Genomic DNA, 133,074 nt, shown 5'->3' with positions numbered 1-133,074 from the left:
GCTCGAGCATCTTCTCGAGTAGTGGAGGCACGAAGGCCAAAACCCCGCCCCAATAGAGGAGGGGCCAGAAAGAGGCTAAGGGGGACGAGATGGCGACTGGATGTATGTAGCGCGCGGCTATACAAGCAAGGACGCTGGGACCCTGCGATTTGCTGAGCCTTGCAAAGAGATGTCTGTTCCACCTAACTATGCGGAGGCTACTGAGCCGGTGCCCGGGAAAGCAGCATGGCTGAGGGCCCGAACGGCAGGGATCTGCCGACACTACCGGAGCCAGATCTGCAGGCTGATGGAACAGTGGACCGCAGTGGTGGAGGATGCAGCTGCAGTTGCACGAGTGTATGGAATGGAGGCCATGATGGAGGAGCTGGTGAGTAACCCACGCCCCTGTGTCCCCGAGGGACCGGCCGCTGCGGCTGAGGGACCCGGTCTACCCCAGGCCCCCATGCCACCTCCGTCCTCCTTGCTCGTGCACCGCACTGCGCCTGGCCCATCGGGCGTATACCCCTCCGTGACAGTGGCGGAGAGAGTGGCAAGCCTGGCAGCTGGCGGCAACCCGCCTGACGCACGGACGGATGATAGTGATTCCGGGCCTGATACCGAGCCCGTTTCGGAAGAGGATGAAGGAGTCGTCGCCCTGCATGGCAAGGAGGCCACGTATATTCCCCGAAGTGGAAATAACGGGTATCGGGCGGCCCTTCCTCGCCGTGCTTGCTATGCACTGGAGGGACTGGTGCCCGTGTTCTTCCACCCAGAGCCGGGTGTGGAGGACGAAAGTGCACAGTAAAGGCAGCGGAGCACCGTTGCACCGTCCCCGTTGGGACCACCACTGTGTGTATTTTGAAAGTTTAAAAGTTTGAAAAAGTTTGCAAATGAAAGTGATCAACTGATGGAGTAACCTGATTGTCAGGACCGTGATTTGCAACCGGCCGTTGCCGGCACCGTTGTCCCCGTGGGGACCGATTGAAGTTGTTTGCATAGGGAACTCTCTATGGACAAGCCCGTGAACTTGCAGGGCAACCACAGACGTTAAGTGGCTTGTAAATAAAAATGTTTCCGTTGCAGCACCGTTACCGCCTACGGAGAGGCAGGTTGGAGGGAAGGCCCGCAGTAGAGCAGGCTGGGGCCCAGCCACCACAGGAACCGGTGGCTACCCTCTGGAGGAGAAGGACAGATCCCGCTCGGGTAACTGGTTCAGGACTGGGGTCAAGGGGTGCTGCCTCTTTCTTAGAGGCAGCATCAGGGCCAGGTTACTTGGGTGGGAGAGAGCGGCAGCAGCAACCGTTTTAATGTTACGTAACGTTTAAGAAAAAGTGCCTCCCGCTGTGGGATGATGTTAATCTATTTGTATATGTTACCGTTTTTTATCTTTTACAGAAAAAATAAAACCGGTGGTGGACGGGCAGCCCGTGGACGGTCTGCATTTTGCTAAGGGGGAATGTGACGCCCTGGGCAAGCCAGGGGTCACAGGTCATGACACCACCACACCCTACACCCCGGATAGGTAAACCAAATCTACACAAAAATCCTTGTTGCCTTCCTCCAGGGGCTGATGTCCACACCAGGGGGTGGGCCAGGCGGTTGGCTCCGCCCACCGAGGAGTTCACAGCCCTGGAGGCGAGAAAACCAGGCAGATCAGTTAGGGAAGTGAAGGAGTAAACAGTGAAGTGGTAGAGGAGCAAGAAAGGAAGGAGAAGGAGGACAGTGAGAGTAGTGACAGAGAAAGTGACAGTTGAGAAAGCCTGAAGTTGGTCCAGGTGTGTGCCCCGGACTGAGAACAGCAAGGTCAGCAGACGGCGGTGACTGTCTGCAGAAGAGGCTACTTGGAGGTTGCCGAAAGGACCGTGGACGGGTGGTGGCCCGGCGGTACCGGAGCGGTATACGAAGAAAAGGCAGCACCATTGGCAGGGGCCTTTCGGATCCCGGCAAGGCTAGGAGTCGCCGTGAATTTGCCAAATCCGTCAGTGAAGGGGACCTCTGGGTCTCCCAACAACCAAGTCCCGATTGACGGCAACAGTCCAACCGTTACAGAGAGACACCGCCACCGCCAAGGCACCAGTTTCTCAGGGCCAGCGCCTGCGAGCAAAGAGGGGCTCCTCCGGCACATATCCAAGCCGGGGAGCGGGTTACCGGTGGGAACCCATCGCTACCAACATAGACTTAGGTGCAGGAAAAGGGACCGTCACCGTCAACTTCCGGGGAAAAGCAACAGCAGCCGTCCGTGGGAACCGTCTTTCCAGACGTGTGTTTTACCGAGAACTGTGTCACCGTCTCAGGCTGAGTGAGTACCGCAGTGCCGTGAGGCACAGCGCTGCCCCCGCGTCCCTGCACTGGCCCCGCCATCCCTCATCCTCCAACTCATCACTGGGCCTCGGGACAACCACCCCCTACCCACGGAGGGGAGAACTAACAACTTTGCTGCTCCCTGTCACCGCTCCCGGGATTCCCATACAGAGCAGCGGTGGTGTTCCTACAATCACCACAACCGTGGGTGGCGTCACGGACAATAAACTATCCCCAAAACCCAAACCCCTTTCACTCACGGGCGAGGAGCGCCGCTCGAGCCCCCGGGATCCGGCCCATCGCTCGAGCCACCGAGCAGCAGCAGGCCGCAGCAGCAGCGGCAGCCGGACCAGAGCAGTGGGAGAGCGCAGCGTCCCCTCCTCCGCCCGCGACAACTTGGCGTCACAAACAGGATCTTACCACTCTGCCGTCTGGTAGAGGTGCGCCTTGTTACCGCCGGAGGTGTCCGGCCAGAAAATTTCAGAAGCCGCCATCTTTGGCGCGAAAAGTTCCCGCTCGAGCATCTTCTCGAGTAGTGGAGGCACGAAGGCCAAAACCCCGCCCCAATAGAGGAGGGGCCGGAAAGAGGCTAAGGGGGACGAGATGGCGACTGGATGTATGTAGCGCGCGGCTATACAAGCAAGGACGCTGGGACCCTGCGATTTGCTGAGCCTTGCAAAGAGATGTCTGTTCCACCTAACTATGCGGAGGCTACTGAGCCGGTGCCCGGGACAGCAGCATGGCTGAGGGCCCGAACGGCAGGGATCTGCCGACACTACCGGAGCCAGATCTGCAGGCTGATGGAACAGTGGACCGCAGTGGTGGAGGATGCAGCTGCAGTTGCACGAGTGTATGGAATGGAGGCCATGATGGAGGAGCTGGTGAGTAACCCACGCCCCTGTGTCCCCGAGGGACCGGCCGCTGCGGCTGAGGGACCCGGTCTACCCCAGGCCCCCATGCCACCTCCGTCCTCCTTGCTCGTGCACCGCACTGCGCCTGGCCCGTCGGGCGTATACCCCTACATGACAGTGGCGGAGAGAGTGGCAAGCCTGGCAGCTGGCGGCAACCCGCCTGACGCACGGATGGATGATAGTGATTCCGGGCCTGATACCGAGCCAGTTTCGGAAGAGGATGAAGGAGTCGTCGCCCTGCATGGCATGGAGGCCACGTATATTCCCCGAAGTGGAAATAACGGGTATCGGGCGGCCCTTCCTCGCCGTGCTTGCTATGCACTGGAGGGGCTGGTGCCCGTGTTCTTCCACCCAGAGCCGGGTGACGAGGATGAAAGTGCACAGTAAAGGCAGCGGAGCACCGTTGCACCGTCCCCGTTGGGACCACCACTGTGTGTATTTTGAAAGTTTAAAAGTTTGAAAAAGTTTGCAAATGAAAGTGATCAACTGATGGAGTAACCTGATTGTCAGCACCGTGATTTGCAACCGGCCGTTGCCGTCACCGTTGTCCCCGTGGGGACCGATTGAAGTTGTTTGCATAGGGAACTCTCTATGGACAAGCCCGTGAACTTGCAGGGCAACCACAGACGTTAAGTGGCTTGTAAATAAAAATGTTTCCGTTGCAGCACCGTTACCGCCTCCGGAGAAGCAGGTTGGAGGGAGGGCCCGCAGTAGAGCAGGCTGGGGCCCAGCCACCACAGGAACCGGTGGCTACCCTCTGGAGGAGAAGGACAGATCCCGCTCGGGTAACTGGTTCAGGACTGGGGTCAAGGGCTGCTGCATGTTTCTTAGAGGCAGCATCAGGGCCAGGTTACTTGGGTGGGAGAGAGCGGCAGCAGCAACCGTTTTAATGTTACGTAACGTTTAAGAAAAAGTGCCTCCCGCTGTGGGATCAGGTTATTCTATTTGTATATGTTACCGTTTTTTATCTTTTACAGAAAAAATAAAACCGGTGTTGGACGGGCAGCCCGCGGACGGTCTGCATTTTGCTAAGGGGGAATGTGACTCCCTGGGCAAGCCAGGGGTCACAGGTCATGACACCACCACACCCTACACCCCGGATAGGTACACCAAAGCTACACAAAAATCCTTGTTGCCTTCCTCCAGGGGCTGATGTCCACACCAGGGGGTGGGCCAGGCGGTTGGCTCCGCCCACCGAGGAGTTCACAGCCCTAGAGGCGGGAAAACCAGGCAGATCAGTTAGGGAAGTGAAGGAGTAAACAGTGAAGTGGTAGAGGAGCAAGAAAGGAAGGAGAAGGAGGACAGTGAGAGTAGTGACAGAGAAAGTGACAGTTGAGAAAGCCTGAAGTTGGTCCGGGTGTGTGCCCCGGACTGAGAACAGCAAGGTCAGCAGACGGCGGTGACTGTCTGCAGGAGAGGCTACTTGGAGGTTGCCGAAAGAACCGTGGACGGGTGGTGGCCCGGCGGTACCGGAGCGGTATACGAAGAGAAGCCAGCAACATTGGCAGGGGCCTTTCGGATCCCGGCAAGGCTAGGAGTCGCCGTGAATTTGCCAAATCCGTCAGTGAAGGGGACCTCTGGGTCTCCCAACAACCAAGTCCCGATTGAAGGCAACAGTCCAACCGTTACAGAGAGACACCGCCACCGCCAAGGCACCAGTTTCTCAGGGCCAGTGCCTGCGGGCAAAGAGGGGCTCCTCCGGCACATATCCAAGCCGGGGAGCGGGTTACCGGTGGGAACCCATCGCTACCAACATAGACTTAGGTGCAGGAAAAGGGACCGTCACCGTCAACTACAGGGGAAAAGCAACAGCAGCCGTCCGTGGGAACCGTCTTTCCAGCCGTGTGTTTTACCGAGAACTGTGTCACCGTCTCAGGCTGAGTGAGTACCACAGTGCCGTGAGGCACAGCGCTGCCCCCGCGTCCCTGCACCCCACCAAGCCCTGCACCGGCCCCGCCATCCCTCATCCTCCAACTCATCACTGGGCCCCAGGACAACCACCCCCTACCCACGGAGGGGAGAACTAACAACTTTGCTGCTCCCTGTCACCGCTCCCGGTATTCCCATACAGGGCAGCGGTGGTGTTCCTACAATCACCACAACCGTGGGTGGCGTCACGGACAATAAACTATCCCCAAAACCCAAACCCCTTTCACTCACAGGCGAGGAGCGCCGCTCGAGTCCCCGGGATCCGGCCCATCGCTCGAGCCACCGAGCAGCAGCAGGCTGCAGCAGCAGTGGCAGCCGGACCCGAGCAGTGGGAGAGCGCAGCGTCCCCTCCTCCGCCCGCGACAGAGGGATAGAGGGATAGATGGATAGAGGGATATATACAGTGCCTACAAGTAGTATTCAACCCCCTGCAGATTTAGCAGGTTTACACATTCGGAATTAACTTCGCATTGTGACATTTGGACTGTAGATCAGCCTGGAAGTGTGAAATGCAGCAAAAAAGAATGTTATTTCTTTTTTTATTTTTTTTTTAAATTGTGAAAAGTTTATTCAAAGGGTCATTTATTATTCAACCCCTCAATCCACCAGAATTCTGTTTGGTTCCCCTAAAGTATTAAAAAGTATTTCAGGCACAAAGAACAATGAGCTTCACATGTTTGGATTAATTATCTCTTTTTCCAGCCTTTTCTGACTAATTAAGACCCTCCCCAAACTTGTGAACAGCACTCATACTTGGTCAACATGGGAAAGACAAAGGAGCATTCCAAGGCCATCAGAGACAAGATCGTGGAGGGTCACAAGGCTGGCAAGGGCTACAAAACCCTTTCCAAGGAGTTGGGCCTACCTGTCTCCACTGTTGGGAGCATCATCCGGAAGTAGAAGGCTTATGGAACTACTGTTAGCCTTCCACGGCCTGGACAGCCTTTGAAAGTTTCCACCCGTGCCGAGGCCAGGCTTGTCCGAAGAGTCAAGGCTAACCCAAGGACAACAAGGAAGGAGCTCCCCGAAGATCTCATGGCAGTGGGGACATTGGTTTCAGTCAATACCATAAGTAACGTACTCCACCGCAATGGTCTCCGTTCCAGACGAGCCCGTAAGGTACCTTTACTTTCAAAGCGTCATGTCAAGGCTCGTCTACAGTTTGCTCATGATCACTTGGAGGACTCTGAGACAGACTGGTTCAAGGTTCTCTGGTCTGATGAGACCAAGATCGAGATCTTTGGTGCCAGCCACACACGTGACGTTTGGAGACTGGATGGCACTGCATACGACCCCAAGAATACCATCCCTACAGTCAAGCATGGTGGTGGCAGCATCATGCTGTGGGGCTGTTTCTCAGCCAAGGGGCCTGGCCATCTGGTCCGCATCCATGGGAAGATGGATAGCATGGCCTACCTGGAGATTTTGGCCAAGAACCTCCGCTCTTCCATCAAGGATCTTAAGATGGGTCGTCATTTCATCTTCCAACAAGACAACGACCCAAAGCACACAGCCAAGAAAACCAAGGCCTGGTTCAAGAGGGAAAAAATCAAGGTGTTGCAGTGGCCTAGTCAGTCTCCTGACCTTAACCCAATTGAAAACTTGTGGAAGAAGCTCAAGATTAAAGTCCACATGAGACACCCAAAGAACCTAGATAACTTGGAGAAGATCTGCATGGAGGAGTGGGCCAAGATAACTCCAGAGACCTGTGCCGGCCTGATCAGGTCTTATAAAAGACGATTATTAGCTGTAATTGCAAACAAGGGCTATTCCACAAAATATTAAACCTAGGGGTTGAATAATAATTGACCCACACTTTTATGTTGAAAATTTATTAAAAATTAACTGAGCAACATAACTTGTTGGTTTGTAAGATTTATGCATCTGTTAATAAATCCTGCTCTTGTTTGAAGTTTGCAGGCTCTAACTTATCTGCATCTTATCAAACCTGCTAAATCTGCAGGGGGTTGAATACTACTTGTAGGCACTGTAGATAGATAGAGGGATAGATAGATAGTCCCTGTGAGCACACTCTGCATTTCTCACGGTCGGTAGTGAGTTCACATTACCGGCCGTGGGAAATGCCCTGTGGTTACCTCTGCTGTCTCGCTGCGAGGCTGCATTCAGCAGTGTCTGTGTCAGTCGCGGCTGGATGTAAGCATCGCAGGACGCCGGAGCTGTGGATTACGCCGGAGCTTTGTTTCGGGAGGGGTTAATAAAAGGGTGAACGAGGCTTGTTTGTCTTTTATTTAAAATAAAGGATTTTTCTGTGTGTTTATTCACTTTACTTACAGGTTGATCATGTCAGCTGTCACATAGACGCTGCCATGATCAAGCCTGGAGTTAATGGCGGTGATCCGCCACCATTAACTCCTTGTATTACCCTGACTGCCACTACTACACGGCTGCAGGAAGAGCCGAGGACACCCCGGTACTGTCGCATAATGCATGCGACAGTGCCGGGGCAGCTGCGGCTGATATTCTCGGCTGCGGGAGGGGGAGTGAGGCGGGGGACATTAACCCTGCCCCTCTCCCTCCCCAGCCTGAGAATACTGGGCCGCCGCTGTGTGCTTACCTCAGCTGGACGGTAAATATACAGTGGAGCCCACGTGTTTTGTTTTCTATATTTCCGTTTTCTTTCTATGTGTGTTCTATGTGTCTGTGTCTATGTGTTCTATGTCTGTGATGTGTGTGTGTGTGATCTGTGTGTTTACTCTGCACGGCTTCCTCTTCCTGTAATGACATCACTTCCCTGCAAAACCGCAAGCAAGTGATGCACATTACCGGAGGTAAACCGCAAAATACCGCAGGGAATAACGCAGGAAAACGCAGTGAACCGCACAGAATTTGCTGCCTGCGTTATTCCCTGCGGGATTTCACGATTACATTGGAGTCAATGGAGTGAAATCCCGCAGCGACGTGCGGAAAAGAATTGACATCCAATTATTTTTGCTGCGGGATTCCCGCAGCAAAACATGCAGCTGTCAAATTTCGCCCAGTGCGCACAGGATTTTTTTTCCCATAGGTTTTGCTGGTGATTCACTGCAGAGATGTTATGAACATTTTCTGCAGCGAAACATGCAGCAAATCCGCAGAAAATCCGCGGCAAAATCCGGTAAGTGCGCACAGGGCCTTAATCGATGGCTGGACCATATATGACAAGCTTTTCTCCCCCCCATTCACCTTCTGTACCTCCCCTATTTCCTCATAGACTGTAGCTTACGTGCAGGGCCCTCACTCCTCCTGGTATCTTAATTTTGTTCTTCCGTATTGTCTCATATTGTCTGTACATGTCCCCTCTGAATTGTAAAGCGCTGCGGAATATGTTGGCGCTATAGAAATAAAACTTATTATTATTATTATTATAGACCCCCCAGACCAGCCTCTCTGAACTAATACAGACCCCCCCAGACCAGCCTCCCTGAACTAATACAGACCCCCCCAGACCAGCCTCCCTGAACTAATACAGACCCCCCAGACCAGCCTCCCTGAACTAATACAGACCCCCCAGACCAGCCTCTCTGAACTAATACAGACCCCCCCAGACCAGCCTCCCTGAACTAATACAGACCCCCCAGACCAGCCTCTCTGAACTAACACAAACCCCCCAGACCAGCCTTCATGAACTAATACAGACCCCCCCAGACCAGCCTCTCTGAACTAATACAGACCCCCCCAGACTAGCCTCCCTGAACTAATAATACAGCCCCAGACCAGCCTCCCTGAACTAATACAGACCCCCCAGACCAGCCTCCCTGAACTAATACAGACCCCCCAGACCAGCCTTCCTGAACTAATACAGACCCCCCAGACCAGCCTTCCTGAACTAATACAGACCCCCCCCCCCCCTAGACCAGCCTCCCTGAACTAATACAGACCCCCCAGACCAGCCTTCCTGAACTAATACAGACCCCCCCAGACCAGCCTCCCTGAACTAATAAAGACCCTAGACCAGCCTCCCTGAACTAATACAGAACCCCAGACCAGCCTCCCTGAGCTACTAAAGACCCTAGACCAGCCTCCCTGAACTAATACAGACCCCAGACCAGCCTCCCTGAACTAATACAGACCCCAGACCAGCCTCCCTGAACTAATACAAACCCTAGACCAGCCTCCGTGAACTAATACAAACCCTAGACCAGCCTCCGTGAACTAGTGAAGACCCCAAACCAGCCTCCGTGAACTAATAGACCCCAGAATAAAACACACAGATCCCAGAACAAAACCCCTAAATATAATCAAAGCAGAGAACCAACAAAAATACGAGGTTCTTAAACTAAAATAGATTTCACATAAATCAGACCCCAAACTGATATAGATCCCTTAAACTAACACAAACTCCATAAAAAATACTGCCCCAGATGAAATCTGACACAAACTGGAACCAAAGACTCCTAAATGAGGTGAAACACAGTTTAAGTAAGAGACCTAAAACATAACTTTTATTTAACGTGCTGATAAAAAGTGAACCTAGGCTCACTAAGGGTGAGTAAAATCAAACCACGATAGTGATTAAAATCCTGTTGAACGCAGGGACATGCAAAACAAACCAAGTAGTCTTGGCCCTTGTGGTAGGATACGGCAAAAACTGGCCTCAAAACTAAGTTGAGGATGCCACCAATAACTACCTACCACGATATATCCTAACTAAGGACTGGCACACAACCTTAATTCATTCATGAAGCTGGATATGTTACCAGCCTAAGGAAACGGTGTATATAGTGTATACAGGTGGACCAATGGGTATCATATATAAATCCCCTAAGGGAACGATCTTACCCGGTCCAGCAGATATCTAGGAGGGGCGACACATGGAAGGACCACCAAAGCAACGGCTTTTTCAAGGGGAGCTGTCCACCAGCTCTTCAAATCCCACAGTAATAATGCCGGAGGGTCAATTCCATGTACTAGGGCAAACACTCACTCCCAACGCGTTTCATGGAAGGCAGTCATCAGGGGAGTGTGGTGAGGAATATCGAGTACGGCCCATGCCATCTTATGTGGCCATCTTATGTGCCCAAAGAGATTCTATATCAAAGCAAAAAGTTCATATTAAGCCCACATACACATAAATAGAGGCCTGTTCTTTCTGCCCCATAGTTCATATACTCACCGCACATATGCGTGTGTCAGACATATATTCTGTCAAAGGTGCCGCGCTCCGCTTCCGGAAACAAGCTCCTTTTTATAAAGCGGCGCATGCGCAGAAGCACCATCCTGGCCGATGACGCGCGTTCCCAGAAAGCACTGGGACCGGAAACACGCGCCATCGGCTGCCGCGTCGCAACAGAGCGGGCGCGGCCTCTCCAGGTAACGTCATATCCTGGAGAGTGACGCTTGCTGGTATAGACAAACCAGAGCACGGAGCGCGTTACCATAGCAGCATAAACAAGCTCCGGTTCTGCCTGCAGAGCATCATTACATTGAGAATCCATGTTGGTAATCAGCACCAAAACATGGTGGGTAAAGGTAGCTATGACGGCAGCATTTGTGTCATAGTAATAGTCAGATATAGACCCGTCCACTGGGACCTGATGATATTTATATAGAAAGAATGACCATCTATGGGGAAAGAGCAATGCTCTACAAAGCAGATAGTGATGATCAGAGAGAAGAAAACACTGTTGATTCCAAAATATCAGAGCAAATATAGGATGCACTAAATAGCAAGGCTCGGGACCAGGGATATATATTAGGACTAGCTAGAAATCTGACCAAGCATAAAGCCTATATATCCCTGTCCCAGAGTTACAGAGCCAGCCATAAGAGTATCACAGTAGTGTGGGTATAGATGAGGTATATTTGAATGAGGATAGGCCAGTGGGAACAGCGCAAGGCGTATCAAGCCAAAGGAAAAAACCCTATACGCGCAAAATACAGGGGGTTTCAAACACTAAAGTGCACACTAAGATGTTACCCTACAAGACAATCTGATCCTACCTACCATGTGGGGGTCGGCACCCTAGTGTACCCCACGCCCATTGGTGCCCCCACTCAGCCGTCGTCTTTCCCTCCTACAATTACCCTATTCACTATAGTGCTCCTAAGGAAGGGCGTGAAGGATAGGGACTCATTCAGACCTAGCGGTGTCATAGTGTTGAGGCTATAGATCCAGTAACATTCTTTCTGGAGTATTATTTTATCCCAATTCCCCCCCCCTGGCCGGGGGGCGAATGAGGTCAATCCCCATAATCCTGAAGCTTTCCAGATCACCCTTGTGAAAATTATTGACATGTCTAGCAACCGGCGTGTCGTTCTTCTTGAGGATATCATTTTTATGTTCGCCCACACGTCTTCGTAGCTCTCTAATAGTTTTTACCAATATAGAGTTTTCCACATATGCACTTAACCCTATATATAACTCCCCTTGATTTGCAGGTGATCAGGGATCTTATGGAAAAACTCTTTTTGTTATTGTAATTTGTGAACTCCTTTCCTTCCTCAATGTATTTGCAGTTGACACAGTCATGACATTTGAAACAGCCATTGATCGCATTCACTGTTCTCCCTGGCCCATCCTCATTGAAGTGGCTATGGACAAGCCTGTCCCCCAAGGACTTGGCCTTTCTATAGGTGATAGATGGATAAGTCAGAAGATGTTTATCAATTAGAGGATCCATCTGTAGGACGTGCCAGTATTTCGAGAGGATTCCCCTGAAGGCTTCTGCCCCATTATTGTAAGTTGTAATGAAACTAAGGATATCAGCAGATTCCTCCTTCTTTTGATTGGGGTTCAGAAGCGTGGTACGGTCCACATTGCGTACATCATTGTAGGCCTTGTGGATGATCCCTTCGGGGTAGCCTCTTTCTTTCAGGCGTCCCATCAAATCAACGGCCTGTTTATTAAAGCCCACTTCCTCCAAGCAATTACGCCGCATCCTTATGAATTGCCCCTTTGGAATTCCTCTTTTTAGGGGGCCAGGGTGAGCACTCTCCCACTTGAGCAGAGAATTCGAAGATGTAGCTTTTCTGAAGGTGGTGGTAGTCAGACGACCGTCCGGCCCTCTCTCCACCATCACATCAAGGAAAGACAGTCTTTCCCCGCCAATTTCACTGGTGAATCTCAAACCAATCCCATTATCATTTAATTTAGCCATGAATTGGTGGAAATTACGTACCTGACCCTTCCAGACAACGAAGACGTCGTCGATGTACCTAAGCCATAGGACGACGTCCTCGGTGTCCAGAAGGCCGCCAAACACCACAGTCTCCTCCCACCAGCCCAGGAGGAGGTTTGCGTACGATGGGGCACAGCAACTCCCCATCGCAGTCCCCCTGAGCTGGTGGTAGAATCTCCCTCCAAACGTGAAGACATTTTTGTCAGGCAAAATTCAAGTGCTTTTATGACAAAGTCATTATGTTGGCGGAATTGGCTTCCTCTCGAATCCAGGTAGTATTTAACAGCTCCCACCCCTGCTGAATGTGGGATAGAGGAGTACAACGCCTCTACATCGATGCTGCATAAGAGCATGCCATCCTCCAGGAAGATATCCTCTATTCGACGCAAGAAGTCTGTCGTGTCTCTGAGGTAGGAATTGAGGGACAGCACGAAGGGTCGCAGGATTTTGTCAACTTATATGCTCAGTCTCTCCGTTATACCACCTATGCCTGAAACAATGGGGCGACCTTTTAACGGATTCAAACCCTTATGCACTTTAGGTAAAGTATAGAAGGTCGCCACCACTGGAAAAGTGGGTAAGAGAAATTCAAATTCATTCTTATCAATAATATTAGACTCCAAAGCCTCCCCCAGTAGGGTTTTTAGTTCTTCTTTATGCCCCGGAAGCGGATTGGAGTCCAACTTGGCGTAACATGATTTATCATTAAGGATCTTTAAACAAATCTCTTTGTATGCACTAGAGTCCAGTATCACCACATTCCCCCCTTTGTCCGAGGGCTTTATGGTGATACTGGAGTCTCTCTCTAGATTTTTGAGACTGAGCATCTCTGTTTTGGTCAAATTGTATTGACTTCCGCGTGTCCCCCTGCTGTTCCTCACATCCTCCGTCACCAAATTAACAAAAATGTCGACAGCATCTATCTCCGTCATGACTGGAGGCATCCTAGTACTCTTATTCTTTAAATTGGTGAAAGGGCCTTCACCAAAATCATTAGGGTTCATGTCTCCAAGGTGGAAAAGTAATTTGACATCCTCTAGGAGTTCCCCTGGGATTCCCAGCTCAGCCAAGTTTTTTTCCGTTTGTTTACCAAATAATTTTTTCCATTTGAGGCGTCTGGCAAAAAGATGCAGATCCTTAATAGCCTCAAACTCATTAAAGTCCGTAGTCGGAACAAAAGACAATCCCTTATTTAGAATGGATAAATCCATCTCAGAGAGGGATCTAGAAGACAAGTTTATCACCTGAGGAGCCCCGCTGGTGACTACGGGTTGAGTTGTCCTTTGCTCCTCAAGTGATATTGGTTGTCTAAACCCCCCCCCCTGTTGCCAAAATTCTGTGAGGCTCCCCTGTAGTGGGATCTTCCCCTACCTCTCTGCTTTTTATATTGTTGTGGGGGTCTAAAAGGATTGTTTCTGGTCTCTGAGTCCGTAAGCTCAGCGTCCGTTGAGGAAATATCAGTCTCACTATGCCTGATGTTACGGTTATTCAAAGGAAAATATACTCTATTCTCCTTGAAGTCTTGCAGGTCCCTTATATAAAATTTATGTTTTCTTTCTTTTAATTTATATTGAAATTTCTCTATAACACCTTGCAAAACCAATTCCTTATTGGCAAAGTCACCTTCGCTATTAAATTTGCGAGTAATATCTATGTGTTCCTTAAGGGAGTCCTCCAGGCTAGTGAGATTCTTTTTTTCCTCCTCCAATAATAACCTCATAAACCTGAGGGAGCTTTCAGTTGCCTCTTTTTCCCAGAGGGTCATAAAATCATTATTTTTGTGGCGGAAACCAGGTTGTAGTGTAATCCTTAAATGTCGTGGGACGATCCTTTCTTTAAGATAGCTTTCCAGTGACTGGACCTCCCACCAGGATGTTATACGATCCTTATAGACCTTTGTAAGATCTTTAAATGCCCCACTAAGGGTAGGTGGGTATTTTTTCAATACTAGATTCTTCTCTGAGAATACATCCTTGGCCTCAGTGGCCCATTGTCTGGTGTCTATATCTGATGAAAGGAAGCCTGCCATCAAGCAAATATTAAATCGAGTCAAACAATAGCAAAAATACCCAGAGGATCCACAGTATCAACCTTAGTAAATAGCTGAATCCAGGCAAAATAGGTGCTGAAATATGAGACCTAAAACATAACTTTTATTTAACGTGCTGATAAAAAGTGAACCTAGGCTCACTAAGGGTGAGTAAAATCAAACCACGATAGTGATTAAAATCCTGTTGAACGCAGGGACACGCAAAACAAACCAAGTAGTCTTGGCCCTTGTGGTAGGATACGGCAAAAACTGGCCTCAAAACTAAGTTGAGGATGCCACCAATAACTACCTACCACGATATATCCTAACTAAGGACTGGCACACAACCTTAATTCATTCATGAAGCTGGATATGTTACCAGCCTAAGGAAATGTGTATATAGTGTATACAGGTGGACCAATGGGTGTGGGATAGAGGAGTACAACGCCTCTACATCGATGCTGCATAAGAGCATGCCATCCTCCAGGAAGATATCCTCTATTCGACGCAAGAAGTCTGTCGTGTCTCTGAGGTAGGAATTGAGGGACAGCACGAAGGGTCGCAGGATTTTGTCAACGTATATGCTCAGTCTCTCCGTTATACCACCTATGCCTGAAACAATGGGGCGACCTTTTAAGGGATTCAAACCCTTATGCACTTTAGGTAAAGTATAGAAGGTCGCCACCACTGGAAAAGTGGGTAAGAGAAATTCAAATTCATTCTTATCAATAATATTAGACTCCAAAGCCTCCCCCAGTAGGGTTTTTAGTTCTTCTTTATGCCCCGGAAGCGGATTGGAGTCCAACTTGGCGTAACATGATTTATCATTAAAGATCTTTAAACAAATCTCTTTGTATGTGGGTAAAGGTAGCTATGACGGCAGCATTTGTGTCATAGTAATAGTCAGATATAGACCCGTCCACTGGGACCTGATGATATTTATATAGAAAGAATGACCATCTATGGGGAAAGAGCATCAGGTCCCAGTGGACAGGTCTATATCTGACTATTACTATGACACAAATGCTGCCGTCATAGCTACCTTTACCCACCATGTTTTGGTGCTGATTACCAACATGGATTCTCAATGTAATGATGCTCTGCAGGCAGAACCGGAGCTTGTTTACGCTGCTATGGTAACGCGCTCCGTGCTCTGGTTTGTCTATACCAGCAAGCGTCACTCTCCAGGATATGACGTTACCTGGAGAGGCCGCGCCCGCCCTGTTGCGACGCGGCAGCCGATGGCACGTGTTTCCGGTCCCAGTGCTTTCTGGGAACGCGCGTCATCGGCCGGGATGGTGCTTCTGCGCATGCGCCGCTTTATAAAAAGGAGCTTGTTTCCGGAAGCGGAGCGCGGCACCTTTGAAAGAATATATGTCTGACGCACGCATATGTGCGGTGAGTATATGAACTATGGGGCAGAAAGAACAGGCCTCTATTTATGTGTATGTGGGCTTAATATGAACTTTTTGCTTTGATATAGAATCTCTTTGGGCACAACAATATGGCCACATAAGATGGCATGGGCCGTACTCGATATTCCTCACCAGACTCCCCTGATGATTGACTTCCATGAAACGCGTTGGGAGTGAGTGTTTGCCCTAGTACATGGAATTGACCCTCCGGCATTATTACTGTGGGATTTGAAGAGCTGGTGGACAGCTCCCCTTGAAAAAGCCGTTGCTTTGGTGGTCCTTCCATGTGTCGCCCCTCCTAGATATCTGCTGGACCGGGTAAGATCGTTCCCTTAGGGGATTTATATATGATACCCATTGGTCCACCTGTATACACTATATACACATTTCCTTAGGCTGGTAACATATCCAGCTTCATGAATGAATTAAGGTTGTGTGCCAGTCCTTAGTTAGGATATATCGTGGTAGGTAGTTATTGGTGGCATCCTCAACTTAGTTTTGAGGCCAGTTTTTGCCGTATCCTACCACAAGGGCCAAGACTACTTGGTTTGTTTTGCGTGTCCCTGCGTTCAACAGGATTTTAATCACTATCGTGGTTTGATTTTACTCACCCTTAGTGAGCCTAGGTTCACTTTTTATCAGCACGTTAAATAAAAGTTATGTTTTAGGTCTCATATTTCAGCACCTATTTTGCCTGGATTCAGCTATTTACTAAGGTTGATACTGTGGATCCTCTGGGTATTTTTGCTATTGTTTGAAACACAGTTTAAAAATCACAGACCCCAAACAAGACCCTTTAAATAAATACAAACAGACCAGACCCCCATAATATATGGACCCCTATGTATACAGACCCCAGACCAGACCCATTATAGTGTAAACCTTAGGCACCCACAATGCTCGCCCCATCCCCACGTGCTGCCGCTCACTCGTCTTTTCCCGCTCTCTTCCTCACTCGTGGCCTCAGGAGATTTGTCTGCAGGGGTGATAACTATAATAGGTGCAGGGGCTGCAATCGCACCCTAGTCCTGGAGCCTAGAGGACCCAAAAAGTCTCTGAGGCCTTTAAGAAAAGACAAATGCTATTGAAGTGTTGCAATAACTGGGGCTCTGTTGGTGCTCTGGTGTTGGGGCTCATGAGCTTCATGTTTCGCCACAGTTTGGCTGCTCCTTCAGGAGTCTCCCTTTTTCCCTTTTTGGGGGAGAGTTAAAGATTATGTGAATATGTTACTTTTCCAAGGCTTGAAGATATACTAAAACATGTGTGGGAAAAAAAAGCTTAAAAAATATGCAAAGCATACAAAAAACTGCATAAAATCTATACGAAAACAAAACCTAAAAAACTATATAAACTGTACCTAAAAATCTATATAAGAGGTATACAAGTATTCCTCATCTCTGCTGGGTTTTCTAGACACCGACTGACAGAATAATCAATTGTAGGGTTCTTCGTCCTCCTCTGGGGTAAAGAAATCATCGGATTTTGTTGTTTTTTATATATTTTATATATTGGTAAAAAAAAAAACGTTCAATAAAGTTGAATACAAATACTGGTGTGTGACGTGCGGCTCTTCTTCAGAAGCGGCTTGTGTCCCGTTAAGAGTCGTCTGCACAGTGTGAGGTCGGTTCTAATTTATCTGACGTTCACGTTATACACAGTAGGTGACGGGCACTACAATGTATTACAGCATACAAGAGATCACACGATCACAGGATCGAGTCCCCTAATGGGATTTAAAAAAATACCATAAAAACAGTTTTTACTTTTTTTTTTTTAAATAAAAATAAACATAATAGCACCACATACAGAAAGGTATTTGTTTTTGGCAGCTTATCGCCCACCAAAAAGAGAGGATAAAAATAAAGTAATAAGGTGCTTGTGGTGTATGGTGCAGCCATTATAATATATAGGGACACTCATATAACGCTGTGTGATCCGGTCACCAGTCGGGATCTGCGTATGGCCAGAGACACGCTGCTACTGATCACATGCAGGGTGCGGGAGCCGTGATACCAAGGACCAGATGTGGAAAGACAATGTAAGAAGGGAGAAGAGGGAACCGTTACATTAGGAAGGTGACAGAGGTAAGGAGGAGATGTATGGTGAGCTAGAACTGTGCAGAGAATGGGTAGGAAAGCAGACCGAGATCAAGGAAGACATGAAGGACAGTGCAGAAGTGTGTAAAGGACAGGGAGGGTGGTAGACAGAGATGAGGAGATGTAGGGCAGTGCAGAACTGTGGAGAGGACAGGGAGGGTGGTAGACAGAGATGAGGAGATGTAGGGCAGTGCAGAACTGTGGAGAGGACAGGGAGGGTGGTAGATAGAGATGAGATGTAGAGTGGTGCAGAACTGTGGAGAAGACAGGGAGGGTGGTAGATAGAGATGAGGAGATGTAGGGTGGTGCAGAACTGTGGAGAGGACAGGGAGGGTGGTAGACAGAGATGAGGAGATGTAGGGCGGTGCAGAACTGTGGAAAGGACAGGTAGGGTGGTAGTTAGAGATGAGGAGATGTAGGGCGGTGCAGAACTGTGGAGAGGACAGGGAGGGTGGTAGATAGAGATGAGGAGATGTAGAGTGGTGCAGAACTGTGGAGAGGACAGGGAGGGTGGTAGAGATGAGGAGATGTAGGGCGGTGCAGAACTGTGGAGAGGACAGGCAGGGTGGTAGACAGATGAGGAGATGTAGGGCGGTGCAGAACTGTGGAGAGCACAGGGAGGGTGGTAGACAGAGATGAGGAGATGTAGAGTGGTGCAGAACTGTGGAGAGGACAGGTAGGGTGGTAGACAGAGATGAGGAGATGTAGGGCGGTGCAGAACTGTGGAGAGGACAGGGAGGGTGGTAGACAGAGATGAGGAGATGTAGGGCGGTGCAGAACTGTGGAAAGGATGGGTAGAAATGGAGAATGATTAGGGAGGAACTAAGGAGCACCACAGCACTGAGCACAGGGCGGGCAGGGTGTTAGAGATAAGGAGGAGATGTAGGGTAATTCAGCACTGTGGAGAGAATGGCTAGGGTGATTGATAGAGATGAGAAGGTGTAGGGTGGTGCAGCACAGTGGAGAGAAAGGCTAGGGTGATGGATAGAGATGAAGAGAAGGTGTAGGGTGGTGCAGCACAGTGGAGAGAAAGGCTAGGGTGATGGATAGAGATGAAGAGAAGGTGTAGGGTGGTGCAGCACAGTGGAGAGAAAGGCTAGGGTGATTGATAGAGATGAGAAGGTGTAAGGCGGTGCAGCACTGTGGAGAAGGCTAGGGTGATTGATAGAGATGAGGAGAAGGTGTAGGGCAGTGCAGCACTGTGGCGAGAAAGGCTAGGGTGATTGATAGAGATGAGAAGGTGTAGGGCGGTGCAGCACTGTGGAGAAGAAGGCTAGGGTGATTGATAGAGATGAGGAGAAGGTGTAGGGCAGTGTAGCACTGTGGCGAGAAAAACTAGGGTGATTGATAGAGGTGAGAAGAAAGTGTAGGGCGGTGCAGCACTGTGGAGAGGCAAGGTAGAGTATTAAACAGGGTGGGAAAAAATGTGTGAAACACTGTGGTGAGAACAGCTATACTAAAAAGGGTAGTAGACAGAGATGAGGGGAAAAATAAATCCCAACCGGATTTGGGTCTACGCACTGAAGTCTCAAGTATCTGTTGAATGTCCCTCACAGCCACCGCCCCTCTGACATCTCCTAATGCCAGAGAAGAAATAAATGATAGATAGGTATGGCTTGGGGTGTGGTTAAAAAAAATGCCACATAGTCTGATCCTCTTTCCTATCTGTAAATATTGGGAGGTATGTATGTGTAAAGAGTGGTGATGAGCGAGCGTGCTCACCAGTGCTCGATACTCGATCAAGCATCGGAATGCTTGGGCATGATTGTAACTGAGCAGAGTATCATGGGTGCTCAACACCATGCTCGACTCCCTGCCCACATGTTTTGCGGCTGTTAGACAGCCAATCAGCATACAGGAATTGCCTGCCATACACGGTAATGATGAAGCCATGTTGGTTACTGGCATTACTGTAATTGGCTGGCTGCATCGCTTTATCGGGTCTTACATTAGACCCGGAGGCACGGTCCTCAGCACAATATTCACTGGAAGCAGTTCAGGGAGAGTTGATGTAGCTTAGAGCAAGGTTTATACACTTGCACCGTTTAGTGCCTATCATGTGGCACTAAAGGCTGTTTTTAGCCATATTTAACCTAATAAATAAATAATGTAAAAAACAATGATGTGGGGTAAACCCATTTTTGATAACCAGTCAAGGTAAAGCAGACAATTGGGGGCTGGTATTATAAGGGTGGGAAGGTCCATGGTTATTTGTCCCTTCCCAGCCTAAAAATCACAGCCCGTAACCGCCAAATTTAGTTACTTGTCATGACTCTTCCCGATTGACCTGGTGCGTCGGCAGTTGGAGTAATATTTTTGGGGGTTGATGTCAGTTGTGTAATGTCATCTGGCATCAAGCCCTGGTGTTAGTAATGGCGAGGAGTCTATCAGACACCCCCATTACTAACCCAGTAAGTATAAAGATAATAATACACACCACCCCAAAAAAAAAACAAAACATTTCCTGATTCTTGCCCTTGTTCACCAATTTATTAAGAAAAAAATCAGTTCAGAAGAAGTCCACTGAACCCGATGTAGTCCACAAATGGAAACCTGAGAGACATAAAAAGAGAGCGGTAAAGAAATAACAATTTTTCACCAATTTTTTATAAAAAAAAAACAAAACTCAGCAACTTGGACATTGGCCATAACATTCCCACGACGTCCACTGAATCTGTAACGAGCAGTGATGACGGCAGTAACGTTACCGCTCTCGCCGGGGCACAAAGAGGGCAGCACGAGACCTGGAATGTCTGACGATCAACGACGTCCCTGAGTTACTGGAACAGAGAAACAAAAGGATCCGCAAACCTTTTGTATTGGACTAATGTACAATATGTGGCCACTGTACCCACATATACAGTCATGGCCTAAAGTGTTGGCATCCTTGAAATTCTTCTGGAAAATTAAGTATTTCTCCCTGGAATTTTATTGCAATTAGGCTCTGTGCGCACTAGAAAAGTGATTTTTCTCAAGAAAATTTCTTGAGAAACTTCTGGGAGTTGAAGATTTCCGCTGCCACCCTTTAGTGACTTTCATGTAGCACTAAAGGGTGCTTAGCCTTGTATTTAGCCATAAAATAAATAAATAAATAATTTTAAAAAAAAACCGACGTGAGGTCCCCCCATCTTTTGTAGCCAGCTAGGATAAAGCAGACGGCTGCAGCCTGCAAACCACAGCTGGCAGCTTCACCTTGGCTGGTAATCCAAAACAGAGGGCACCCCACGCTGTTATTTTATATTAAATAAATAATTTAAAACAAGAAACGTGGGGTCCCCCCCAAATTGCATCACCAGCCGAGGTAAAGCGGACAGCTGTGGTCTGGTATTCTCAGACTAGGGAGGTCCACTGTTATTGGACACTCCCCAGCCTAAAAATAGCAGGCCGCAGCCGCCCCAGAAGTGGCGCATCCATTAGACGTGCCAATCCTGGCGCTTCGCACCAACTCATCCCGTTGCCCTGGTGCGTTGGCAAACGAGGTAATATATGGGGTTGATGCCAGATGTGTAATGTCACCTGGCATCAAGCCCTGGGGTTGGTGAGGTCAGGCGTCTATCAGATACCCGACATCCCCAACCCAGTCAGTAAGAAATAAAAAATAGACAACAAAAAAAGTTTTATTTGAAAAAACACTCCCCAAAACATTCCCTCTCTCACCAATTTATTGAAAAGAACACGTCCGGCGTAATCCAATAATGGTGGGGGGGGGGTCCCACGGCGATCCATACCATAGTCGCTGTCCCAGTCAATGAAGAACAGAATGTTCCCCATTGGCTGGGAGAGCAATAGTATCATAGTATCATAGTTTTTAAGGTTGAAGGGAGACTCTAAGTCCATCTAGTTCAACCTGTAGCCTAACATGTTGATCCAGAGGAAGGCAAAAAAACCCCAATGTGGCAAACAAGTTCCAATGGGGAAAAAATTTCCTTCCTGACTCCACATCCGGCAATCAGACTAGTTCCCTGGATCAATACCCTGTCATAAAATCTAATATACATAACTGGTAATATTACATTTTTCAAGAAAGGCGTCCAGGCTCTGCTTAAATGTTAGTAGTGAATCACTCATTACAACATCATGTGGCAGAGAGTTCCATAGTCTCACTGCTCGTACAGTAAAGAATCCTCGTCTGTGATTATGATTAAACCTTCTTTCCTCAAGACGTAGTGGATGCCCCCGTGTTCCAGTCGCAGGCCTTGGTGTAAAAAGATCTTTGGAAAGGTCTCTGTACTGTCCCCTCATATATTTATACATTGTGATTAGATCCCCCCTAAGCCTTCGTTTTTCCAAACTAAATAACCCCAAGTTTAATAACCTGTCTTGGTATTGCAGCCCACCCATTCCTCTAATAATCTTGGTGGCTCTTCTCTGCACCCTCTCTAGTTCAGCTATGTCCTTCTTATATATCGGTGACCAGAATTGTACACAGTATTCTAAGTGTGGTCGCACTAGTGACTTGTACAGAGGTAGAACTATATTTTTTTCATGAACACTTATACCTCTTTTAATACATCCCATTATTTTATTAGCCCTGGCAGCAGCTGCCTGACACTGTCCACTAAAGTGAAGTTTACCATCCACCAATACACCCAAGTCTTTTTCTGTGTCTGTTTTACCCAGTGTTCTACGATTAAGTACATAATCATAAATGTTATTTCCTCTACCCAAGTGCATGACCTTACATTTATCTACATTAAACTTCAATTGCCACTTCTCAGCCCAATCCTCCAATTTACATAAATCTCCCTGTAATATAAAATTATCCTCCTCTGTATTGATTACCCTGCAGAGTTTAGTATCATCTGCAAATATTGAAATTCTACTCCGCATGCCCCCAACAAGGTCATTTATAAATATGTTGAAAAGAAGTGGGCCCAATACTGACCCCTGTGGTACCCCACTATGAACTGAGACCCAGTCCGAGTACGTACCATTAATAACCACCCTTTGTTTCCTATCACTTAGCCAGTTTTTAACCCAGTTACACATATTTTCCCCTATCCCCATTATTCTCATTTTATGTACCAACCTTTTGTGTGGCACCGTATCAAAAGCTTTTGAAAAGTCCATATACACAACATCCACTGCATTTCCCTGGTCCAGACTTGAACTTACCTCTTCATAGAAGCTGATCAAATTAGTTTGACAGGATCGATCCCTCATAAACCCATGTTGATACTCTGTCATAAGGTTATTTTTCTTGAGATACTCCAATATAGCATCTCTCAAGAAACCCTCAAGGATTTTACCAACCGTAGAGGTTAAACTTACCGGCCTATAATTTCCCGGCTCAGTTTTTGTCCCCTTTTTGAATATTGGCACCACATTTGCTATGCGCCAGTCCTGCGGTACCGACCCTGTTATTAAGGAATCTGAGAAGATTAAAAATAATGGTCTATCTATCACAGAACTCAATTCCTGTAGTACTCTGGGGTGTATGCCATCCGGGCCCGGAGATTTGTCAACCTTAGTGATTTCGAGGCGGCGGCGTACTTCCTGCTGGGTTAAGCAGGTAATATTCAAGTGTGAATTTATGGTATCACTGGTCATGTCATCTGCCATGGCATTTTCTTGTATAAAAACCGTAGAAAAAAAGTCATTCAGCAGGTTGGCTTTACCCTCATCCCCTTCCACCATTTCACCAAGACTATTTTTAAGGGGGCCAACACTATCGCTTTTCAGTTTTTTACTGTTTATGTAGTTAAAGAATATTTTAGGATTATTTTTACTTTCTCTCGCAATGAGTCTCTCTGTCTCAAACTTAGCTAACTTAATTTGCTTTTTACATATTTTATTTAATTTTCTATAATTATATAATGCCTCATCACTACCTACCCTCTTTAATTCTTTTAAGGCTTTCTGTTTTTCTTTTATTGCTTCCCTTACAGCTCTATTTAGCCATAGGGGTTTCCTCCTATTTCTAGCATGTTTGTTCCCATAGGGTATATTTTCTGCACAAGCCCTATTCAGGATGCTCATAAAAGTCTCCCATTTGCTTTGTGTACTTTTATTACTTAGTACATCATCCCAGTTTATTGCACTAAGATCATCTCTCAACCGTTTAAAATTTGCTTTCCTGAAGTTTAGTGTCCTTGTAGCACCTCTACTAGACATCTTACTAAAGAATACATGAAAACTTATTATTTTGTGATCACTATTCCCCAAGTAACCCCCAACTTGTATATTTGATATGCGGTCTGGCCTATTGGTTAGTACAAGGTCTAGTAGTGCTCCCCCTCTTGTGGGGTCCTGTACCATTTGTGAAAGGTAATTATCTTTCATTGTTATCAAAAATCTATTTCCTTTGCTGGAACTGCAAGTTTCTGTTCCCCAATTTATATCAGGATAGTTAAAGTCCCCCACTTGATGAGCTAACATCAATAGCCCAGGTCACTGCATGGGATGCCGAGCGCTGCCATCAGGAGCATAGATGAAATCATTACCTGCTGTGATCATCTCCTGTACTGCTGACGTCAGCGCTGTCACTGACTTCTATGCCCGCCGCGTTGTCAGAAGTATCGCGAGAGCCCGTGACGTCACCGCTAGTGACAGTCTCGGGCCGCTCGCGAGACGGGCATAGACAGCAGTGACCGTGGTGACGTCAGGAGGCAGGAGATCGTCACAGCAGGTAATGATCTCACCTCCTGACAGTAGTGCTCGGCATCCCCTCGGCTGCCAGCACTGCAGGGTGTCAGTGTTTGCCTGTGCTGCCGTGTGACAAGCTGCTGACACTGCGGGCAGACACTGACACACTGCAGTGCAGGCAGCCGCGAGGCCGGAGCGGGGCACACACTGCACGGGCACCTGGAGGTCGCACGGAAGTGCTCCTGTGCGGCGTCCAGGGAGTGTGACGTGTGTGTTTACTCTGCTCCGCTTCCTCTTCCTGGCATAATGACATCACTTCCTGCAAAACCACAGGCAGCGATGAGCATTACCGCAGGGAAATCGCGGCTATACCGGGGGTATACCGCACATTATTTGCTAGCTGCAGTATACCCCCGGTATTTCACGATTACATTACAGTGAATGGAGTGAAATTCCGGGGGTATACCGCAGCTACCTGCGGAAAATAATGGACATGCACATTTTCTCAAGAAATGTTCTCAAGAAATTCTTCTCAAGAAAATTTCTTGAGAAAAATCCGCAGTGTGCGCACAGCTATTTTTTTTTCACATAGGATTTGCTGGGAAATGCCTGCACAAAGATTGCAGACATTTCTCAAGAAATTTCCGCGGCAAATCCGCGGATAAATCCGCGGGTAAAACGCACTAGTGCGCACAGGGCCTTACACACGTTTTGTTATACACGTATGCATTGGACCAACACAAAGAAAAATGAGGAAAAAAGGCAAATTGGGCATAATTCACATAAAACTCCAAAAACTGCTCCAAGCCTTATATTTCAAAACGGCTTCTCCGAACAGAAATTTCCACAGGAGTCAAAGGGATTTATATCTAGACTCATCGCTTTCTCTTCAGGACTCTCCAGCGCTTTGTTTCCTCCATTTCTGGGGCTTCTTGGAGTGTTTGGGGTCATTGTCCTGCTGGAAGACCCCTGACCTAGGACTATACCCGGCTTTCTGACATTGGCTCAACATTGCCACCCAGAATTCTTTAGTATCTTCAGATTTCATGATGTCTTGTACATAGCCAAGATCCCCAGTGCTAGAGGCAGCAAAACAACCCCAAACATCTGACCTCCACCATGTGTGACTGTAGGTGCTGTGATCTTTACTTTGTAGCCTCATTCAGTTGTCGGTAAACAGTAAAATGATGCACTTTACCAAAAAGCTGTATCTTATCTCATCTGTCCACTAGACACTTTCCCAGAAGGATTTTGGTCATTCACGAACATTTTGGCTTTTTTCTGTCTCTGTCAGCAGTGGGGTCTTAAGGTGTCTCCTCCATAGTGTTCTTCTGTCTCTGTCAGCAGTGGGGTCCTCCGGGGTCTCCTCCATAGTGTTTTTCTGTCTTCGTATCAGCAGTGAGGTCCTCCTGGGTCTCCTCCATAGTGTTTCGTGTCATTCAGATGTGGATGGCTAGTTTGCGCTGACACTGATGCCCCTGAGCTGCAGGACAGCTTGAAATTCTTCGGACCTTGATTGGGGCTTATCCACCATACAGACTATCCTGCATTACAAGCTTTCAGCAATTTTACTATCCACATCCAGGGAGATTAACTGCAATGCCATGAGTTGTAAACATCTTGTTTATGTTATGCATCATGGAAAAAAGAACATCAAGATCTCTGGAGATGGATTCGTAAAATTGCAATTATTGATATTTTTCACATACGCAGGGACTGTTGTTGGGTGGGGGAAGCAGTCCATATTCATGAGGCGCTGGAAGTACTGTTACTGCCGCATGGGAAACTGGTAAGTATAATGTCCCTGCTCTAGTCCCCCGATCCCTTCTACCACCATTTTAAAACGCCTGATTTGGGTCCCCATAGACTTATATGGGGATCAGTGTCTGGCCAGATATCCGGAATGAATTCTGGGCTGGAACCGTTTGTGTTTTTGTTAAATCTGGCTGGTCCCGCTGATTCCGGATATACTGTATGAGGGTCCGCCCATCACTAGTCCTGACAATACACATTTTTAGCCATTTCAGATGTGAAGTGTGACGTACATATCTTAAGGGATGATTCAACTATGGATTTAGTTCTACAAAACAATATAAGGATTGTTTCCCGTAAAGCACCCACTTATAGGCGTGCGTTGTCTCCCAGTCTTTATAAAGCAAAACCATATATAAATCGTCCACATGGCTGGCGATAAAAGGTTTCCACAAATGTAGACATTCACCTGGAAAAACATGGAATTTTTCCCAAAAAATCTAGAATTTTCAGTAATGATAAGAGGAACAAAATCCGATAAAAACGTTTAATACTGTAACTCAGATCACGTTATTTACATTATTCAGTGCAAAAACCGGGAAAGAAAAGAGAACGACTCAAAACATCCAGTACCTAGAAAGTCATATTTATTACATAGGTAATCAGGAGAGGGGAGGAGACCCACATACAGTCGTAACTATTCATTTCTCTTCGCTCTCTATACAGACACATCTGCAGGTTTTTCCCCTTCGCTCTCTATACAGACACATCTGCAGGTTTTTCCCTCCGCTCTCTATACAGACACATCTGCAGGTTTTTCCTCCACTCTCTATACAGACACATCTGCAGGTTTTTCCCTCCTCTCTCTATACAGACACATCTGCAGGTGTTTCCCTCCTCTCTCTATACAGACACATCTGCAGGATTTTCCCTCCGCTCTCTATACAGACACATCTGCAGGTTTTTCCCTCTGCTCTCTATACAGACATATCTGCAGGTTTTTCCCTCCGCTCTCTATACAGACACATCTGCAGGTTTTTCCCTCCGCTCTCTATACAGACACATCTGCAGGTTTTTCCTCCATTCTCTATATAGACACATCTGCAGGATTTTCCCTCCGCTCTCTATACAGACACATCTGCAGGTTTTTCCCTCCACTCTCTATACAGACACATCTGCGTGTTTTTCTATCTGACATAGTTACATAGGTTGAAAAAAGCCCCCGGTCCATTCTACATGTTGTCCTTAAGTCACTTACAACCGACAATGTTTTGTGCACTGAGAAAATCATCCAGCCCTGATATAAAGCTGTTATAGTGTCGGCCATTACTACCTCTTGTGGTCGGCATTCCACAGTCTGACTGCTCTAACTGTAAAGAACCCTTTCCTATTTAGCTGCCGGAATCGCTTTTCTTCCACTCGCAGTGAGTGCCCCCTGGTCCTTAGTATTGTCTTTGGAAGAAGTCATGTGCCATCCTTTATATGGACCGCACATGTATTTATACATATAAAGGAGATCTCCTCTGAGACGTCTTTTTTCTAAGCTAAACATATCTAACTTTTTTTTACCTCTCATCATACGGGCGGCCTCCATTACTCATCATACAGGCGGCCTCCATTACTCATCATACAGGCGGCCTCCATCACTCATCATACGGGCGGCCTCCATTACGATTTTGTGTTCAGTAAATACCAGATTTAAGGCTATGATGCTGACTGTGCCATCTGAACCTATTTAGGCTGCAGTAGCTCCTCCAGCAGTTCTAGCTTCTGGATCCAGTCCTCGTTTATCTGCTCCATCATGGTTTGACAGTGACCCCAAGCAATGCCGAGGGTTCATTAACCAGTGCATGCTGTATTCAAATACTGTCTACTGTCTCACCAGTTCAACTCAGATCGAGCTAAGGTGGCTTTTCTGATGTCTCATCTAGGAGAGGTTCTTGCATGGATTAATCCTCTATGGGAGAGAAGCGATCCTCTTAACTCTGACGTGCAGCCCTTCCTAGGGGTGACCCGTAAAGTCTTCGACAAGCTTGGCTGAGTCACCTGCATCTTGTCAGACTGTGCCAGCGAGATTTTACAGCAGGCAAGGATGCCATCCATTTCTGCACCCTTTTCAGAAACACTCCACACTGGTGATTTGTAAGAGGACGTCAATGTTCCTTGCTCTGACCTTCTAGAGACCGATTGCTCCACAGTCCAACTTTCACAGCTCCTCTGGAACCTATACAAGTTGACCAAGTGAAGCTGGCAAAACATAACCAGGAGGTCGGTCACAGGGTAATGCTTCTACTGTTGTGTTAGGGTGAACTCTTAACAAGAGATCACTAGTTGCCTACTGCCTGGTCTAATTGGTGTGGATCAAGTGCATGCGTAAAGAATGCACACCAGACACAGTCGGATGTGAAATCTCTGCTTGATCACAGGTTTAAAGATGGCACCGAAAAGAGCGAGTACAGAGCATGCGTCCTCTTGATATAGGCTAGGGGCGTACAAAAGTTCAGATATGCCCATTTAGTGGGACAGTTCATGGGCTAGCCAAGGGGGAGATCTGTGTTGCTGTTGCTGGGCGGGTCTGACTTCAGTGGATGAAGCCATGGTGATGGTGATGGGAGGGACGTCATCTGGTGGATCCATGGTGATAGTAGGGTCTGTGATGTCATCGGGGGCCATCTTGGGTTCCTCTGAAGACTGACTGGCTTATGTATAGAGAATTAATTTCATTGAACACACTTCTCACAGTGCGCTATGTCCAGAGGTTAATTAAGTATTTCATCTTATGGCTCTCCTCAACAGTCCCCCCTAAATATTTTATTAACCTTCTGACCCTACCGTGGTCCTCTAGCACATCAGCTCTGATGCTTTAACTGCATCTTTTATTTTTGTTTTTTTTGCTATCCGCTATACAAGCAATGCTAAGCCTTTGCCCCCACTGATACAGACTGTTGATCAGAGTTGATCACATCCCGTACACAGTTCACAAAGGCATAGATAATGTCCCAGTCCTTAGAACAGACTATTTAATGCTGAAGAGCTCACCTAGATTTTGATATTAATCGATTAGAAAGAGTAAGGGAATTGTAAGAATAAGCTTCTTACCGTTATGCTGCAGCTTTTAGCATTACTGTTTCTGAAAGACTGATTCTCAGTCAACATCTGAGTGCTGTCCGCATCTTCCAGACTTTTCTATCTGAATACACCTGATTGTGTCACAACTGTAACTGATCTCTTCTTGGCTCGGGTCCATAATCTACCACCAGGAGGCCTTCAACAAGATTTCCCTTACACATGGATCCGATTACCTTCAGTAACACAGAGTAGCACTTTTACGGCTTCAAATACGAGACAATACCAGTTACTTACAAGTGTATGTTATCCTTGAAAAGTCACTTAAATCCTTAAAATAATTGGTTGGTTCAGGTCAGATAATGTTTTTCCCACCATGAGCCCTTCTTTGTGCAATGTTCCTGTACCCATTGTTCCCTTATTTTGGTTATTTCCCATGTATCATCCCCAATCTAGAAATTCTTCATAAGGTTCTATGTGAGATAATCCAGCACTATGTGTGTTGTGACCCTCATTCTGCTGGTACGATGGACTCTTTATAGCGGCTGCTGTCTCCAGATGGGTTTTCCCTCAAGCTTCATGGAAGTTGCTGTGGTTGGGAAAACCTGGATCGGTCCATCTGATTCTGACTCAGGGCTCATTCTGACTTGTCTTTTTAGGATCACCCAGTCTCCTGGCTGGAGACCACGTGCGCCTGACACTGATTTAGGATCTGGAATTGGAGGATACACATGTTTAACACACTATAAGTTATATAAGGCTCGTACATCACTGGTCAGGATATCACACTGTATCTGAAGTATCTGTGAGGAATATAATCACATTCCAGGTACTAAACCAAAAATATCTTATATAAAGATCTAATTATTAAGGAAAACGAACATTTGTTACATGATTTGCAGCGTTCACCATTATCTTGTGGATCGTTACATGTTTATGTTATAATCATTAAAATTCCAAACATACATCCATGTGACTATAGACACAATTAAATATTCCAATAAAGGAGGGGGCAGGGATTGGGGCAATAGCCCTAAACTCTCCCTACCTCGCAGCGGAGGTCGGCACCCTATAAGGCGAATTGGTGCCCCCGCTCACCGACGGCTCCCCCTCCCTATCCCTGCACTGCTAAGCTAATACGTGCTGCTAATGTCAGTGAGGGAATATAGAAACCGTGAGATACTGGGGATAAAGAGGCGTCAGTATGCAATTATATATATCCAATTCATTCCCAAAGATTACATATTCACACTCTGTATTTTACATAGCTGTTCGGTAGCTTAAGTCAATATGATACAGCAAATTCAAGGACCAAACCCTAAAAGAAATTAAATATCTCACATGTATAACATGTACCCACTGTATAAATATAATAATAATAAGGCCAGGTAAAGTCATGAGGAGATCTCGTCCAATCACAGACCCTCCACTGTACAATTCACACTCAGGCTAATAAAACAAACGCATATTTGTCAAACACTTAGCATGAAAGAAGCCCAACGCGTTTCTCCCCTCTTCACAATGGCAGACGGGTTCATCAGGGGCATCCCCAGGTGAGGACCGTTAGTGTAGCCAGTTTCCTGCCTGTCCAAAATAGCTGCTAATGCCCAGATACTATAAGATCTCTATAATGATCTCTGCTATAGAAATTGCACTTTTACCACTTTTTGGAACTCCTTTTTTACATACCACCAGCACCATGAGTTTTTCAGCAGTAATGTTTTCCACACTGGATATGTTTCAGAGCAGACCTGAAAAGAAATTCACATAACACGCACAAAACTCATATAAACCTACTCATGGTAGATGTATATGACTAATTTGCAATCACTGGAGCAGTACACCGGATGAGGGGGGTGTTTCTACGAGGTCTTTACAATTTTTTCTACCTTAATAGGCACACATCTTACAAGACTGGTTGTGCCTGGCCACCTGGGTACTGAAGCAGTGGTGCTGCCCATATCTTGTCCACCACCACACTCTGTCATGTGTTCATTGGTTACCTGGGCCATTATTGAGTAGAGCGCTCATGGCAGAGAAAGCTTACCGCCCTTTATCCACAGACATTCCTCAGTCAGCTGGCTCCCTGCGTCTCACACTTGTTCCTTGCTGAATAGCTTGTTCCTGTAAGGATTTAAGAACACAAGGAGAGACAGATGTCACAGACGACGTGACAGGTGCCACCAAGGTATGGTACTGGTCTGCATTGGTAAAGGACTCTCAACTCTAGGCCCGTTCACTGCTTCTTTGTTGTCTGCACCTGTGCGAGCATCTCATCTGGCGCCATCAGTCACCGGTCCCTTTGATAACAGGAGAGCCTCCACCTGGGCTCACACCCACTCTACGGTCTTTATAGGTTTATCACGTCACACTAGAAAAGATCTGCTGCCTATATCCACATTTGACTATCTTACTCCCTTCCACTCTATGAACCACAGTGATCGCAAATCTTCATCTTGTTCTCCTAGTCCGATGGGAGAGGAGCGAGTGGTTCGATTTTTTTATTACCTCATGTTGCATAACCTCAGCATATCCAGTGTAGAATCAACCAGCAACATGGTATCTGGATCCATCTACAGAAAAACTCAAAATCTGCATTAGCAATGGGCTCATCTCAGGCATGTTCAAAACCTGACAATTCTTGTTACATCAGAGCAATCATGAGATATATCTCTGTCTGCTGTATCCTCTTAACAGATAAAAATATAAAGAAAACTTAATAGAAAAACTCAATTGATGAACAAATTAAAAACTTAAAAATAGGTGTGACTTTCCACATCATCTTTCCCCCCCTTTTTGAATCTATTATCCAAAACATAATTAAATTAAAAAAAAGTGTGTGGCCCCGGGTCTCTACATTTAGGCATAAAAGTCACATTGTGTAGATTGTACATAACCAGGAGCACCATAAATATTGTTTTTATCTGTAACTTAATTATTATTAGGATTAGTATTATTATTATGATTATTAATAACAATAATAATAACGTAACACAACCTCTGGATATAGTGGCGTTCATATTTGCAAAATTGAGGACATTATCAGCACATTTTCAGCATCTGTGTGATACTGTCCTATAAATTGAAGGGATAAAAGAATCTAGAACAAATAAACTGGCCATGTGGGAACAGATATGAAATGAAAATTAACTTTCCAAACAAAATAACCATAATATGCTGATTTGCAATAGAAAATGCTTCAGTATCTACCAATAAATCTAAACATGTCCACAATTTAATTTATTCATTTGGGATTAAATTAGTAAAATAAACTATTTGCAATTACTTTTTCCACTATAATTTACAATGAATTAAATGTGGAAAAAACCCATGTTTGGCCTGCTTTTTCACAGCTGACTCACAATAGATCCCACTGCAAGGTGAGATAAAAATCCTGCTCCACAGGTTGGTTTTTTTTTTCTTTTTTCCTAAAGGTTGCTCCTCCCTTCAAAACCAGAAGCAAACTGCTCATTTTCGCTGGACACAAGTCAAATCTCCCTTCTTCTGTTGGATTTTTCATCTTCTTTTCTAAAACATGCAACTCTCAGTCCAATTATGAATGTGGCGCATAAATCCTAAGTATTATTTATCATGACATCGGCCGCAAAGGTACGTTATTTAAATTTTTTCATCTTAATTCTTTCTTAATCTATCATTTTCAATATTGTAATGGACTTTAACATATTGATCCCTAAGTCTCGCAAAGCAAATATTCATTTTATCTCATTCCTTACTAATTTGATATTCTTTTTATGACTGTCCCGACTCCCAAATATTACTTTATCAATATGTGCATTTACCCTTACTAACACTTCATGTTATTCAGTGGCCGCAGTTTTGTCAGCTTCACTGAGGCCTATAGAAAATTGCCTGACAGCACGTGATTTCCTTCTCTTTGTTGGGATTGTAGCATCATGTGGGGGGTGAGGGGAAGGTAAACTGATTTTTTTTTTTCTTTTGCTCAATTATTTCCCCCCTATATTCTATAGTCTGTGTTTTACACATACACACACACAGTCATATGAAAAAGTTTGGGCACCCCTATTAATGTTACCCTTTTTTCTTTATAACAATTTGGGTTCTTGCTATTTCAGTTTCATATATCTAATAACTGATGGACTGAGTAATACTTCTGGATTGAAATGAGGTTTATTGTACTAACAGAAAATGTGCAATCCGCATTTAAACAAAATTTGACCGGTGCAAAAGTATGGGCACCCTTATCAATTTCTCGATTTGAACACTCCTAACTACTTTTTACTGAGCTACTAAAGCACTAAATTGGTTTTGTAACCTCACTGAGCTTTGAACTTCATAGGCAGGTGTATCCAATCATGAGAAAAGGTATTTAAGGTGGCCACTTGCAAGTTGTTCTCCTATTTGAATCTCCTATGAAGAGTGGCATCATGGGCTCCTCAAAACAACTCTCAAATGATCTGAAAACAAAGATTATTCAACATAGTTATTCAGGGGAAGGATACAAAAAGTTGTCTCAGAGATTTAAACTGTCAGTTTCCACTGTGAGGAACATAGTAAGGTAATGGAAGAACACAGGTACAGTTCTTGTTAAGCCCAGAAGTGGCAGGCCAAGAAAAATATCAGAAAGGCAGAGAAGAATGGTGAGAACAGTCAAGGACAATCCACAGACCACCTCCAAAGACCTGCAGCATCATCTTGCTGCAGATGGTGTCAATGTGCATCGGTCAACAATACAGCGCACTTTGCACAAGGAGAAGCTGTATGGGAGAGTTATGCAAAAGAAGCAGTTTCTGCAAGCACGCCACAAACAGAGTCGCCTGAGGTATGCAAAAGCACATTTGGACAAGCCAGTTACATTTTGGAAGAAGGTCCTGTGGACTGATGAAACAAAGATTGAGTTGTTTGGTCATACAAAAAGGCGTTATGCATGGAGGCAAAAATACACGGCATTTCAAGAAAAGCACTTGCTACCCACAGTAAAATTTGGTGGAGGTTCCATCATGCTTGGGGCTGTGTGGCCAATGCCGGCACCGGGAATCTTGTTAAGGTTGAGGGTCGCATGGATTCAACTCAGTATCAGCAGATTCTTGACAATAATGTGCAAGAATCAGTGACGAAGTTGAAGTCACGCAGGGGATGGATATTTCGGCAAGACAATGATCCAAAACACTGCTCCAAATCTACTCAGGCATTCATGCAGAGGAACAATTACAATGTTCTGGAATGGCCATCCCAGTCCCCAGACCTGAATATCATTGAACATCTGTGGGATGATTTGAAGCATGCTGTCCATGCTCGGCGACCATCAAACTTAACTGAACTGGAATTGTTTTGTAATCAGGAATGGTCAACTATACCTTCATCCAGGATCCAGGAACTCATTAAAAGCTACAGGAAGCGACTAGAGGCTGTTATTTTTGCAAAAGGAGGATCTACAAAATATTAATGTCACTTTTATGTTGAGGTGCCCATACTTTTGCACCGGTCAAATTTTGTTTAAATGCGGATTGCAAATTTTCTGTTAGTACAATAAACCTCATTTCAATCCAGGAAATATTACTGAGTCCATCAGTTATTAGATATATGAAACTGAAATAGCTGTTGCAAAAATCCAAATTGTTATACAGAAAAAACGTTAACATTAATAGGGGTGCCCAAACTTTTTCATATGACTGTACATTCATATATATATTATTGTAACAGTGTGTCCCTCCCTCGGCTTTGCTCATGGTGTAATAGTCTGTCTCTCCTTGACTGTCCTGTATATACTACTGGTGGGGGAATTGTTCGTTCTTCTCAGCATGGGACTTCTCCAATCCACAACTTGGTAAACAAGAAAGAGCCAGGACTTCTAAAGTCCATTTATGTATCAAGTGTCCAGGCAGAGTTGGGTCCTTCTGCCCACCTAAGGGGCTGATCCCAGGAGAGAAGAACAATGAGACCCATGTTAGTTCAGTTAGTTGGATCTCGGCTGGAGAAGGACTAGGATCTATTGCTGAGGCTGGATCCTAGAGCCTGTGTATGGACTGTCACAGATTGGAGATCAGTGGCCATGTGGGATTGCGTTGTTCACCCTGTTGGACTCAAGGAACTCATAAGGACCATTGCCATATTTTCCCTGGCGTTGGAATACCGGGATATTTTGTTTTGTTGTGGACTCCTTGCAGACTTTAAGGATTTATATTTGTTTGGTGCTTTATCTTTGTGGTTCCAATAAAGCCCTTTGGATTGTTCCTTGGCCTGGCGTCCCTTACTGCTCTGCCGCATACCCCGTCATAAACTGGTTGGTAGCGACGGGATCAGAGCAGAAAGAATGGAGGACAATGGCCCATTAACATCTGGAATCAGAACCTCAGAGTACAAGAACTGGACTGTGGTGAGCCTACAAACAATTGCCCGTGAATTAGGAGTCGGCTACAAAGGACTTTCTAAGGAGCAACCAATTGAGGCATTGGAAAACGCTTGCCTGCAAGATGGCACCAAGGAAGGATTTCCACAGCAAGAGGAGGAAAGACGGGAGCTGGAGGTAAATACCCAAAAAAGTCAATGGGTTGTGTGGTATGAGTTGGAGATAGCACTGCTTGGATATGAGGCCACCATAGAAGATAAGAGGGAGGCCATTCGCAGAGCTCAAGAGAGGGCAGCATTGTTGGAGAGGAGGCTTGCTGTGGAAGCAGCTAGAGGCTCCAGCCAAACTGTAACCACAGCACCCACTATGAGGGAATTCTCCAGAGTGTCCCGCAAGGACTTTAAGCCATTAAATGAAGCTGCAGGTGACATTGAGGGCTTCTTCCAGGACTTTGAGCATTAGTGCCGATTAATGGAAGTCCCAGAAAGAGAGCGAGTCAGACACCTGGTGGTCCTCTTGGAGGGTGGAGCTGCCGACGCCTATAGAGCTATGGACCCTCAGTGCAATTGTGAGTATGGGGAGATAAATCAGACCATTCTAGAACATTATGCCGTGACCCCAGATACTTAAAAGGACTCAGTTCCGTTCGTTAGCCTGTGATGGGAAAGTGTCTTTCAAGATGTATGCCCACAGACTGAAACAAGTATGCCATCGCTGGCTGGAGGGAGAGGGGGCCTTAACTTGGGAGACCTTCCTCCAGGTCATCCTGAAAGAGCAGTTCTATGCCAGGTGCCCTGCTGAAATCAGGGAATGGGTGCGCGAGAGGAGACCAGACACAGTGGAACAAGCTGCTGCTCTAGCTGATGAGCTTCTCACCATCAAGCCTCAATGGATAAGGCTACTAGTTAGTGAGAAAAAAAACTACCAGCTCCCGAACACCAGTGGTCCCTTGTCCTTTGGCCTCCAATGTTCACCGTCCCATTAGACAACCAACACATTGTGGACCCCGTGTGAATGTGCCTCCTACTACTCCTGCCCTCTTTGGGAGTACGACGTGGAGAAAGACTCGTAGAACGTAGATGTTATGGATGTGGGCAGCTGGGTCATCTGCAAGCTCACTGTCCAGGTGTTCGGAGGCAAAACAGTTACAGACCCCCTTTGCCTGTCCATTAGCTACAGACAACCTCAACAGGAGAAGAGCTGGATTCACTCCCTGATGATTTGATAAAAGACTCTGATATGTTGACTTCCCTATCAGGAGTCTATGGGGTGTGAGCCACAGCCACCCGTTCTTCTGATCTTCAGCATAAACATCTACAGGAGGTCGTGCTAGATGGCCAAAAAGTTGTTGGCTTTCGTGACACTGGGGCTTTTCTCACTGTCACGAACCACCGGGGGGGTCACTCAGAAATCCCACCGCTGCCACCAATATGTCACGAACCACCGGGGGGGGTCACTCAGAAATTCCCCGCGCTGGCTACCAGTACGTCACGATCGGGGGGTAACAAGTGGGGGTCACCCCTCCTTTATACCTCCCGACCGACAGACAGAGCACGTGACGCGCTCTCTAGCGCCCCTCTTATAGTCAGGCCAATTATGGAATTGCCCGACAATAAGCAAGGAGGCCGCTATACTACTTATGCCGATTATTGAAGGGTCCCCGGTGAGAGTAGGGTATATATTCCCCCGACCTCCGCGGGCGGAATATATAAAATCTCCCCGAATCTCACTGGCCTCCCCACAATAATCCTTGGCACAACTCGCTGCCACCAACCGCTTCACGGTAACTATTAGCCGAACACACGGACGTGGGATTCAAGATCGAGATAACAGAACAGCCCAAGATTAATTATATAATTTAATCAGCCTAAAGCACACTAGAAACTACAATATATACAATAGGGAATCTACAGAATATACATAGGTCAGAGTACAGTTACAATCAAAGCATGGTTTACAAACAGGCATACACAGTTCGAGCAGTTACCTTGTGCGTCTGGCCACAGGGGGCGCCGTGGACCAGGTTTCCAGGATCTCCCTCACAGGTCTTCCCTGACCAGACCCCCGAGCAAAAGAACACTGGAAAATGGTCGAATTGGGGTTATCAACCTGGGCAAATCCAGGTCCCCTCCTACCTTAGTGACCTCAGAGGGAGCACTGCTCCATCCCTGGCTGGAGTTATGGACAATATCCACAACAGGGAATATGGGCCATAACTTTGCCTGGGAGCGTCGTAGGCGGACGCCAACGCTCTCATTGTGACAGTTATGAATAAAGCTACAGAACGAGAGGACTCATGACTTGTCTACTAGTTCCCCATTGGCTGATATCACGCCTGGGGTACTTCCCAAGCTCCCACTCCCATAAAAAGGTGTGCCAGCATCATCCGCATGCGGAGACACCATTTTTATGGTTGCCATTTTTATCGGAAATATGGCTTGCGAGATATGAACCATATTTTACTGGAGTCGTTCTGTCTGGATACTTCCATAGCCTTATAATGAGATACAAACTCTTGTTACAGGGCGACGGCAGGGAGGCATCCTGTCTCCACTGTTCCCAGGTCATCTAATCTCCATATCACAGGAGATGGCCATGGGATGTGTTGCTAGGATGTGACACCTTCCCAGATGTTGGACATTGAGAACAAGAAGGGAGGGGGCACTGCCATGGAGTGATGAGAGCGATTATGACTGGAAATCATAATTCCTCTTCATATCCCAGGATTTTCCTCACACTCACCATCGCAGATCTCCATGTAATTCAACCAGAAGCAATGCAAAAGGGACCAGGAATTGCCATTGGATTGGCTGGAGTTACTCAAAGATACATTCCAAGAGCGAGTGTGACTCTGGATTATGGTTTTTGGGCAAAACATTGCATGATTGGTGTATTGAGCGGCCTTCCTGCAGACATTCTTCTAGGGAATGATGTGGGGAATCTTCAATGCCACTTTGTCGGTGCGATAACCAGAAGTCAAGCCAAGAGAGCAGCAGATGTGGACGTGTTCAACCCATCAATGGAAATGAGGCCACCCGAACTGCCATCACAGCCGCTCTGTGGCCAAGCCCCTAACAGACCTCACGAAGAAAACGATGCCCCGGCTGGTGATCTGGACTCCAGCCTGTGATGAGGTTTTTAACCGGCTGAAGGACGCCTTGGTCTGCGACCCTGTTCTGGCTGCTCCAGACTATAAGAGGAGATTCATTGTGCAGACGGATGCCTCTTCTTATGGATTGGGAGCTGTACTCAGCCAGGTGAATGCAGCCTGGGAGGAGCACCCCATTGCCTACCTCAGCAGGAAACTGCTGGACCGAGAAGTGGTCTATGCAACTGTTGAGAAGGAATGTCTGGCTGTAGTATGGGCCCTTAGGAAACTAAGGCCGTATCTGTATGGACGAGAATTCACTGTGGTTACTGATCACAATCCCCTCACCTGGCTGAACAGAGTCTCTGGGGACAATGGACGCTTACTACGATGGAGCCTGGCTCTTCAACCCTATACATTTACAATACAATATAGAAGGGGCAGCCAACACCAAAATGCAGACGGATTGTACAGGCAAGAGGAGCCTTGAGTCAGGGTCGGCATGTTTACGTGTACTTGACAAGCGACCTGTTGAGGTCACTAGTCCTTACACAAATTGAGGGGGGAAGGGGTTGTAACAGTGTGTCCCTCCCCCGCCTTTGCTCATGGTGTAATAGTCTGTCGCTCCTTGACTGTCCTGCATGTACTACTAGTGGGGGATTGTTTGTTCTTCTCAGCATGGGACTTCTCCAATCCACAACTTGGTAAACAAGAAAGAGCCAGGACTTCTAAAGTCCATTCATGTATCAAGTGTCCAGGCGGAGTTGGGTTCTTCTGCCCACCTAAGGGGCTGATCCCAGGAGAGAAGAACAATGAGACCCATGTTAGTTCAGTTAGTTGGATCTCGGCTGGAGAAGGACTAGGATCTATTGCTGAGGCTGGATCCTAGAGCCTGTGTATGGACTGTCACAGATTGAAGATCAGTGGCCACGTGGGATTGCGTTTTGTTGTTCACCCTGTTGGACTCAAGGAACTCATATAAGGACCATTGCCATATTTTCCCTGGCGTTGGAATACCGGGAGGCGCCCCTGGATCTTTTGTTTTGTTGTGGACTCCTTGCAGACTTTAAGGATTTATATTTGTTTGGTGCTTTATCTTTGTGGTTCCAATAAAGCCCTTTGGATTGTTCCTTGATAAAAACAACAGACAAACAAAAAGACGGGGGGAGATGACTCACAACAAACACTAAAGAAAACGTCTAGTTTGCAGCACACACTTCCAAATCGTGTGTGATTTCTGCATTCCGTAATTTACAAAAACACCTCCAGAGATACCCCTGGCTTCTAATTGCCTCAATCTAGCCCCGTACCCGGCCTCTATGTAGCCCTGTACCCAGCTTCTATGTAGCCCTGTACCCGGCCTCTATAACACCCAGGCTCCTGTAATAAACCCCATTTTGATGTCTTCTACCCAGCCTTTTTAACCCAGGCTCCTGTTAACAAGCCTCTCTTGGAGGACTTGTAACTAGCCTCTCTAACCAGCTTTGAGAGCCCATGGAAAACACGTGCCTTACCTGACCAATTAAATCCTGCGCTTTATCAATTTGAGAGCCCGTGGAAAACATGTGCCTAACCTGACCAATTAAAACCGCGATATATCTTGTGTCATTACATACCAGCCTCTTAACTAGGCCTTGTACAAAACCATATCAACAAATTTGAGAGCCCGTGAAAAACACGTGCCTAACCTGACCAATTAAAACCTGCGCTTTATCAATTTGAGAGCCCGTGAAAAACACGTGCCTAACCTGACCAATTAAAACCTGCGCTTTATCAATTTGAGAGCCAGTGGAAAACACGTGCCTAACCTGACCAATTAAAACCTGCGCTTTATCAATTTGAGAGCCCGTGAAAAACACGTGCCTAACCTGACCAATTAAAACCTGCGCTTTATCAATTTGAGAGCCAGTGGAAAACACGTGCCTAACCTGACCAATTAAAACTGCGCTATATCTCTAGGTCTCTTGCCGAGTCATTCACTCTAGGCCTGAAGCCAAAACTCTATTTACTACACATCGAGCCGAGTCATTCACTGTAAGCCTCGAGCGCCAAACTCAATTTACTAGGCTCCGTGTAGAGTCATTCACTCTAAACCACGTGCCAACAACTTAATGTACTAGGCCGAGTCACTCACTCTAGGACTTGTACCAAACCTTATTAACCACTTAAGCCTCCACTAGAACCACAAACCGTATCACAGACAACAACAACCACATATCATACCACATGGCACGTCCTCCACATTTCCAAACACCGCTCAAAAACCCACTTGCTATCCTAACTGCCAGTTAATCTCCCCTCAAGACAAACAAACAACAGACAGCAGGCAACTGAATATGTGACGGTTCTTCCGAGATTAATATGGCCAGCGGCGGAGAAACTCTTCTGCCATCACAGATATCACAAAAACCGGACACGGTCAGGCTATCAGTGCCACACATCATGAGACACACAAGTACGACTTCAGATTAAAAAAAAAAAATCAGCAGACTTACCGTGTTCTCGTATAAAGAGTTGATCAGACTCTTGGCTCAGGGTATTTAGCACGTCCTGCCATTCCAATCGCCGGTCATCAAGATTGTAGAGTTTCTCCTATGCTGGCCCCATGTTGGGCGCCATTAATGTTAGAGTGAACTCTTAATCAGAGATCACTAGTTGCTTACTGCCTGGTCTAATTGGTGTGGATCAAGTGCATGCGTAAAGAATTCACAGCAGACACAGTCGGATGTGAAATCTCTTCTTGATCACAGTAAAGATGGCACCGAAAAGAGAGTACAGCGCATGCGTCCTCTTGATAAAGGCTAGGGGCGTACACAAGTTCAGATATGCCCATTTAGTGGGACAGTTCATGGGCTAGCCAATGGGGAGATCTGTGTTGCTGTTGATGGGCGAGTCTGACTTCAGTAGATGAATCCATGGTGATGGTTATGGGAGGGACGTCATCTGGTGGATCCATGCTGATGGTAGGGTCTGTGCGGTCATTGGGGGCCATCTTGGGTTCCTCTGAAGAGTGACTGGCTTATGTATAGAGAATTGATTTAATTGAACACACTTCTCACAGTGCTCTATGTCCAGAGGTTAATTAAGTATTTCATCTTATGGCTCTCCTCAACAGTTGTAGTCCAGAACATTTTAATTTGTTCCTGTCCTAGAAGCCGAGAAACTACCATGCCTAGGGTATGTTGGAGAGGCTACCCTGGGGGAGATCAAGTCCTCTCTGCATCCGACTCTGTCGGTATCTGTATCTAGCGGCAACACCCAGTTTGTTGAGTTGGCCTATCTGGACTTCAGTTCAGCAGGGAACTTCATTCAACAGGCCTTGCTAGCTCATTGCTACACAACACTTTCCAAGTCCTTTGGTGGTGTCATCTGTTGATGGGAGAGCCCTGTCCGAGGCTATCCATTTCGTTACAGAGCAAGTGGAGTTTCAAGTAGGAATGCTTTAAGAGGATCGTCTTCTATGTTCTACTGGGCTTGTCCCATTCCTTGCTCCTAGGACGGACTGCTGTGGCTATGACTGCATGAGACTATCTGGGACTGGAGATAGAGTGAGGTGCTTCAATGTGGTCAGTTCTCTCCATTCTGCCCTATCGCCGGCGACTCGTTCAAATCTTATAGATCTGCCCTCCGCCTATTGGTTCTGTGCGAACGTCTTTGATAAGGACTAGGAGACGATACTACTACATAGGCCGTATGACTGTACTATTGACCTACTTCCAGGTTCCCCACCTCTTCGAGGCCGAATCCACCCTCTGTCCCAAGCAGAGACCCAAGCCATGTCCAAATATATCAAGGCGTATTTGGCAAGGGGATTTATCCAGAAGTCCTCTTCTCCGGCTGGTTCGGGACTCTTCTTTGTGAAAAAGAAAGATGTCTCTCTTTAGCCTTGTACAAACTATAGGAGCCTCAATCAGATTATGGTCAAGAATAAGTACTGTATCAGCTGCCACTCATATCAGAATTGTCCAACCTTCTCCGAGGCTCCACAGTTTTCTTGAAACTTGACCTCCGTGGAAAATATACACTGATGAGCAAAAGGGTAATAATGTTTTGAATTTTTGACTTACAGCTTTGTACATGAAACTACTATCATTTTATAGACAATCATTTTGGCTTCTCATACATAAATGTGACTTGCAGCTAGTTAGCATCTCATTAGATATGCATATTCTTCTCATGTCATTGCATTGTTACTGTTTTGCTCCTAGAGGTGCGAAAATCTTTTTTTTCTTGTATACTACAAATTACAACCTGTTCTCACATTCCCTAACAGCTCAGTTTGACATTAGCTTGATTTGCAGGTGAAAAATCACTGGTTCTAATCGAGGAGCCGCCGTTAAGAAGATTTCCCAAGAAAACAAAAACAGCATCAAGGTCATCTATAGTGGTCTCTCTGCCACAAAAATTGCCAAAATGTATGTGAGGCCATGACAGTTGGAATAACAGGAATTGAAGTCTGTCATTCAAAAATCAAGAGTTGGTTGTCCAGGCAAAATATCGGAGTCAATAACTTCACTAATCAAAGGTCTGTCGGTTGTGGCGTGAAAAACACGGCAGTGGAGGTGGCTCGTCTGCTTCTTAACAGTGAGATCACAGACGTCCATGCAAGCACCGAGCGACACACATTAAAGTCTGGAATGGTGGCCCGAAAAAAGGTGAATGAGCCTCAACCTCAACATCGTGAAAAGAAAAGTTGGCTCAAGTTTTCAAAAAAGTATGAAAAGTGGAGAGTAAAAGATTGGAAAACGATGATTTGGAGCGATGAGACAAAAGTCAATAAACGGCTCTGATGGGGGAAATGGGTCTGGAAGAAACAAGGGAAAAAGGCGAATGGATCGAGAAATTGAAGAAACTGTCAAGTTCAGTGGAGAAAGCTTGATGCTATGGGGGTGTTTACAGCCAAAAGTGTTGGATACTTGACCAGGATGGATGGTGGTCTCAACGCTGAGCTCTATGTGAGGATCCTACAAGACTAGTTACTTCATACACTCGAGTACTATGGGTATGAAAAGGACGACATAGTGTTCAAGCAGGAGAATGACCCGAAGCATACGGCGAGATTGGAGAAGAAATGGTTCAGTGACAATGAAGTAGAGGAGCTGGATTCTCCCTACAATCCCCAGACTTCAACCCAATCCAACACTTGGGGGTGAAGAAAAAGCTGTATGCATCCTAAAGTGAGCCGACCAGTATACACCAACACTGGGAACCTGTAGAAGAGACCTGACCAGTATACACCAACACTGGGAACATGGATAAGAGACCAGACCAGTATACACCAACACTGAGAATGTAGAGAAGAAACCTGACCAGTATATACCAACACTGAGAATGTAGAGAAGAAACCTGACCAGTATACACCAACACTGAGAATGTAGAGAAGAAACCTGACCAGTATACACCAACACTGGGAACGTGGAGAAGAGACCTGACCAGTATACACCAACACTGGGAACATATAGAAGAAACCTGACCAGTATACACCAACACTGGGAACGTGGAGAAGAGACCTGACCAGTATACACCAACACTGGGAACATGGAGAAGAGACCTGACCAGTATACACAAACACTGGGAACATAGAGAAGAGACCTGACCAGCATATACCAACACTGGGAACGTGGAGAAGAGACCTGACCAGTATACACCAACACTGGGAACATAGAGAAGAGACCTGACCAGCATACACCAACACTGGGAACATGGAGAAGAGACCTAACCAGTATACACCAACACTGGGAACGTGGAGAAGAGACCTGACCAGTATACACCAACACTGGGAACGTGGAGAAGAGATCTGACCAGTATACACCAACACTGGGAACATATAGAAGAAACCTGACCAGTATACACCAACACTGGGAACGTGGAGAAGAGACCTAACCAGTATACACCAACACTGGGAACATGGAGAAGAGACCTAACCAGTATACACCAACACTGGGAACGTGGAGAAGAGACCTGACCAGTATACACCAACACTGGGAACGTGGAGAAGAGACCTGACCAGTATACACCAACACTGGGAACGTGGAGAAGAGATCTGACCAGTATACACCAACACTGGGAACATATAGAAGAGACCTGGGGTCAGATTTTGGTTGAGACTTGCTTGAATCTCATGGACAGCAAGCTTAGAAGGATTTAGGCAGGATCTTATGTATCTTATCATGTATCTCTGTATACAGGGAGCTCCCCCTAGTGGTGGCTGCAGACAGGATCTTAACATGTATCTCTGTATACAGGGAGCTCCCCCTAGTGGTGACTGCAGGCAGGATCTTATCATGTATCTCTATATACAGGGAGCTCCCCCTAGTGGTGGCTGCAGACAGGATATCATGTGTCTCTGTATACAGGGAGCTCCCCCTAGTGGTGGCTGCAGACAGGATCTTATCATGTATCTCTATATACAGGGAGCTCCCCCTAGTGGTGGCTGCAGACAGGATCTTATTATTAATAATAATAATCAAAAAGTTTATTTATATAGCGCCAACATATCAGGTGGGGGCTTGGATAGACAAAAACAAAACAAAATAGTACATAATTCAACAGCTACCTTAGGAATGAGGGCCCTGCTCGAAAGCTTACAATCTATGGGGAAGGAGGGGGACACAAGACGTGAAGCACTTGTAGATCTGGCCGGCCATCGTTATGCTAGTTTATTGGTTACATATAAAGATGAATGATCTGGTCATTAGACAGTGACCTTTTGGGTGCCCTTAAGTGCTATTGGTTGTATGTAGGATGTGAGGACAGAAATAGGAGGGAGAAGGTTACGAGTAGCATTTAGAAGGTGGGACGGGGGAGAGTTAGGTTAGTAAGTTATTATGATAAGCTAGTCTGAAGAGATATGTTTTTAATGTACGCTTAAAAACTTGGGGGCTGGATATTAGTCGCATTCTTTGGGGTAGTGTATTCCAGAAAACTGGCGCGACACAGGAAAAGTCTTGAAGACGGAGGTGTGAGGTTCGTATTATGGAGGTTAGTCTAAGATCATTTGCGGAATGAAGGGGGCAGGTAGGATAGACAGAGATGAGGGATGAGATATATGGTGGTGCAGAGCTGTGGAGAGGACAGGTAGGTGATAGACAGAGATGAGGGATGAGATATATGGTGGTGCAGAGCTGTGGAGAGGACGGGTAGATGATAGACAGAGATGAGGGATGAGATATATGGTGGTGCAGAGCTGTGGAGAGGACAGGTAGGATGATAGACAGAGATGAGGGATGAGATATATGGTGGTGCAGAGCTGTGGAGAGGACAGGTAGGTGATAGACAGAGATGAGGGATGAGATATATGGTGGTGCAGAGCTGTGGAGAGGACAGGTAGGGGATAGACAGAGATGAGGGATGAGATATATGGTGGTGCAGAGCTGTGGAGAGGACAGGTAGGTGATAGACAGAGATGAGGGATGAGATATATGGTGGTGCAGAGCTGTGGAGAGGACAGGTAGGTGATAGACAGAGATGAGGGATGAGATATATGGTGGTGCAGAGCTGTGGAGAGGACAGGTAGGTGATAGACAGAGATGAGGGATGAGATATATGGAGGTGCAGAGCTGTGGACAGGACAGGTAGGTGATAGACAGAGATGAGGGATGAGATATATGGTGGTGCAGAGCTGTGGAGAGGACAGGTAGGTGATAGACAGAGATGAGGGATGAGATATATGGTGGTGCAGAGCTGTGGAGAGGACAGGTAGGTGATAGACAGAGATGAGGGATGAGATATATGGTGGTGCAGAGCTGTGGAGAGGACGGGTAGATGATAGACAGAGATGAGGGATGAGATATATGGTGGTGCAGAGCTGTGGAGAGGACAGGTAGGATGATAGACAGAGATGAGGGATGAGATATATGGTGGTGCAGAGCTGTGGAGAGGACAGGTAGGTGATAGACAGAGATGAGGGATGAGATATATGGTGGTGCAGAGCTGTGGAGAGGACAGGTAGGGGATAGACAGAGATGAGGGATGAGATATATGGTGGTGCAGAGCTGTGGAGAGGACAGGTAGGTGATAGACAGAGATGAGGGATGAGATATATGGAGGTGCAGAGCTGTGGAGAGGACAGGTAGGTGATAGACAGAGATGAGGGATGAGATATATGGGGGTGCAGAGCTGTGGAGAGGACAGGTAGATGATAGACAGAGATGAGGGATGAGATATATGGAGGTGCAGAGCTGTGGAGAGGACAGGTAGATGATAGACAGAGATGAGGGATGAGATATATGGATGTGCAGAGCTGTGGAGAGGACAGGTAGGGGATAGACAGAGATGAGGGATGAGATATATGGAGGTGCAGAGCTGTGGAGAGGACAGGTAGGGGATAGACAGAGATGAGGGATGAGATATATGGTGGTGCAGAGCTGTGGAGAGGACAGGTAGGGGATAGACAGAGATGAGGGATGAGATATATGGTGGTGCAGAGCTGTGGAGAGGACAGGTAGGGGATAGACAGAGATGAGGGATGAGATATATGGTGGTGCAGAGCTGTGGAGAGGACAGGTAGGTGATAGACAGAGATGAGGGATGAGATATATGGTGGTGCAGAGCTGTGGAGAGTACAGGTAGATGATAGACAGAGATGAGGGATGAGATATATGGGGGTGCAGAGCTGTGGAGAGGACAGGTAGATGATAGACAGAGATGAGGGATGAGGTATATGGTGGTGCAGAGCTGTGGAGAGGACAGGTAGGTGATAGACAGAGATGAGGGATGAGATATATGGTGGTGCAGAGCTGTGGAGAGGACAGGTAGGTGAGGGATATGAGATCTTATTTTGTATTTCTGTACACAGGAAGATCCCCCTAGTGGTGGTACCTGTCAGTTCACTGCCACCTCCCCGACTACACCTGTCTGTACACGGCCTCCTCCCTGTATACACCTGTCTGTACACGGCCTCCTCCCTGTATACACCTGTCTGTACACGGCCTCCTCCCTGTATACACCTGTCTGTACACGGCCTCCTCCCTGTATACACCTGTCTGTACACGGCCTCCTCCCTGTATACACCTGTCTGTACACGGCCTCCTCCCTGTATACACCTGTCTGTACACGGCCTCCTCCCTGTATACACCTGTCTGTACACGGCCTCCTCCCTGTATACACCTGTCTGTACACGGCCTCCTCCCTGTATACACCTGTCTGTACACGGCCTCCTCCCTGTATACACCTGTCTGTACACGGCCTCCTCCCTGTATACACCTGTCTGTACACGGCCTCCTCCCTGTATACACCTGTCTGTACACGGCCTCCTCCCTGTATACACCTGTCTGTACACGGCCTCCTCCCTGTATACACCTGTCTGTACACGGCCTCCTCCCTGTATACACCTGTCTGTACACGGCCTCCTCCCTGTATACACCTGTCTGTACACGGCCTCCTCCCTGTATACACCTGTCTGTACACGGCCTCCTCCCTGTATACACCTGTCTGTACACGGCCTCCTCCCTGTATACACCTGTCTGTACACGGCCTCCTCCCTGTATACACCTGTCTGTACACGGCCTCCTCCCTGTATACATGGCCTCCTCCCTGTATACACCTGTCTGTACACGGCCTCCTCCCTGTATACACCTGTCTGTACACGGCCTCCTCCCTGTATACACCTGTCTGTACACGGCCTCCTCCCTGTATACGCGGCCTCCTCCCTGTATACACCTGTCTGTACACGGCCTCCTCCCTGTATACACCTGTCTGTACACGGCCTCCTCCCTGTATACACCTGTGTACACGGCCTCCTCCCTGTATACACCTGTGTACACGGCCTCCTCCCTGTATACACCTGTGTACACGGCCTCCTCCCTGTATACACCTGAGTACACGGCCTCCTCCCTGTATACACCTGTGTACACCGCCTCCTCCCTGTATACACCTGTGTACACCGCCTCCTCCCTGTATACACCTGTGTACACCGCCTCCTCCCTGTATACACCTGTGTACACCGCCTCCTCCCTGTATACACCTGTGTACACCGCCTCCTCCCTGTATACACCTGTGTACACCGCCTCCTCCCTGTATACACCTGTGTACACCGCCTCCTCCCTGTATACACCTGTGTACACCGCCTCCTCCCTGTATACACCTGTGTACACCGCCTCCTCCCTGTATACACCTGTGTACACCGCCTCCTCCCTGTATACACCTGTGTACACCGCCTCCTCCCTGTATACACCTGTGTACACCGCCTCCTCCCTGTATACACCTGTGTGCACCGCCTCCTCCCTGTATACACCGCCTCCTCCCTGTATACACCTGTGTACACGGCCTCCTCTCTGTATATACCTCTGTACACGGCCTCCTCTCTGTATATACCTCTGTACACGGCCTCCTCCCTGTGTATACCTCTGTACACGGCCTCCTCTCTGTATATACCTCTGTACACGGCCTCCTCCCTGTATATACCTCTGTACACGGCCTCCTCCCTGTATATACCTCTGTACACGGCCTCCTCCCTGTATATACCTCTGTACACGGCCTCCTCTCTGTATATACCTCTGCACACGGCCTCCTCCCTGTATATACCTCTGTACACGGCCTCCTCTCTGTATATACCTCTGCACACGGCCTCCTCCCTGTATATACCTCTGTACACGGCCTCCTCTCTGTATATACCTCTGTACACGGCCTCCTCTCTGTATATACCTCTGTACACGGCCTCCTCCCAGTATATACCTCTGTACACTGCCTCCTCCCTGTATATACCTCTGCCTCCTCCCTGTATATACCTCTGTACACGGCCTCCTCCCTGTATTTTCTGTATTTCATCCATTACTTTGTAGTTTCTCACATTTTACCTTAATTTTTAGCTAAACTATTCCCGACCGGAAGCTGTGTTTGGCCACACCCCCCACTTCTAGTGATACCGGAAGTACACCCAACGGAAACCGTTTCCTATTGGTGCAGACTGGAAACGTCACAACCTGTTCCGCCAATGATCCTCCTGTGGGCGGGCCCGTCGCGCAATAGTGATTTCCGGTGAGTGACGTCACACTGCCCTCGGTCAGGATTGTGCGCGCCGCCATCTTTCGCTCGCTCGGCGGTGCTGTTATTCCGTTGCGGTCCGTTATGATAGGAGCCCCGGAGCGCGGCCCGGTGTAGTGTACGGGGACCACACAGCCGCTCCATGTCTCAACTTCCGAGGCCTCCACAGGTCCCGGTGCAGACGCCGCGCTCCTGTCAGAGGTGAGGTGAGGGGGCGGGGAGGGGCCACAGCAGCACAGAGGGTGTCACGTGACCTCTCCCTGTGCTATGGCTCCCTGTACAGTGCGGCCTCAGGCGCGGCCATGTGAGACCCCGGGATGTCACAGCAGCACAGAGGATGTGGTGTGATGTCCCCCCCTACAGTGAGGCATCGGGGGCTGAGTTATGTGGAGACCCCAATATGTAAGGGGAGGGGGCATATCAGTGTGTCCACATAAAGCCCCCGAGGCCTCACTGTAAGGAAGGGGGGGGGACATCCCCCTTAAGCTGCATTCACACATCAGGTTTTTGCTGTGCGGCACAATCCGGCGCTTTGCAGGAAAAAAAATCCGTTTTTTTTTGCCGCCAGGTGCGGTTTTTCCCTCAGACTTTTATTAGCGCCGGATTGTGCCGCATGTACTCGCGTTTGATCCGGTTTTTGCCGGTTGCGGCACAAATCGTCACTCCGGCGGCCGCACAGGACGCAGAGAGGAACGTTTTTTGCCAGCGGCATGGTGCATAATGAAACTCTATGCACACCGAATCCGGTGGCATGCATCAAACGCCGGAAGCATGTACCGGATTGGGTTTTTACTTCTGAGCATGCCCAGAAGTGATAGAAATTCATTGCTTGTAAGAAAATCTCTCTCTCTCTGGCCTAAGAAAATCGGTGCGAGTGGACATCGCATTCCCCTCGGACCAATATTAGCCTGTGTGTCAGCGCACACGAGCGATTATTTTCTCAGCCCTAATCGGACCGAGAAAACAATCGCAGCATGCTACAACTGTAATGCGAGACTCTTTCTCTTGCACCCATTCAAGTGTATGGGGCAAGAAAAAAAATCGCTCTGCACTCACAGTACACCGGTGTACCGTGCATGCAGAGCGAGAGGCGCAATAGCCGGCTACGGAGGAGAGGGATAAATCCCTCCCGCCCCCCGCAGCTGTGCTCCGCTTGCACTGTCGGACCACAGACGCAGGGACACTCGCATGACACTCGGCTGCTGCTGTGCTGCCAGCACGAGCTGAGTATCATGCGAGCATCGCAGTAGTGCCCCGTGTGGCCCCAGCCTCTCTCTCCCTCTCCCCCTCTCACCGATCACGGGCGCGGCGCTGCACGGTTGTCACACTTCTCTGGCGGCTTCTCCTGATTTGTAAATGCCGGCCGCCCATTATTCAATCTCGTATTCACTTCTTTCCCCGCCCACCGGTGCCTATGATTGGTTGCAGGCAGACACGCCCCCACAATGAGTGACAGCTGTCTCACTGCAACCAATTACAGCCGCAGGTGGGCGGGTCTATATCTTTCAGTAAAATAAAAAAAAAAAACAGCGTGCGGTCCCCCCAATTTTGATACCAGCCAAGATAAAGCCACACGGCTGAAGGCTGGTATTCTCAGGATGGGGAGCTCCACGTGGGATGGGGAGTGCAAACTGTGCGGGAATAATGAGTGCGGGAGTACCGGGGTGTGTGCGGTGATGATGGGGTCTCTCCCTCTCGCTCAGCTTTAAAAAAAAAATAAATAAAACGGATCAGTCGCATCAGTTTTTACACACTCTGAGACTGATCCGGTGTATGTGCGGGGATGATGAGTGCGGGAGTGCCGGTGTATGTGCGGGGATGATGAGTGCGGGAGTGCCGGTGTATGTGCGGGGATGATGAGTGCGGGAGTGCCGGTGTATGTGCGGGGATGATGAGTGCGGGAGTGCCGGTGTATGTGCGGGGATGATGAGTGCGGGAGTGCCGGTGTATGTGCGGGGATGATGAGTGCGGGAGTGCCGGTGTATGTGCGGGGATGATGAGTGCGGGAGTGCCGGTGTATGTGCGGGGATGATGAGTGCGGGAGTGCCGGTGTATGTGCGGGGATGATGAGTGCGGGAGTGCCGGTGTATGTGCGGGGATGATGAGTGCGGGAGTGCCGGTGTATGTGCGGGGATGATGAGTGCGGGAGTGCCGGTGTATGTGCGGGGATGATGAGTGCGGGAGTGCCGGTGTATGTGCGGGGATGATGAGTGCGGGAGTGCCGGTGTATGTGCGGGGATGGTGAGTGCGGGAGTGCCGGTGTATGTGCGGGGATGGTGAGTGCGGGAGTGCCGGTGTATGTGCGGGGATGGTGAGTGCGGGAGTGCCGGTGTATGTGTGGGGATGGTGAGTGCGGGAGTGCCAGGGTGTGTGCTGGGATGATGGGGTCTCTCCCTCTCGCTCAGCTTTAAAAAAAAATAAATAAATAAAACGGATCTGTCGCATCAGTTTTTACACAATCTGAGACGGATCCGCTGCATCAGGCAAAAACTGGATTGTGCCTGATTGCAAAAAACTGATGTGTGGAAGCAGCCTTACAGTGAGGTATCGGGGGCTGAGTTATGTGGAGACCCCGGGATGTCACAGCAGCACAAAGGATGTGGTGTGACCCCTGAGGCATCGGGGGCTGAGTTATGTGGAGACCCCAATATATCCCCCCGATTTACAGTGAAGCCTCGGGAGCTTAGTTATGTGGAGACCCCGATATGTCCCGTCCCCCCCCCCTTACAGTGAGGCATCGGGGGCTGTTTATGTGACTACCCCAATATGTCCCCCCTACAGTGAGGCATCGGGGGCTGAGTTATGTGGACACCCCAATATGTCCCCCCCCCCCCCATCCTTACAGTGAGGCCTTGGGGGGCTGCGTTATGTGTTGACCCTGATATGCCCCCCCCCCTTACAGTGAGATATCAGGGGCTGTGTTGTGTGGAGACCCCAATATGTTTCCCCCCAGTCTTTGAGGCCTCAGGAGCAGTGCTATGTGAGACCCCAATATCCCCCCCCCCTTACAGTGATGCCTCAAGAGCTGTTATGAAGACCTTCAATAGTCCCTTTCCCCCCTACAGTGAGGCCTCATGTCGCGGATGAGATCCGGTTCGGGGGTCTCACCAGGAGCTCGGGGTTGTTTCCCGCACACGCGGCCGAGCGCGTGGATCCTGCGGATCTTAGTAACTTGTCTCTTTCTCTCCAGTCTCACAGGCTGCTTCTATCAAGTCGTGCAGAGCACCGGACCGCAGGGGACCAATGTGTTGAATCTCCTCCCCATACTAAGGCCTAACTTTAAGCCTCCCCCTGCTGCGCCTCCTCTCCTCCCACCCAGCGCTCCAGCCCTCCATGTACCCCCGGCGGTGGTAGCCTCCCCTGCACCGCCGGCCTCCGTCGTATCCCGCCCCAGCCCTGTGACTGTGCCGCTGGTGCAGACACCCACCTTGGGGAATTATTTCATCTCGACACAAGGCAGCACCCTCCACGTGGAGAATCAGCTCCCAGTGTACAAGGAAGCGACCTTGTTGTTGGATCGAGGGCAGCTGACTCTTCCTGCAAATTCTGTTCCTGGAAATCCTCCGACTTTCATCATGGTGAACACCAAGCCGACCAGTCCCATAAAGCCGCTCCCCTCCGGACACTCCCTGCAGATTCCCGCTCACGCCGAGGTAATATCCGTTCCTGTCTCTTCCCTGCCCGCCTCCATCCAGCAGAAGATCCTGCCCCAGGCAAGTGTTAGCGGTGCCAGCAAGATCCCCTCCGTCATTTATGTGTCGCCGGTAAATACGGTGAAGGCCGGCAATGCCCGGAGCGCCCAGCCTGACCCCAGCCCCGAAACCAAGTCTCCACCGCTGACCGTGCAGCCCTCCGAAGGCAGCCAAGCCAACAAAGGCCCCATGAAGTGGGTCGTTCAGGAGAACCAGGAATCGGCCTCCTGCCTCGTCCCTGTGAAATCCTCCAATGACACCGCCTCCAAAATCCTGCAGATGCTGACCAATACCAAGATGGAGAACGTGACCAACCCCGACCACTCCAAGGTGCAAATCAAGGAAAACGCCCTCGTCATGTGCAACAATAAGATCTTCTTCTTAACGAAGAAAGGAACAGAGATCCTAAACGCCGGGGCGGCCAAAATCCCAGAACCCCCGCTGCACGCGACACCATCGAAACCCGCCACAGAGATGAAGCCTACGAAAGAGCTGTCCAATAAAGTGGTGCAGGTGGTGCTCGCCAAAAACAATTCTCCCCCCAAAGAGTCGCTGCAGTCCAATGTCATCAGCACCGCCAAACCCAAAAGAAAGAGTTCCACCCCCCGAGCCTTCAGAGACGACACCAGCGCCCTCTACAGTCCCGGGGACAGCGGCAGTAACGTGTGGAGAGAGCAGTGGGGCACACCCTCGAGGCCCACCACTACCACCGCCGTGAGCACTGACTTCGCTGTGAGCACCCCTGCCGCCAGGACCACCGCTGTGTACACCCCTGCCGCCAGGACCACCGCTGTGTACACCCCTGCCGCCAGGACCACCGCTGTGTACACCCCTGCCGCCAGGACCACCGCTGTGTACACCCCTGCCGCCAGGACCACCGCTGTGTACACCCCTGCCGCCAGGACCACCGCTGTGTACACCCCTGCCGCCAGGACCACCGCTGTGTACACCCCTGCCGCCAGGACCACCACTGTGTACACCCCTGCCACCAGGACCTCTGGTGGTGGCACTACCGCCGCTAGTACTTCCGGTCTGAACGCTGCTGATGCCAGGACATCCAGTCTGAGCATTGATGCCGCCGGCACCATTGGTGTGGATCCTGCTGCCATCAGGACCTCCGCTGTGAGCACCCCTGCCGCCAGGACCTCCGCTGTGAGCACCCCTGCCGCCAGGACCTCCGCTGTGAGCATCCCTGCCGCTAGAACCTCCGCTGTGAGCATCCCTGCCGCTAGAACCTCCGCTGTGAGCGCCTCTGCTGTGGGCAACGCCTGGATAAGTGACCAGGTGGGCGCTACTTTGGTGCTGCAAGTGACCCGAGTTTTCTTCTCATGCCTTTCCCGTTACCCCGTATTTTTCCGTCTCTTCCTCATTTTTGCAGGACGAGTTTCTGTCTTGAGCGACACCATTCATTACAGAAAAGACTGAAAAACGGGGAAAAATAATTCCCAGTGCAGAGACATTCTAAAATAAAAATCCGACTTCTGCTGTGGTTGTGCGGTGAGACGACGATTCTCCCGGTCACTGCCGTCACGCCAACACCAGACTTTTTTTTATTTTTTTTTCCGTTTAGGTGGAAAGAGACCCAGAAGGTTTTATTTTTCAGTGGCCGGCGGCGCGGCAGGAGGCCGTGATTTTCGTGTGGCGCGCCGGGGTTTTCATTGCCACCGTTCCTGGGTTAGATGCGACACTCTGGTCACTTTTTATTGCATTTGACCCCCTATAAAACACCCCGTAAAGTGACCTTTTTTGATTTTTATTTCTATTACCCCCTATCTGTTTTAGATTTTGTTTTCTGTTTTAGAATTTTTAATCTTGTTTTGTTATGAAGTTTTTTGTTTTTTTTTATCTGCATATTTTCCGAGTTTTTATGTAATCACATTCTGATTGTCAGCAGAATTAATGGACTGCAGCGATCGGAGCAAACTCTGGTCACTGCTGTTAGTCAGATGCCGGCACCGTACACAGGAACCTGATGGGACATAGTATTTCCACCCTGGCAGGAAGGGGTTAAGCCTGTTTTCTCCCCTAAGAAATGCGATTGAAGCGTCGTATGGATTTTTTTTGTTCTCCACCCAAATGAAAAGAAAAACATGTATAAGTTCGTTCTCATGCTACCGGCGCTGACCTGGAGAATCGAGTTACCACCTCATTGTTACCGCACAGTGAGCAACAGAAAACATAATGGGAGAATTTTTACATTTTATTCCCCCCCCAGATTTCAGTACATTATATGATAGTGGTGACGTTCAAAACCGGCCTCAAAAAAGGTTTCCTACAGCGATGGGGACGGAAATGTTAAATGTTATGACTCCTCGGGGGACGAGAAGGGGGGAAAAAGTGCAAAAGTGAAAGTTTTTGTGTCAAAGGGGTGTGGCCTAAATAAAAATGGGTGTGGCTTGAAATGTGCCATGATAAAGTCACCTGTGACGTAACGTTGCGGACATTAATTTCTGTTTCTTTTGCAGCCGCTCCCCGAGTCCCAAAAGACAGAAATCGCAGCAATTCCACAGACCCCTGAGGGGACCGCGATGGATGAGAACAGCTGGAGGCTGAAATATGGGTTATTGAAGGAGGAAAAGATTATCCTGAAGAGGCTTCCCCTGATCGGGGCGAAGGGCACGTCCGCGGTGAGTGACGGCGGCACCTTTATCCCTCCCTCCTTCCTACACTAACTGGGAACCAATCACAGCACTCCTGCTGACGGGAGGAGCAAAGCAAGGACAGCTCAGCCAATCAGCTGTGAAATAGGTGAACACTCCCTTCATTCCAATCAATGGGGGGTGGAGCCACTGCCTGCGCCTCATTGATGGGAGGATCCATGCGTTACGGGGGGGGCGGATTGTAATAGGATGAAACGCGTTGATTAAGGAAATCAAAGGGTCCAAGTTCAGTAAAGGGCACAAGGTGCGACATTCACTGAACGTCCTTCTGCGCTGATTCCTACCTAGATGAGGCGGTGCCTAAAGGATCCAGAAATGAGGCAAAAAGTATCCGGAGGGCACTGATTTCACCTGTCTGCTTACAATGTCCCCCAGTGCTAAACCTTAGGATTAAGAATATGATTAGCGCCCCAATAATGTGGCCAGAAAGAGCCTTCAGCTGTCGCGGGCTCTGCCCTGGAAGGCTTCTTGACGTTGCATTGTCTGGCGCACATTCACTTTTGGTGTTAACCCCTTACTGACATATACTGGCTCCCTGACTCAGATACAGGCTCAGGAGGTGAGCCCGCAATCTCCGCCAGCAGAGGATGTCCGTGATATTCAGCCATCAACTGTTACTTTGTAAATGCCGCTGTCACTCTCTGAAACTGGCATTTAATGCACATCGGGGGAGGGGTGCTGTTCTATCGTCACGATCGTGTGGTGCCGACGTATTGTCAAGTGATGACCCCGTCTGTCTTCGCATTACTGCTGTGATCACCGGCATTCACAGGAGACTGATCTCTATATACAGACGCTGCGGCGTTGCTGTATATAGAACCTCCGAGGGGACTATAAATATAGCTCAAAGGAGAAATAAAATGTATGAAAACAAAATAAAGAAAACATAAAACTTCATATCCCCCTCCTTAGCACATTATACAAAAGAAAAACACAATGCACATATTTTGCATCGCTGCGTTAAAAAAAATTAAATTTATCAAAATATAAAATAAATTCATGTGACGAGTAACCGGCGTAACGAGAAAAAATTCAATCGAAGTTTTTCGTCCGCTGCAATAACAGGAAAAAATGTAATAACAGGTGATGGAAACATTGTATAAATCCCAAAATAATGTCAATAAAAGCATCAGCTCAGGGTGCAAAAAAAAACACACACACACACCCAGATCCAAAAAGTGAAAACGTTACGGCTCTCGGAAAGTCGGGACACAAGCGGGGAGGGGAGGGGTTTTCACCATATAAAAGGAAAACTGTAAATGTTTGGTGTGTGTAGTCGCACTGCCCGGAGAATCACACAGTTTTATGGTAAAAGGACCTTTGGAAATAATAAAACAAACCGCAGCAGAGACGCAGCGTCCTCCTGCCCATAAATCCGATCTATCGGAGTAAACAGCGTAATGAGGGAAAAGAGCTAATCTCCAGAATTCTGTGGGGGGGGGGGTGGTTGCCATCCCAAAAAATGTGATAAAAGCACAAAGATCAATGGAGACATCGACTCAATATACACCGCAGATCCATAGACCGAACACGTTACGGTTTTCGAAATATCGCAACACCATCTTTCTTCAGCGCTCTATTGGGAGACCCAGACGATTGGGGTATAGCTACTGCCCTCCGGAGGCCACACAAAGCACTACACTAAAAAGTGCAAGGCCCCTCCCCTTCTGGCTATACCCCCCCGTGGTATCACGGGTTCTCCAGTTTTCAAGCTTTGTGCGAAGGAGGTCAGACATCCACGCATAGCTCCACAGATTTTAGTCAGCAGTAGCTGCTGACTATTTCGGATGGAAGAAAAGAGGGCCCATATAGGGCCCCCAGCATGCTCCCTTCTCACCCGTGGATGGTGTTGTAAGGTTGAGGTACCTATTGCTGGTACAGGGGCTGGAGCCCCACATGCTGTTTTCCTTCCACATCCCCTTGTAGGGCTCTGTGGAAGTGGGATCCTGCCGGCCTCTAAGCTCTGACGCCGGGCTCCATCCACAGACCCAGTTGAACCTGATGGATATGGAGCAGGAGTACAATCAGGGACATGGCCCTGCATCATACAGGTACTCTGTGTCCCCGGCAGGCACAGACATACTCCGGGCTGGCTGGGTGTTGTAGTGCGCCGGGGACCGTAACGACTGAGTTGGTGTTCCTGCAGTTTACTGGGGGACTTTTGTGTTGTGGGAACGCAGCGCCGACCCCCACTGGTCCGGCGGCGCTGCTGTGACTTGTAGTGCGCCGGGGACACGCCGACCGCGCTTTTACGGCGGCGGCGTTTATAAATCCAGTCCCCGGCTTTTGCGGCCTAGCTCCGCTTCGTTCCCGCCCCCACCCTGTCAATCAGGGTAGGGGAGAGACGCTGTTTCGCAGCAGCGACGAGGGCTGGAGCCTGATTTACATGCTCCAGCCCTCTCACTAGGCACAGAGGGAAGCAGGCTTCCCGCTCTTAGCCAGGAACGCCCAGGGCCCGCCCCCCCTCCTCTCCCAGGACGCCGGCAGCCATTACATGCAGTCTGGCTGGAGGAAGGACGCAAGGCTCTGGGAGACCTGGACTAGGGGGCTTTTGGCGACCACACACCCGCTCTTAAGCGGGCGGTAAGCGGCATTTCAGCTGGCACCTCTAGTGCCTCAGTGTGTATTGGTGTACTGTGTCACCAGATATATATATTTATTTATTTCTTGCACTGTGAGGTCGCTTCCTGGCTGGATACCCCAGATCGCTCTGAGGAGGCAGCAACATGTCATCCACAAAACGCAAGGCTGCCAAGGCTAGGGCTGTGTACACTGCGTGTGCTGCATGTGGGGCTGCTCTACCAGCAGGCTCCGATGACCCCCATTGTGTGCAATGCTCCGATCCGGTGCTGCTTCGCCAGCCGAAGTCCGGAGGGGTAGTGACCCAGGCTGAGACGCTTGTAAGTCCTGCCCCGGTGTCAGGGACAGACTTTGCAGTTTTTGCTGATGGAATGTCTGTGACTATGGCAAAAATCCTTGAAACTTTGCAATCCATGACTGGGGCTCAGTCTATGGACACGGCGAGGTCTCTGTCCTCTAATCCCCCTCAGTTGGAATTAATCCAGACTGCAAGGGGGTCCCCGGCTTCCCAGGCTGAGTATTATGACTCAGATGATAGCCCCAGCCACCCTAAGCGAGCTCGCTGGGAAAGACCCTCAACGTCATCACACTGCTCAGGGTCTCAGCGCAATCAGTCGCCCTGTGATGCGTCTGAAGAGAGTGATCAGGAGTCTTATCCTGGAACCCCTCTCAATCTGGATACCCCGGATGGGGACGCCATGGTAAACGAGCTTATCTCAGCCATCAATAGACTGTTGGATATTTCTCCCCCAGCCCCTTCAGCAGAAGAGGCAGCTGCAGAGCAGGAGAAGTTTCGTTTCCTCTATCCCAAGCGTAAATTGAGTGCTTTCTTGGATCACTCTGACTTCAGAGAGTCAATCCAGAAACACGACGCTCATCCAGAAAGGCGTTTCTCTAAACGTTCTAAGGATACACGTTTTCCTTTCCCCCCTGATGTGGTCAAGCGCTGGACCCAGTGTCCAAAAGTAGACCCCCCGATTTCCAAACTTGCAGCTAGATCCATAGTTGCAGTGGAGGATGGCGCTTCACTTAAGGATGCCAATGACAGACAGATGGACCTTTGGTTAAAATCTGTCTATGAAGCTATCGGCGCGTCGTTTGCTCCAGCATTCGCAGCCGTATGGGCACTCCAAGCTATTTCAGCTGGTTTAGCAAAAGTGGATGCTATCATACATCCAGCGGTGCCGCAAGTGGCGTCCCTTACCTCGCAGATGTCTGCGTTTGCGTCTTACGCTATCAATGCGGTCCTAGAATCTACCAGCCGCACCTCAATGGCGTCCGCCAATTCGGTAGTTTTGCGCAGAGCCTTGTGGTTAAAGGACTGGAAAGCAGATGCTGGTTCCAAAAAATGTTTAACCAGCTTGCCTTTATCTAGAGATAGACTGTTTGGCGAGCCATTGGCTGACATCATTAAACAGTCCAAGGGTAAAGATTCTTCCTTACCCCAGCCCAGATCAAGCAAACCTCAGCAGAAAAAATGGCAGCAGAGGTTTCAGTCCTTTCGAGGTTCGGGCAAGACACAATTCTCCTCGTCCAAAGGGACTCAGAGGACGCAAAGAGTCTCAGATTCCTGGCGGGCTCACGCACGCCCCAAGAAAGCAAATGGAGGAACCGCTTCCAAAGCGGCTACCTCATGACTTCCAGCCCCCCCCCTCCGCACCTCCGGTCGGGGGCAGGCTCTCCCGCTTTTCCGACATTTGGATGTCACAGGTCAAAGACCGGTGGGTGACAAACATTTTGTCTCGCGGGTACAGAATCGAGTTCAGTTCTCGTCCTCCAGCTCGGTTCTTCAGAACCTCCCCACATCCAGACCGAGCAGATGCCCTGCTGCAGGCGGTGGACTCCCTAAGAGCGGAAGGAGTAGTGGTTCCTGTACCGCCTCAGGAACAAGGGCGAGGGTTTTACTCCAATCTCTTTGTGGTTCCAAAAAAGGACGGCTCGTTCCGTCCTGTTCTGGATCTAAAGCTGCTCAACAAACATGTGCACGCCAGACGGTTCCGGATGGAAACCCTCCGCTCTGTCGTTGCCTCAATGTCTCAAGGAGACTTCCTTGCCTCAATAGACATCAAAGATGCTTATCTCCACGTGCCAATTGCTACAGAACATCAACGTTTTCTACGTTTTGTGATAGGAAACGACCATCTTCAGTTCGTAGCTCTGCCATTCGGTCTGGCGACAGCCCCCCGGGTCTTCACCAAGGTCATGGCGGCGGTGGTAGCAGTCTTGCACTCTCAGGGACACTCGGTGATCCCTTACCTAGACGATCTACTTGTCAAGGCACCCTCTCAAGAGGCATGCCAACTCAGTCTACATGCTACGCTGGAGACTCTACAGACGTTCGGATGGATCATCAACTTTCCAAAGTCGAATCTGTCACCGTCAGTCGCTAACGTATCTTGGCATGGAGTTTCATACTCGAGCAGCGAGAGTGAAGCTTCCGCTGAACAAGCAGCGGTCCCTACAGACAGGGGTGCAATTCCTCCTTCAAGGCCAGTCGCACCCCTTACGGCGCCTCATGCACTTCCTCGGGAAGATGGTGGCAGCCATGGAAGCAGTTCCCTTTGCGCAGTTTCATCTGCGCCCACTTCAATGGGACATTCTCCGCCAATGGGACGGGAAGTCAACGTCCCTGGACAGGAAAGTCTCTCTTTCCCAGACGGCCAAGGACTCTCTACAATGGTGGCTCCTTCCCACCTCATTGTCTCAGGGAAGATCCTTCCTGCCCCCATCCTGGGCAGTGGTCACGACAGATGCGAGTCTGTCAGGGTGGGGAGCAGTGTTTCTCCACCACAGGGCCCAGGGGACGTGGACTCCGCAGGAGTCCACCCTTCAGATCAATGTTCTGGAAATCAGGGCAGTGTATCTTGCCCTACTGGCCTTCCAACAGTGGCTGGAAGGAAAGCAGATCCGAATCCAGTCGGACAACTCCACAGCGGTGGCATACATCAACCACCAAGGAGGGACGCGCAGTCGGCAAGCATTCCAAGAAGTCCGGCGCATTCTAATGTGGGTGGAGGACACAGCATCCACCATATCCGCGGTTCACATCCCAGGCGTAGAAAATTGGGAAGCAGACTTCCTCAGTCGCCAGGGCATGGACGCAGGGGAGTGGTCCCTTCACCCGGACGTGTTTCAGGAAATCTGTCGCCGATGGGGAGTGCCGGACGTCGACCTAATGGCGTCCCGGCACAACAACAAGGTCCCGGCATTCATGGCGAGGTCGCGCGATCAAAGAGCTCTGGCGGCAGACGCATTAGTTCAAGATTGGTCGCAGTTCCGGCTCCCATACGTCTTCCCACCTCTGGCACTCTTGCCCAGAGTGTTACGCAAGATCAGATCCGATTGCAGCCGCGTCATACTCGTCGCCCCAGACTGGCCGAGGAGATCGTGGTATCCGGATCTGTGGCATCTCACGGTCGGTCGACCGTGGTCACTGCCAGACCGACCAGACTTACTGTCCCAAGGGCCGTTTTTCCATCAGAATTCTGCGGCCCTGAACCTGACTGTGTGGCCATTGAGTCCTGGATCCTAGCGTCCGCAGGATTATCTCAAGGAGTCGTAGCCACAATGAGACAAGCTAGGAAGTCAACGTCTGCTAAGATCTACCACAGAACGTGGAAGATTTTCTTATCCTGGTGCTCTGCACAGAGAGTATCCCCTTGGCCATTTGCATTGCCCACCTTTCTTTCCTTCCTGCAATCGGGGTTGGAAAAGGGCTTGTCGCTCAGCTCCCTTAAAGGGCAAGTCTCGGCACTATCTGTGTTTTTTCAGAAGCGTCTAGCACGTCTTCCTAAGGTGCGCACGTTCCTACAGGGGGTCTGTCATATTGTGCCCCCGTACAAGCGGCCGTTAGATCCATGGGATCTGAACAGAGTACTAGTTGCTCTGCAAAAGCCGCCCTTCGAGCCTCTAAAGGACGTTTCCTTTTCTCGCCTGTCACAGAAAGTGGCGTTTCTTGTTGCGATCACATCGCTTAGGCGAGTGTCTGAGCTGGCAGCTCTGTCATCCAAGGCTCCCTTCCTGGTGTTCCACCAGGACAAGGTAGTGCTGCGCCCCATTCCGGAGTTTCTCCCTATGGTCGTATCCTCGTTTCATCTTAATCAGGATATATCCTTGCCTTCCTTTTGTCCTCATCCGGTTCACCGGTATGAGAAAGACTTACGTTTGCTAGATCTGGTGAGAGCACTCAGAATCTATATTTCTCGCACGGCGCCTATCCGCCGTTCAGATGCACTTTTTGTCCTTGTCGCTGGCCAGCGCAAGGGGTCGCAGGCTTCTAAAGCCACCCTGGCTCGATGGATCAAAGAACCAATTCTGGAAGCCTACCGTTCTGCTGGGCTTCCGGTTCCTTCAGGGCTGAAAGCCCACTCAACCAGAGCTGTGGGTGCGTCCTGGGCTTTGCGACACCAGGCTTCGGCTCAACAGGTGTGCCAGGCAGCTACCTGGTCGAGTCTGCACACTTTCACCAAACATTATCAGGTGCATACCTATGCTTCGGCGGATGCCAGCTTAGGTAGAAGAGTCCTGCAGGCGGCAGTGACATCCCCGTAGGGGAGGGCTGTTTTGCAGCTCTAACATGAGGTATCTCTTTACCCACCCAGGGACAGCTTTTGGACGTCCCAATCGTCTGGGTCTCCCAATAGAGCGCTGAAGAAGAAGGGAATTTTGTTACTTACCGTAAATTCCTTTTCTTCTAGCTCTTATTGGGAGACCCAGCACCCTCCCTGTTGTCCTTCGGGATTTTTTTGTTGTTTGCGGGTACACATGTTGTTCATGTTGAACGGTTTTTCAGTTCTCCGACGTTATTCGGAGTTAATTTGTTTAAACCAGTTATTGGCTTCCTCCTTCTTGCTTTGGCACTAAAACTGGAGAACCCGTGATACCACGGGGGGGTATAGCCAGAAGGGGAGGGGCCTTGCACTTTTTAGTGTAGTGCTTTGTGTGGCCTCCGGAGGGCAGTAGCTATACCCCAATCGTCTGGGTCTCCCAATAAGAGCTAGAAGAAAAGGAATTTACGGTAAGTAACAAAATTCCCTTCTTTTGGAAGAAATAAATGGCGCTTTTAATAGGCGCGTTAGCCGAACATAAGTAGCGCGTGCACAAGACTCCAGAAGTGTCATCGGCTTCTCGGAGACTCCGGAGAGATCTTGAGGTTTTGTGACACGACACAGAAAAATCGCAACGTGTGCACGAGGCCTGATTGACGTCCAGTGCGGAGTCACTTGTGTAATTGGGTTTAGTTATACATCCTGCGCCGTCTCGTCTTCTCTGTTGATCGCTGGCCACAGCAGACCGTAGAGGAATGATTTTTTTTATATGCCATTATAGGCAATTTTACGTAATACATCTCTAACTGCTTAGACACTGCGATTGCTGCGGCACCTAAGGGGTTACATTGCACCAAATGGAGGGAGCGTCAATGACTGGAGCGGTCGGTGGTGTAACGCGTGTCGTTTACTTAATTTGGCTACAAATCTTTTTTTTTTTTTTTTTTTTCTCTCCCTCTTCTATAGGCTCCAGTAGAGACAGAGAAGAACCAACTGAAACGAAAGTCATCGCAGACCGAGGACGACACAAAGATGCAGAAGAGATGGGACAGCGGCGACATCAACCAGAACTCGCTGGACCCGGAGGTTTCCGCAGACCCTCCATCACCTGCATCCGGGGTGGAGGACACACACGAATCAGACCCCACCTGGTCCTACCACGACCCCCCCAACCCCCCGGACACAGCAGATTTCCAGGTCAGTCAGGACACCGCAGGACATTTCAGCAACGTTCTGCTCCCAAGTGCAAGATTTCACATCGACTCCAAGTATTCTGATGAAACGACCAAGGACGAGAAAATCCAGAGACTGAAGGAAGTGTTAAAGGAGCGCGAGAACGCGCTGGAGGAGCTGCGCCGGCAGACGATGTGACTCTCCGCAGACGATGTGACTCTCCGCAGACGATGTGACTCTCCGCAGACGATGTGACTCTCCGCAGTCGTCTTCCCCTGCAGGAGGAGGCGGCGTCGTTGTTGTTTTCTTGTCCCTTGAAGAAGTTTCTGGGACACTTTAGCGGTTGTGAATTTCTGGTAACTTGTTACTGTTTTTTTTAGTGCATGTTTCTAAAAATTAAAGGAAAAAAGTTTTGGTCTGCGGCGTCTGACATCTCCAGCTTCATGAGCCGTGCCCAGGACGGCGGCCATACTTGTACCAGGGCTTTGTTGTTTTATTTGGCCAATGACCCTTTATCCTGTTATCTGCCGGCTGTCAGTGAATAGAAAGATTATATCCCGAACACCAGGGGAAGGTCTCGGGTGCCATATAGAGATGTGTAGAAGTGTGCGGTCAGACACATTGGTGCACGCGACACGTAAGAACAAAGCCCAACATTTCACTCTATGACCTCCAAGGCCTTCAGTATTTCAGCAGCGTCATGTTACCGGCTCCCTCAGGAGCAAATCCTACAAGGGGCAGTTTTATGTTCTCCACTGTTTTTTTTTTTTTGTTTTTTTTTCTTTTTTCATTTTTACCTTCAGAGCTGTGCAAAAGTTTTAAGCAGGTGTGTAATAAATGCTGTAGGGTCAGAAGGCTTATATACTGAAGGGTTAATAATTTATTGTATAAAGTAAGAAAATGCAAAGTGACTGAAGAAAGGAGAAATGTAAATGCCAGTGTGTGTTCTGTGCCTTCCTATTGCCTCCATCCTCAGTATCTAGTAAATTCACATCCCCTTTATCCTCAGTATTCGATAACTGCCCGTCGTCCCCTTCGTCCTCGATATTTGTGACCACCCGTCTCTTTCGTCCTCGATATTTGTGACCACCCGTCTCTTTCGTCCTCGATATTTGTGACCACCCGTCTCCTTCGTCCTTGATATTTGTGACCGCTTTTCGTCTCCTTCGTCCTCGGTGTCCGGTGACTGCCCGTCGTCTCCTTCGTCCTCGGTTTCCGGTGACTGCCCGTCGTCTCCTTCGTCCTCTGTGTCCGGTGACCGCCTGTCGTCTCCTTCGTCCTCGGTGTCCGGAAACTGCCCGTCTCCTTTGTCCTCGATATTTGTGACCGCCTGTCGTCTCCTTCGTCCTCGGTGTCTGGTGACTACCCGTCGTCTCCTTCGTCCTCAGTGTCCGGTAACTGCCCGTCTGCTTTGTCCTTGATATTTGTGACTGCCCGTCGTCTCCTTCGGTGTCCGGTGACTGCCCGTCGTCTTCTTCGTTCTCGGTGTCTGGTGACTGCCCGTCGTCTCCTTTGTCCTCGATATTTGTGAATGCCCGTCGTCTCCTTCGTCCTCGGTGTCCGGTGACTGCCCGTCGTCTCCTTCGTCCTCGGTGTCCGGTGACTGCCCGCCGTCTCCTTCGTCCTCGGTGTCCGGTGACTGCCCGCCGTCTCCTTCGTCCTCGGTGTCCGGTGACTGCCCGCCGTCTCCTTCGTCCTCGGTGTCCGGTGACTGCCCGCCGTCTCCTTCGTCCTCGGTGTCCGGTGACTGCCCGCCGTCTCCTTCGTCCTCGGTGTCCGGTGACTGCCCGCCGTCTCCTTCGTCCTCGGTGTCCGGTGACTGCCCGCCGTCTCCTTCGTCCTCTGTGTCCGGTGACTGCCCGCCGTCTCCTTCGTCCTCGGTGTCCGGTGACTGCCCCTCGTCTCCTTCGCCCTCGGTGTCCGGTGGCTGCCCGTCGTCTCCTTCGCCCTCGGTGTCCGGTGGCTGCCCGTCGTCTCCTTCGCCCTCGGTGTCCGGTGACTGCCCGTCGTCTCCTTCGCCCTCGGTGTCCGGTGACTGCCCGTCGTCTCCTTCGCCCTCGGTGTCCGGTGACTGCCCGTCGTCTCCTTCGCCCTCGGTGTCCGGTGACTGCCCGTCGTCTCCTTCGCCCTCGGTGTCCGGTGACTGCCCGTCGTCTCCTTCGCCCTCGGTGTCCGGTGACTGCCCGTCGTCTCCTTCGCCCTCGGTGTCCGGTGACTGCCCGTCGTCTCCTTTGTCCTCAGTGTCCAGTGACTGCCCATTGTCTCATCCAAACAATTTAGCCCTAGAATATGCTGTAGTTAGTAAATTGCAGTTGGACAGGTTCCACCGTCTTGTCCGTGAACACGTGGTGTCCTCTCTGCTGCAGGCGCCATCATCCCAGCCGTGTACAGAACCAAATTGTCCCGACAGAGCTCAAAGTTCAGGTGAAAGAAGCTGCTGCGCTGTTCTTCGCTATACACAAATGCACAATCTGACTTTGTTCTTTCTCTTTTATTTTTTTACCTGTCACGATTCCTCTGTGCAGAGAATCTTGCACACGAGGAGAGGCTCTGCTGTGTTTTTCTGGGCTGCTGAGCTGGCAGGTTGATTGCTCAGGTGTTTCATCCTCCTGGTAATTGCTCTGCTTCTTTACTGAGCGTGCTCTCCCAGAACCTTGCCAGTCGTACATTCTGGTTTTGTTGTTGTGTTATTGACCTGTGTTTCTGCATTTGTTTTGATCTTTGTAGACACCGGACTGTTGTTTGACTTTTCTCTCCCTGTGCCTGTTGTGACCTCCTGGCTTTAGACCTTGGACCATTACCTCACCACGTCTTAGTTTACTCTCTGAATCTGTATGTGCCTTTCTGGAATTCTGACCTCTGGATTGTGACCTGACTACGCCTCTTTGTACTCCCTGTATCCATCCATGTCTTCCTGTTACCAGACCCCGGCTTTCCTGACTACTCTTCTGTTTGAACAACCCACAAATAGTGACTGTATTACATTATGACTGGCCAGGCTTTCTTTTTTTTATTTTCTCCACCCATGGATCCAGTACAGGCTCTCAGTGATCAGGTGGCGAGCGTGACTCGGGTAGTACAGGATCATCAGAATTATAATCTTCTCAGACGGTTACATGGGCAGTTTTCTAGGACGTTGGGTACTTCTCAGAACCCCTCACTACCAACTGTAGTTATGACTCCTGGACTGGCTGACGTACAATTCATCTCCCCCGAACCCATGGTGGCGCTCCCCGATAAGTTTTCGAGGGGGAAAGACAGTTCAGAATTTTCAGGGAGAGCTGCAAATTATTTTTTTTACCTTACGACTCCGATCGACTGAGTCTCAGTGGGTGGGAATTATGTCCCTTTTAAAGGGGGGTCCTTAGTTGTGGGCATTTTCTTTGTCCCTGTTAGCCCAAGAACGGTCTTCTGTTGACGACTTTTTTGACGCTTTGGGGTTTACATGTGACGAAACCGACAGCGTCCAGGTGGCAGAGGCAAAGATCATGAACCTGACACGGAGGCCGCACCGCTGAGCAGTGTAGTTCTGAGTTCAGACAATGGTCATCTGAGGTCCTGTGGAACGACTCAGCCCTCAGGTGTCAGTTTCACAAAGGCCTGGCGATATGATAAAGGACACCCTGGCTTGCTTTACACTCTCCACCCACTTGGTTCACTGGCGGAAGCCATGACTCAGGCTTTCCGAATGGATCGCAGGATTATAGAACGATGTGAGATTCGACAGGTTCCCTTCAGTCCTCCCAGTCTTGGTCATCTACCTGAGGCAGAGCCTATGGAAGTTGATGCAGCCAGCCCTAGAGACAAGGAGAGGAGACAACGTCGCGATCTGGGCTTTTGCTTCTGTTGGCTGCGCTGGACATTTTCGGAAGGACTGCTTAGATCGCCCCCTCTGCAGACAAGCCGTCGGGAAAAGTCTGGGTGATTATCGAAAATGTCACCCAGACTTCCAGGTACCTTTTAACTCCTCAGATAAAGTCTTAGTGAATGTGGAATTATCTTTTGAGAACCGATTTATATCAACATTCACTTTCATTGACTTTGGGTCTGCAGCGAATTTTGTGGATTCTGGACCGGTGATGACACTAGGTTTAGGGACAGTTAGACTGTAAGGACCCATTCACATTGTTGCCATTGACAAGGCGCCATTACTTCAGAACCTAGTCCAGTGGGATCCCTTCATACTGAGCTCATGTCCTGTTATGTGATGGATAATTTACCTGCGGAGTTGGTGTTGAGAATTCCTTGGCTACATATGCATAATCCTGTCATTGGTGTCAAAGCGATATTGTCAAGTGAGGTTCTTGTTGTCATAAGAAATGTCTCAATTCTGTTCAGGTTTTCTCTGCTAGTCCGGAGGATCTTCCGGAGTACCTGAAGGATTTCACAGATGTTTTCCCTGAAAGAGGCAGAGATCTTACCGGCCCATTGCCCTTATGATTGTTCGATCAACCTTGTCCCTAGTGCCAAGTTGCCTAAAGCTTGCTTGTATAATTTGTCTGGCTCTGAGCGGGCTGCCATGAAAGCATGCGTAAGGCTATGTTTTTTAACGCTGCGTTTTTGTGCATTTTTGTCCATAAAAAACGCACAAAAACGTACCCGCGGTAAAAACGCGATGCGTTTTTTGGCTGCGTTTTTGTGCACTGCATTCAATGAGTGAAAAACGCAGAAATAATTGACATGCTGCGTTTTTGTGGTCACCACGAAAACACAGCTACAAAAACACGCTGTGTGCAGACAGCACTTCTGAAACCCCATAGACACTGCTGGGGTTTGCAGCACAAAAACGTGGTAAAAACACAGCAAAAACGTCTAGTGCGCACAGGGCCTAAGCAAAACTTTACGGAAAGGGCATATTCATCCTTCCTCTTCTCCTGTAGCTGCTGGATTTTTCTGTCAAAAAGAAGGATGGAGGACTCTGTCCCTGCCTTGATTTCCATGAATTGAATAAAATTACAGGTAAAAATACCTCAACCTATATAATTAGCTGACTGGGGCCAAATGGTTTTCTAAACTCAATCCTAGCGGGGCTTATAATTTAATTCGCATCCGGAAGGGTGATGGGGGGAAGACGGCGTTTTTAACGTCCGAGGGTCTGTTTGAGGACCTTGTTATGCCTTTTGGACTGAACAATGCTCCTGCGGTATTTCGATTGCATTGGAAGATTTATTGTGGTTTATCTGGATAATATTTTAATTTTCTCTCTCGATTTAGATTCTCATTATGGACATATCCGTTCTGTTTTACAAAGACTTAGAAATAATTCCTTGTTGCGAAATTAGAAAAATGTACATTTGCTGTTCAAGAAATCTCATTCCTAGGGTTCATTGTGTCAGCGATTGGGTTTAAGATGGACCCTGGGAAGGTGCAAGCCAAAATTGATTGGGTTCAACCTAGCGACCTTAAAGCATTGTAACGTTTTCTGGGGTTCACCAATTACTACAGAAAATTAATTAAGGGGTTTCCTCAAATCATTAAACCTCTGACTGATCTCACACGTAAAGGGACAGATCTGAGGATTTGGTCATCTGAGGCTGTTGGGGCCTTTCATAAGGTGGAAAGATGTTTTATGTCCGCGACGGTTGTTATTCAGCCGGACCTCATGAGGTGGATGAAGTTGGGGTAGGAGTTGTATTGTCTCAAGGTCCTAAAACATTAACCAACTTGCGGCCATGTGCCTTTTTCTCGAAAAAATTCTCTCCTGCAGAGAGAAATTATGATGTTGAAAATCATGAGCTGCTTGCTGTAAAACGTTTGAGGAATCGAATGTGCTGTTCTTCAAATCACAGTTGTTACTGACCATAAAAATTAACTATCAGGTGAGTGTGCACCTCACATTGTACATACCTCGGTACATTAAGATCCCACACAGAAGCGCCCTCTCTCTCTTTATTCATCTCATCTGGTAAATGAGCAGAGAACCCTGGGATTAGGGGCAGGCTCTCGTGTCACCTTCCACCGCTGGACCACCATTTCTTTCCATCTGCGGTCACTTCACTTCCAAATCAATTGATCTGATTCGTGATGAGATGGAGACTCAGAGTCCATCAAAGGGACACAGACGATCTTCAGATCCAGACAGAGGTCATGTAATGTAGTTACTACTTACAGATAGTACAGACGAAAGAGTAGTAAGGAAAGTCGGGGTCTGGTAACAGGAGTACACGTATGGATACAGGGAGTACACAGAGGCGTAGTCAGGTCCGAATCCAGAGGTCAGAATTCCAGGAAGGCACATATACAGTCAGGGAGTAAACTGAGACCTAGTCAGGTAAGGGTCTGAGGTGTAAAGCCAGGTGGTTGCGACAGCAACAGGGAGCGGGCAGAGAGGAGTCAAACACTCCGGGGTCTAGGAACAAAGATCAGAACACATGCAGAAACACAGGTCAACAGCACAACAACAGAATAAGAATGTATGGCTGGCAAGGTTCTGGGGGAGCATGCTCAGTAAAGAAGCAGAGCAATTGCCAGGGAGATGGAACACCTGAACAATTAATCAACCTGCCAGCTCAATAGCCCAGGAAAACACAGCAGAGCATCTCCAGGTGTGCAAGATGCTCTGCACAGAGGAATCGCGACAGTAACCCCATTTTAAGGGGGGCCACTAGATCCCTAGGTTTCTAAGGAAACCTCCGATGAAAGGCCCTGACCGGTTCTCACCGAATGAGCCGGAACCTAGGATCTCTCTTCAGGTCCTTATCCCCTCCAACTAAGTTTTGAAGGGAATTCCGAACCCTATGAGAGAGTCAACAATCCTCTGCACCTCATACTCCAAACCTTCGCCAATGGGAACAGGAGGAGGCGGGGGATAAGGGAGACAAAGCTGAGGGAACAAACTTTTTCAACAGGGACTTATGAAAACATTTGGGATACGAAAAGACTGAGGGAGTCTCAGTCTAAAAGCAACTGGATTGACCACCTCCAAGATATATGGGCCAATAAATTTAGGACCCATCTTTGTTCAGGGTACCCTGAGCTTAATAGTCTTAGAGGACAACCACACCTTATCTCCCACCTTAAAAATGGGACCCGAAGAACGTTTCCTATCAGGCTTTTGTTTCTGGCGAAACTTGACCACCCCAATATTCTTTTGCACCTCCCTCCGGACATCCCACGCTTTTGTACCCAGGACACCCAGAACTCATCCTAGAAAATTCTTCAAACTGGGGATAAAAACCATAATTACAAAAGAAAGGTGAGGTTCCAGTAGACTGATTGGCCCAACTGTTGAAGGCAAACTGTGCAAGAGGTAAGAAGGAGCACCAGTCCTCCTGCTGAGCCACAACAAAACACCTTAATATTTGTTCCAAGGACTGATTTGTCCTCTTGGTCTGCTCATTGGTTTCAGGGAGATAAGCCGAGGAAAATGACAAATCAATGCCCAGTTCTTTGCAGAACACCCTCCAAAATTTAGAAATGAATTGCACTCTCCTATCAAACACGATGTTCAGGAGGATACCATGCAATCTTACCACATGACTGATGAACACCTTGGAAAAGGCCTTGGCATTGGGTAACCCTGATAATGGAACAAAGTGAGCTTGTTTGCTAAATCGGTCAACTACTACCCAAATAACAGACTTCCCACCAGACATAGGTAAGTCGGTAATGAAATCCATGGACAAATTGGTCCACGGTCTTTCAGGAATTGGTAATGAAGCCAATTCCTCGGCCAGCCGGTTACGACTATCACAATCACTATCACAAACAGATACAAAATCCTTAACATCATTATACATGGATGACCACCAGAAGAGCCTAGAAATAACCTTCTGGGTGGCCGTGACCACTTAACACAGAGTTGTGAAATTCCTGCAGCAAACGCAACCTCAGGTATACAGAAACAAATAACTTTGACTCTGGAGTAGATGATGACTGAGCATCACGGATCTTTGCCTCCAACTCTGAGAACACCATGGCAATACCAATTCCCTGAGGAAGAATGGTGGTTCTGGAGGAGATACACAATCCACACTACGTGACAAAGTGTCAGCCTTCACGTTCTTAGACCCTGGCCTGAATGTGGTGGAAAAATTAAATCTAGAGAAAAACAATGACCACCTCGCCTGTCTAGGGGGTCAACCGTTTGGCTGATTCAATATAACAACACTGTTAGTGGTATTGAAGGGGGATCGCAAGTTCACCGCAGGGATCCCGTCCTCCTGACTCCGCAGGACTCTGCTCACACGATCGGGGTTTCCACATGCAGTGTGCAGCCGCCGGACCGGTGTCTGATAGCAGCTCCTCCTCCGGGTCAGACGGTCCCGTGATCACAGATGCGGTGATTCCCCAGCCCCTGGTGTTAGATTCAAACGGATAGTACGATCCTTGTTCTGGCTGCAGCAGCCCGTGAGCTCCCATAGGGAAATAATGATGCAGGGAAAAAAAAAAGAAAAAATGCACGGTTTCGCTGCTCAGAAAGGTAGTGCATTTTTTCTTTTTTTTTTCCCTGCATTTACCAGATGAGGAAACTCTGTGCAAACTATTAGAAATGATTACTGGCTTTTAATAAAAGACTTTTCACTACATTTTTTATTTTAAAATTATATACAGTGCGGGCCAAAGGTATTGGCACCCCTGCAGTTCTGTCAGATTATACTCTTTTCTTCTTGAAAATGATTGCAATCACAAATTCTTTGGTATTATCTTCATTTATTTTGCTTGCAAGGAAAAAACACAAAAGAGAATGAAACAAAAATCAAATCATTGATCATTTCACACAAAACTCTAAAAATGGGCCAGACAAAAGTATTGGCACCCTTAGCCTAATACTTGGTTGCACAACCGCTTCCGGTAACCATCAATGAGTTTCTTACAATGCTCTGCTGGAATTTTAGACCATTCTTCTTTGGCAAACTGCTCCAGGTCCCTGAGATTTGAAGGGAGCCTTTTCCAAACTGCCATTTTGAGATCTCTCCACAGGTTTTCTATGGGATTCAGGTCTGGACTCATTGCTGGCTACTTTAGTAGTTTCCAGTGCTTTCTAGCAAACCATTTTCTAGTGCTTTTTGAAGTGTGTTTTGGGTCATTGTCCTGCTGGAAGACCCATGACCTCTGAGGGAGACCCAGCTTTCTCACACTGGGCCCTACATTATGCTGCAAAATTTGTTGGTAGTCTTCAGACTTCATAATGCCATGCACACGGTCAAGCAGTCCAGTGCCAGAGGCAGCAAAGCAACCCCAAAACATCAGGGAACCTCCGCCATGTTTGACTGTAGGGACCGACCGTGTTCTTTTCTTTGAATGCCAAAAAGAAAAACTTTCAGCTCACCCATTCCATGTGCTCAGATTTCCTTCTGCTGCTCGGGCTGCAGGTGCTGTTACCTGAGTATAATGAAGAGGAAAGAGTTCTGCCCAGCGCAAGGAGGAGAAATACGTCAGTAAATTTCCAGGTGCTTTATTTTACTTGGTTTCCAATAAAACGGTCATATAAACATATGAATAGTTAAGACATAGTCCTCCATGGATATTGACACAACAGCGCCGCTTTTCGGCTACTGGAGTGTAGCCTTTGACAAAGGCTACACTCCAGTAGCCGAAACGCGGCGCTGTTGTGTCAATATCCATGGAGGACTATGTCTTAACTATTCATATGTTTATATGACCGTTTTATTGGAAACCAAGTAAAATAAAGCACCTGGAAATTTACTGACGTATTTCTCCTCCTTGCGCTGGGCAGAACTCTTTCCTTTTCTTTGAATGCCTCTTCTTTTTTTTTTTTTCTTTTTTTTTTCCTGTAAACTCTGTTGATGGCTTTTCCTAAAAAGCTCTACTTTTGTCTCATCTGACCAGAGAATATTCTTCCAAAACGTTTTAAGCTTTCTCAGGTAAGTTTTGGCAAACTCCAGCCTGGCTTTTTTTATGTCTCGGGGTAAGAAGTGGGGTCTTCCTGGGTATCCTACCATACAGTCCCTTTTCATTCAGACGCCGACGGATAGTACGGGTTGACACTGTTGTACCCTCGGACTGCAGGGCAGCTTGAACTTGTTTGGATGTTAGTCGAGGTTCTTTATCCACCATCCGCACAATCTTGCGTTGAAATCTCTCGTCAATTTTTCTTTTCCTTCCACATCTAGGGAGGTTAGCCACAGTGCCATGGGCTTTACACTTCTTGATGACACTGCGCACCATAGACACAGGAACTTTCAGGTCTTTGGAGATGGACTTGTAGCCTTGAGATTGCTCATGCTTCCTCACAATTTGGATTCTCAAGTCCTCAGACAGTTCTTTGGTCTTTCTTTTCTCCATGCTCAATGTGGTGCACACAAGGACACAGGACAGAGGTTGCGTCAACTTTAGGCTATGTGCGCACGTTGCGTACAAGCCCTGCAGAAATTTCTGCAGCGATCTGAAGAGCACATGTGCGCTTTAGATCGCTGCAGAAATGTCCGTAGTGAGCGCCGATTCCATGCGCTCTGCCTGCAGCTCCTGCCATAGACAGAGCAGGAGCTGCCGGCAAAGCGCAGGAAAGAAGTGACATGTCACTTCTTTTTGCGCAGCGCTTCGGCAGTAGCCGAAGCGCTGCGCTCTTAAACGCCACGTGCGCACGGCCCCTGCACAGTCTCCATAGACTGTGCAGGGGACGCAGGACGCATGCAGTTACGCTGCGCTACAAAGCGCAGCGTAACTGCATGTTTTTACGCGACGTGCGCACATAGCCTTAATCCATGTCACCTGCTCCAAGTGTGATTTATTATTGCCAGCACCTGTTAGGTGCCACAGGTAAGTTACAGGGGCTGTTAATTACACAAATTACAGAAGCAGCACAGGATTTTTCAAACAGTGCCAATACTTTTGTCCACCCCCTTTTTTTTTGTTTGGTGTGGAATTATATCCAATTTGGCTTTATGACATTTAATTCGTCTTCAATGAAAAAAAAAAAAAAAGATGATTGTAATCACAAATTCTTTGGTATTACAATCATTTTCAGGAAGAAAGTGGGTATTATCTGACAGAATTGCAGGGGTGCCAATACTTTTGGCCAGCACTGTAGTTCACTAAAATGTCCAAACCACTGATTAAAACTTTTTTTCTCTCCATTGCATGGTTGAGATTCAGGCCTGTGAAGATTACGGTGCCCAACATAAAAATAACCCATTTAACCAATCGTAACTGGGATTCTTTATCCCCCTCTATGATGCTGTCACTATAAGGCAGCAAAATATAAGGGAAAAACCACAGGACTTGTCTCCAGAGATGGTCAGACGAGGCCTCGTCAGTGTGTTACATTACTGATCCTGAGTTACCTCCTGTATTATACTCCAGAGCTGCACTCACTATTCTGGTGGTGCAGTCACTGTGTACATACATTACATTACTGATCCTGAGTTACCTCCTGTGTTATACTCCAGAGCTGCCCTCACTATTCTGCTGGTGCAGTCACTGTGTACATACATTACATTACTGATCCTGAGTTACCTCCTGTATTATACTCCAGAGCTGCAGTCACTATTCTGCTGGTGCAGTCACTGTGTACATACATTACTGATCCTGAGTTACCTCCTGTATTATACTCCAGAGCTGCACTCACTATTCTGCTGGTGCAGTCACTGTGTACATACATTACATTACTGATCCTGAGTTACCTCCTGTGTTATACTCCAGAGCTGCACTCACTATTCTGCTGGTGCAGTCACTGTGTACATACATTACTGATCCTGAGTTACCTCCTGTATTATACTCCAGAGCTGCACTCACTATTCTGCTGGTGCAGTCACTGTGTACATACATTACCGATCCTGAGTTACCTCCTGTATTATACTCCAGAGCTGCACTCACTATTCTGCTGGTCCTTTTGTACTTTATCTCTCCAGTAGACGTTCTATATAACACGCTTGTACCTCTCGTAGACTTTCTCTTGTAGATATCACTAATTGATACATTACACAGCAGAGAATGTGATATTTTCGGATTTTTATTCGCGTGGTCTTGGCCGGTGTGACTGATATCGGCCGATCCTCTTATATCGCTGCTGTACTGTAATAACATCTGGTTTATTTCATAGGAATCTGATAAAATACAAGTGAGGTCACAGGGGTCCTGGCGTATAAACTACGTGCACATGTTGGGGTCACCTTGATGACCCCCTCTTCCCGTCTAGTCTTGGTTGGTATCTATATTTTGGCTGCAGTATTTTATGCTCTACATTATAAGTCATTCACATGTCCTCTCCGGCCTCTGATCCGTCCACAGCTTGGTCCAGCTCGTCAGCGAGGGACACATCTTGGTAGGGGGGGCAGTCATCATCCGGGAGGATGTTCCTGAAGCTATCCTGGTGGACGGTGACTTCTGAAGAATCCTTCCCGGAACTGACCGACTCCTGGTCGTAATTCTGGAAACTGTTCTTGACTTTCATAATGTAGCGGCTCAGCACATTCTCATTTTCTCTGGCTGAGACTTGTGTGCCGGTGTCAGCCAGGGACCGTCTCAGGTGCTTCACCTCCGACTGCAGACGGACGACGTTCTTGTTGAGCTCCGTGATCCGGTTCCCGAGATCTGCGGAAATAAAATGTGTCTGTTATAAGAAAGATTGAGAGGAATCTCCCTGCCCTGAATCCTCTATTGTATCCAGGTCTTCACGATGGTGGAGGAGGAGGGCACCAGTGGGGGAGCTGCCCACGCGAGGGGCATGAGAAACTCAAATCAAGAACAGACCTTGAGTGTTCTACGGTAAGTCTGATCGGATCGGGCGACACGACCTTAAATTGGATGCGAAGAGGGACGTTGTGTATCTGCTCATCCTCAGCTAGGAGCTTTCATGGATGATGGAAAACAATGAAGATTCGATTTTCTTCAGATTTTAGATCTAAATCAAAGACTAATCCTCAGTTACCTTTTCGTTTGGCTTCTTCAAATTCCCTTCTTGCCGTATCGATGTATCTCTGGACCAGAGCCTTTATCACCTGCAGACGGTACGACGTGCGACTCTCGCCGAAAGAGTCTCCAACAATTCCCCTATTGGACTGCGAAAATGTAAAGGCAAAGTAATATTTAGATAAGAAGGAAACAAAGAAATAAAGGAACACAGGAGATAGGAAGACGACCCTGACACTTACGATTGTAGCAATTGGAGGATAATCCTGCTTCTTCTTGGGCTTGTAGCAGCAAATGAATCTGAAAATTCCTCTGGAATATAATAATGTCATTTTTAGAGGTCATGAGCTGCAATATTGTCTCAGTATGATGGACTGTTGTGTATCAAGATAACGGTGGAGAAGACCCTGATGGACCTATCTAGACAGAGAAAACCCTGGTGGACCTTTCTAGGCAGAGAAGACCCTGATGAACCTCTAGGCGTAGAAAACCCTGGTGGACCTCTCTAGGCGGAGAAGACCCTGGTGACCCTATCTAGGCGTAGGAGACCCTGGTGGACCTATTTAGGCGGAGAAGACCCTGGTGGACCTATCTAGGCGGAGAAGACCCTGATGGACCTATCTAGGCGGAGAAGACCCTGGTGGACCTATCTAGGCGGAGAAGACCCTGGTGGACCTATCTAGGCGGAGAAAACCCTGGTGGACCTTTCTAGGCGGAGAAGACCCTGGTGGACCTGTCTAGGCGGAGAAGACCCTGGTGGACCTATCTAGGCAGAAGAGACCTTGGTGGACCTATCTAGGCAGAGAAAACCCTGGTGGACCTATCTAGGCGGAGAAAACCCTGGTGGACCTACCTAGGCGGAGAAGACCCTGGTCGACCTATCTAGGCAGAGAAGACCCTGGTCGACCTATCTAGGCAGAGAAGACCCTGGTCGACCTATTTAGGCTGCACAAGATCGATCTTCCTAGAGAGTGTTCATGCATCAAGTTGCCATGGCTTGAGTTCGAGCTGAAGGCCGTTAAAAGAAAGAATTTGTGGACTGTCGTACAGTGAGACATTTTTTCAAAGCATCTTTTTTGGGGGGAAAAAAAAAAACCAAAAAACGACCAGATGTAGAACCTGAATCGTAGTAACTGGTCCTTAATGGGCAACTAGGACAACCTACCCAACCAACCAAAGAATTACCCAGTAAGAATCTGTCATCAATACTTTGTGGAGGATTTCCTGTTGACGACCTACTACACAAGTGTGATTTGGGCAGATTTCATTTCTCACCAATATGGATGTGTTATCAGAGTTGGCCTCCATACCTGACTATGTAGAAGAGCGCTTTAGGAGTAGGGATGATATTAAATGGAACAGGAAGGGTCAATCCCTCTCGGAAATAGGAAAGGTATAATTTAGACCGAGCAAATTTCCATTCGACATCAGCATCATCCTGTGGAAAAGAGGCATGAAGACCGAGAAGACATTAGACAAGCATGTATTTACACCCTGAAAATCACATTTTTACTGTTTAACAACCTTTTCTACAAAATCTTGCAACCAATAAACATCATTGTAGTAGTGTTGTTCCTGCGCACCCCTCCCCATAGGGACGCGCGCTTACTCACGACCAACTCATACCATGAATCCCGGCGTCATCTTGCTCCTCCATGTATGCGCTCCTTACTTCCTCCTCCTGGAGCTTGTGTATGCAGTGCAGGTCCTCTGGAGTGTTCCTGGGGCGCACGTGCGAGTCGCTGCCCTTTTCTTAAAGGGCCAGCGCCTCACTCCCAGAAAGTGCCTCAGCCTATCGCTGAGAGGTACTGGGTACATCAGGCACTCTCCCCACTAGTGCCTCTAGCCTCAGTTACCCCGGTAGTCCTAGCTCCACCAGAGACTGTGCCTGTCCAACTTGGCCGTGCCACCAGCCTCAGCCTGTCTGCTCCTGTGCACGCCCTTGCCCTGGGGGGCAGCTGCCACAGTCCTGGTCTCAGCCCTCCGAGTAGCACTAGGCGTCCGCCTCAGGGTCCTCCTGTGGTCCAGTGGGTCCACTTCAGCTTGCTGCTTCACCAGGGAAGGAGTCTTCGCCAGGGAAGGAGTCTTGTGAGGATAATTTGCATATTCCCAGTGCCTTCTGGGATAAGTGAAGAGTCACCGCGAGCTCAAGGAGAACCGGGTTTTGGCCGTTACAGCCGGAAGGAAGACTTCTGAAAGCCAGGGAAGGAGTCTTGTGAGGATAATTTGCATATTCCCAGTGCCTTCTGGGATAAGTGAAGAGTCACCGCGAGCTCAAGGAGAACCGGGTTTTGGCCGTTACAGCCGGAAGGAAGACTTCTGAAAGCCAGGGAAGGAGTCTTGCGAGGATAATTTGCATATTCCCAGTGCCTTCTGGGATAAGTGAAGAGTCACCGCGAGCTCAAGGAGAACCGGGTTTTGGCCGTTACAGCCGGAAGGAAGACTTCTGAAAGCCAGGGAAGGAGTCTTGCGAGGATAATTTGCATATTCCCAGTGCCTTCTGGGATAAGTGAACAGTCACCGCGAGCTCAAGGAGAACCGTGTTTTGGCCGTTACAGCCGGAAGGAAGACTTCTGAAAGCCAGGGAAGGAGTCTTGCGAGGATAATTTGCATATTCCCAGTGCCTTCTGGGATAAGTGAAGAGTCACCGCGAGCTCAAGGAGAACCGTGTTTTGGCCGTTACAGCCGGAAGGAAGACTTCTGAAAGCCAGGGAAGGAGTCTTGTGAGGATAATTTGCATATTCCCAGTGCCTTCTGGGATAAGTGAAGATTCACCGCGAGCTCAAGGAGAACCGGGTTTTGGCCGTTACAGCCGGAAGGAAGACTTCTGAAAGCCAGGGAAGGAGTCTTGCGAGGATAATTTGCATATTCCCAGTGCCTTCTGGGATAAGTGAAGAGTCACCGCGAGCTCAAGGAGAACCGGGTTTTGGCCGTTACAGCCGGAAGGAAGACTTCTGAAAGCCAGGGAAGGAGTCTTGTGAGGATAATTTGCATATTCCCAGTGCCTTCTGGGATAAGTGAAGAGTCACCGCGAGCTCAAGGAGAACCGGGTTTTGGCCGTTACAGCCGGAAGGAAGACTTCTGAAAGCCAGGGAAGGAGTCTTGCGAGGATAATTTGCATATTCCCAGTGCCTTCTGGGATAAGTGAAGAGTCACCGCGAGCTCAAGGAGAACCGGGTTTTGGCCGTTACAGCCGGAAGGAAGACTTCTGAAAGCCAGGGAAGGAGTCTTGCGAGGATAATTTGCATATTCCCAGTGCCTTCTGGGATAAGTGAACAGTCACCGCGAGCTCAAGGAGAACCGTGTTTTGGCCGTTACAGCCGGAAGGAAGACTTCTGAAAGCCAGGGAAGGAGTCTTGCGAGGATAATTTGCATATTCCCAGTGCCTTCTGGGATAAGTGAAGAGTCACCGCGAGCTCAAGGAGAACCGTGTTTTGGCCGTTACAGCCGGAAGGAAGACTTCTGAAAGCCGCGCGCCTAGCGGCGCGCGAATTTTCGCCTGTCTTCTTCATTGTGAGCGTGAGTGAGCAAAGTGTGAGCAAAAGTAAGTGTGAGTAGAATTGTTTGTATTTAGTTGTTTAATTACTTAACATTTGTTTAGTGCTATCCCCATTAGAAAATGTGCTCCACTATTGCTAATGCGATCCAGTGTACATCTTGTCTCATGTATGCAGTCCTTGAAAAGCCGTTCGAGGGTGCATACTGTTGTTCGAGATGTGCGCAAGTTGCACGTTTGGAAGCCCAGATACTGGATCTAAATGAGCAGCTGGCAACTCTGAGATGCATTAGCAATATGGAAAGGAGTGTGCTGCTCACTGAGCAGCAGCTTGGTGGGTCAGATGTGGGGGAGGATCGTAGTAGGGAGCGGCAGGACGGTGAGGTAGGTAGCTGGGTGACAGTTAGAAAGGGGGTAAAGGGAAAAGTGCTAGGAAGGCTAGTCCTGAACTGACACACCCCAATAGGTTTGCAAACTTGGCAGATGAGGGGGATGTCATTACAGGGGTAGCATTGCTGCAGCAAGGCATGACCTCTGAATGCCAGAGGAGTGTCTGCTCCAGTAAGGGGGGGAATAGGAGTGCAGGGCAGGCAAGACAGGTACTGGTAGTGGGGGACTCAATTATTAGGGGGACAGATAGGGCAATCTGTCACAAAGACAGGGATCGCCGAACAGTGTGTTGTCTTCCTGGCGCTCGAGTTCGGCACATTGCTGATCGGGTTGACAGATTACTGGGAGGGGCTGGGGAGGACCCAGCGGTCATTGTACACATTGGCACAAATGACAAAGTTAGTGGTAGGTGGAAGGTCCTTAAAGATGATTTCAGGGAATTAGGTTGTAAGCTTAAAGCATGGACCTCAAAGGTGGTATTTTCGGAAATACTACCTGTGCCACGAGCCACACCAGAGAGGCAAAGAGAGATCAGGGAGGTTAACAAGTGGCTCAGGAATTGGTGTAGGAAAGAGGGTTTTGGGTTCCTGGAGAATTGGGCCGACTTTTCAGTTGGCTACAGATTCTATGCTAGGGATGGGCTGCATCTTAATGGGGAGGGTGCAGCTCTGCTGGGGCAGAAAATGGCTAGAAGGTTGGAGGAGTGTTTAAACTAGGAATGGGGGGCGAGGGTATTCACTTTATAGAAGGGGAATGTAGTGCAGATAGTGACCAGGGCACAAGTAATGAAATTGGGGGTGGTACGGGGGGGGGGGGGGGGGGAAGGGTTAGGACAGTCAATACAGTAAGCAGGAATATAGGTACAGAGTCATACGTAACGTGCATGTACACTAATGCCCGAAGCCTCACAAATAAGGTGGAGGAATTAGAATTAATATTGTTGGAAGAAAATTATGATATAGTGGGGATATCAGAGACATGGCTGGATGAGAGCTATGACTGGGCTGTTAATTTACAGGGTTATAGCCTCTTCAGGAATGACCGTACAAATAAGCGAGGGGGAGGTGTGTGTCTATATGTAACATCATCCTTACAACCCATCCTGCGTGACAACATATGTGAGGGTACTGAGAATGTAGAGTCCCTATGGGTGGAGATAAGAGGGGGAGAATGAATAATAAAATACTGATAGGGGTGTGTTATAAGACGCCGAATATTATGGAAGAGGTAGAGAATCTCCTCATAAAGCAAATTGATAAAGCAGCGAGTCTCGGAGAGGTAATTATTATGGGGGACTTTAACTATCCTGATATAAATTGGGGAACAGAAACTTGCAGTTCCAGCAAAGGAAATAGATTTTTGATAACAATGAAAGATAATTACCTTTCACAAATGGTACAGGACCCCACAAGAGGGGGAGCACTACTAGACCTTGTACTAACCAATAGGCCAGACCGCATATCAAATATACAAGTTGGGGGTTACTTGGGGAATAGTGATCACAAAATAAGTTTTCATGTATTCTTTAGTAAGATGTCTAGTAGAGGGGCTACAAGGACACTAAACTTCAGGAAAGCAAATTTTAAACGGTTGAGAGATGATCTTAGTGTAATAAACTGGGATGATGTACTAAGTAATAAAAGTACACAAAGCAAATGGGAGACTTTTATGAGCATCCTGAATAGGGCTTGTGCAGAAAATATACCCTATGGGAACAAACATGCTAGAAATAGGAGGAAACCCCTATGGCTAAATAGAGCTGTAAGGGAAGCAATAAAAGAAAAACAGAAAGCCTTAAAAGAATTAAAGAGGGTAGGTAGTGATGAGGCATTATATAATTATAGAAAATTAAATAAAATATGTAAAAAGCAAATTAAGTTAGCTAAGTTTGAGACAGAGAGACTCATTGCGAGAGAAAGTAAAAATAATCCTAAAATATTCTTTAACTACATAAACAGTAAAAAACTGAAAAGCGATAGTGTTGGCCCCCTTAAAAATAGTCTTGGTGAAATGGTGGAAGGGGATGAGGGTAAAGCCAACCTGCTGAATGACTTTTTTTCTACGGTTTTTATACAAGAAAATGCCATGGCAGATGACATGACCAGTGATACCATAAATTCACCCTTGAATATTACCTGCTTAACCCAGCAGGAAGTACGCCGCCGCCTCGAAATCACTAAGGTTGACAAATCTCCGGGCCCGGATGGCTACACCCCAGAGTACTACAGGAATTGAGTTCTGTGATAGATAGACCATTATTTTTAATCTTCTCAGATTCCTTAATAACAGGGTCGGTACTGCAGGACTGGCGCATAGCAAATGTGGTGCCAATATTCAAAAAGGGGACAAAAACTGAGCCGGGAAATTATAGGCCGGTAAGTTTAACCTCTACGGTTGGTAAAATCCTTGAGGGTTTCTTGAGAGATGCTATACTGGAGTATCTCAAGAAAAATAACCTTATGACAGAGTATCAACATGGGTTTATGAGGGATCGATCCTGTCAAACTAATTTGATCAGCTTCTATGAAGAGGTAAGTTCAAGCCTGGACCAGGGAAATGCAGTGGATGTTGTGTATATGGACTTTTCAAAAGCTTTTGATACGGTGCCACACAAAAGGTTGGTACATAAAATGAGAATAATGGGGATAGGGGAAAATATGTGTAACTGGGTTAAAAACTGGCTCACTGATAGGAAACAAAGGGTGGTTATTAATGGTACGTACTCGGACTGGGTCTCAGTTCATAGTGGGGTACCACAGGGGTCAGTATTGGGCCCGCTTCTTTTCAACATATTTATAAATGACCTTGTTGGGGGCATGCGGAGTAGAATTTCAATATTTGCAGATGATACTAAACTCTGCAGGGTAATCAATATAGAGGAGGATAATTTTATATTACAGGGAGATTTATGTAAATTGGAGGATTGGGCTGAGAAGTGGCAATTGAAGTTTAATGTAGATAAATGTAAGGTCATGCACTTGGGTAGAGGAAATAACATTTATGATTATGTACTTAATTGTAGAACACTGGGTAAAACAGACACAGAAAAAGACTTGGGTGTATGGGTGGATGGTAAACTTCACTTTAGTGGCCAGTGTCAGGCAGCTGCTGCCAGGGCTAATAAAATAATGGGATGTATTAAAAGAGGTATAAGTGTTCATGAAAAAAATATAGTTCTACCTCTGTACAAGTCACTAGTGCGACCGCACTTATATACTGTGTACAATTCTGGTCACCGATATATAAGAAGGACATAGCTGAACTGGAGAGGGTGCAGAGAAGACCACCAAGATTATTAGAGGAATGGGGGGGCTGCAATACCAAGACAGGTTATTAAACTTGGGGTTATTTAGTTTGGAAAAACGAAGGCTTAGGGGGGATCTAATCACAATGTATAAATATATGAGGGGACAGTAGAGACCTTTCCAAAGATCTCTTTACACCTAGGCCTGCGACTGGAACACGGGGGCATCCGCTACGTCTTGAGGAAAGAAGGTTTAATCATAATCACAGACGAGGATTCTTTACTGTACGAGCAGTGAGACTATGGAACTCTCTGCCGCATGATGTTGTAATGAGGGATTCACTAGTAACATTTAAGCAGAGCCTGGATGCCTTTCTTGAAAAATGTAATATTACCAGTTATGTATATTAGATTTTATGACAGTGTATTGATCCAGGGAACTAGTCTGATTGCCGGATGTGGAGTCAGGAAGGAAATTTTTTCCCCATTGGAACTTGTTTGCCACATTGGGGTTTTTTTGCCTTCCTCTGGATCAACATGTTAGGCTACGGGTTGAACTAGATGGACTTAGAGTCTCCCTTCAACCTTAAAAACTATGATACTATGATACTATGATACCACCTCTGGTGGCGAGCGTGACAGTCACATCTGGCCATGCCCTGTCTATGTGTAATTACAAGGTCCATCTACCCAATCCGTAACTTTCACTACTCGCTCATGAATCTGAAGTCTCACCTCGATCTTCTGGAATGAGTTGGTAATCATAGCTATGAGCATGTTGAGCAGGACAATGACCATGATAATAGTGAAGAGACCGTACAGGGCGCGACCAACAAACTCTGCCACTGCATAGTGGTTCATGTCCACAGATCTCCTCTCCACCATCTGAAACATGGTCCAGAATAGAAACTGGAAGGTCTCATTAAAGCTGCAAGATTAAAAAAAAACAACAAGGAAACGTGTGAACCTGGTCAGATGACACATTATCAGTAAATATTCAGCCTAATAAAAATGGGATTATTTTTATCCCCATACATGTTATGACTGTGTTGCTTTTCTTCCTGCAGGCTGATCTTGAGCACCAAAGCCTGATGTACTTTTACTTAGTACAGACGATCACTGGGCACCATGTCTAAAAGTGAAACATTGAGCATCATGTCTAGATGTTCGTTTACCTGCCTCAGACTGAGATTGCGCACTAAAGCTAGATGTATGTTTTCCTCACCAGACCAACATTGATCACCAAGGCTAAATGTAGCTTCTCCTGCCTTAGACTGACATTGAGCACCGGAGCTAGATGTAGCTTTACCTGCCTCAGACCAACATTGAGCACCAAGGCTAGATGTAGCTTCTCCTGCCTTAGACTGACATTGAGCATCATGTCTAGATGTTCGTTTACCTGCCTCAGACTGACATTGAGCACCGGGGCTAGATGTAGCTTTCCCTGCCTCAGCCTGACATTGAGCACCAAGGCTAGATATAGCTTTACCTGCCTCAGACTGACATTGATCACCAAAGCTAGATATAGCTTTACCTGAGTCAGACTGACATTGAGCACCGGGGCTAGATGTAGCTTCTCCTGCCTCAGACTGACATTGAGGACCATAGCTAGATGTAGCTTTCCCTGCCTCAGCCTGACATTGAGCACCGGGGCTAGATGTAGCTTCTCCTGCCTCAGACTGACATTGAGCACCGGGGCTAGATGTAGCTTTACCTGCCTCAGACTGACATTGAGCACCAAGGCTAGATGTAGCTTTCCCTGCCTCAGCCTGACATTGAGCACCAAGGCAAGATGTAGCTTTACTTGCTTCAGACTGACATTGAGCACCAAGGCTAGATGTAGCTTCTCCTGCCTTAGACTGACATTGAGCATCATGTCTAGATGTTCGTTTACCTGCCTCAGACTGACATTGAGCACCGGGGCTAGATGTAGCTTCTCCTGCCTCAGACTGACATTGAGCACCATGGCTAGATGTAGCTTTACCTGCCTCAGACTGACATTGAGCACCAAGGCTAGATATAGCTTTACCTGCCTCAGACTGACATTGATCACCAAAGCTAGATATAGCTTTACCTGAGTCAGACTGACATTGAGCACCGGGGCTAGATGTAGCTTCTCCTGCCTCAGACTGACATTGAGGACCACAGCTAGATGTAGCTTTCCCTGCCTCAGCCTGACATTGAGCACCGGGGCTAGATGTAGCTTCTCCTGCCTCAGACTGACATTGAGCACCGGGGCTAGGTGTAGCTTAACCTGCCTCAGACTGACATTGAGCACCAAGGCTAGATGTAGCTTTACTTGCCTCAGACTGACATTGAGCACCAAGGCTAGATGTAGCTTTCCCTGCCTCAGCCTGACATTGAGCACCGGGGCTAGATGTAGCTTCTCCTGCCTCAGACTGACATTGAGCACCGGGGCTAGATGTAGCTTTACCTGCCTCAGACTGACATTGAGCACCAAGGCTAGATGTAGCTTTACTTGCTTCAGACTGACATTGAGCACCAAGGCTAGATGTAGCTTTACCTGCCTCAGACTGACATTGATCACCAAGGCTAGATATAGCTTTACCTGAGTCAGACTGACATTGAGTACCAAGGCTAGATATAGCTTTACCTGAGTCAGACTGACATTGAGTACCAAGGCTAGATGTAGCTTTATCTGCCTCAGCCTGACATTGAGCACCAGGGCTAGATGTAGCTTTACCTGCCTCGGCCTGATATTGAGCACCAGGGTTAGATACAGCTTTACCTGCCTCAGACTGACATTGAGCTCCAAGGCTAGATGTAGCTTTACCTGCCTCGGCCTGACATTGAGCACCAAGTGTAGATTTAGCTTTACCCGCCTCAGACTGACATTGAGAACCAAGGCTAGATGTGGCTTTACTTGCCTCAGACTGACATTGAGCACCAAGGCTAGATGTAGCTTTACCTGCCTCAGACTGACATTGATCACCAAGGCTAGATATAGCTTTACCGGAGTCAGACTGACATTGAGTACCAAGGCTAGATGTAGCTTTACCTGCTTCAGCCTGACATTGAGCAACAGGGCTAGATGTAGCTTTACCTGCCTCAGCCTGACATTGAGCACCAGGGCTAGATGTAGCTTTACCTGCCTCAGCCTGACATTGAGCACCAGGGTTAGATACAGCTTTACCTGCCTCAGCCTGACATTGAGCACCATGGCTAGATACAGCTTTACCTGCCTCAGACTGACATTGAGCTCCAAGGCTAGATATAGCTTTACCTGAGTCAGACTGACATTGAGCACCAAGGGTAGACATAGCTTTCCCTGCCTCAGACTGACATTGAGCACCAAGGCTAGATACAGCTTTACCTGCCTCAGACTGACATTGAGCACCAAGGCTAGATATAGCTTTACCTGAGTCAGACTGACATTGAGCACCAAGGCTAGATACAGCTTTACCTGCCTCAGACTGACATTGAGCACCAAGGCTAGATATAGCTTTACCTGAGTCAGACTGACATTGAGCACCAAGGCTAGATACAGCTTTACCTGCCTCAGACTGACATTGAGCACCAAGGCTAGATATAGCTTTACCTGAGTCAGACTGACATTGAGCACCAAGGCTAGATACAGCTTTACCTGCCTCAGACTGACATTGAGCACCAAGGCTAGATACAGCTTTACCTGCCTCAGACTGACATTGAGCACCAAGGCTAGATACAGCTTTACCTGCCTCAGACTGACATTGAGCACCAAAGCTAGATATAGCTTTCCCTGTCTCAGACTGACATTGAGCACCAAGGCTAGATACAGCTTTACCTGCCTCAGACTGACATTGAGCACCAAGGCTAGATGTAGCTTTCCCTGCCTCAGACTGACATTGATCACCAAGGCTAGATATAGCTTTCCCTGTCTCAGACTGACATTGAGATTCATACTGAGGTGAGGCTAAGCCTAGCATGTACATGTCCGAGGGAGTTGGACTTGTGACTGAATGCTCCCTATATAGAGTAAATGGGCACTCTCTGTAACTCTCCTGCTCCTCTCTTATCTCCTCTTCCCACAATCGCGTACAAGATTTCTCCCGTGCATCCCCCATACTCTGGAACGCTCTACCTCAGCACATCAGACTCTCCACTACCGTGGAAAGCCTCAAGAGGAACCTCAAGACCCACCTCTTCCAACAAGCCTACAACCTACAATAGCCCTCAGTCCAGTAGACCACTGCGCAACCAGCTCTGTCCTCACCTAATGTACCATCACCCATTCCCTGTAGACTGTGAGCCCTCGCGGGCAGGGTCCTCCCTCCTGTAGACTGTGAGCCCTCGCGGGTAGGGTCCTCTCTCCTCCTGTAGACTGTGAGCCCTCGCGGGTAGGGTCCTCTCTCCTCCTGTAGACTGTGAGCCCTCGCGGGCAGGGTCCTCTCTCCTCCTATACCAGTCTGTCTTGTACTGTTAATGATTGGTGTACGTATACCCTCTCTCACTTGTAAAGCGCCATGGAATAAATGGCACTATAATAATAAATAATAATAATAACTACAGGATGATTGGATACTCACTTGCCCAGTGTCTCTGATTCGCTGTAGTTGACATATATGTTGTTGAGGCCACAGAGGAAGGCGGTGAGGATGATCATCAGGATGAACATGAACCTGGGCACAGGGGAAACGCTCATATAAGCAGGAATAGTAATATTGTCACCAGCTGCGTTATACCCATAAGTACCATCTATCTTCTTCATGCAACCAAGGTGGAAAAGTGGGTAGTGCTATAAGACTGGACCAGTGACGCCAACCTGTGGCTCGTTAGCTGTTGTGAAACCTCAGCTCCCGGCAGTCCCTAAGAAAGACTAATGAATTGATTGGTAATGGCCTGGAGAGGTGTTGCAGCCTCATCTTTCTGTGTTAAAGAGGTTGTCCGCTATTTTAACATTGATGGCCTATCCGTAGTATAAGTCATCAATATGAGATCAGTGGGGGTGCGACACTCGTCCCCCTCGCCGATCAGCTGTTCTCGGTGCCATCGGTGGCCAAAACTGCTCAGCAACTCTATAGTGGCCCCGGCCGAGTACTGCACATCCACCTATTCAAATCAATAGGAAGATGTGCAGTACCGTCCGCAGCCAATATTCCATCGGTGGAGCTATGCTGGGGGTCATATTGTATATAGGGGTTATGTGTGTTCTCGCACTGTATATAGGAGGCTATGTGAGTGGTCATATTGTATATAGGGGGTTATGTGTGTTCTCGCACTGTATATAGGAGGCTATGTGAGGGGTCATATTGTATATAGGGGGTTATTTTTGTTCTTGCACTGTATATAGGAGGCTATGTGAGTGGTCATATTGTATATAGGGGGTTATGTGTGTTCTTGCACTGTATATAGGAGGCTTTGTATATAGAGGGTTATGTGTGTTCTCGCACTGTATATAGGATGCTATGTGAGGGGTCATATTGTATATAGGGGGTTATGTGTGTTCTTGCACTGTATATAGGAGGCTTTGTATATAGGGGGTTATGTGTGTTCTCGCACTGTATATAGGAGGCTATGTGAGTGGTCATATTGTATATAGGGGGTTATGTGTGTTCTTGCACTGTATATAGGAGGCTTTGTATATAGGGGGTTATGTGTGTTCTCGCACTGTATATAGGAGGCTATGTGAGTGGTCATATTGTATATAGGGGGTTATGTGTGTTCTTGCACTGTATATAGGAGGCTTTGTATATAGGGGGTTATGTAGGTTCTCGCACTGTATATAGGAGGCTATGTGAGGGGTCATATTGTATATAAGGGTTATGTTGGGGCTCATACTATATAGGGGGGGACTGTGGCTGCTCATGCTCATACTGTCTGCCCCCTGACTATGGAAGGTCAATTAATTTTGACCTACGAGTTGACCCTTGATGGAACATCATATGGATCACCTAATGTAAAGGTCTTGATGGGCCGTATTTTTCCTCACCGTATCATGTCGTCAATCATTTTGCCTATAGATATCTGTAGGGTCCCGAGGGTCTCATGAGCAGGGAGGATGTAAGCCAGACGTGTGAAACTCAGCATACTGGTCACCGCAAACAAGACCTCGGCGATGAACTGCGGGTCCTCCGTGTTCCACTCCGGACGTTCTATAAAATAGTGTCAGTAATCACAACCCATTCTAGATCCATTACAAGACTCTCCTTGGTCTAAGATCCCAGAATTTCATATGGACAAGATTTACCATATTACAAAAATATCCAAAGAAGCAACAACACAGGGTTGTCTGCTACGGAGGGATCATCAAATGAAATCAACTAAAGCCGCAGAGGTGGACGGAGGAAGAAGCAGTCACCAATCGTAATAAAGGCTCCATCTCAGTTATATAATTCCTCCGTGATATTGCGCGATCCGGATCTCACCTGATTTAGTGTAATAAGTGCAAATATATGAATCAGGATCATCGTTACAGGTCACGTAACCCTTCACCGCCACCAGAGTCCTCAGAGAGAACGACGCCAGGTACATACTGATCGTTACAATGTCCAGAAAGTTCCACCAGTCCAGGAAGTAACTCCTCAGCCCCTCAATCCAAACCTCCTTACATTCATGCCACAAGAAACCTGCAAACACATTACAGAAGATATATTCATGGAATTAGGAATAGCATCCCAGATTAATCCTCATGCATGCGCCAGAATGACCCGATGAATCCTTGCCCATGCACAAGAATGAGCAAATGAATCCTCGTGCATGCGCCACAATGAGTAGATGAATCCTCGTGCATGCGCCAGAATACAAGTTATATTCTGGTACACAGGAATGTCACCCAAACAACCCTCTAGCATGCACTAGAATCAAATTTACAATCTTGTACATAGGAATATGACAAGATGAGTTCTCGCGCATGTGCCAGAATAGATGTTATATTTTGGTACACAGTAACATGACCGGATGAATCCTCGCCCATGCGCTATAATAGAATTTATAATTTTGTACATGAGAACATGACCTGATGATTCCACGCGCATAGACTAGCAGTTATATTCTTATAGTGATAAATAATATCCCGGACAAATTCACATGCATGCGCCATAATATAAGTTATGTTCTCGTATGCAGAAACATGCTTGGATTAATTCTCGGCCAGCCATGCTCTATAAAATAAGTTATATTCTTGTACGTATTAACAGTATCCCAGAAGAAACCTCGCACGTGCACTAGAATAGAAGTTATATTCTTATACTGATAAAAAAAAATATCCCAGACCAATTCCCCCACATACACTAGACCATAACTTATAAATTATATGTTCTTGGACAGAGGAACATGCTCCGAATAGAAGCAATAGTCTTGTACTTATCAACAGTATTTTAAAAAAAAACCTCTTGCGCATGCTCTAGAAATTATATTCTATACAGGAATATGCCCGGATGAATCCATGCGCATGCGCTAGAACAGAAGTTATATTCTTTTATACAGGAATATGCCCGCATGAATCCGTGCGCATATGCTAGAATAGAAGTTATATTCTTCTATACAGGAATATGCCTGGATGAATCCATGTGCATTCGCTAGAATAAAAATTATATTCTTCTATACAGGAATATACCCGAATGAATCCGTGCACATGCGCTAGAATGGAAGTTATATTCTTCTATACAGGAATATGCATGTATGAATCCGTGCACATGCGATAGATCAGAAGTTATATTCTTCTCTAGAGGAACATGCTCGGATGAATCCGTGCGCATGCGCTAGAATAAAAGTTGTATTTTCGATCTTATACACAGTATCTCGGATGCGTTCTGGTGCATGCGCTATAAAATACTGTATATTATATTCTTGCACATAAGAAAAGTATCCCTGTGAACCACTAGCCTGGCAAACATATTATTTTATGCAACAACCTTAAGCTTTAGATCCACAAGTCCGAACAAATACTCGCGCATGCACTGATGTCTCCTGCTTGATATACAGTAAACCAGTGTGTACTTTCCCATTGCTCATGTGACGCAGGAATAACCTGGGCCATTGCGCATGTGCTGAAGGTGGAACACAACGGCAATGAAGAAGATTTTGGCCAGACTTGTACAGATGTCCCATGTGCTCTAGTTATATAGTGTGAGGATGAGACATGGGCAGTCCCTCAGCAGCATCTGCTCTTCGTTGGACGACTTATTAATGAACAGTGCATCCGGGATTAATCATTCGCTCCACAGTGATCAATTGCATTTTTTTACCACTTTTCTTTTTTGTCTTGGGATCTTTGATGCCACTTTTTTATGCCAAATTCTTCAAGATGAGGCGTGCGGTTCATGAATTTTGTGCAGAGTAAAAAAATAGTCTTGATTTTTGTGTTTGACCTATTTTGTGACTTTTTAACACAAGAAGTCACACTTTAAAAAAATTGCAATTGATGACTCTGAAAACAACTGGAACCCACCAACAATGGCCAACATAATAAAAGACAAACACATAAAATTGACTTAAAAAAAGGCAAGACATAAAATAAGAATTAGGTGCAAATGAAAAACAAGCTAAAAAACACAAGAGAAAAAAAGAGGTGCAAATGACATAAGGAATCATCTTCTGACAACTAAAACATTGCTTTGTGCTAATGACCCCTTTGGGAACTGCAGGATTGGACACATCGGGTACTCGCGGTGGTTTGGGGTCAGCGAATACCAGACAGGTTCCCATTAATGACACGAGCCGCAGCGTGGACCGACCTGCCACCCAGATCATGTGGAGAGAGTTCTGCCAGATGGTCTGTTCTCGGCCTTCATATATGTCGTGTCTTCTCTCCATGATCAGGGACTCCACCAGGAGAAGGATCAGGAACCACAGATAGGAGGCCGAGTGAAGAAGGAACTTTATCACCGGAATCTTAAGGATTTTTCCAACCTGAATATCAATCAAAGAAAAAGAAGAATGAAGCTTCCACTTATTTCTCCTGATCACTTATAGGTCTCTAGCTGAGGTCTCGGACTAGTCCTTCACAGGGTGACCCGACTTATATAGGAGGGCATGGTTAAGACAAATCAGACCCCAGGTTAATTCAGACCTGAGATCAGAGCGATCTGGGTCGCTACTGCCTGAATTCTGGTTCCTCATTGTCATGATTCTGGTTAGCGGTGCTCTGTTATCCTGCAGAGCCTATGCTGGGCCTAATATTTTCCTCTGGTTCCCGGTCAAGTCTTTTGTTGTGTGGGAAGGGCCTGTTAATTGGAGCCTCGTTCTGGGTGATTGCTCTGCTTTATCTGGGAGTTGTTTCACCCGGAACACCGCTAGTGATAGTTCCTATTTGGCAGTGTACGTCTCTGGTTCCCATAAATGACTGACCTGATCTTGTCCCGCTACCTTGTTCCTCATACCTCATCCCACCTCCTCCTCTACTCTGACCTGACTCCCTGACCTTTGGCTAGTTTCTTGATCCCGGATCCTCTCGCTCCCGTGTACCCGACTTGTCCTCTTGGCTTCCCAACCTTGGCTTTTCCCCTGACTCCAGCTCCTTGTCCAGCTTCTTGACATGACTTTCTGGTTTACAGACCCTCGGCTCTCACTTAGACTTTGGCTTGTCTTTCTCCCTCCGTCACTGATGTTACCTCACAGCTTCTGATTCCTGGCTTGTTTGATTATCCCTCACTAGTGTGTCTAGTGACATCTAGTGTACACCCCTGCAGATATCCTCCACTAGTGTATATGGCAACACCTAGTGGTGTGGTGTCTCATTATACCTGTGTGTTTGACGTCACACTCATTGTGTCCAGGAGTCGCCGCACACAGGGAGCGCCTGCCGAGAGGGTCAGTACATGTGTACCGTCATCATTACTGGGCCACTGTACGTCACCTGTCAGCCATGCACCTCCACACCGGACATTGATACTATGGGGGACTGGTGCTGATTATATTCTCATGTGGCGTTTATAGTCAGTCATACACTTCTACTGTTCTACTGACCTTGGACTTTGGCGCCAACCAGTAGATGAGGCACAGGAGAGGCATGGTGAGGAAGATGGCGCAGGCGATGAAGAGCTTCCAGATGGTGTTACTGCCCCTCCAGCCGGACAACTTCCCACTCCAGATGGAGGACAGGACTTGCTGACAAATGGGATGAGCCACAAACTGGTGGAGAATTGCAAAGGAGATCATTACAAATGCTCCTCACATAGCGCAATGGGGTAAGTTTAGAGCCACTCGAGGGCCGAGCGCATCCAGAGCAGAAGCAGGAATGTTCCCGAAACATCTGATATTTACAATTACCTTCCTCCATTCACATCTAAAGCTGCATTCACAAACCTGACGGCTGCCAGCTGTAATCTGTCCGCATTGTGCCCCTATCCCATATACAGTCATGGCCAAAAGTGTTGGCACCCTTCAAATTGTTCCAGAAAATTAAAGATTTCTCCCGAAAAATTATTGCACTGACACATTTTGTTATACACAGGTTTATTACCTTTGTGTATTTGAACAACATAAAAAACTGAGGAAAATTGGACATAATTCATACAAAACCCCCCAAATGGTCTGGACACAGTTGTCCCCTCAGATTAATATTTGGTTGCACGCACTTTGGAATAAACCCCTTCCATCAGTCGCCTCCTCTCCCCGTCCACAGATTCTTCCTCACGTCTCCAGGTCTCTCATATCTGAAGGAGTCTTTTCTTCTCTTCCTCTTCTTTTCTCTTGTCTTCCTCTTTTCTTCCTCTTCTCCCAATGTTCAGATCTCTCCACAGATGTCAATGGGGTTTACATCCAGACTCATTGTGGCCTCTTCAGGACTCTCCAGTGCTTTGTTTCCATCCATTTCTGGGGCTTCTTGAAGTGTTTGGGGTCATTGTCCTGCTGGAGACCCCTGACCCAGGACAATGTAGTGTCGAGTTCTGTGACACTGGGCTCTACATTGCCCACCAAAATCTCCTGGTGATCTTCAGACTTCATGATGTCTTGCACACAGTCAAGACCCCCAGTGCCAGAAGCAGTAAAACAACCCCAAACATCTCTGACCTCTACCATGTGTGCCTGTAGGTGCTGTGTTCTTTACTTTGTAGCCGTATTTCATTTTCAGTAAACAGTATAATGATGGGCTTCACCAAAAAAACTATATTTTGGTCTCATCTGTCCACAGGACGCTATCCAAGAAGGATTTTGGTTACTCTTTGGCATTTTTCTGTCTGTGACATCAGTGGGGTCCTCCTGGGTCTCCTTCATAGCGTTTCACATCATTCAGATATGGACAGATAGTTTTTACTGACACGTATATCCCTGAACTGCAGGACAGCTTGAATTTCTCTGGACATTGATTGAGGCTTATCCACCATCCGGACTATCCTGCGCTACAAGCTTTCAGCAATTTTTCTCTGTCGTCCACGTCCAGGGAGATTAGCTGCAGTGCCAGGGGTTGTAAATGTGTTTATTATGTTGTGCACCATGGACAACGGAACATCAAGATCTCTGGAGATGGACTTGTAACTTGTAACCTTGAGATTCTTGATATTTTTCAAGAACTGTGGTTCTCAAATCCTCAAACAGTCCTCTTTTCCTCTTTCTGTTCTCCATGCTTAGTGCGGCACACACAGACACACAATGCCGAGATTGAGGAGACTTCTCCCCTTTTTATCTGGTTTCAGGTGGGATTTTCATATTGCCCACACCTGTTACTTGGCACAGGGGAGTTTAAATGACCATCACATTTGAAATAAAGTTGATTACCCACAATTTTGGAAAGGCGCCATCAATTTTGTCCGACCCGTTTTGCAATTTTTGTGTGAAATTATGTCCAATTTGCTTTTTGTTTCTCTGTTTTTTTTGTTGTTTCAATACACAGAAATGAAATAAACATGTTTATAACAAAATATGTGTAATTGCAATAATTGTCTTGAAGAAATATTTAATTTTTTGGAATAATTTCAAGGGGGCCAACACTTTTGGCCATGACTGTAATATTGTACCTTGTAAGCGGTTTGTTTTTTTAAAGGGCCAGTTTTAAGTGTTTATCCTGTGGACCTCAGCACTCTGCACTACTTGAGGATGGTGGAGTGAATCACTCAGGAAAAGGCGTAAAGCTTGGTGGTTACACTGCTGAAATATAAAGATTGGCGGCTACATAACATACTTTAATCACAGAGGTGGCAGTTACACATAAAGGCAGAGAACTTGTCAGTTGTACATTAGAGGTGAGGACAGTGAGGAGTGAGGACAAAGTTTTGGTTTTACCCATGAGTGTTGAGGGATAGAGTACAGAAGTTCTTCGTCATTGGTGAGAGATGAAATACAGAGCTTAAGGTTTACACCAGAGATAAGTAAATACATTTGTAGGCCCTTGGTCCTGCAGTATTTGGACGGTGCCTTGTGAACTGCCTCCTACCTGTTGGAATCCCTTGCAACTATTTTGAGACGTAACATCATTGATGGCAGTTTGTAGGCAATTTGCAAGGCTCTTGTCTGCTGGGTGCAGAATAATGACTTGGTTGGTGGCACAGGGTCCCTTGAATTGACCCGATCATCTGTAATTTACACATAGGGTTTACGGTTTGCAGTTTTACATAAAAATAGTCACATGGCTTGGATGCTACAATAGTCTTGAGATACAGAGCTTGGAGGTTACACATCAAAGTTGAGGTACAGACCTGGGTGGTTACACGTCAGTTGTGGTATGGAGCTTGGAGATTACACAGTAGAGTTATCGTACAGAGCCTGGTGGTTACACATCAGAGTTGAAGTACAGAGCTTGGGGGTTACACATCAGACTTGAGGTACAGAGCTTGATGGTTACACATCAGAGTTGAGGTACAGAGCTTGGGGGTTACACATCAGAGCTGAGGCACAGAGCTTGGGGTTACACATCAGAGTTATCGTACAGAGCTTGGGGGTTACACATCAGAGTAGAAGTACAGAGCTTGGGGGTTACACATCAGAGCTGAGGCACAGAGCTTGGGGGTTACACATCAGTGTTAAGGTACAAAGCTTGGGGGTTACACATCAGAGATGAGGTACAGAGCTTGGGGGTTACACATCAGAGTTGAGGTACAGAGCTTGATGGTTACACATCAGAGTTGAGGTACAGAGCTTGGTGGTTACACATCAGAGCTGAGGCACAGAGCTTGATGGTTACACATCAGAGTTGAAGTACTGAGCTTGGGGGTTACACATCAGAGCTGAGGCACAGAGCTTGGGGGTTACACATCAGTGTTAAGGTACAAAGCTTGGGGGTTACACATCAGAGATGAGGTACAGAGCTTGGGGGTTACACATCAGAGCTGAGGCACAGAGCTTGGGGGTTACACATCAGAGATGAGGCACAGAGCTTGGTGGTTACACATCAGTGTTAAGGTACAGAGCTTGGGGGTTACACATCAGTGTTAAGGTACAGAGCTTGGGGGTTACACATCAGAGCTGAGGCACAGAGCTTGGGGGTTACACATCAGTGTTAAGGTACAAAGCTTGGGGGTTACACATCAGAGTTAAGGTACAGAGCTTGATGGTTACACATCAGAGTTGAGGTACTGAGCTTGGGGGTTACACATCAGAGTTAAGGTACAGAGCTTGGGGGTTACACATACAGAGCTTGGGGGTTACACATCAGAGTTGAGGTACAGAGCTTGGGGGTTACACATCAGAGTTAAGGTACAGAGCTTGGGGGTTACACATCAGAGTTGAGGTACAGAGCTTGGGGGTTACACATCAGAGTTGAGGTACAGAGCTTGGGGGTTACACATCACAGTTAAGGTACAGAGCTTGATGGTTACACATCAGAGTTAAGGTACAGAGCTTGGGGGTTACACATCAGAGTTGAAGTACAGAGCTTGGGGGTTACACAGAGTTAAGTCATTGAACTTGCTAGCTATCTGCAGTAACTAGAACTGTCTGTTAGTACAATTTGCAGTGTAAAGGCTACTTTACACACTGCGATATCGGTCCCGATATCGCTAGTGTGCGTACCCGCCCCCATCTGTTGCGCGACATGGGCATATCGCTGCCCGTGCCGCACAACATCGCCCAGAGCCGTCACACATACTTACCTGTCCGGCGACGTCGCTGTGACCGGCGAACCGCCTCCTTTCTAAGGGGGCGGTCCGTGCGGCGTCACAGCGACGTCACTGAACCGCCGCCCAATCGCAGCGGAGGGGCGGAGATGAGCGGGATGTAACATCCCGCCCACCTCCTTCCTTCCGCATAGCGACCGGGAGGCAGGTAGGGAGACGTTCCTCGCTCCTGCGGCGTCACACGCAGCGATGTGTGATGCCGCAGGAACGAGGAACAACCTCGTTACTGCTGAAGTAACGATTTTTGGGAATTAGGACCCGTGTAGCCGATTAGCGATAAATCACGCTTTTGCGACGATTTTACATCGCTGAACGCTGTTACACAAAGCTATATTGCTAACGATTGCGGAAGTGCGTCACCAAAACCGTGACCCCAACGACAAAATTCGGGCGATATCGCAGTGTGTAAAGCCCGCTTAACTCTCACTGATGGTTGCAGGACTTAGCATTTTGAATCCGGCTATTTTTGGCTACTTTCTTAGCCGAGAGCACCTCAGCATGTTCCCAGCAAGAATACAGATGGTAGGATGGAAGTGGTTTGTGGCTACTTGTGAAATCCATGTCTACCTCTCCTCATGGAGCATGCCCAACACTAAAAATGGTCCAGAGCTGTTCAAACACGGGAGCAGAACCCTTTTGAAGGAATTACAGTGGCTAAGTCATATATCACATACCTGGGAGTTAAAATAGGTAAGGTTCCGGCAACCCTCTATAGTCTAAACTATCCACCCCTTCTGAGCCAAATAGAGCAAGATCTTAAAAGATGGCACGACCTTCCATTGAACCTAATTGGTAGAGTCCACCTAATTAAGATAATGTCGATATCAAAATTAATGTATCATCTTCAAACACTTCCCCTGCTTCTCAAACATAAAGATATTGTCCAGCTAAATAGAGCTTTTTCACACTTCATTTGGAGGGGGAAACGCCCTCGTATAGGGCTTAAGAAGTTGATGGCATCTAAGGTTCATGGGGGTCCGAGTTTGCCGAACATTCGGGGTTACAATATAGCCTGTTTGACTAGATATATATTGGATTGGATTAAAGGCTCTAGGCATTATTCAGCGTTGGAGACTTGAGAGAGACTATGCACAACCTTGGGATCTGGTGGCATTGCTTCATACTAGGCAGGCCAATCTCCCAGTGAAAATCAAGCACTCTTCCTTATTTAAAGACACGATTGCAGCGTGGAAGGTGTTGAGGAAAAACTACAAACTTCCCCATAAAATATCCAAATACTTGCCTATATGGGGGACTCCGGAGTTTGTGCAGGGGACAAGCAATAAGCTGAAGAGTGGAAGGTGAGGGGTATAATGACTGCTGCTCATCTCCTGCACACCTCAGAGCCTAGATGGTTGAGTAGAGACGAAATTATAGCGCAGTATGGCCTGGGGCCTAACCAAGTAATCCAATATGACCAAGTGAGATATCGTATTATGACTCCGTTGCATGATGTGACCCAGGAGGTAGTATGTAACTCTTGATTGTCTGGTAAAGAACTCAATAACTTCATCATCTATCTCTTTTCTTTATGGAGCCATGCGTGATCTATTAATAGGACAGCACCCGGAAGGTTTATTTAAATCTTGGGAAAAACAATTTGAGGACCAGTCTATGGGGGTAAAAATTAGGGGAGGGTGGAATGCTCTTCGTAAATCAATTTTAAATGAGAATTGGCGAGAAACCCAATTTAGAATTATGCACAAGGCAATTTATGGTTTTAATCTCCCTCCATCAGCAACAAAGCCAGACAGGCTTATGTACTGCCCTAAGTGTAAGAGTAGCGGAACGGATCTCCTTCACGGGTTGTGGTCCTGCTCCCATTTGAGTCCATTATGGTCACAGATCAAAAGTTGTATACAAAAGGTGTGGGGTCTTGAAGTTCGGCTCTCACCTGGGTTCGCTATTTTTCACCATTGGGAGGAGGGGAACGATACTAAAGGGAAGATGACTAACCCACCCAGACTTATACATGTGATACTTCTGGCAGCCAAGAGAGCGATACTTAATAAATGGTTGGAGTCTAGGGTCCCCGCGATTGAAGAGATCTTGGGTCAGCTCATGCATCTTCTTGAAATAGAAGGATTGGATGCAGAAAGGAGGGCGGATAGAATACGACAGCACTTTAACAAATGGAATAAATTCATACTGGCCTATTGTACTCGGGAGGAGATAGTCAGGATTATGTCACCTTTCAAAGACACAGTCTGGTATCACCCCGAAAAACTGAAGGGTACATTGGATGTCTTGGAGGTGGGGGAGGAAAGGCCGAAAGGTGACTAAAAGGAGAGGGGGAAATAACCGATTTGAGTGGGACTTCTTTATTGTATGTCATTACCACGTTCACAAGGGTTCAATGGGGGGAATGATAAGAATGACGGGTTAAGGGGTCGCTGCTTTCCTTTGCTTTATCTTGCCATGTTACGGTTATTGATTTTAAAAATTGGTATGGAATTTGGGATGATCAAACAGGACAATGTAATGTTGAATTTACAATGCTGAATTCGCTTATGCCAGTGTTATGTTATTGAAAAATGTGAACAAAAATATAGTTAAAAAAAAAAAAATGGTCCAGAGCAGGTCCATAGTGTCGACATAGCTTGAAATCGCCCCGTCGGGTGTCCATTCTCTTGTCGAGGGTAAAATAGAATGTCTCATCCCTCTCACTGCTTTTTACTTAGCACATGTCTGAGATAAGTGCACTTAATGAACATATCAATACCCGGCTATTTGACCTCTGAGCCAGAGAACTTTTTTTGCCTACGGTTAAACATATTTACAAGTTGTAAAGTCATGGTCCATGGAAAAAAACTCGGGTAGATGTTTAAGATTTAGGAAATGCAATAAAACAGCAGATATTCATCAGCAAAGCATCACATAATAAGACAAAGGTGGTCAAACTACTGCACACTGGAGGCTGCACACAATACAACTGCCATAGGCAACAACAGCGGGCCTAAAGATTGCAGCATATTGAAGGCCTATCCATAGAAAAGATCATCAATATCCTATGCGTTGGGTCCGGCATCACTCAACCCCCACCATTGGTTGATACTTGCCTCGGTGACTTCTGGATGTCGGCATGTTGAATTGAGCTTAAAGCCCTGCTCTATTCAATGTAATCAATAAATTTTTACCAGACAATCTCTTTAACACTAGAAGTCCCAGAGAGGGGTAATTTAACATTTCTACCTTTGGAACCCAGAGACGGGTCGAATGACCTGAAGGATTTTAGCTAATATCCTATAATCACCGTCTTTTGGTCTGTAATTACGGCCATTACTGTCACACCACAGGAGGTTGTTGTTTTCCATTGAGTTTAGACATTTAGTTTCTAGTTAGTTCTATTCAGTTCATTTGACCCTCTTTCGGGACTTCAGGGGGGAGCTCGAAACTTCTGGGACTTCTAGTGTTAAGACCCTCTCAAGTCTATGCCGGTGTCCCACATGCAGAGTTACCCGCTTCTGGTTGTGATGTACAGCGAGCCGCAGCCGAGCAAGGTTGGGGATTCCTTCCTCAAACGCCTGGTTGTCCACCTCTTCTTCATCGCTGTCGTCCCCACAGTCGTTGAGTACTGCCGTGACTTCACTCTGATTACGGCACATTCCCAGCAGCTCCACCGCAAACTCCTGGCACAGGTCCTCCAGGCTCAGGTACTCGGGCTGCAGAGATGACGGAACACAGTGCAATGTATAGCAGCACATATATCTGGTCATTAAGTGGTGTACAGGAAAAATGATCCATGAAGAAATCATTCTGAACCAGAGACAGGAACACTTTAGACTGGAGAATTAATTCACCGGACACCAGAAACTGGAGAAATAAACCACTGGACACCAGTGAGTGGAGAACTAAATATCCAGACACCAGAGACTGGAGAACTAATCCACAGGACACCGGATACTGGAAAACTAAACCACCAGTCACCAGAGACTGGAGAACTAATCCACTGGAGAGTAGAGACTGGAGAACTAAACCACCGGACACCAGATACTGGAAAACTAAGCCATCGGACACCAGAGACTGGATAATTAATCCACTGGAAAGCAGAGACTGGAGAACTAAACCACCGGACACCAGATACTGGAAAACTAAACCATCGGACACCAAAGACTGGAGAACTAAATATCCTGACACCAGAGACTGGAGAACTAAACCACCGGACACCAGAAATTGGAGAACCAAAACATCCTGACACCAGAGACTGGAGAACTAAACCACCAGACACCAGAGACTGAAGAACTAAACCACAAGACACCAGAGACTAGAGACCAAAACATCCAGACATCAGATACTGGAAAACTAAACCACCAGACACAAGAGACAGGAGAACTAAACCACGGGACACAAGAGGCTGGAGGACTAAGCATCTGGACACCAGAGACTGGATAACTAAACCACCAGAGACTGGAGAACTAAACCACCGGACACGAGAGACTGGAGAACTAAACATCCGGACACCACAGATTAGAAAACTAAACCATCAGACACCAGAGACCTTTAGAACTAAGCCACCGGACATCAGATACTGGAAAACTAAACCACCAGACACGAGAGAATGGAGAACTGAATCAAAAGAGACTGGAGAACTAAACCACCTGAGACTGGAGAACTAACCCACCGGACACCAGAGAGTGGAAACTAAACCACAGGACAAGAGAGACTTGAGAACTAAACCACCAGACACCAGAGGCTGGAGAACTAAACATCTGAACACCAGAGACTGGAGAACTAAACCACCAAACATCAGATACTGGAAAACTAAACCACCGGACACAAGAGACTGGAGAACTAAATCACCAGAGACTGGAGAACTAAACCACCGAACATCAGATACTGGGAAGCGAAACCACCGGACACAAGAGACTGGAGAACTAAACCACCAGACACCAGAGGCTGGAGAACTAAACATCTGAACACCAGAGGCTGGAGAACTAAACATCTGAACACCAGAGACTGGAGAACTAAACCACCAAACATCAGATACTGGAAAACTAAACCACCGGACACAAGAGACTGGAGAACTAAATCACCAGAGACTGGAAAGTAAACATTCGGACAGCAGAAACTGGAGAACTAAACCACCGAACACCAGATACTGGAAAACTAAACCACCGGACACCAGAGACTGGAGAACTAAGCCACCAGACACCACAAATGGAAAAACTAAACATCTGGACACCAGAGACTTGAGAACTAAACCACTGGACACCAGAGATGGATAACAAAAACACTAAACACCATGGACTAGAGCACTTAACCACCAAACACCAGATGTGCAAAAATTAAACCACTGGACACCAGGGACTGAAACAGTAAATCACTGGAGGTTAAAAATTGGAGTATTAAAATTCTGGATAGCAGGGACTGGAAAACTAGACCACTAGACACCAGGGATTAGGACACTAAACCAGTAGACACCAAGGACTGTAGAACTAAGCAACCATACATCAAAGATGGGAGAACTAAACACTAGACACCAGGAACTGGAGCACTAAACCATTGGTCACCAATGACTTGAATAGTAAACCAATAGACACCAGGAATTTGAGCATCAGACAACTGGACAACAGGGACTGGGAAAGTAAACTAGTGGACACCAGAGACTGAACCTCTAAAGCACCAAAGCCTTGAGTCTGGAGCACTAATATACTGGACACCAGAAAATGGTAAATCTAATCATGAACACCAGGAACTGGAACAATAAATCATCGCCAACCAAACACTAAACCAATGGATGCCAAGGACTAGAGAATGAAACCAATAGACTTCTGTGATTGGGACATTAAACTAATGGACACCATAGAATGGAGCACTAACCCACTAGATACCAGGGAGTGAAGATCTAAACCACTGGACAACAGAGCATGTACCATAAAACTACAGTAGAGCTGGGAAAAACTGGACATCAAGGACGGGGATACCAAACATGTTAACACCACAAAGTGGGAAATTAAACCACTAGACACTAGGGACTGTAGGACCAAACCACTGGACCAGGACTCGGAAACTAGGAACCAAATCATCGAAAATTGCAGCCCGTGACACAAAATCAGCAGACACAAGGGACAATAAATAACTGGACACCAGGGACTGGGACACTAAACCAAAGTGCACCAGGGACTGGGACATAACATCAGTAAACACCAGGATAATAAGACACTAAATTATTGGCTACCATGAACTGGAACCTCAATATCCCGCACAGATACACATGAGGTACTGGTTACCAAATCAGGAAAATTATGAACCAAAATCTAAAAATAAGGAACTAACCTTAAACTCCGGCTCTTTTCTCGAAAGTCTCTTAAGTTCTCGACTCAGCTTGAAGGCCCTCAGCATGGCGTCTTCGCTGGCGATGGACAGATAAGCTCTGCTGGCTATTCCTTTATATGTATTGATTCGAGACAGTGAGAACTTGAGAAGGTCGTACTTGCGTCCATTGCTGCACTCCAGACATGTGCAGGATATCTTGTGCGGAGTGGTTATCACATGACCTTTCTTCATCAGCATCTCCACAATTTCATACAAGTCCTTCTCACAGGCCAAGGTGAGCGGAGTTACTCCAGGAGCAAAGCGGGAGTTGTCAATAGAGTTGTCAAAGAAAGCCATGGAGAACGACTTGATGTCCATCTTCAGCCCTTTCTCTTGGTCTAATCGATCCAGTAACATCTTAACCACATGAGGTTGGTTGGTGTCAACAGCCACGAGGAGGGCTTCATGGATCTGCCTGAAATCAAACTTCACATAATGCAGCAAGGTCTTCATAATCTCTTCATTTCCAGTACGGATGGCGAGATTGAGAGCCTCCCGCCATGATCTGTCCTCACTATCGTCCAACTGTCGCAGGATCCCGTCACTAACATGTAGAAGCTGCTGAACCTGAGGAAGGTTCCCATCATGTATAGCATTGATCAGAGACACCGGAAACTTCAGCTTCTTATTCACTATTTCTCTCCAGTTAGCTTGCTAAAAAAGAAAGTACAAGAATATAACTACTATAATACTGCCCCTATGTACAAGAATATAACTACTATAATACTGCTCCTATATACAAGAATATAACTACTATAATACTGCCCCTATATACAAGAATATAACTACTATAATACTGCCCCTATATATAAGAATATAACTACTATAATACTGCTCCTATATACAAGAATACAACTACTATAATACTGCCCCCAAGCTGTGAGGTTGTGTGTGAGCAGTTCTCCTGATGTCTGGAGCAAGCCCAGGGTGGGGCCCCCCTGGGCGGGGAAGCTCCCCAGGCAAGGCCCAGGCTTCCCGGCCTACACTGGGACATGGCTCCCAGGCCTCTTCCATTGGGAATACCACCCCCAGAGTTGTTGTGAGACCTGTGAATGTTGCACAAAGCTCCAGCAAGAAAGGAGAAAGTAAAGAATCCATGTGTCCTGTTTTGGGAGGAAAACAAACTCCAAGTGCAGTAATGAAGCCAGAAGTAAGTGAAGAAAAGAAACAATGTGTGAAGTCTTATGATTCCTCCAGAGAGGCCCCGGTCAGTGCACAGCTCCAGCCAGGAGCTCAGCTTCCATCATCATCAGGTGTGCAGCTCAGCTCTCCGGCCCGCAGACAGAGGACATCTTTGGAGAAGCAGACCCTGCAAGAGAATCTCCAGCAGCAGCATGTGGTGTCCGGCATGGCGAGCTCAGGCCGCACCAGGTCGCAGTCCAGTGCCAGCTGTAAGCAAGTCCCAGTGCCTGGGTCCAGCAAGGCCACCATGCAGACATCTGTGGTGGAGGCCTCTGACAAGCCTGTATTCAAGGTCCCTGCACCTGTGGCCAAGCCTGAAGCTGTGGAGACGGGGCGTGCGCCCGAGCTGCAGCTGGCAGAGGAGATACCTGGACTGGTAAGGAAGATGGGTGAGTTGCAGACACATAAACAAATGCTGCAAAGTGAAATAGACTTTATTTACCACCTGAAGAGCGGTGACCCTGATAATAATGCCGCGTATGACATGAGGCTGAATGCGCTGGGTGTGGAGCTGGCCGGGGTGGTACAGGACATGGACTGTTGTCTGGAGGCGATGGGGCCCCTGAAGGAGACCTACGTGAATCGGGAGCGGTTTGCCTCCTATACACAAGACTGTGCTGTGGAGACCAGGACCCCCCACATAAAGTCAGAGACTGTTCAGGACGAGACCCCCCAGCAGCAGGCACGGCCGGTGGTACAGGCTGCACGCTTCTGCTTCCAGGAGGGAGCACCACTGCAGCAGCAGGGACAGCCTGTAGAGTCTGAACAGGAGCATACGCCTCAGACTCCAGCAGAGGCACCACAAGTCTCAGCATGCTCCTCACAGGAGCAGGACAGTATGTGTGAGACTGATTGTGCTGATGAGGCCGGTGCACAGCCTGGGCATAGTGACGCTGTGCCTGTGGGGTCGGGGGCTGGAGGGGATTCACAATCTGTGATGGACGTTGTACTGTCTGACAATGATGCTGCTCATGTTAATGTACATGACATATGTGACTATCCCCCTTTACCATCTAGTCCACAAGGTGTGACAGCCCCCCCTACTGCAGATCCTCTCCCTGTCAGTCAGCCCAGTGTGACCCAGCGGGTGCCCCCCAGGAACGCCTGGAGCCGCGGCGCCCCATCCTTCACCTCTAGTGCCAGGTATACTGGCCAGACGTTTAAACGTATAAATGTTGTGCGTTTTAAGTACATAGGTCCCAAGGAGGATCTGCCGCAGCGCAGATATGTGGTGAGGGAGCTGCTGTGCCGCCAGATGGGGTTTGTGGTACATGAGATCCTGGCGGTCTCTAATCTGCAGGACAGGCAGGGCTATGAGGTCAGTTTCAAGCTCGTTGGTGATCTGGACAGATTCTGGGCCCATTATCCCAAGTTCAGGGACACCGAGGGCTGGAATAAGTTTTTGTTGGTTCCCATTTCCAGGCCAGATACTGTTACTGTGAATGTCACCTTCTGGAATGAGGCCGTTCCCCCACAGGACATCGAGGTGTGGCTCCGGAGGCATTGTGACCTCGTCTCTGATCTCACCAAGGTCAGGGATGAGGATGGTATCTGGACAATGGGGTGGAAGGTACAGGTGAAGCTGAGGCAATATAATAATATCACTGCCCACCTACCCAACTCCTTCTTCATTGGGAGGGAGAAGGGGAGATGTTACTACCCCGGGCAGCCCAGAAAATGCTTCAAATGTGGTGGAAAGGGTCATCTGGCTAATGCCTGTACTGTGGTGAAGTGCAGCCTGTGTGGGGAAATTGGCCATGTCGCTGCAGATTGTCGGGACGTCCGGTGCAACCTCTGTGGTAAGATGGGCCATCCTCACAGGGACTGTCCAGACGCCTGGCACAACATCTGCAGAGAGTTACCGGATGAGGATGTGATGGCAGGGGCTGAGGCTCAGGAGGTAGTTGAGCTGGTGGCAGAGGCTCAGGAGGAGGATGTAATGTCAGGAGAGATACCGACCAACTCAGATGCCCACAAGGAGTCCGCCTATGTGACACCAGAGCAGCAGGGTACAAAGAGGAACATGGAGGTTGTCCCTCAGGTCCAGCAGCCTCAGGTAGGCCCCTCTTCTGCATCACTCTTTGTATCTGAGGACTGGAACGTTAAGCATAATAAGAGGAAGAAAAAAAATGCGTCCTCTCGTAAACCTGAGGCAGAATATGACTCTGGTCAGAGTGCTAGCAAGAAGGTCCAGGGTTCTGCTGAAGTGATGGTCGTGTCCGGCAGGTATGGGGTGTTATCAGAGTCTAAGGATGAGGACTATGAGAACGAGTTGAGGAAAATTGATGCTGAATGTGACAGGGACGTCGAGGACCATCCCCCGCCGAAAAGGAAGCCCATTTCTGTAGACCATCAGGTTGAGACTGACATGGACACCAGTGGTGGTCAGAACATCTTTGATTCATGATGATGGCTGTTACTCTGCTCCTTTTATACTGTGTTGTGATGGCCGGGTTCTCATTAACAATAACCTCGAGTAATGTGAATAGTATTAAGGTGAGGAGGACGAGACATACCGTATATGAACATCTTAGATACCTGGGCACTGATGTCATCTTCCTGCAGGAGACGCGACTGACATCCCTGGGACTTATGAGGGAGGCTGAGAGGGAATGGCGGTCCGGTCCATCATTCTGGTCACTGGCTGTGGAGCCTTACGCCGGGGTCGCTGTCCTGTTTAGCACCAATGACGTGACTGTACATAGGATGACGGAGGTGGTCATGGGGAGGTGTCTGGTTCTGGAAGTCACTATCCATGGTAGGCGACTCCGGCTTATTAACATCTATGGGCCACAGACGGTGACTGACAGGATCCAGCTTTATAATGACGTCAAGCCTTACCTCTTCACTTCTCTTCCAGTGGTGATGGCAGGGGACTTTAATGCGATACTGTCATCAGGTGACAGTTCCTCAGGCAGGACAGTGACCAGGGATGGTAAGGTCCTACAGAACATCATAACACAGGCAGGGCTGACTGACGCTTTCACACAGGGAGGTCGGCAGCCTAAGTTCACATATTCTTGTTCCAACAGAAGCAGTAGGATAGATTTTGTGTTTGTGAGTCCTACTGAGGCTGTCGGCGCCCTGAGTGAGAAGGTTGTCCCTTACTCTGATCACCTCGCTTTGTGCTTGTGCCTAGGAGTCTCTACCCGTCCGGACGTTGGTAGAGGGTTGTGGAGGCTTAATTCCAGTCTCCTGGATGATGTTTATGTCCAGAATCGTATCCACTCCCTTATGGAGCTTCATCTAGACAGGGCTGACTTCTATGATAACATGACCGACTGGTGGGAGGACGTCAAGGAGGATATCAGATCCCTCTTGCAGAGACTGTCAGTTAATAAAGGGAGGAATAAGTACAGCCAGTACCTAAGACTGCGTAAAGAATTGGAGTCATTGTATTCGGCGGGTGGGGATGACAGAGTAAGGATTAACCGGCTGAAATCTGAGATAAGGCAGTATCAGTACAGTAGGTACACCTCCCTGGTTCTTGAGCGAGATTATGGGTCCTTAGGGGCCCCTGATCCGTTTGAGAATTGCAGGGAGAGGGTGGCCAAGAAAATGGTCACAGGTCTCACTGATTCCCAGGGTGTATTGCAGGATTCACGGGAGGGTATCCTGGGGGTGGTGAGATCTTACTATGCTGACTTGTTTCAGAGGAAGGTTTTGGATAGAAATAAGATGGCTCAATTCTTGGAGGCAACTCCAGTGCCTGATACTTATGATCTGGACTTTTCTCCTTTGACAGCAAAATTAACGGTGGAGGAAGTTAAGGAGGCTATTAATAAATTATGTCTGAAGAAGGCACCAGGTCCAGATGGTATTACAGCAGAGTTTTATAAGAAATTTAGAGACCTCCTGGCTCCAATCCTTGTGGATGTGTATAGCAATTGCCTAGAAACTCACCTGATGCCTCCATCCATGAGAGTCTCCTCGTTGGTTCTGCTGTCTAAGGGTAAAGAGCCGAGCGACATCAGGAACTGGAGGCCGATTGCCCTCCTGAATGTGGACAGGAAGATTCTGGCAAAGATCCTCTTTTCTAGATTAGTTTGTTTGTCTCCGGCACTGTTGGCAGGCTCTCAGTTTGGCACAGTAAAAGGGCGGAACATCTCTGGAGCAGTCATCTCGATACGTGAGATGTTCGAGAGATGTAAAGCTCAGCGGTGTGGGAGATATGTTGTGAGTCTGGACCAGGCTAAAGCCTTTGACAGGGTTGATCATGACTATCTGTGGGCGACTTTGTCAAAGTACGGTATTCCGGGAAAATTTGTGGATTGGCTGAAGACACTGTACAGAGAGGCGGTGAGCTTTCCTCTGATTAATGGTTGGCAGGGTGACACTTTTGGAGTTGAGGCAGGGGTGAGACAGGGCTGCCCATTGAGTCCACTCCTGTATGTTTTTGCCCTGGACCCGTTTCTGAGGTCACTGCAGGAGTGCGATTTTCAGGGGGTGTCGGTCCCCCACTGCTTGCCTCTGAATGTTGTTGCCTATGCGGATGATGTGACGTTGGTGATCTCCAATCCTCGTGAGGTGCAGATGTTATCTGCGTCCATCAGAAGCTACTCAGAGGCCTCCGGGTCTCTGGTCAACCTTGAGAAGAGTCAAGCTCTGTGGACATTAGACACTGATCCCGGCTTTGATCTGCCGCAGTTTGCCAATGCCTCCACCCATATTAAGATCCTAGGGGTTAAATTCGGGAGGGATGATAATGCCAGGCTAAATTGGGAGGAGAAATTGGAAACCGGAAATGTGAAGGTTCAGCGATGGAAGAACTGGAGGCTGACCTACAGAGAAAGGGTCACTATGTTGAAGACTTACCTGGTCCCCGTGTTTTTGTATGTCTCTGTCATTTTCCCTTTGCCAGAGCCTTTCTCAGCGAGGCTCTTCAGCCTGTTCTTCCAGCTCTTGTGGGGGAATAGGCTGAACCTAATAAAGAGGGGAGTAACGTACTTACAGCGGAGAGAGGGTGGGCTGGATATGTTGAATCCAAGGGTTTTCTTTGACTCCTTGTTTCTGAAGGTGAATTTTGGGAACATGGACTCAAACAGTAGCTCCCTGTGGGTGAATAGTATCCGGTACTGGATATTGCCTTTTGCAGAGTCTTGGGTGCGAGGCGGCAGTCTCAAGAGGAGGAGATGGACGGGTGACCACCTCCCCCAGTATCTGGACTATGGTCTGAAGTGTGTCAGGAAGTGGGGACTGCAGAGGTCTTACATTGAGAGCAACACGAGAAGAGACCTGTATGCTCGGATATGTGGGACTTTCTTCCATTCTCCACTGGCCCTGAGGGACTGTGTCACGACCACCCTTCAGGACAGTCTCAGGTTCCTGAACGGGAGACGACTTCCTTCCAAACTGTTCGATATTACTTGGCTTTCGCTCCATAGTCGGCTCTTTGTCAGGGGGAATCTGAAGTTTCTGAGCGTCTCTGATCGGACCTGTCCCCTTGGTTGTCGGCAGGAGGAGACTATGGATCACTTTATATGTGATTGCTGGGGAGGAAGGAAGATCCGGGAGGAAGTGTCCGATCGTCTCCAAATCCCCAGACTGCGGACCCTAAAGTATCCTGACATAGTGTACGGTGTCCCCTCAAATGTCAGTAATATCGACAGAGAGACCATGTATATCATAATTAGTGTCATCAAGTACTACCACTGGCACATGAGGACCCGGGTATCGCTGCACAATGAGCCATTTGATCACACCGCTGCAGCCGATCAGGTTATGTCGGAGCTCAGGTGGATCAAAACCATAGAAATTGGAAGGAGTCAGAGGAACGCCACATTATGGAGGAATGTGAGGTTCAGTTAGGAGATATGATGTTTTTTTTTTTTTTTTTTTGTTTTTTTTTTTTTTTTTTTTTTTTTTTGTTTTCTCTCCCTCTTTCTCTGCTAACGGTGGACTTCATCATTTATTTATGTATGTAATGTGATTATTTAGTGCTTTTGTATATGTGACTGCAGAATGCAGTGATTTGTGTTTTCTTCGGGCAATTTTGTGTTTTTATAATTGTATTTGTTTGTTTTATAATAAAAATTGCCCCTATATACAAGAATATAACTACTATAATACTGCCCCTATATACAAGATTATAACTACTATAATACTGCTCCTATATACAAGAATATAACTACTATAATACTGCTCCTATGTACAAGAATATAACTACTATAATACTGCTCCTATATACAAGAATATAACTACTATAATACTGCTCCTATATACAAGAATATAACTACTATAATATTGCCCCTATGTACAAGAATATAACTACTATAATACTGCCCCTATGTACAAGAATATAACTACTATAATACTGCCCCTATATACAAGAATATAACTACTATAATACTGCCCCTATATACAAGAATATAACTACTATAATACTGCCCCTATATACAAGAATATAACTACTATAATACTGCTCCTATGTACAAGAATATAACTACTATAATACTGCTCCTATGTACAAGAATATAACTACTATAATACTGCTATGTACAAGAAAATAACTACTATAATACTGCCCTATGTACAAGAATATAACTACTAAAATACTGCCCCCTATGTACAAGAATATAACTACTATAATACTGCCCCTATGTACAAGAATATAACTACTATAATACTGCCCCCTATGTACAAGAATATAACTACTATAATACTGCCCCCTATGTACAAGAATATAACTACTATAATACTGCCCCTATGTACAAGAATATAACTACTATAATACTGCCCCCTATGTACAAGAATATAACTACTATAATACTGCCCCCTATGTACAAGAATATAACTACTATAATACTGCCCCTATGTACAAGAATATAACTACTATAATACTGCCCCTATGTACAAGAATATAACTACTATAATACTGCCCCTATGTACAAGAATATAACTACTATAATACTGCCCCTTATGTACAAGAATATAACTACTATAATACTGCCCCTTATGTACAAGAATATAACTACTATAATACTGCCCCCTATATACAAGAATATAACTACTATAATACTGCTCCCTATGTACAAGAATATAACTACTATAATACTGCCCCTATGTACAAGAATATAACTACTATAATACTGCCCCTATGTACAAGAATATAACTACTATAATACTGCCCCCTATGTACAAGAATATAACTACTATAATACTGCCCCTATGTACAAGAATATAACTACTATAATACTGCCCCCTATGTACAAGAATATAACTACTATAATACTGCCCCCTATGTACAAGAATATAACTACTATAATACTGCCCCTATGTACAAGAATATAACTACTATAATACTGCCCCTATGTACAAGAATATAACTACTATAATACTGCCCCTATGTACAAGAATATAACTACTATAATACTGCCCCTTATGTACAAGAATATAACTACTATAATACTGCCCCTTATGTACAAGAATATAACTACTATAATACTGCCCCTATATACAAGAATATAACTACTATAATACTGCTCCCTATGTACAAGAATATAACTACTATAATACTGCCCCTATGTACAAGAATATAACTACTATAATACTGCCCCTATGTACAAGAATATAACTACTATAATACTGCTCCTATATACAAGAATATAACTACTATAATACTGCCCCTATATACAAGAATATAACTACTATAATACTGCCCCTATGTACAAGAATATAACTACTATAATACTGCCCCTATGTACAAGAATATAAGTACTATAATACTGCTCCTATGTACAAGAATATAACTACTATAATACTGCCCCTATGTACAAGAATATAACTACTATAATACTGCTTCCTATATACAAGAATATAACTACTATAATACTGCTCCCTATGTACAAGAATATAACTACTATAATACTGCCCCTATGTACAAGAATATAACTACTATAATACTGCTCCCTATATACAAGAATATAACTACTATAATACTGCTTCCTATATACAAGAATATAACTACTATAATACTGCTCCCTATGTACAAGAAAATAACTACTATAATACTGCCCCTATGTAAAAGAATATAACTACTATAATACTGCCCCTATGTACAAGAATATAACTACTATAATACTGCCCCCTATATACAAGAATATAACTACTATAATACTGCACCCTATGTACAAGAATATAACTACTATAATACTGCCCCTATGTACAAGAATATAACTACTATAATACTGCCCCTATGTACAAGAATATAACTACTATAATACTGCTCCTATATACAAGAATATAACTACTATAATACTGCTCCTATGTAAAAGAATATAACTACTATAATACTGCCCCCTATGTACAAGAATTTAACTACTATAATACTGCCCCTATGTACAAGAATATAAGTACTATAATACTGCTCCTATGTACAAGAATATAACTACTATAATACTGCCCCTATGTACAAGAATATAACTACTATAATACTGCTTCCTATATACAAGAATATAACTACTATAATACTGCTCCTATGTACAAGAATATAACTACTATAATACTGCCCCCTATGTACAAGAATATAACTACTATAATACTGCCCCTATGTACAAGAATATAACTACTATAATACTGCCCCTATGTACAAGAATATAACTACTATAATACTGCCCCTATGTACAAGAATATAACTACTATAATACTGCTCCTATATACAAGAATATAACTACTATAATACTGCCCCTATATACAAGAATATAACTACTATAATACTGCTAACTATGTACAAGAATATAACTACTATAATACTGCTCCCTATGTACAAGAATATAACTACTATAATACTGCCCCTATGTACAAGAATATAACTACTATAATACTGCCCCTATGTATAAGAATATAACTACTATAATACTGCCCCCTATGTACAAGAATATAACTACTATAATACTGCCCCTATGTACAAGAATATAAGTACTATAATACTGCTCCTATGTACAAGAATATAACTACTATAATACTGCCCCTATGTACAAGAATATAACTACTATAATACTGCTTCCTATATACAAGAATATAACTACTATAATACGGCTCCCTATGTACAAGAATATAACTACTATAATACTGCCCCTATGTACAAGAATATAACTACTATAATACTGCTCCCTATATACAAGAATATAACTACTATAATACTGCTTCCTATATACAAGAATATAACTACTATAATACTGCCCCTATGTACAAGAATATAACTACTATAATACTGCTTCCTATATACAAGAATATAACTACTATAATACTGCTCCCTATGTACAAGAATATAACTACTATAATACTGCTTCCTATATACAAGAATATAACTACTATAATACTGCTCCCTATGTACAAGAATATAACTACTATAATACTGCCCCTATGTAAAAGAATATAACTACTATAATACTGCCCCTATATACAAGAATATAACTACTATAATGCTGCTCCCTATGTACAAGAATATAACTACTATAATACTGCCCCTATGTACAAGAATATAACTACTATAATACTGCCCCTATATAGAAGAATATAACTGCTATAATACTGCCCCTATTTACAAGAATATAACTACTATAATACTGCCCCCTATATACAAGAATATAACTACTATAATACTGCCCCCTATATACAAGAATATAACTGCTATAATACTGCCCCTATATACAAGAATATAACTACTATAATACTGCCCCTATGTACAAGAATATAACTACTATAATACTGCCCCTATGTACAAGAATATAACTGCTATAATACTGCCCCTATATACAAGAATATAACTACTATAATACTGCCCCCTATATACAAGAATATAACTACTATAATACTGCCCCTATTTACAAGAATATAACTACTATAATACTGCTCCCTATGTACAAGAATATAACTACTATAATACTGCCCCTATGTACAAGAATATAACTACTATAATACTGCCCCTATGTACAAGAATATAACTACTATAATACTGCTCCTATATACAAGAATATAACTACTATAATACTGCCCCTATATACAAGAATATAACTACTATAATACTGCTCCCTATGTACAAGAATATAACTACTATAATACTGCCCCTATGTACAAGAATATAACTACTATAATACTGCCCCTATGTACAAGAATATAACTACTATAATACTGCTCCTATATACAAGAATATAACTACTATAATACTGCCCCTATATACAAGAATATAACTACTATAATACTGCTAACTATGTACAAGAATATAACTACTATAATACTGCTCCCTATGTACAAGAATATAACTACTATAATACTGCCCCTATGTACAAGAATATAACTACTATAATACTGCCCCTATGTATAAGAATATAACTACTATAATACTGCCCCCTATGTACAAGAATATAACTACTATAATACTGCCCCTATGTACAAGAATATAAGTACTATAATACTGCTCCTATGTACAAGAATATAACTACTATAATACTGCCCCTATGTACAAGAATATAACTACTATAATACTGCTTCCTATATACAAGAATATAACTACTATAATACTGCTCCCTATGTACAAGAATATAACTACTATAATACTGCCCCTATGTACAAGAATATAACTACTATAATACTGCTCCCTATATACAAGAATATAACTACTATAATACTGCTTCCTATATACAAGAATATAACTACTATAATACTGCCCCTATGTACAAGAATATAACTACTATAATACTGCTTCCTATATACAAGAATATAACTACTATAATACTGCTCCCTATGTACAAGAATATAACTACTATAATACTGCCCCTATGTACAAGAATATAACTACTATAATACTGCTCCCTATATACAAGAATATAACTACTATAATACTGCTTCCTATATACAAGAATATAACTACTATAATACTGCTCCCTATATACAAGAATATAACTACTATAATACTGCCCCTATGTAAAAGAATATAACTACTATAATACTGCCTGTGAGGTAAATCCGGAGATATGACGATAAATCATGATATTCAAGTTATGTCAGGAAGCCCTCTCCTGGTGTCACCCCCCCTTTCCTTCACACAACTCCTTCAATCAGAAAATTTACCACAGGGATAAACGGTTTGTTTAGCAGATAGGTGTCAAAGGAACTGGTCTGTGTTCCACTTACACCTCCATGGCCATCTCCTGTGATATGGAGATTAGATGATGTGGGAACAATGGACACAGGATGACTCCCTGCCGTGACCCTGTGGTAGGGGCTGCTATCTAATTAGCAAGCTTGGAAGTATCCAGACAGAACGACTCCAGTAAAATATGGTTCATATCTCGCAAGCCATATTTCCGATAAATATGGCAACCATAAAAATGGTGTCTCTGCATGCGGACGATGCTGGCACACCTTTTTTATGGGAGTAGGACATTGGGAAGTACCCCAGGCGTGATATCAGCCAATGGGGAACTAGTAGACAAGTCATGAGTCCTCTCGTTCTGTAGCTAAATTCATAACTGTCACAATGAGAGCGTTGGCGTCCGCCTACGACGCTCCCAGGCAAAGTTATGGCCCATATTCCATGTTGTGGATTGTCCATAACTCCAGCCAGGGGTGGAGCAGTGCTCCCTCTGAGGTCACGAAGGTAGGAGGGGACCTGGATTTGCCCAGGTTGATAACCCTACTTCGGCCATTTTCCAGTGTTCTTTCGCTGGGGGTCACGTGTAGGAAACATCTGTGGGAAAGATCCTGGAAACCTGGTCTACAGCGCCCCCCTGTGGCCAGACGCACAAGGTAACTGCTGGAACTGTGTATACCTGTTTGTAAACCATGCTTTATCTGTAACTGTACTCTGACATATGTATATTCTGTAGATTCCCTATTGTATATATTGTAGTTTCTAGTGTGCTTTAGGCTGATTAAATTATATAATTAATCTTGGGCTGTTCTGTTATCTCGATCTTGAATCCCACGTCTGTGTGTTCGGCTAATAGTTACCGTGAAGCGGTTGGTGGCAGCGAGTTGTGCCAAGGATTATTGTGGGGAGGCCAGTGAGATTCGGGGAGGTTTTATATATTCCGCCCGCGGAGGTCGGGGGATACCCTACTCTCACCGGGGACCCTTCAATAATCGGCATAAGTAGTATAGCGGCCTCCTTGCTTATTGTCGGGCAATTCCATAATTGGCCTGACTATAAGAGGGGCGCTAGAGAGCGCGTCACGTGCTCTGTCTGTCGGTCGGGAGGTATAAAGGAGGGGTGACCCCCACTTGTTACCCCCCGATTGTGACGTACTGGTAGCCAGCGCGGGGGATTTCTGAGTGACCCCCCCGGTGGTTCGTGACATATTGGTGGCATAGCGGTGGGATCGAGATAATAGTGTGTGTGAGTGTGAGACCCATACTCCCAGACACTAAAGACTGCCTGCAGCAGCTGTGGCTGCTGGGGTCTTCAGACCAGATCAACACTAGAGTGTCAGAGTGCAGATACTGTAAGGTGTGTGGAGGCATCAGGTGGCAGTTCTGTGTCAGTGACCAAAGTCTGCAAGAATGGCTGAGAGCACCAGGAGCAAAGCCAAAGGAATGGCTCAGGCCAGAGACGATGAGGAGGTTGTCCACGAGCCCTCCAAGAGCCCGACGCCAGAGAACAGCTCTGCAGAGGACATTGCACAACCTGGCAATTATGGACAAGATGAGGAGCAGCTCACCCAAGGGTCCTCAACGAGCCAGATGCCAGCCCTCCGCTCTGCAATGGACAGTGAATCACCAGGCTCCGCAGCGGGCCGCAGATCACCACGTGCCATTTCACCGAGCCTGGGAGGCTCGGATAGCCTTCTTCAAATGGCTATGGCCCTACTCCAGGCTGGAGACCGGGAGGGCTACAAGGAACTCATGGCAGAGCGCAGGGCAGAACGTGAAGCTGCGGAGCGCAGGGCAGCGTGTGAGGCTGAGGCTGCGGAGCGGCAGGCAGCGCGTAAAGAGCGAGAGCGCCAGGCAGAGCGTGACTACCAGCTGCAGCTAGCTCAGCTCCGGCCCTCATCAGCCACATGTGACCTTCAAAACACCAAACTTCCAAAGGTCCGTGTTGAGGACTTCCCAGTGCTGGAGAAGGATGGAGACTTGGACTCTTTCTTGACTGCTTTTGAACGGACTTGCCTGCAGCACCATCTGGACAAGGACCAGTGGGCCAAATACCTGACCCCCCGTTTAAGGGGTAAGGCCCTGGAAATCCTTGGGGACTTGCCTACTGAGGCAGATCAGGGCTACGACACCATCAAGCGGGCCCTGATCCAACAGTACAACCTCACTCCGGAGTCCTACCGCAAGAAGTTCCGGACCCTGCAGAAGGGACCAAAGGACTCCTGGGCTGACCACCGGCGGGCACTTGCCCGAGCTGCCGACCACTGGACCCAAGGCCTGCAGCTTTCCACCGGACCGGAGATCCTGGACTTGGTCATCACAGAGCAACTCTTGTGGAACTGCCCTGAGGATCTCCGCCAGTTCATCCGAGACCAGAAGCCAAAGGGGTCCACGGCTACAGCTGCCCTGGCCGATGACTACACCAACAACCGGGCCCCTGAGGCCAGGAGAGCGGCCACCAGCAGCACCTGGAGAGGGGGTAAGATGAATTCTGCGACTGCCCCACCTGCCCCTAGACTGCAGGGGGTGTCCCCCTCAACTCCCCTCTCCAGGCCCGTGCCAGAACCAAGACGGTGCCACCAGTGCAACCTACCTGGACACTTCAAGGCCATGTGCCCTCAGCGTCCCAAGGCCCCGGCTCCGTCCCCGTCCCAAGGGCCGCCCAAGGTGTATTGTGTGGGTGGGGGTGGTGGTAGGTCCCTGGACAGCTTCCAACCTGTCACCGTCGGCCGGTCTGTGACCATAGGACTGCGAGACAGCGCCTCGGAGGTGACTCTGGTGCGGCCTGAGATGGTGTCCCCCCAAGACTTGATACCTGGAAAAACCCTCGCTGTCTCCGGGATTGGAGGCATTGACCCGGCGCTGCCTGTTGCTGGCGTTTATGTGGACTGGGGCGCAGGGCGAGGGGTGAGGGAGGTGGGGGTAACTGATCGGATCCCCGCAAACGTGCTACTTGGGACAGATTTGGGGCAGATAACCTCCCAGTTTGGGCCCCCCCCAAGGGCTGAACCTTCAGCCAGTACTGACGTGCCTCCGGACAATGTTAATGTGTTATCTATGAATGATGTAAGGGAGGAGGGAGTGAACTCTGATTTTTCTGCTTGCATAGACACCATAGACACACACTCAGCTGCAGCTGTGACAGGGGAGGGGGTCAGAGAAAGGTGTGACAATGCCTCTACAAGTAATCAGCCTGTGAGCTGGGATCTGTTGCCCTCTGCAGGGATAAGCAGAGAGCATGGTGCTGCAGGGGGAGGACCAGTGTGTGGGGTGGGGGCTACCACAGCAAATGTGGGGTCCCCAGAGATTTCACAGCGGGGTTCTGTTGCTGCAGGGGGGGAACAGGCAGGTGAGATTGGGGCCGGTCCCGGAGCGGAAGTGCTCCCAGGTAAGATCTCGGTGCAGGGTTCCCCCACAACCGGGGTGTCAGGAAGCCAGGTAGGTCTGCCTGAACCGGCGACTTGGTCAGGAACGGAGGAGGAGCAGGCACGACCCACGGTCGCAGCGGCTGTGGCCGCTGTCACCCGCAGTGGGAGTGCTGGAAGCCAAGGGGCCTCCCGGAGGTCCGATAGCTCTTCCCCTTCTGACCAAGTGGCAGCCGAGTCAGGTGGAGGCCAGGACACAGGTCCCGGGGTACTGACCGAAGATGTGACAGTCTCGTCGATTCTGGCCACATCTAGTCAGGGGTTTCAGGCAGCGTTAGAAGCTGACGACAGCCTGAAAGCTCTAAAGGAGCAGGCGGCACAGCCTCCCTCGGACTCGGACCCGGAGCGAGTGGTCTGGGACCAAGGACGGCTGTACCGGGTCACGGTCCAGCAGGGTTCACCGGAGGCGTGGCCCAGGGACCGACAGTTGGTGGTACCCTATCCGTTCCGGACGGAGTTGTTGCGGATCGCACATGAGATTCCGATGGCCGGACACCTAGGGATCGCTAAGACCAAGGCCAGGTTAAACCAGCATTTCTACTGGCCAAAAATGGGGGCCGATGTGGTTGCCTACTGCCGTTCGTGTGAAACCTGTCAGAGAGTGGGGAAGGCGGGGCCACACCCCAAAGCCCCACTGGTATCTCTGCCAATCATCGATGAGCCTTTCAGGAGGGTGGCTGTGGATCTGGTCGGCCCGCTGGCCATCCCCAGCAGCTCCGGGAAACGCTTCATACTAACGGTAGTGGACTATGCCACCCGGTACCCAGAAGCAGTGGCCTTGTCGTCCATTCGGGCTGACAAGGTGGCCACCGCATTGCTGGAGATTTTCTCCCGAGTGGGTTTTCCCCAGGAAATGCTCACTGACCGGGGGACCCAATTCATGTCCCAGCTGATGGAGGCCCTCTGTAAGCAAGTCCAGGTGCGACATCTGGTGGCCAGCCCGTACCATCCACAGACTAATGGCCTGTGCGAGCGGTTCAATGGCACCTTAAAGCAGATGCTTAAGATGTTGGTCGACTCCCACGGGCGTGACTGGGAGCGGTATCTCCCACACCTGTTATTTGCTTACCGGGAGGTTCCACAGGCCTCAACAGGATTCTCACCGTTTGAGCTCCTGTACGGGCGACGTGTGCGGGGCCCCCTGGCTCTGGTGAAAGAGGCTTGGGAAGGGGATTTGGCCACCCCTGGAGTGTCGGTTATCGAGTATGTCATGCGCTTCCGGGACAAAATGCAGGCCTTGACGCAACTGGTACACGACAATATGGCTCAAGCCCAGGCCGATCAGAAGCGTTGGTACGACCAGAACGCTTGTGAGAGGACCTACCAAGTGGGTCAAAAGGTGTGGGTACTAGTCCCCGTACCACAGGACAAGCTTCAGGCAGCCTGGGAAGGCCCATACCTCGTGTACCAGCAGCTCAACCCTGTGACGTACCTGGTCACCCTGGACCCTGCCCGTGGAAGGCGGAAGCCCTTCCATGTGAACATGATGAAGGCACATCATGAGCGGGAGGCATGTGCGCTCCCCGTGTGCAACCTGCCCGAGGAGGGAGAAGCGGAAACCCTCTTGGATATGCTAGCCCAGGTTAGGGCAGGCGGATCCATTGAGGATGTGGAGGTTGGCCACCAGCTCTTGGAGGACCAACGGTCCCAGCTGTGGGCCACCCTACACCCCTTCCGGGGGTTGTTTACCAACCAGCCCGGAAGGACTGACTTGGCTGTCCATCACGTGGACACTGGGGATCATCCCCCGATCCGGCGTTCAGCATATCGGGTTTCCCTGGAGGTGCAGCAACACATGCGCCAGGAGATTGACGAGATGCTGAAGCTGGGGGTGATCCAGGCATCCAACAGCGCTTGGGCCTCGCCTGTAGTCCTCGTCCCTAAGAAGGACCGAACCACTCGGTTCTGCGTGGACTACAGGGGGCTCAATGCTGTCACGGTCGCCGATGCGTACCCAATGCCACGCATCGATGACCTGCTCGATCAGTTGGCCGGGGCTCAGTACCTGACCATCATGGATCTGAGCCGGGGATATTGGCAGATCCCCCTGACTCGCAAGGCCAGGGAACGCTCTGCCTTTATTACCCCATTTGGACTGTACGAGTCCACGGTGATGCCATTTGGGATGAGGAATGCCCCTGCCACTTTCCAGCGGATGGTCAACACCCTGCTCAAGGGACTTGAAGGGTACGCGGCCGCGTACCTGGATGACATTGCCGTCTTCAGTCCCACCTGGGAGGACCACCTAGAGCATCTAGCACAGGTGCTCAGGCGGATCCACCAGGCAGGTTTGACCATCAAGCCGGGAAAGTGTCAGCTGGCCATGAGCGAGGTCCAGTACCTCGGTCACCGGGTAGGCGGGAGAACACTGAAGCCCGAGCCTGAGAAAGTGGAGGCCATCGCGTCCTGGCCCACCCCCAGGACCAAGAAGCAGGTGATGTCCTTCTTGGGGACCGCTGGGTACTATAGGAGGTTTGTTCCATGCTATAGTAGCCTGGCCAAGCCCTTGACGGACCTCACCAAGAAGAAGCTGCCCTCTGCAGTCGATTGGACAGTGGACTGCGAGACAGCCTTCCGGGCCCTAAAGGACGCCCTGTCCAGCCCGCCCGTGCTACAGGCAGCCGACTTCACGCGGCCGTTTGTAGTACAGACCGACGCCAGTGACTTCGGCCTCGGTGCGGTGCTCAGCCAGGTGGACTCTGCGAGCCAAGAGCACCCAGTCTTGTACCTGAGCAGGAAGCTGTTACCAAGGGAAGTTGCCTATTCCACGATGGAAAAGGAGTGCCTGGCCATAGTGTGGGCCCTGCAGCGTCTGCAACCCTATCTATACGGGCGCCACTTCATCGTGGAGACGGACCACAATCCCCTCAGCTGGTTACACACTGTCTCCGGGACGAATGGCAGGTTGTTGCGATGGAGCCTGGCGCTCCAGCAATACAACTTCACCATTCGACACAAAAGGGGCCGTGACCACGGTAACGCAGACGGGCTGTCCCGACAAGGAGAGGTCGCGGACGGGCGCACGGGGGAACACCGGAGTGTGCTGCCCCCTAGCGCCCTCAAAAGGAGGGAGGTGTGAGGTAAATCCGGAGATATGACGATAAATCATGATATTGAAGTTATGTCAGGAAGCCCTCTCCTGGTGTCACCCCCCCTTTCCTTCACACAACTCCTTCAATCAGAAAATTTACCACAGGGATAAACGGTTTGTTTAGCAGATAGGTGTCAAAGGAACTGGTCTGTGTTCCACTTACACCTCCATGGCCATCTCCTGTGATATGGAGATTAGATGATGTGGGAACAATGGACACAGGATGACTCCCTGCCGTGACCCTGTGGTAGGGGCTGCTATCTAATTAGCAAGCTTGGAAGTATCCAGACAGAACGACTCCAGTAAAATATGGTTCATATCTCGCAAGCCATATTTCCGATAAATATGGCAACCATAAAAATGGTGTCTCTGCATGCGGACGATGCTGGCACACCTTTTTTATGGGAGTAGGACATTGGGAAGTACCCCAGGCGTGATATCAGCCAATGGGGAACTAGTAGACAAGTCATGAGTCCTCTCGTTCTGTAGCTAAATTCATAACTGTCACAATGAGAGCGTTGGCGTCCGCCTACGACGCTCCCAGGCAAAGTTATGGCCCATATTCCATGTTGTGGATATTGTCCATAACTCCAGCCAGGGGTGGAGCAGTGCTCCCTCTGAGGTCACTAAGGTAGGAGGGGACCTGGATTTGCCCAGGTTGATAACCCTACTTCGGCCATTTTCCAGTGTTCTTTCGCTGGGGGTCACGTGTAGGAAACATCTGTGGGAAGGATCCTAGAAACCTGGTCTACAGCGCCCCCCTGTGGCCAGACGCACAAGGTAACTGCTGGAACTGTGTATGCCTGTTTGTAAACCATGCTTTATCTGTAACTGTACTCTGACATATGTATATTCTGTAGATCCCCTATTGTATATATTGTAGTTTCTAGTGTGCTTTAGGCTGATTAAATTATATAATTAATCTTGGGCTGTTCTGTTATCTCGATCTTGAATCCCACGTCTGTGTGTTCGGCTAATAGTTACCGTGAAGCGGTTGGTGGCAGCGAGTTGTGCCAAGGATTATTGTGGGGAGGCCAGTGAGATTCGGGGAGGTTTTATATATTCCGCCCGCGGAGGTCGGGGGAATATATACCCTACTCTCACCGGGGACCCTTCAATAATCGGCATAAGTAGTATAGCGGCCTCCTTGCTTATTGTCGGGCAATTCCATAATTGGCCTGACTATAAGAGGGGCGCTAGAGAGCGCGTCACGTGCTCTGTCTGTCGGTCGGGAGGTATAAAGGAGGGGTGACCCCCACTTGTTACCCCCCGATTGTGACGTACTGGTAGCCAGCGCGGGGGATTTCTGAGTGACCCCCCCGGTGGTTCGTGACACTGCCCCTATATACAAGAATATAACTACTATAATGCTGATCCCTATGTACAAGAATATAACTACTATAATACTGCCCCATATATACAAGAATATAACTACTATAATACTGCTCCCTATGTACAAGAATATAACTACTATAATACTGCCCCTATGTACAAGAATATAACTACTATAATACTGCTCCTATATACAAGAATATAACTACTATAATACTGTCCCTATGTAAAAGAATATAACTACTATAATACTGCCCCCTATGTACAAGAATTTAACTACTATAATACTGCCCCTATGTACAAGAATATAAGTACTATAATACTGCCCCTATGTACAAGAATATAACTACTATAATACTGCTCCCTATATACAAGAATATAACTACTATAATACTGCTCCCTATGTACAAGAATATAACTACTATAATACTGCCCCTATGTACAAGAATATAACTACTATAATACTGCTCCCTATATACAAGAATATAACTACTATAATACTGCTTCCTATATACAAGAATATAACTACTATAATACCGCCCCTATGTACAAGAATATAACTACTATAATACTTCTCCCTATATACAAGAATATAACTACTATAATACTGCTTCCTATGTACAAGAATATAACTACTATAATACTGCCCCTATGTAAAAGAATATAACTATTATAATACTGCCCCTATATACAAGAATATAACTACTATAATGCTGCTCCCTATGTACAAGAATATAACTACTATAATACTTCTCCCTATATACAAGAATATAACTACTATAATACTGCCCCTATGTAAAAGAATATAACTACTATAATACTGCCCCTATATACAAGAATATAACTACTATAATGCTGCCCCCTATGTACAAGAATATAACTGCTATAATACTGCCCCTATATACAAGAATATAACTACTATAATACTGCCCCTATGTACAAGAATATAACTACTATAATACTGCCCCTATGTACAAGAATATAACTACTATAATACTGCCCCTATGTACAAGAATATAGCTACTATAATATTGCCCCTATATACAAGAATATAACTACTATAATACTGCCCCTATGTACAAGAATATAACTGCTATAATACTGCCCCTATATACAAGAATATAACTACTATAATACTGCCCCTATGTACAAGAATATAACTACTATAATACTGCTCCTATGTACAAGAATATAACTACTATAATACTGCCCCCTATGTACAAGAATATAACTACTATAATACTGCTCCTATGTACAAGAATATAACTACTATAATACTGCCCCCAATGTACAAGAGTATAACTACTATAATACTGCTCCTATGTACAAGAATATAACTACTTGTCACGCTCCCCGGCTCCTCGGCTCCCCTCCCCGGGTCCTCTGCTCCGCTCCCCGGGTCCTCAGCTCCGCTCCCCGGCTCACCTGCCACGCTCCCCGCTCTCCAGCCTCCGGTGCCCGTCCTTCCCAGGCCCCCTGGTCTCCGATCCCGGCGTCCGACGGCTTCCCAGGTCCTGGCCGGCTCCCCTGCGTCCTCCTCTCAGCTTCCTTCCCTGGCTTCTGGCACCCGGGCCGCGCGCATGCGCATTAGGGCGCGCGCGCGGTCACTGACCCTTTCTTAAAGGGCCAGCGTCCATTAACAGGAAATGATGCAGAACAGGTACAGGGTATAAAGGGGTTATTGTCCAAGGGGGCGGGGCCTGATCTTCGTGTTTTCCCAAGCTAGGAGTCAGGTCTCCTTGTGTTTTGTGAGATACTTACCTCTCTATCTTCTAGAGCCGATCCTGCATCGCCATCCGGTCCTGCGGTACCTCGAACCCCGAACGCTGCCCATCTGCCATCCTGACAGTCCGTACCATCTCGGATCCCTGCGGTGACCCGTCATCTCGCTCCAACGGTTCCGGACCCCGCCTGACACCATCACGGCTTCCGAACCTGAGATCCGTCACCCGGACCACCATCAGTGACCTCGTGGTCCCAGGGACTTCTCCGTATTCTCCCAGTGCACGGACTGTCCTGCTACCTACAGTGCTCCGGCTGCCGGACTCCTTTCCCTCATCCGGGAGTTCAGCCCAGTGGATCCACCTCCAGGGTCTACCCGTCCATCTGGCCCTAACAGTAAGATCAGGCCATGGATCCCGCCGAAGCACTAGCGGCCTTGCATGAGGAACTCCAACGCCAGCGTGAAGTTCAGACCCGCATGCTGAACTTTATGACTTCTGTGGACACCCGCCTGACCACGCTACAAGCGGCAGTCACGTCTTCAACATCCCGAGCCTCCACTAGTCAAGCCACGACCCCCGCTCCCGTGGCTGCCTCTTCGGATGCTTCCAGACTGCGTTTGGCCTCACCACACCGGTACGCCGGAGATCCCAAGACCTGCAGGGGGTTTATAAACCAATGCTCCCTCCATTTCACGCAGCTGCCACATCTGTTTGCCTCCGACCAAGCCAAAGTCGCCTTCATCATGTCTCACCTCGAGGGTGAGGCTCTGGCGTGGATGAACCCCTTGTGGGAGAAGGAGGAACCTATGACCAAGAACCTCCAGGAGTTCCTGCAGGCCTTTCGCAGCACCTTTGACGAACCCGGACGCGCCTCCGCGTCTGCGTCATCACTTCTCCGGTTACGTCAGGGAACACTGACGGTGGGTCAATACGCCATCCGTTTCCGCACCTTGGCGTCAGAACTCGGGTGGAATAACGAGGCCCTAACCGCCGCCTTCTGGGAAGGACTATCGGGTCGAATCAAAGATGAGCTGGCTGGACGTGATGTACCGTCCACCCTGGACGCCCTGATTACCCTAGCGACTCGAGTGGACATACGCTTTCAGGAGCGGTCCAAAGAGGTATCCCGTGAGAGACGTCCGGTACGGCATTCCTCTCCTCCACGGAAGCCCGCCGTACTCCAGTCAACGGCCTCTGGTGTCTCCGTCCATGAGCCCATGCAGATCGACCGTGTGCGACAGTCTGAACAACGTCGAGCAGAGCGGCTCGCCAAGGGTCTCTGCTTTTACTGCGGAGAGGGCACACACCTGCTACGCGCCTGTCCAGAGAGGCCGGGAAACTCCAAAGCCTAGGGTTGGTAGGAGAGGCCACCCTAGGTGCTGGGACTCTCTCAGACCCAGTTACATGGACTGTGCAAGTAACAACGGGAGAGACGCGGTTTACGGCTGAGGCGTACCTCGATTCTGGGGCAGCAGGCAACTTCATCCAGCAGGCCACGGTGGACAAGCACCGGGTGCCTGTTACTCCACTCGACAAGCCCCTCGTGATTGCCTCTGTGGATGGGAGACCTCTCTCTGACACCATCTCCTGGATCACCAAGCCGCTTGAACTGCGTATCGGTGCTCTGCACACCGAGAACATCGCTCTCTACGTCCTCCCACATATGTCACATCAAATTCTGCTGGGCCTTCCCTGGTTGCGGACACACGAGCCTTCAGTCAGCTGGGGCACTGGCGATATTACTCGATGGGGGTCTTCTTGCCATGAGAGGTGTCTGAAGACCATACAACCCATCCGGCAACCTCCGGTTCCCGAGTCCCTACCGGGACTGCCCTCAGCATATTGGTCCTTCGTGGACGTCTTTGACAAGAAGGAGTCCGAAGTACTTCCACCACATCGTCCTTACGATTGTGCCATTGACCTGCTCCCGGGAACTACACCACCTCGAGGACGGATATATCCACTCTCTCCAGCCGAAACAAGGGCCATGTCTACGTACATCACAGAGAGCCTTGCTAAGGGATTCATCCGGAGATCCTCCTCTCCTGCTGGAGCAGGCTTCTTCTTCGTAAAGAAGAAAGAGGGTGACCTACGCCCATGTATAGACTACCGGGGATTGAACCTGATCACCGTGAAAAACAAGTACCCCCTGCCGCTCATCCCCGAATTGTTTGATCGGCTCAGAGGAGCTCGTGTGTTCACCAAGTTGGATCTTCGGGGTGCCTACAACCTGGTCCGTATCCGCTCAGGGGATGAATGGAAGACCGCGTTCAACACTCGCGATGGGCACTACGAATACTGCGTGATGCCCTTCGGCCTGTGTAATGCACCAGCTGTCTTCCAAGAATTAGTGAATGATGTGTTTCGGGACCTTCTCTACGTCTGTGTGGTGGTATATCTGGACGACATCCTTGTCTTCTCTCCGGACCTCCAGACCCACCGAGAGAACGTGCAACTGGTTCTACAACGACTGAGAGAGAATCGTCTGTACGCCAAGTACGAGAAGTGCGTCTTCGAACAGTCTTCTCTCCCCTTCCTGGGGTACCTCATCACCGATACCGGACTGCAGATGGATCCCAAGAAGGTCTCCTCCATTCTCAACTGGCCTCCTCCTTCTGGACTGAAGGCAATCCAACGCTTTCTGGGATTCGCTAACTATTACCGCCAGTTCATTCCTCACTTCTCGGCTCTGACTGCTCCTCTCTCCGCCTTGACCAAGAAGGGGGCTAATCCAAAGGACTGGTCACCTGCGGCCGACGCCGCGTTTGGCGCTCTAAAGCGAGCCTTTGCCTCCTCTCCTGTACTCCACCGTCCAGAGTTAAACCGCCAGTTCACCTTGGAGGTGGATGCCTCCTCCTCGGGAGCCGGAGCAGTGCTCATGCAGAAGTCCTCCTCCGGGAAGATGGTGACGTGCGGTTTCTTCTCCAAGAGCTTCTCCACGCCTGAACGCAATTACACCATCGGTGACAGAGAGCTATTGGCGGTCAAACTGGCTCTGGAGGAATGGCGCTATCTTCTGGAAGGAGCAGTGTACCCTGTCATTGTTTACACGGACCACAAAAACCTGGAATACCTGCGGACTGCTCAGCGACTGAACCCACGGCAAGCCAGGTGGTCCTTGTTCTTTGCCCGGTTCGACTTCCAGCTTCATTTCCGACCCGCAAACAAGAATGTACGCGCTGATGCCTTGTCTAGGTCTTTCGTGCCCATGGAACAGGAGGAAGAGACATCTCAACCCATCATCTGTCCAAGCAAGATTATTCCGGTGACTCCTGTCACCCTGGCCCAGATACCGCCCGGGAAGACCTATGTCTCTGAGACAGACAGGCAAAAAGTGTTACACTGGGGGCATGCCTCGAAAACAGCCGGTCATGCAGGTCAGAAGAAAACATGGAGCGCTATTGTACGTCATTACTGGTGGCCATCCCTGCGCACGGACGTCGCCTCTTTTGTCTCTGCCTGCTCCTCCTGTGCCAGGAACAAGACACCCAAACACCTGCCATACGGCCGTCTTCTGCCTCTGCCCATACCCTCAGTTCCCTGGCAACACATAGCGATGGACTTTATTACGGACTTGCCATTGTCCTCCGGACACACAGTCATATGGGTCGTGGTGGATCGATTCTCTAAAATGGCCCATTTCGTTCCTATGGCTGGATTGCCCTCTGCTCAGGAACTCGCGGACGCCTATATACATCACATCTTCCGCTTGCATGGCTTCCCCTCACACATCGTGTCCGACAGAGGAACTCAGTTTACCTCCCGCTTCTGGAGGGCTCTCTGCAAACATCTGGGAGTGACCCTAGACTTTTCATCTGCCTACCATCCTCAGTCTAATGGCCAAGTGGAGAGGATCAATCAAATATTGACATCTTTCTTACGTCACTACGTGAACGCCCATCATGACGATTGGTCCACGCTTCTTCCTTGGGCAGAATTCTCCCATAATCACCACATCAGTGAGTCGTCCTCCAGCTCTCCCTTCCATGTCGTTTACGGACTCCAGCCCTCCGTCCCATTGCCGGTATCCCCTTCTTCGGATGTCCCTGCTGCTGATACTGTAGCCCGTGACTTTGCAACCATTTGGGACTCTGTCAAGGCGTCCCTTGGGCGTGCTTCCCTACGGATGAAACAACACGCAGACAAGAGACGTCTGGACCCTCCGTGTTTCTCTCCTGGAGATCTCGTCTGGCTTGCTTCCAAGTACGTCCGCTTGAAGATACCATCCTACAAGCTGGGTCCTCGCTACATCGGGCCGTTTAAAGTCCTCAACAAGATCAATGAGGTCTCCTACAAGCTACAGCTCCCGGCCACGATGAGGATACCCAACTCATTCCACGTCTCCCTGCTCAAGCCGGTTGTCCTTGGTCCCTTCTCCGCTGCTGCCAGTCCGGCTCCTCCACCTATTGCCGATGACGACATCTATGCGGTAAGGGATATCGTGGCCATGAAGACCGTACGTGGTCGGCAGTTCTTCCTGGTGGACTGGGAGGGGTATGGTCCTGAGGATAGGTCCTGGGAGCCCAGGGAGAACGTGGGCACTCCTCTGATCCGTGCCTTCATGTCCCGGTTGCGGGGAGGGGGGCGTGGGGGGGGGGGTACTGTCACGCTCCCCGGGTCCTCGGCTCCCCTCCCCGGGTCCTCAGCTCCGCTCCCCGGCTCACCTGCCACGCTCCCCGCTCTCCAGCCTCCGGTGCCCGTCCTTCCCAGGCCCCCTGGTCTCCGATCCCGGCGTCCGACGGCTTCCCAGGTCCTGGCCGGCTCCCCTGCGTCCTCCTCTCAGCTTCCTTCCCTGGCTTCTGGCACCCGGGCCGCGCGCATGCGCATTAGGGCGCGCGCGCGGTCACTGACCCTTTCTTAAAGGGCCAGCGTCCATTAACAGGAAATGATGCAGAACAGGTACAGGGTATAAAGGGGTTATTGTCCAAGGGGGCGGGGCCTGATCTTCGTGTTTTCCCAAGCTAGGAGTCAGGTCTCCTTGTGTTTTGTGAGATACTTACCTCTCTATCTTCTAGAGCCGATCCTGCATCGCCATCCGGTCCTGCGGTACCTCGAACCCCGAACGCTGCCCATCTGCCATCCTGACAGTCCGTACCATCTCGGATCCCTGCGGTGACCCGTCATCTCGCTCCAACGGTTCCGGACCCCGCCTGACACCATCACGGCTTCCGAACCTGAGATCCGTCACCTGGACCACCATCAGTGACCTCGTGGTCCCAGGGACTTCTCCGTATTCTCCCAGTGCACGGACTGTCCTGCTACCTACAGTGCTCCGGCTGCCGGACTCCTTTCCCTCATCCGGGAGTTCAGCCCAGTGGATCCACCTCCAGGGTCTACCCGTCCATCTGGCCCTAACACTACTATAATACTGCCCCCTATGTACAAGAATATAACTACTATAATACTGCTCCTATGTACAAGAATATAACTACTATAATACTGCCACCTATGTACAAGAGTATAACTACTATAATACTGCTCCTATGTACAAGAATATAACTACTATAATACTGCCCCTATATACAAGAATATAACTACTATAATACTGCCCCTATGTACAAGAATATAACTACTATAATACTGCCCCTATGTACAAGAATATAACTGCTATAATACTGCCCCTATGTACAAGAATATAACTACTATAATACTGCCCCTATATACAAGAATATAACTACTATAATACTGCCCCTATATACAAGAATATAACTACTATAATACTGCTTCCTATATACAAGAATATAACTACTATAATACTGCTCCCTATGTACAAGAATATAACTACTATAATACTGCCCCTATGTAAAAGAATATAACTACTATAATACTGCCCCTATATACAAGAATATAACTGCTATAATACTGCCTCCTATGTAAAAGAATATAACTACTATAATACTGCTCCTATGTACAAGAATATAACTACTATAATACTGCTCCTATGTACAAGAATATAACTACTATAATACTGCCACCTATGTACAAGAGTATAACTACTATAATACTGCTCCTATGTACAAGAATATAACTACTATAATACTGCCCCTATATACAAGAATATAACTACTATAATACTGCCCCTATGTACAAGAATATAACTACTATAATACTGCCCCTATGTACAAGAATATAACTGCTATAATACTGCCCCTATGTACAAGAATATAACTACTATAATACTGCCCCTATATACAAGAATATAACTACTATAATACTGCCCCTATATACAAGAATATAACTACTATAATACTGCTTCCTATATACAAGAATATAACTACTATAATACTGCTCCCTATGTACAAGAATATAACTACTATAATACTGCCCCTATGTAAAAGAATATAACTACTATAATACTACCCCTATATACAAGAATATAACTGCTATAATACTGCCCATATGTACAAGAATAAAACTACTATAATACTGCCCCTATGTACAAGAATATAACTACTATAATACTGCCCCTTATGTACAGGAATATAACTATTATAATACTGCCCCTATGTACAAGAATATAACTACTATAATACTGCTCCCTATGTACAAGAATATAACTACTATAATACTGCCCCTATGTACAAGAATATAACTACTATAATACTGCTCCCTATATACAAGAATATAACTACTATAATACTGCTTCCTATATACAAGAATATAACTACTATAATACCGCCCCTATGTACAAGAATATAACTACTATAATACTTCTCCCTATATACAAGAATATAACTACTATAATACT

General features: G+C 47.6%; 2 protein-coding genes across 3 annotated transcripts; one reads left to right on the top strand and one right to left on the bottom strand.

The window, feature by feature from the left end:
- The first annotated feature begins 49,584 nt into the window (after positions 1 to 49,584).
- LOC142292364 (uncharacterized) lies at positions 49,585 to 64,650 on the top strand. Of its 2 annotated transcripts, XM_075337682.1 has the most exons (4): positions 49,585 to 49,781; positions 52,771 to 54,556; positions 55,738 to 55,899; positions 64,026 to 64,650. In XM_075337682.1, the coding sequence occupies exons 1-4, from the start codon at positions 49,723 to 49,725 to the stop codon at positions 64,428 to 64,430; spliced, it is 2,412 nt and encodes an 803-aa protein (XP_075193797.1). In that variant the 5' UTR covers positions 49,585 to 49,722; the 3' UTR covers positions 64,431 to 64,650. The 2 variants fall into 2 exon arrangements, with proteins under 2 accessions (XP_075193797.1, XP_075193796.1); XM_075337681.1 differs by lacking the exon at positions 49,585 to 49,781 and having other exon boundaries at positions 49,788 to 54,556.
- Positions 64,651 to 76,146: 11,496 nt separating this feature from the next.
- LOC142290091 (short transient receptor potential channel 2-like) lies at positions 76,147 to 107,026 on the bottom strand. The gene is made up of 13 exons (XM_075334026.1): positions 106,967 to 107,026; positions 104,443 to 105,135; positions 101,625 to 101,828; positions 94,082 to 94,246; positions 92,851 to 93,025; positions 90,541 to 90,741; positions 90,105 to 90,267; positions 88,702 to 88,794; positions 84,911 to 85,103; positions 78,356 to 78,483; positions 77,288 to 77,357; positions 77,065 to 77,194; positions 76,147 to 76,727 (listed from the first exon to the last, which is right to left on the bottom strand). The coding sequence occupies exons 1-13, from the start codon at positions 107,024 to 107,026 to the stop codon at positions 76,390 to 76,392; spliced, it is 2,613 nt and encodes an 870-aa protein (XP_075190141.1). The 3' UTR covers positions 76,147 to 76,389.
- Between the last annotated feature and the right edge of the window lie 26,048 nt (positions 107,027 to 133,074).

The sequence above is a fragment of the Anomaloglossus baeobatrachus genome, chromosome 2 (genome assembly GCF_048569485.1).
Source record: "Anomaloglossus baeobatrachus isolate aAnoBae1 chromosome 2, aAnoBae1.hap1, whole genome shotgun sequence".
NCBI lineage: Eukaryota > Metazoa > Chordata > Amphibia > Anura > Aromobatidae > Anomaloglossus > Anomaloglossus baeobatrachus.
This window is presented reverse-complemented; position numbering and strand designations above follow the sequence as displayed.

Excerpts from the sequence above, each read along its gene's own strand:
- LOC142290091 (XM_075334026.1), bottom strand. The coding sequence starts at position 107,026 with ATGGGCCCAGAATCTGTCCAGATCACCAACGAGCTTGAAACTGACCTC. Across the intron at positions 101,829-104,442 it reads GAAAAGAGCCGGAGTTTAAG|CCCGAGTACCTGAGCCTGGA; the intron begins GTTAGTTCCTTA and ends TCATCTCTGCAG. Across the intron at positions 77,195-77,287 it reads ATCCTCCAATTGCTACAATC|TCCAATAGGGGAATTGTTGG; the intron begins GTAAGTGTCAGG and ends ACATTTTCGCAG.
- LOC142292364 (XM_075337681.1), top strand. The coding sequence starts at position 52,655 with ATGTCGCGGATGAGATCCGGTTCGGGGGTCTCACCAGGAGCTCGGGGT. Across the intron at positions 54,557-55,737 it reads ACGCCTGGATAAGTGACCAG|CCGCTCCCCGAGTCCCAAAA; the intron begins GTGGGCGCTACT and ends TTTCTTTTGCAG. Across the intron at positions 55,900-64,025 it reads GGGCGAAGGGCACGTCCGCG|GCTCCAGTAGAGACAGAGAA; the intron begins GTGAGTGACGGC and ends CCTCTTCTATAG.